We start from the raw sequence: 133,422 nt of genomic DNA, 5'->3' as shown, positions 1-133,422 counted from the left end.
AGAGCGAGAGGGACGGATAGGGACAGGTTTCTGCTCTGGCTTCTCATGAGTCTCTTTAAATGGGGGCTGTGGGAAGCCAGGCAGAACATGGTGAAGACAGGGAGAGATTGGGGGTGGAAGGGATAGTGAGGAGGGTGGAAGGAGATTTGAGGGGGAGGATGAAGAGGGAGGAGAGGAAGTGGGGGCAGCATGCTGCTCGGAAGGGGGGTTTAGGGCTGGGTGTCATTTAGATTTGTAAGGGGATAGATTAGGGACGGGGAGATAGGGAAAGGTAGTTTGTAGGGTGACGGGGAGGGAAGATGCTCCCCTGAGGTTTTGTTTGGGGTTTTTGTTTTGTTTAGTTAAATTAAAATACCATTGTTGGAGTATGTATGAAAATTATGAGTTGTAAAGAATGAATGGTATTGAAGGTAATAAATTATTTTTTATTTTAAAAAAAAGATAAGGCTGTTTAGGTTTTCACGGTACGTTTATTGTTTTGTATTCATCTTTTATTAAAAGATGTATTGAAATAACCACGCTGCATTTTGGTCCGCCTCTTCTTCATCGACACAAGAAGACCTTAACACCCTGTTTCATAGTGGAGACCATTTCCCCTTTTTTAACGCAATCTTGAAACATATTGAAAATCGTGTCTTCTAGTAATTCCTAAAACTGTCTGTAGAATTCAACTGACAGGCCATCAGGGCCAGGTGATTTCCCTTTTCATTGAATTCAGAGCCTCCCTAATTTCTCCAATTGACACAGGTGAATCGCAAACTGAGTGGAAATCATCCTCAATTACAGGGACACAATTCTGAATGTGGCAAATGTAGCTTTCACAACCATCTTCCTGAAATTGAGAGTTGTAAAGGTTTTCATAAAAGGAATTGACAAATGATGATATTGTAATGGGATCTTTGCATAAAACATTGTTAATTTTGAGTGCAGTTATAGATTTTCTTTTGTAGTTTCTCTTTTCAAGTGCAAAAAAGTAACTAGTGTTTTTTTTTCCCCCCTCTTCAATCCATTTGGCTCTTGACCTTACAAAGGCGCCCTTTGCCAGATCCATGTAAGTCTGTTCTAATTCTAGTTGTAAAGACCTGAACACAGATTCCTCTTCTTCAGATAGATTATCTTTCTTTAGAAAACTGTCAAGCTTGCTCATCATCTCCTTTTCTCTTTTGTTCTTTAAGTGCATCAGCTCTTTGGCGCGTTTAATGGCTACCACTCTGACTTTATGTTTGAAAAATTCCCATCGACTTCCATGACCCAAGTCTTTGCTAGCAAAAATATCTTTAGCTAATGATTTGATGTTTTCAATGAGATCAGTATCTTTAAGAAGTGTATTGTTTAATTTCCAATATCCTCGAGTACCTTTTTGATTTTTTTTAGTAGCTTTTAAATTCAGGGAAATCAAGTGAAGATCAGAAAAGAGAGCCAACTGATGATCTACATCTATAACAAATTGTAACAAACAAGGGGAAATTAGGAATAAATCTATTCTAGATTTACGTGACATAGTTTTGTTGGTCCAGGTATATATAACCTTTAGCATCCGGATTGAAATAATGCCAGGTTTCCTCAACACAGAGATCCTTGCATGATGTAATGATAATGTTACTATTTTGAAGGTTTTGACTCGTTCTAGGAGGAAAACGATCAGCAGATGCATCAGGTGTTTCATTAAAATCCCCTGAAATAATTAGAAAAGCCTCAGAGTATTTGTTGTGTAAATCCTGTACTTTCCTGGTAAATTGGGTAAAAAGGGTCTTATTAGGAGCATGTGAGTTATGTCCGTATACATTACGGATGATGAAAATAGCATTGTCAAGTTTAACAGTTACTATGACCCATCTGCCGTCTTGTGAAGATGTGGATTCTAGAATGTCACCTTTAAACTTGTGAATAAGTGTCAACACACCAGCAGAATGATTTGATCCATGACTGAAATAGGCCATATCTCCCCATTGTGCTTTCCAAAATTTCAAATCACTTTCACCCGAATGAGTTTCCTGAAGAAGGACAAAATCTGCATTACTGCGTTTACAGTATAAAAATAAAGATTTCTCAAACCCCTAGCATTCAGACTAACGATATTGAGTGAATTGAAAACGAACTCCTGCATTAAAAAATAAAGAACACAAATTAGATAACAAGTATTAATGTGAACAATAAAACAATGAACCCTGACAGGATTACTTGACGGAAAACTATGCTCAGATGAGGTAGCGGTGGTTAACAGAATAACAAATCTATTTACTTCCTTTTCTTTGGCAAGTGTTCATCAGTTGTAGTTCGAACGGTACATGCATAATTGGCAGTACATTAACTGTACTCATGGTAGTACTCACAGTTCCAATTTGCTTAATGTCAACAGAGTTACCCAGTAATCATTCTTCCTTCGATAAACGCGCGTGGGCCCTTGAACCCCGCCTTCTTTCCTTCTTGTCGGGCCTTCTGTATAAGCGGCCACAGTTTCTCTCTGGCAGCCTGATCCTGCGGTATCAGAGCTTCTTTGATGCGGAGTTTCTTCTCGTCCAGACACTTGTTCCCCTTGGCCATTTTCCATATGATGTCCCTGTAATGGCGCATATTTAAGCGGTTAAGCGCAAGATGATATTGCGAGGGGGTCCATCAGATCTTCGTTTCCCAAGTCGATGTACCACATCAATCACGTCTCTTAGTCTTTGATGCATGGTGCCACTTTTCCCAGGATATTAATGACTACTTCTCTAATATCCTCTCCCTCTACCTCTTTTACATCTTGGATTTTCAGATTCCACCTACGAGAGTACCTTTGAAGTTCAGCTACATTCTCACACAGCTCATTATTTTTGGATTGCATTGCTCGTTATCTTTTCCCTGTTCTCGCTCACAATTTTGTGTAGTTGATTGACAGTTTCTGACAGATTATCGATCTTCTTTGATGTTTCTTCTGTAGCCCGCTCTATGATGGACACTTTGGAGAGCGTGGAGTCTTGTTTATTAGACAGGGACTGGATTGCAGAGAAAAGTTCCGACATGGAACCGGAAAAGCCCTGGAGTGGACCAAAGCCGTGTGGAGAGAAGGACATGCGGCGTTGGACCAGTTTGAGGAGTTCACCCGCTGCTTCCAGGCAGTCTTTGACCACCCGCCCGAGGGTAGAGCGGCGGGTGAACGCCTCTTCCATCTGAGCAAGAGTTTGCCCTGGAGTTTCGGACACTGCTGGCACAGCGGCACGGGATGGAAGAACAGGGCCCTGATCAACCATTATCGCTGCAGTCTGCGCGAGGACGTCTGGTTAGAGGTTATCGCCTGTTCAGAACTGTTCTCTCAGATACAGCTTCTGTCCCTAACTAAACAACTTATCTCAGGTGTCCCATAGGTTATCACCTGTTTCAGAACTGTTCTCTCAGACACAGATTCTGTTCCTAACTACTCTTGAGTACCCTTCCGGAAGTTACCCCAGCACTCCCAACACTCAGAAGGTGAGCTACTGTCCTTAATACATATAACAATTAACACACATTGACATACAACATGTCACTACTTCCTACGCCGTTTTAAATCAGTTTTTGCTCTCCTGCACCTGACTTATCTCCCGCCAGTACGCATGCCCTACATAATTCAGGACCAAACTTATGGAGTCAGCAGGAGCAGGTACCCTGGGTATAGGGGTGGAGGAGCACGTCCGGGTGCACGCAGCAATGCTCCACCATCTTGGCACCACCATGGACCGCGTTGTCCAGACAATGGACCACTGGGAGAGACAGGGAGTTCTCTCAGCGCCTCCACCAGCACAACCGGGGTCTCCACTATGCGCCCCTCCTTCTCCTGGACCCAGTGGGATTCGTGTCTCCCTTCCACAGGAATACAATGGGATGGCTGCGAACTGCCAGGGGTTCCTCTTGCAGCTGGACTTATACCTGGCAACCGTCCACCCGGCTCCTTCGGGCTGTGAGAGGATGTCCGCCCTCGTCTCGTGCCTCACCGGAAAAGCCCTGGAGTGGACCAAAGCCGTGTGGAGAGAAGGACATGCGGCGTTGGACCAGTTTGAGGAGTTCACCTGCATCCGGGCAGTGTTCGACCACCCGCCCGAGGGTAGAGCGGCGGGTGAACGCCTCTTCCATCTGAGCAAGAGTTTGCCCTGGAGTTTCGGACACTGCTGGCGCAGCGGCACGGGATGGAAGAACAGGGCCCTGATCAACCATTATCGCTGCAGTCTGCGCGAGGACGTCCGTCGGGCGATAGCCTGCAGAGACACCACACTCATGTTCGACCAGCTCGTGGACCTGTCCAGCTGATAACCTGCTGGCTACCCGCGGATGTTCAGATCGGGGTCTGTTGGTTCCATCCCCCTGCACCCCCTCTCCGATACCCATGGAGCTGGTAGGGGCGGTGCGCAGGGGAGACCGGAGGGGGTTCCAGCTCGTGCACCATCTGTGGCCGCAGAGGTCACACTGCCGGTCGGTGCCGGGTTGGTTCCTCTGGTTATCCAGGCAGCAGCCAGTGCGCTCTGGCATCACCCCAGGTGAGCCGGCACCATTCTCACCCAGAGCCCTCTGTTGCACATGTTTGTGTATGTCACTTTTCCTGAGTTTTCCCCGCATTCCCAGCATAAGGTGCTTGTCGATCCCGGCGAGGCTGGGAATTTTATAGATAGATAGATCGTTCGCCCATTTTTTAGGGATCCCCATTGTTCCTGTGGCTGTGCCCTTCCCCGTACACACCTTAGATTGTTGACCATTAGGGTCAGGGTTGATTAGGGAGACCACCGCTCCTCTGGGATGGTGACGCAGGAGAGAATTAGTCTCTTCCTTATTGACTCTCTTGCATTTCCCGTGGTGCTAGGCCTAACCTGGTTAGCTTGTCATGACCCCACTGTTTCTTGGCCACAGAGGGCTCTCACGGGGTGATCGTAAGGCGACTCAACTGGCCTATCTGGTTAAATAAAGGTGAAAAAAAAGAAAAAAAAATATTGATATATAATAAAGTGCTGCTCTGACTTAATAATACTATCAACAAGGCAGGTCCTACAAGCCTGTTCTGTCACACCTGGACTACTGTTCAGTCGTGTGGTGGCAGGTGTCACAAAGAGGGACTTTGTAATTTTTCTATCGGCTCAGAACAGGGCAGCACGGCTGGCCCTTAAAAGTACGCAGGGAGCTAACATTAATGATATGCATGTACATCTCTCATGGCTCAAAGTGGAATAGAGATTGATTCATCACCACTTGTTTTTGTAAGACGTTTTGACAAGCTGACTGTACCAAGCTGTCTGTTTGAACTACTGGCACACAGCTCTGACACCCATGCATACATCACATGCCACCAGAGGTCTCTTCACAGTCCCCAAGTCCAGAACAGACTATGGGAGGCGCACAGTACTACATAGAGCCATGACTACATGGAACTCTATTCCACATCAGGTAACTGAAGCAAGCAGTGGAATCAGATTTAGGAAAAAATATAAAAATACACCTCATGGGACAGCAATGACTGTGAAGAGACACACACACACATACAAACACACATAACATACACACTATACACACATGTACACCTGGATTGTGTGTTGTAGTGGCCGGAGGGCAGACAATGGACTGTGAAATCTGTTGTAAAAAGCATGGTGGTGGTAGTGTGATGGTTTGGGGATGCTTTGCTGCCTCAGGACCTGGACGACTTGCCTTTAATAGAAGGAACCATGAATTCTGCTCTGTATCAGAGAATTCTACAGGAGAATGTCAGGCCATCCGTCTGTGAGCTGAAGTTGAAGTGAAGCTGGGTCATGCCGCAAGACAATGATAGAAAGCACACAATCAAGTCAACACCCAATCATGTTTTGGAATGGCCTAGTCGAAGTCTCGACCTAATCCCAATTGAGATGTTGTGCCAGAACTTGAAATGAGCGGTTCATGCTTGAAAACCCACACACGTCGCTGAGTTTAAAGCAGTTCTGCATGCAAGAGTGGGCCAAAATTCCCCCACATTGAAGTGAGAGACTGATCAACAACTACAGGAAGCATTTGGTTGCAGTCATTGCAGCTAAAATTGGCACAACCAGTTTTTGAACGTAAGGGGGTGATGACTTTTTCACACGGTGGCTTTAAATAAAATATGTATACATGTTTTGTTATTTGTTCACTCATGGTCCCGTTACATAATATTAGGTTTTGGTTGAAGATCTAATAATATTCAGTGTAAAAAATATGCAAAAAATGCAGAAAATCAAACAGGGGGAAAATACATCTTGTTGTCAACATGACAAAGCCTAACATACAGTAGACCTACCGCAAGTGCCTTGGGCTACATGTTCAGGACAGGTTATAAACAAACTAATAACATGAATACCATTTTTCTTACCAAAACCACAAGAGGGCCAGGGGAACCACTGTAATGGAATGCTAATCATAGGTCATCACCGTTATAAATGACACTGTCAATACCGACATAGGATGATTTAGGTGCACAGCCAGGGTTTTATGCATTAGTGCACACCATAGCAAACTCTTTTGCAAAGGAAACGAAAACAAGGGTTTCTTATCGGACAAATTCAGGTGATCCCTTTAGGTCAGTTTTCTTCCATTTGGTGCCTAATATATACGGCCCAGTTATGGGTTGTTGGCCTATAGTGACCTGACATGCTTGTTTTTTAAGCACTACCTCACTGCTTTAGCACATGGCCACAGTCACGTGTTCTAATGTGAATTCTTTAAGAGATGGGTGGCTTTAGAGGGTGTGAACCTTGTGCTAAATGGGCATAAACAACAATAGGCAATGTAATACTGTTAATGGTTTGTTTACTTGGGCAACTTGGTGAGATAATGTTCAGAGAATCTACTTTGTCAATTTGGTGAACGTATTCCTTTTCTAACTACATGTTTCCCAATGATTAATACAGAGCAAGTGTGACATTCACTCCTCCTTCCCCATGTTTCCTCCAACTACAGTGTATTATATGCCATTTTGAAGCTCTGTCTGTACTTTTATCAAATATAAAAAACACAATTTCAAATGTGTAAAAGAGATTCTGGGTCACAAATGTCCATGTTGGGATTCTCTGAAAGCTATTCTAATTTCAGAGAAGTAGATACGTTCAGTATATTATTTTCGGATAACATTATTATCATAATTTTTTTACAATCTTTATTTAACTAGGCAAGTTTAGTTAAGAACAAATTCTTATTTTCAATGACGGCCTAGGAACAGTGGGTTAACAGATTTGTACCTTGTCAGCTCGGGGATTTGAACTTGCAACCTTCCGGTTACTAGTTCAACGCTCTAACCACTAGTACTGCGTTAATAATGACAGTTAGAAGCTAATTATGTTAATAATGGAGGTAGTTGTCAGGTTCATTGTTTCATGTGATGAAGTGAAAAGTGACATTGTGTATTTCTCACAAGGGGCTGATAGACATCCTCTTTTCCCTCCTGTTATTGTGTGCGTGCGTGTGCATGCGTACTTGCTTGCCTATGTTAGTGGCTGTGTGTGTCTTTCTTTGTCTCTGGTTGTACCGTCAATGCCCCCTCCGCTCAAGCTATACTGCCTTTCCAGCCCACTGCCTCAACTCCCTTTCCATCATTAGGAACCGAGGTAGGGGGGGATTTTGGGATAAGGGTGATTCTCTTTTGTCCTTTCTCGTGGGTCCACATCTGTGGAGGCTGGTGGGAGGAGCTATAGGAGGACGGGCTCATTGTAATGGCTGGAATAGAATAAATGGAATGGTATCAAACAGATCAAACATATAGAAACCACGTTTGACTCCATTCCATTTATACCATTCCAGCAATTACAATGAGCTCGTCCTCCTATAGCTCCTCCCACCAGCTTCCACTGTTCCACATACTCCATTGGGGTGTGTGTCTGTGTGGTGTGTGTGTACGAGCACATGCATGTGTTTATAAGCATACTGTACGTATGAGTTACTTAAAAAAAACAACAGCAAAGCAAAGGATTTCTGTGGCATCACCTCTCGGACCGAATCGAGCAATCTCATTGTTCAGTGCCTAGACATCCCTCTCAAAATATACAGGGACAGACCTATAAATAACCCTCGCTCAAAGCCACATCCACACATATAGACCACCTCTGTCTCACAGAATACACCTCTCTCTCTGGCCCTGCCGGGCTCTCCAGTCACTGTGGTAACCTACCAAAACAAGAACACCAACGAAATACCTCTGCACAGTGAGTGAGTGAGAGTGAGAGAGACCCTTTACTCATTACTTTGTTGAAGCACCTTTGGCAGCGAATACAGCATCAAGTCTTCTTGGGTATGATGCTACAAGCCTGGCACATCTGTATTTGGGGTCTTTGCCTCGATCCTGACAAGTCTCCCAGTCCCTGCTGCTGAAAAACATCACCATGCTTTACTGTGCAGATGGTGCCTCCAGATGTGACGCTTGGCATTCAGGACAAAGAGTTCAATTTTGGTTTAAAAAAGTGTCATATTATGTCTATATACGTTGTTGTAATATTGAGCAAATAGTTAAAGTACAAAAGGGAAAATAAATAAACAAATACAATGGTGTTTGTTCTTCACTGGTTGCCCTTTTCTTGTGGAAACAGGTCACAAATCTTGCTGCTGTGATTGCACACTGTGGTATTTCACCCCAGAGATATTGGAGTTTTGCGGGTCTGTGTAATCTTTGGGAAATATGTCTCTAAAATATGGTTATACATTTTGCAGGGGGTTAGGAAGTGCAGCTAAGTTTCCACCTAATTTTGTGGGCAGTGTGCACATAGCCTGTCTCCTCTTGAGAGCCAAGTCTGCCTTGGGTGGCTTTTCATAATAGCAAGGCTATGCTCACTGAGTCTGTACATATTATTTTAATATATATTTTCTTTATACCCCTCATTCCTCCCCAATTTCGTGGTATCCAATTGGTAGGTACAGTCTTGTCTCATCGCTTCAACTCCCGTACGGACTCGGGAGAAGCGAAGGTCGAGAGCCGTGCGTCCTCCGAAACACAACCCAACCAAGCCACACTGCTTCTTGACACAATGTCCACTTAACCCGGAAGCCAGCCGCACCAATGTGTCGGAGGAAACACCGTACACCTGGCGACGGTGTCAGTGTGCACTGCGTCCGTGCGGGCCGGAGGTCAAATTAAGGAAAGATTATCTTCCAAGAGAATTCTCTTCGATTATAGTCACAGCCATGTATATCCCCCGAAGCAGACCCCTTGTCGGCCCTGAAAGAACTTCACTGAACTTTATGTAAACCATACATCCTGATGCTGTATTTATTGTAGCTGGGGATTTTAACAAAGCTAACCTGAGAACAATACTTCCTAAATTCTATCAGTATATCGAATATGCGACACGAGCTGGTAGCATTCTGGATCATTTCTACTTTCCGCGATGCATACAAAGCCCTCCCCCGCCCTGCCTTCCGCAAGTATGACCATGACTCCATTTTGTTGCTCCCAACCTGTAGATAGAAACTAAAACAGGAAACTCCCGTGCTCAGGTCAATACAATGCTGGTCTGAGCAATCTGATTCTACCCTACAATATTGCTTCTATCACGTGGACTGGGATATGTTCCGGATAGCCTCAGCCAACAACATTGATGTATACTCTGACTCGGTGAGCGAGTTTATTAGCAAGTGCATCGGAGATGTCATACCCTCAGTGACTATTAAAACCTTCCCTAACCAGAAACCGTAGATTGATGGCAGCATTCGCGCAAAACTGAATGCCCGAACCACCGCTTTTAATCATGGGAATGCGACCGGAAACATGACCGAATACAAACAGTGCAGCTATTTCCTCCACAAGGCAATCAAACAAGCAAAGTGTCAGTATAGAGACAAAGTAGAGTCGCAATTCAACGGCTCAAACACGAGATGTATGTGGCAGGGTCTACAGTCAATCACAGATTACAAAATTAAAACCAGCCCCGTCGCAGACATCGACGTCTTGATCCCAGACAAATGAAAAAACTTCTTTGCTCGCTTTGAGGACAATACGGTGCCACTGACATCGCCTGCTACTAAAGCCTGTGGGCTCTCCTTATCCGTGGCCAACGTGAGTAAAACATTTAAACGTCTTAACCCTCGCAAGGCTGCCTGCCCAGACGACATCCCTAGCCGCGTCCTCAGAGCATGTGCAGACCAGCTGGCTGGTATGTTAATGGGCATATTCAACCAATCCCTATCCCAGTCTGTTGTCCCCGCATGCTTCAAGATGGCACCCATTGTTCCTGTTCCCAAGAAAGCTAAGGTACAGTAATTGAACTAAATGACTATCACCCCATTGAACTCATCATGAAGTGCTTTGAGAGACTAGTCAAGGATCACATCACCTCCACCCTACCTGACACCCTAGACCCACTCCAATTTGCTTACCACCCCAATAGGTCCGCTGACGATGCAATCGCCATCACACTGCACACTGCCCTATCCCATCTGGACAAGAGGAATACCTATTTAAGAATGCTGTTCATTGACTACAGCTCAGCATTTAACACCATAGTACCCTCCAAACTCATCATTAAGATCAAGACCCTGGGTTTTGACCCCGCCCTGTGCAACTAGGTCCTGGACTTTCTGACGGGCTGCCCCCAGGTGGTGACGGTAGGAAACAACATCTGCACCCCACTGATCCTCAACAATGGGTACTCACAAGGGTGCGTTCTCAGCCCTCTCCTGTACTTCCTGTTCACCCATGACTGCGTGGCCATGCACGCTTCCAACTCAATCATCAAGTTTGCAGACGACACTGCAGTGGTAGGCCTGATTACCAACAACGATGAGACAGACTACAGGGAGGTGGTGAGGGCCCTCGGAGTGTGGTGTCAGGAAAATAACCTCTCACTCAACATAAACACGGCAATTGCACCGCTCTCAACCGCAAGGCTCTCCAGAGGGTGGTGCGGGTCTGCACAACGCATCACCGGGGGCAAACTACCTGCCCTCCAGGACACCTACAGCACCCGATGTCACAGGAAGGCCAAAAAGAACTGGAATTGTGATACAGTGAAATAATCTGTCTGTAAACAATTGTTGGAAAATTACTTTTGTCATGCAGAAAGTAGATGTCCTGTCCGACTTACGAAACTACAGTTTGTTGTTAAGATATTTGTGGAGTTGTTGAAAAACGAGTTTTAATAACTCCAACCTAAGTGTAGGTATCACTAGTCACTTTAAATAATGCTACTTTAATAATGTTTACATATCCTACATTACTCATCTCATATGTATATACTGTATTCTACACCATCTACTGCATCTTGCCTATGCTGCACGCCATCGCTCAACCATATATTTAAATGTACATAATCGTATTCATCCCTTTACATTTGTGTGTATTTGTGTGTATAAGGTAGTTGTTGTGAATATGTTAGATTACTTGTTAGATATTACTGCATAGTCGGAAAACGAGAAGCACAAGCATTTCGGTACACTCACATTAACATCTTCTAACCATGTATATGAGACAAATAAAATTGTATTTTATTTATTTGAGTCTCAGTGGTCAGGTATTCTATCACTGTGTACTCTCTGTTTAGGGCCAAATAGCATTCTAGTTTGCTCGTTTTTGTTTTGTAAATTCTCTCCAATGTGTCAAGTAATTATCTTTTTGTTTTCTCATGATTTGTTTGGGTCTAATTGTGTTGCTGTCTTTCTACTCACTCTCTGTCTTTGCTCTGTTTCACACACACACACACACACACACACACACACACACACACACACACACACACACACACACACACACACACACACACACACACACACACACACAATCTGCCCCCCTCTTGCTCCTATTCATTCAGAAGTGTGTGCTCTGTTTCTTACACACACACACACACACACACACACACACACACACACACACACACACACACACACACACACACACACACAATCTGCCCCCCTCCTCCTCTTGCTCCTATTCATTCAGAAGTGTGTGCTCTGTTTCTTACACACACACACACACACACACACACACACACACACACACACACACACACACACACACACAATCTGCCCCCCTCTTGCTCCCATTCATTCAGAAGTGTGTGCTCTGTTTCTTACACACACACACACACACACACACACACACACACACACACACACACACACACACACAATCTGCCCCCCCTCTTGCTCCTATTCATTCAGAAGTGTGTGCTCTGTTTCTTACACACACACACACACACACACACACACACACACACACACACACACACAATCTGCCCCCTCCTCTTGCTCCCATTCATTCAGAAGTGTGTGCTCTGTTTCTTACACACACACACACACACACACACACACACACACACACACACACACACACACACACACACACACACACACACAATCTGCCCCCCTCTTGCTCCCATTCATTCAGAAGTGTGTGCTCTGTTCTGAGGTCAATGTTCTGTTCATTGCCTGCATGCCCTTTCGTCAGTCTTCCCCCTTCACCGTCTCTGCTCACGTCAGTGCCTTTGTATTTCATTCAAACCATTGATTTATTATCGACTGACAATGCAGCAGAACCATGTGTATGATTCTGTTCCTTGCAGATGCTTTGTGAGACTCAGTTCCACTGTGACTAGGGTTCTTGTTTGGACTAAAGCGTTTGGATGCGTTGGTATTCCCACTCCGACTCTATTGTCTGAAATAGTTTGGGGGTGTTTGGGTTTGGTTGGCCAATATCAGACCCAAAGTGGATGATAGAAATCTCAACAGATCACAGCACCGTGTCAAAGGGTCTCGGAGCTCAGAATCTCTCTCTTTTTCTTTCTCTCTCTCTCTCTCTCTCCCCTCTCTCATTCTCTCCCCTCCCTACATCTCTCTCGCCTGCTCTCTCTTTCTCCCACCCTCTATCTCTCCTCCCTCTCGCAATTCAATTCAAGGGGCTTCATTGGCATGGGAAACACACTTACATTGCCAAAGCAAGTGAAATGGATAAACAAAAGTGAAATAAACAAACAGTCCACAGTTAATATCCCTCTCTTCCTCTCTCTCTTTCTCGTTCTCTCTCTCTCTCTCTCTCTCTCTCTCTCTCTCTCTCTCTCTCTCCCTCTCTTGTTCTCTCTGTCTGTGATGTATCATGAGATTAAGCAGTGAAAAATAAAGGTAGGGTTGTAGAGAATCAAAGGACCATGAATGTAATAAGAAACCGTAGGTGCTGGCTTAAGGCCGCTAGTAACCACTACAGGATGTCTGGTCAGAACAAGGATGAGGCGGATGACCGGGTTAGGGTGAGTTTAATGGAAGAAGATGTCCACATGCACACATCTGAGAACTGACATGAACTATGTGGTTGTTTGGATGCACGCACAATAAGACATCAGACGTAGAGATTCAGTCTTGAGGAGGAAAAGTTCAGCAGGAGGGACAACTTTTTGAAGTGTTCATTATGATGGGGGAAAGTTTCGGACCACACAGCGTGCTGGGGTCATAGACTAACTTAAACTGAAGTCCTGGGAATCAAAGCCACTGATAGGCTGAAGGAGATGTGGTGATAAGTGTTTGGCATGACCTTGACCAATAAGACACTAACAAAAGTTGGAGACTAAGCTGCCCAACTAGAACTAACCAGAAGTAATGGCTAGAATCAGCTGACTGAAGCTGACCATTTTCACAAGCAGTCAAACCTCTGTCCGCCTTAATGAGTGTGGGACGAAGCCACATCAAAGATTTGCAATGAATTACATTGGTCGCATGAGACACGTGTGTGTGTGTGTGTGTGTGTGTGTGTGTGTGTGTGTGTGTGTGTGTGTGTGCGCGGATGTGTGTGCAGATGTGTTTGTGTGTGTATGTATATGTCTGTACGTGTGCATGCGAACATAAACGTGTGTGTGCGCGTGTGGCTGGACAGGATGAGAGCCCACCCCAAAGTAATCATGATGTTTTGATTGGAGTAACCTTTGCCCTCTCTTCAACTTAACTCAAGTCTATTCCTGGTTCACTAACAATTTAGTTTGGATACTATTTTTACTACCACTTATGGACACATTCCAACCTTATGACAGATAGTAATGGGTCTAAGAGTACTTCATATTGGCTTTCAGGGCAATATGTTAACATTTTATGACAAGCTAAAAGCATGGTGGACATACAAAGTAGCCTCATATAGTCGCCTTGCTGGGTCAGACACCGTGTTTGCATCGCAAAACAGCACGCTATTCCCTTTTGTACACTTTAGGGCTCTGGTCAAAATGAGCGCACTATATAGGGAATAGGGTGCCATTTGGAACAGAGCCTGTCCCGACCAACTGAATTACTTGAGTAGTACCCGATCAATCAATCAAATTGCATCTATATAGCCCTTTGAACAAGGTGTCAAGATGAAGCTGCTGCTATCGTGAAGAGGTGGTTTTTGCAAAACAGATGTCATCTTAATGAGACTAGCCTGTACATCTGGCTGGGAGTGGAGGGGATGTGAGCTTGATGCCCTCACCGTTCTGTCGGACGACGAACGCGAATCGCCACTGTTGACAGGCTCTATTATGGCTTCAGTTCAGACTGCATTTCTTTGCTCGAGCCAAGGTAGTAGCAGGCTTTTGCAGCCAGGTCACCGCGATAAGGGTCAGTATTTAACGTCCGTCCACGTCCAAGGACCAAAGTTTGCAAGTTCGAATCCAGCAATGGAAAGTTGTTTTTGAGATTTTTGTTCAAGCCTATATCCCAAACCTTAACCCTTACCTTAACCATTCAGAGCTAATGCCTAACCTTAAGATTTTGGGGTTGATGCCTAAACTTAACCTATAACCTAAAACATTCTAAGTTAACGCCTGAACTTAACCGTAAAACACGTCAACATTTGACTTCGAAAGTTGTTTGGGAAACATGGATGAATGTCTAATTGTCAGACCTAGTTGGTTTATGTCCTGGTACTCAATGTGTCTTCCTCTGCAATGACAGCAAGTGCTTGTTTTACTTCTGCAAAATGCAGCACTGTGGCTTCTGTTTTCTGACTGGTTGAAGATGTTCCAATCGCTTTAAAATATGTTTTTCTGCAACTCCACTCGGGCAAAAAGGCTTCAATGGTATCACACACACACACAAACAGAGAGAGAGAGAAGGATAATGTGGAGAGGGAGAGCTGCAGAGGGAAAGAGAGTGAATGAAAGAAAGAGAGAAGGGGAGAGAGAATTAAAGAGAGAGAGAACATAGCCCACACAGACCTTTTTAATGCACTGCCTTCATCACAGCAGACCTATTAGTGGGATGTCTCCACATTAATGTTGCATTCACATGGCAGATGAGGTTTGGGTGACAACCCCTTAACAGCGTGTGTGTGTGTGTGTGTGTTTGTGTGTGTGTAAGGGTAGGTGGAGTGTAAAGTACCTGCCACACACTGATATGTTTGTGTGTCTCTGTGTGTGCGCGCTTGTACGTGCGTGTGTGTGGGAATTTGTGCAGAAGGAAGCGATTACAATTGTACTTATAGGTCGCAGGGGCGCAGTTTCCTTTGGGAAAATAAATTCAATTTACCATGTGTTGGTTTTTCAAGTCAGGTCCACCACATTTCCCCAGCTCAGCTACAAGCAGTCTCCTCAACCTGTCTCTATAAGTCTGCATATTCCCATATAGTGCACTACTTTTGACCAGATCCCAATGAGCCCTGATCCTGACTAGTGCATAGGGTGCCATTTGAGACACAATGAATGTTTCTATGTTAGAGTTTGTAGTTTATCTTGATATTCTGTAGATACTAATCATGTGGATTACTCTTTACAACTCCTGCTGTTGGGACACAGATATGAGAGAGAGAGAGAGATTTACATGACATCTGTACATCTGTCTAAATCTTTCTGTCTCTCCATAATATTAGTAAATAATGTTATGTTATTTGAATTAACAGTGTTTTCTCTATCATAGTAATTGGAATAATTCCAATAATTGATATTAAGGATAATCATCATGATGATCTTAATAATAGCATAGTACATACATACATCCTTATGTTGATCTTTTATTAAAAAAGGTGCATGTTATCTGTTTCTTTATTTGTGAATTAATCAACGTGGGAAAGGATTAAAAAAATATGAACGATTCCTAAAAAAAAAAGTATCAGTGAACGCTTGAATAAACGAACGACGAAGTCGCTGGAAGCGAAGCAATAATTGCGAGGAGAGCTCGCGAACATGCTTCAAAGGACACTTGGAAACGAGTGCCGCCGCGTGCCGTCCACTGTTTTTCCCTCTTTCGGCCGCTGAGAGGCATCACTAGGCTACCACTTACCCGTCATCCAACCACGACGGGCCCACTGTAATCACATCATGTTAACATGGGAAGGTCTGAAGTTGCCTCTGAATGTCACATACCAACAATGTGATGGGGACACATATAGCCATATAAATGTAGACGCTGACACACGAGCATTGTGACTAGAAGGTTAAACAGAAGGTTGTCTTCGGGATCTTATAACGCGCAATATGGAGAGGAGGAAAGCCACGGGAGAATACCACGGCATCCCTGTGTCCAAAATGTAGACTGCATATTATGGGACGGGCGGCACGTTTATTTCGCTAATTGGGAAAGTTACAAAATATACAATGATTATAAATGGGTCTTATCTGAACAGGTCGTCGCTGGACCCGTACGAGGAAGTGTTGAACCGCCCTCCGTGGGTTACTACAACTTTGGGGTGCTTCCTGATATTCACTATCGTGGTTGATATTTTGGGCAACCTTTTGGTGATATTCTCTGTCTACCGGAATAAGAAGCTAAGGAATGCAGGTGAGTAATGTATACTATTGTGCACGAGGTCGGAGTAGCCAAAGTATTGTATTGTGTTTATAAACACGTTTCAAATGGTTGTATTTGACAGGACATTGTTTTGGTACATTTGAGTCTGAAATATGACAACAATAAAGGACAGGCGTTTGGGTAAAGCTAAAACAAGTAGGCTTATTTGTGCAGAATTTGTGATATACCTACTACCTACATCGATGAAAAGCAATAAAATGCACGGGTCTATCCCAATTAATTTAGTTTGAGCTTAAAGCTACGGTGAAAGTAATGATCCGGTGGCATTTGGAGGTAGCTACCCGCGCGTTATAGAGGATGCCGTGCCAATGTTGGTAGCCTGATCGTATACCCTATGATATTATACCCCAGGCAATAACAATAGCCAGAGAGGGTCAATGAAAAATAGACTCGCGGAGATAGATTGACACGCGCCGCCCGCAACTACTCAAGAGAAACTATAGGATGGACAGCAGTGTATTTCTGCAGACTTATGCGCCACAGGCTCCACATGCTTAGTTTGAGTTTGCATTTCACATCCTATCAATCATGTAACTAAACTGGGATGTCTGAATGAGAACATCTTCAACTATCCGTTTTATTTTTCAATGGAAAAATTGGATTAAGTGACAGAAGATGCGTCACGTGCGCACTTGGGTTTTATCAATCGGGATCGGAGTGGAGCTGCTGTGTCCTGCCTATTATCACCAGATGGCAGATTGGATATAGAATGTGTTTGATATTATAATGTAGGATAATGTCGTATGTAGGATAATGTTGTATGTTGTACACTATGTATATTTTAAATGCATTATAGTATTGTACTGTGGCGTGGTTGTTTAACTTATGTTTGGATATTTCATGTCTTAATGATTCTATTCCAAAGTACACTACTGCTGTAACCCTGTGATAAGAACCTACGACTTTCTTGAGTGAGAACGCAATAATATACATATCATTAAAAATAAAAACATCTCTTCAGTAATAACATTGTGATTTGATAGGCTACAGATAACATGTGCGCCAGATAGAAGTTAAGCTGTTGAGAAAATACACATTTAGTCCTACATTATTACTGACTGGTGAGTTCTCCAAATACCAAATGGACATGCTTTGGGATCCGGTGCCGCTCTGGCCATTCAATGACAGATTGTAATTTTAGACGAATCCACATTGTACACAGATTTGAGGGTTTATAGTTTACTGGAATGTGAATCTAGATAAATGACAATTTTTTTACCCCCCAAATTACTTGTTTTTCCTTTGACGTTTCATGATATTAGTTGCGTTTGATTGACACAGCCTAGACCTAATGTCAAACGCAGAGCATCTTTTAAGTGATTTAAGAAAAATATATTTGTGCCAGTCATATTAAGACCCTCCCCCTAATGTGAAGAGTATTATTATTATTAAGACTTCCTGTAATTCCTTGTCCCACCCCCCTCTCCATCCTGATTTATCATTATAATCACTTCCGTTTGATATAAACATACACAGAATTGCACAATCGCTTTGTCCTGGATGTGAGTCTTTTAATAGTTCATACAGCAAATAGAATTGAACATTCCATCAGGTGCAGAAAAAAAATCACATCTTTTTAATTTGGTATGACATGTTTGATCACATTTTATGGTGCCCAGTCTGTGGCCAAAAATACAATACTTATTTCAGGAGCACATCTTTGAGGACGGGAGGGATGATACATTTAAGTGCACAGAGTTCAATTGATTTAGCAAGTGCAGTCTCTCTGGGTGCATCTCAATAGTCTGACGTGGCTCCCTCTCCTCCTTCTGCGTCAATAATGGCTGCATCTCAACAGTCTAGAGGGGCGCCCACTCCTTGTCCCATGTGCTTCATTTGCACTGATCTGAAAGTCCTAATGGTAGTCCCGAATTATTAAACTGCCTCACTTGTCCACTCCAGTCCTTTCACATCAGTGCAGATGAAGGAAAGGAGACAAGTTGAGGAAGCTACTTTAGACTGTTGAGAGGAAGCCGTTGTTGTCAACTTCACAGTAGCTGGTGTCCTATTTTTCCTTGTACTTACTCACCCTAAAGTTATTCTTTGGTTTGTCAGTTATCTCCTTGCATTGTCATTATAGTTGCAAATCCTTGCTACGCCACTGCTGAAAACGAACTATAAATTAAGTATCTAAGATGTGCCAAAACAATTGTTTCCAGCTCAGGGCTCCAGCTAGGTATTTTGGCTCCCGAGTGGTGCAGCCGTCTAAGGCACTGCATCGCAGTGCAAGAGACCACTACAGACCCTGGTTCAAATCCAGGCTGAGTCACATCCGGCTGTGATTGGGACTCCCCTAGGGAGTGGCGCACAATTGTCCCAGGTTTGGCTGGGCTAGGCTGTCATTGAAAATAAGAGTTTGTTCTTAATAGTTAAATAAATAAATAAAGTGGTTTGTGAGCTAAGTGGCTAACTTGCTAGATCAAGCTTATTGGTTACAGCAGAGACAATTAATCCCCTGCTGGATCAAGATCCCTGCTGCATACATGCTTTTCATTTATTTCATTTTTATGCTTGGAAAGAAATAGCGGCACTTGTCTGCGCTGCTGGCAATACCGTATACCCCGGTATGGTACAGGAACGGTATGAAGGTATGAAATACCGCCCAACCCTAGTTAGAATATCTGCTTTGAATGAAACCATTTACACTGACATGAATATCCATTCAGTCTTTTGCCAGCTTTCTACACAACAATAATTGTCTCTGTATAATGTCATTAATAATGGACCTATGTGACAGGCTTCAATTGAGCCACGTGAAAAAATGTGGTATCTCTCTAACACTGTTGCCACAACAGCGTTTGGCGAATACTAACATCCCTTAAGCAGGCCAGCCACCCAGTTTCCCTGTATCCTTAGTTTTATGCCTTTCAGGAGCGTTTGCAATTTCCCTGCCCTGTTCCCAAAGATGGTGCATGTCCAACTCAAAGCCCTCACAATTTCTTTCTATTCAAGCCTCCCAAAAAAGGAAAAAACCCTACATTGGCAAATCGTATGCCTCATGGCAGCTATATTGATTGACACTTTTCCTTAGTATTTTCTAGGTCTATTGGCATGGAGTTGTCTCACCAGGCTACATAATGTTTGACATGGTTGTTATTTATGGGATGGAATGGAATGCATGTGCCGGTTCGTTTTGTCAATGTAAACACGGATTATGACTTGACTCCTCGAGCAGTCTGCGAGCTATGGATAAACCGCACACAACCAAAGTCTGTTTGTTGATGCTGACCAAAATGGGGTTTTGTGGTATGGGAAAACTCAGGCATGGGAATAAACTGAAATAACAGAATGGGTTTGAATTCCATGCAAGTTTCCATTAACATGCATCCCAAATGGCACCCTCTCTATGCAGTGCACTACTTTTGACCAGGGCCCATAAGGAGAATAGCGAGCCATTTGGGACACTGATCATGCCTATTTTCTCCTCAGCTGATATTTAAGTATTTTGTAAAGTTCAGTCAAAGTGCAAAGTCCCATATCGTTGCTAAAACAGATTGGTCCAATCGTGGAGTAAGGCTCATTTTGGGCATCCGGGGAACGTGGAAGCCACCACCACCTTTGCCCATGTGGCCTGCCCCTTTGCCAGCGAACGGAATGGCTGTGCCGCAGAAGAGTGTGTGTGTGTGATTGACTGCACATTGAACTTTAATCTGAAGCACTCTCTCTCAACCCAGCAATGTTGCATTGCTTTCCATCCTTTCAGAAGCAGAATGTTGTTTGTGTGCTAAAGTTTTGAATACACGCTACATGCACGCTTGTGTGTGTGTGTGTGTGTGTTTGAGGTACACCAGGCACAACAACAGTGTTTACTTGTCGTGTTGTGTATGATTTAGGGCAGGTCATTCAATTCAATTCATCATTCAACTTGTGCCAGACAATAAATCTTGGCAACAGAGAACTTGAAGACATGACATACCTGTACAGCGCATTGGGAGAGTATTTAGACCCCTTAACTTTATCCACATTTTCTTATATTACAGCCTTATTCTAAAATGGACGAAAAAAAGTTTTCCTCGTCAATCTACACACAATTTTTTTTATTTTTTCTACTGTGTTATTGACTTGTTTATTGTTTACTCCATGTGTTGTCTGTTCACACTGCTATGCTTTATCTTGGCCAGGTCGCAGTTGTAAATTAGAACGTGTTCTCAACTAGCCTACCTGGTTAAATAAAGGTGAAATAAAATATTATTTTTTTTTAAATTATGAATACGGTATGCGGAAATTGTTTTTTAGAATTTTTGGCAAATGTATTAATTAATAAATAACAGAAATACCTTATTTGCATAAGTATACTATTTACTATTAAACACAGGTGCATCCTGTTTCAATTGATCATTCTTGAGATTAAAAACAACAACATTATTAACAAAGCAAGTCAGTTAAGAACAAATTCTTATTTACAATAGCTGCCTAGGAACAGTGGGTTAACTGCCTTGTTCAGGGGCAGAACAACAGCTGTTTACCTTGTCAGGGATGCAAACTAGCAACCTTTCAGTTACGGGCCCAACACTCTAACCACTAGGCTACCTGCCGCCCAATGTGTCTACCTATAGTAAATTCAACTGATTGGACATGATTTAGAAAGGCAGACACCTGTCTATATAAGGTCCCAGAGTTGGCAGTGCATGTCAGAGCAAAATCCAAGCCGTGAGTTTGAAGGAATTGTCCCGAGAGCTCAGAGACAGGATTGTCTTGAGACACAGATCTGGGGAAGGGTAACAAAACATTCCTGCAGAATTTCAGGTCCCAAAGAATACAGTGGCCTCCATCATTCTTTAATGGAAGGTTTGGAACCACGAACACTCTTCCTAGAGCTTGGCCAAATTGAGCAATTGGGGGAGAAGGGCCTTGGTCAGGGAGGTGACCAAGAACACGATGGTCACTCTGACAGAGCTCCAGACTTCCTCTGTGGAGATGGGGGAACCTTTCAGAAGGACAACCATCTCTGCAGCACTCCACCAATCAGGCCTTTATGGTAGAGTGGCCAAACGGAAGCCACTCCTCAGTAAAAGGCACATGACAGCCCGCTACGAATTTGCCAAAAAGCACTTGAAGACTCTCAGACCGTGAGAAACAACATTTTCTGGTCTGATGAAACCAAGATTGAACTCTTTTGCCTGAATGCCAAGCGTCACGTCTGGAGGAAACCTGGCACCATCCCTACGGTGAAGCATGGTAGTAGCAGCATCATGCTGTGAGGATGTTTTTCAGTGACAGGGATTCACAGACTAGTCAGGATCAAGGGAAAGACGAACGGAGCAAAGTACAGAGAGATCCTTGATGAAAGCCTGCTCCAGAGCGCTCAAGACCTCAGACTGGGGTGAATGTTCACTTTCCAACAGGACAATGACCCTAAGCACATAGCCAAGACAATGCAGGAGTGGCTTCAGGACCGGTCTCTGAAAGTCCTTGAGTGGCCCAGCCAGAGCCCGGACTTGAACCAAATCGAACATCCCTGGAGAGACCTGAAAATAGGTGTGGAGCGATGCTCCCCATCCAACCTGACAGAGCGTAAGAGGATCTGCAGAGAAGAATTAGAGAAACTTCCCAAATACAGATGTGCCAAACTTGTAGCGTCATACCCTAGAAGACTTATGGATGTAATCTCTGCCAGAGGTGCTTCAACAAAGTAATGAGTAAAGGGTCTGAATACTTATGTAAATGTGATTTCTGTTTTTTTTTAAGAATTTCGGTAAAATTTCCCAAAACTGTTTTGCTTTGTCGCTGTGGGGTATTAAAGTACCAGTCAAAAGTTTGGACACACCTACTCATTCCTTGGTTTTTCTTAATTTGGACTATTTTCTACATTGTAGAATAATAGTGAGGACATCAGAACTATGAAATAACACATATGGAATCATGTAGTAACCAAAAAAAGTGTTAAACAAATCAACATATATTTTATATTTGAGATTCTTCAAAGTAACCACCCTTTGCCTTGATGACAGCTTTGCACACTCTTGGCATTCTCTCAACCAGATTCAGGAGGTAGTCACCTGGAATGCATTTAAATTAACAGGTATTCCTTGTTAAAAGTTCATTTGTGGAATTTAATTTATTCTTAATGCATTTGAGCCAATCAGTTGTGTTGTGAAAAGGTAGGGGTGGTGTACAGAAGATAGCCCTATTTGGTAAAAAACCAAGTCCATAATATGGCAGCTCAAATAAGCAAATAGAAAAGACAGTCCATCGTTACTTTAAGACATGAAGGTCAGTCAACCCGGAAAATTTCAAGAACTTTGAAAATTGCCTCAAGTGCAGTCACAAAAACCATCAAGCGCTATGATGAAACGGGCTCTCATGAGGACCGCCACAGGAAAGGAAGACCCAGAGTTACTTCTGCTGCAGAAGATAAGTTCATTAGAGTTACCAGCCTCAGAAATTGCAGCCCAAATAAATGCTTCACAGAGTTCAAACATAAGCAATGGACATTAGACCGGTGGAAGTCTGGTGAGTCCAAATTTGAGCTGTTTGGTTCCAACCGCCGTGTCTTTGTGAGATGCAGAGTAGTTGAAAGGATAATCTCCGCATGTGTAGTTCCCACCGTGAAGTATGGAAGAGGAGGTGTGATGGTGTGGGCATGCTTTGCTGGGGACAGTGTCTGATTTATTTAGAATTCAAGGCTCACTTATCCAGCATGGCTCCCACAGCATTCTGTGGAGATACGCCATCCCATCTAATTTGCACTCAGTGGGACTATCATTCGTTTTTCAACAGGACAATGTCCGAACACAACTCCAGGGTGTGTAAGGGCTATTTGACCAAGAAGGAGAGTGATGGAGTTCTGGGTTAGATTACCTGTCCTCCACAATCATCCAACCTCAACCCAATTGAGATGGTTTTGGATGAGTTGTACCGCATAATGAAGGAAGAGCAGCCAACAAGTGCTCAGCATATGTGGGAACTCCTTCAAGACTGTTGGAAAAGTATTCCAGGTGAAGCTGGTTGATAGAATGCAAAGAGTGTGCACAGATGTCATCAAGGCAACACATAAAAATATATGTTGATATGTTTAATACTTTTTTTGGTTACTCCAATTCCACATGTGTTATTTCATAGTTTTGATGTCTTCACTATTATTCTACAATGTAGAAAATAGTAAAAATAAAGAAAAACCCTTGAATGAGTAGGTGTGTCCAAACCTTCGACTGGTACTGTATGTGTAGATTGATGAGGAAGAAAAAACGATGTCACCCATTTTATAATAAGGCTGTAACGTAACAAAATGTGGATGAAGCCAAAGGGTCTGAATACTTCCCGAATGCACTGTATGTCTATACTACAGAGTCTGATTATAGAGTCTGGTGTAAAAGCTATATATGGTCTACAAGCCATTCGTATACTGTCAAATTCATGTCTTTTCATGTATACACATTACAAGTTTCAATGATGTTTAGGTAAACTTCAGATTCAAACTTCAAGTTCCAAAGTTTGTTTTCGTTTCATTAAATGTTATTTTGGATCATCATAGAATCCAAACCCCACTGCCACTCCAGAGTCTGTTATTGTAGCTCCAAGCGTAATACATGATTTCTAAGCATATAATACGGCATTAAGTGCTTTGCGTATGTCTCCATTTATGACAAGCGTTTACGGCCCCTAAATATCCCACTGGCTTTGTTGCTAAACCTCTTTAACGGAAATTGGTACACAGCACGGTGACGTCAAATTAGAGAGCTCAGTGAAAAAACAAAAGACAAATCTTCTTTTTGGAGGGAAATTGATATTTTTAATTGCAGTGATTTCCCCCAGTGGCCTGTTTGAATTTCATCTAGAGGGGAAGACATTTTAAATCCCAATTGAACTCTGGGTCAAACTAGATTGAGGTTTGTATTTTTGAGACCATTCTGTTGTACTAGACACACCGAACCAACAGCAACTCTGAAGTATAAAACAGTGTTTAAAATATTTAGATTCGATTAGATACTTTATTGTACTTTATTGTGTGTTTACACAGAAATGTGTATTAGGTACAAAATTTGCACTGCGTTTCAAAGAGATTCCACAGCAAAAGAGAGACATGATATAGTCATAACATCAGACATACAAATTCATGAATTTATTCATATATGACACAGGTCTAGTATTCACTAATCATCTGTCAATGGACAGCCTAGAATGTTTGAGTGACAGGGAAATACATGGGGTGTTGTGAACAGAGCTGTTTGTTCACCTCTCTGACAACCTGCTGCCCAATATCTGTCATTGGAGTGTACCAGTGTCACGCCCTGGCCATAGAGAGGCTTTTATTCTCTATTTAGGTTAGGCCAGGGTGTGATTAGGGTGGGCATTCTAGTTTCTTTATTTTTATGTTTTCTATTTCTATGTTTTGGCCGGGTATGGTTCTCAATCAGGGACAGCTGTCTATTGTTGTCTCTGATTGGGAATCATACTCAGGCAGCCTGTTTTTCCACCTTAGTTGTGGGTAGTTGTCTTTGTTAGTGGCCTGTATAGCCCTAGGAAGCTGCACGTTAGTTTTTGGTGTTGTTTTGTCTTGTTTTGTTGATGACATTCTTAATAAAGGCAAATGTACGCTCACCACGCTGCACCTTGGTCCGGTCATTACTCTGACGACGTTCGTGACAACCAGACAGAAGAAGAGTCCCATTTTAGACCTATCTTGTAAAGTTCAAGGTTCCTTTTGCTGGATGCACGTGGCAAACAAAGTATTGCCAGAATGTAGTGTATTGTATTTACATCACAAGGATTGGAATGAGTACATGTTGGCATCAGGTCAATTTGTTAGATCTTTGTTAGATGACTTTCAACCTTCGTCTCGCCCGTACGGGAGTTGAAGCAATGAGACAAGATAGTAGCTACTAAAATAATTGGATACCACGAAATTGGGGAGAAAAGGGGGTACATTTTTTTTTGAAACTATCAAAGTGAGCTGTTCCATAAATCACCTGTTTTCACTCAATCACTCAATGCATCACTCAATGAATACCAGTGATCTGCTTTCTCATTCTTCTCTGTAGACATTGTCCCTATCTTCTTTAGTTGCATAGCTTTCTAAGTTGGATATGTGTAACCTTGGTTGATATGCTCAAACTTTTCATGATGTCTTGTCAGTTGGAATTTCTACAAAACCATCCGCCGAGAACCAGTCTGTTACCACAGAGTTTGCCTCGCTACACTACACAAAGCACAGCTTGCCTAACAAGGGAATTGGTACCGTTCCCTCAGCATAAGGACATGTTTAAAACAGCACCGTAATGCTTCAAAACGATAACCAGAAAGTCACATTGCGATCGACATCTTTGTCAACTCTTACCAGTGAGCCTTGGCCAAAAAAGCTGCATGCTCCTGTTGATGTCCGTTGCCGCGGCGACTGACAACACTAGGAGTCAAGCAGTGGTGGGGGGATAGGGCATGTTGTCAGGAGCAAGGAGGATGGTGGGTAAACTCAGGTGAGGGCCGTGGGAGTGCATGACCTGGGGGTGCCTTCGCTGCGTGTATGTGTGCTGGTGGCTTCCCTGTGTGTGTGTGTGTGTGTGTGTGTGTGTTGGCAGCTTCCTATTGTATGCGTGTGTGTCTGTGTTGGTGGCTTCGCTAATGTGTGTGTGATGGTGGCTTTGCTGTGTGTGTGTGTGTGTGTGTGTGTGTGTCCGAGCTGCATAAATTAATAATTTGTTAGGAAGAAGTGGATTAGAGAGCGAGGCCTGGCTAAGCAACGTTCTCCTTAGTTCTCGTCATAACCCACTTAACATCGTACGTAAATCAGTCTCAACATCACCTCCAGTCAACTAGGGCAATAAAAAAGGGAAAGTCGTCAACACCTCTTCAAGTAGGCTTGCCTGTGTGTGTGTGTGTGTGTGTTTGTTATTTTATTAGGATCCCCATTAGCTGTTGCGAAAGCAGCAGCTACTCTTCCTGGGGTCCGCACGACACATGACATAATACCGAACATTAATAGACAAGAACATCTGTCTGTCTGTGATGTGTGTCTATCAAGACACCCTGGAGCAGTGAGCAAACTTAATGAAAGGTTTGGATTGTGTTGTGTGGTTCAAATCAAATCAAATTGTATTCGTCACATGCGCCCAATACAACAGGTGTAGACCTTACAGTGAAATGCTTACTTACAGGCTCTAACCAATAGTGCGGAGAAAAAAAAGTGTGTGTGTAGGTAAGTAAAGAAATAAAACAACAGTAAAAATACATTTGAAAATAACAGTAGCGAGGCTATATACAGACACCGGTTAGTCAGGCTGATTGAGGTAGCATGTACATGTAGGTATGGTTAAAGTGACTATGCATACATGATGAACAGAGAGTAGCAGTAGTGTAAAAAGAGGGGTTGGCGAGTGGTGGGACACAATGCAGATAGCCCGGTTAGACAATGTGCGGGAGCACTGGTTGGTCGGCCCAATTGAGGTAGTATGTACATGAATGTATAGTTAAAGTGACTATGCATATAAGATAAACAGAGAGTAGCAGCAGCATAAAAGAGGGGTTGGGGGGGCACACAATGTAAATAGTCTGAGTAACCATTGGTTACCTGCTCAGGAGTCTTATGGCTTGGGGGTAAAATCTGTTGAGAAGCCTTTTCGTCCTAGACTTGGCACTCCAGTACCGCTTGCCATGCGGTAGTAGAGAGAACAATTTTCAGGGCCTTCCTCTGACACCGCCTGGTGTAGAGGTCCTGGATGGCATGCAGCTTTGCCCCAGTGATGTACTGGGCCGTACGCACTACCCTCTGAAGTGCCTTGCGGTCGGAGGGCGAGCAATTGCCGTACCAGGCAGTGATGCAACCATGCTCTCGGTTCAGTTATAATTCTGCTGTTATTATCACTCCTTTGGGGATGGACGGAGGAGGGGGAGAGAGAGGTAGAGAGAGACTAATAGAAAGGGAGGGATACAGAGACATTTCATCTGTGGAATTTGTTCATTGAAAATAAAAATAGAGCACTTTTCTGGGCCCCTATTATTTTGCCTATTCCGTTCCTACTGGTCACAGACGTCAATTCAACGTCTTTTCCTTGTTTGTTCAAACATAATTTCATTGAAATGGCGTGGAAGCAACGTTGATTCAACCAGTGTGTGCCCAGTGTGTTGCTATTTATAGGGCTCCCGAGTGGCGCAGCTGTCTAGGGCACTGCATCTCAGTGCTAGAGGCGTCACTACAGACCTGGTTTGATTCCAGGCTGTATCACAACCAGCCGTGATTGGGAGTTGTCACGAATCCCGCCGAAGATGGTGCCTCGTCCTGTTCGGGTGGCGCTCGGTGTTCGTCGTCGCCGGCTTACTAGCTGACACCGATCCCCTTTTCTGTTTCATTTAGTTTTGTCTGATTAGTTTCACCTGTTTCTTGTTTGGGTTTTGTTTTGGGCTATTTAAACCCGGTAGGCCCGCCGGCTTTTGTGCGGGCTTGTTTTTCTGTTTATGGTGTCTGAATATTTTGTGGATTCCATTTTTCCGAACAGTTTCGTCCTGTTTGTCGGACTGGGTCTTCATGCGCCCTTGTGTGTGTGGTGTGACCGTCTCTCTGTTTTTTGGAAGTAAAAGATCCACATCTTTCAACTACCCTGCTCTCTGCGCCTGACTCCTCCACTCACTACTTCTAGAAGCTGTTACAGGAGTCCCTAGGGCGGCGCACAATTGGTCCTGTGTCAGGGCGTGGCCTGGGTAGGCCTTCATTGTAAATAAGTTTGTTCTTAACCGACTTGCCAAGTTAAATAAATTAAATATATACAGTTGAAGTCGGAAGTTTGCATACACCTTAGCCAAATACATTTAAACTCAGTTTTGTACAATTCCTGACTTTTAATCCTAGTAAAAAAAAAACTTCTTAGGTCAGTGAGGATCACCAGTTTATTTTAAGAATATAAAATGTCAGAATAATAGTAGAGAGTGATTTATTTCAGCTTTTATTTATTTCATCACATTCCTAGTGGGTCAGAAGTTTACACACACTCAATTAGTATTTGGTAGCATTGCCTTTAAATTGTTTAACTTGGGTCAAACGTTCTGGGTAGCCTTCCACACGCTTCCCACAAAATAAGTTGGGTGAATTTTGGCCCATTCCTCCTGACAGAGCTGGTGTAACTGAGTCAGGTTTGTAGTCCTCCTTGCTGTCACACGCTTTTTCAGTTCTGACCACAAATGTTCTATAGGATTGAGGTCAGAGTTTTGTGATGGCCACTCCAATACCTTGACTTTGTTGTCCTTAAACCATTTTGCCACAACTATGGAAGTATGCTTGGCATCATTGTCCATTTGGAAGACCCATTTGCGACCAAGCTTTAACTTCCTGACTGTTGTCTTGAGATGTTGCTTCAATATATCCACATAATTTTCCATCCTAATGATGCCATCTATTTTGTGAAGTGCACCAGTCCCTCTTGCAGCAATGCACCCTTGCAACATGATGCTGCCACCCCCGTGCTTCACGATTGGGATGGTGTTCTTCGGCTTGCAAGCCTTCCCCTTTTTCCCTCCAAACATAACAATGGTCATTATAGCCTAACAGTTCTATTTTTGTTTCTTCAGACGAGGACATTTCTCAAAAAAGTACGATCTTTGTCCCCATGTGCAGTTGCAAACCGTAGCCTGGCTTTTTTATGGCGGTTTTGGAGCAGTGGCTTCTTCCTTGCTGAGCACCCTTTCAGGTTATGTCGATATAGGACTCGTTTCATTGTGGATATACAGTGGAGAGAACAAGTATTTGATACACTGCCGATTTTGCAGGTTTTCCTACTTACAAAGCATGTAGAGGTCTGTAATTTTTATCATATGTACACTTCAACTGTGAGAGACGGAATCTAAAACAAAAATCCAGAAAATCACATTGTATGATTTTTAAGTAATTAATTAGCATTACGGCTGCGTGGTCCCATGGTGCTTATACTTGCGTACTATTATTTGTACAGATGGACGCGGTACCTTCAGGCATTTGGAAATTGCTCCCAAGGATGAACAAGACTTGTGGAGATCTACATTTTGTTTTCTGAGTTCTTGGCTGATTTCTTTTGAGTTCCCCATGATTTCAAGCAAAGAGGCACTGAGTGTGAATGTAGACCTTGAAATACATCCACAGGTACACCTCCAATTGACTCAAATTATGTAAACTAGCCTAACAGAAGCCATGACATAATTTTCTGGAATTTTCCAAACTGTTTAAAGGCACAGTCAACTTAGTGTATGTTAACTTCTGACCCACTGGAATTGTGATACAGTGAATTACAGGTGAAATAATCTGTCTGTAAACAATTGTTGGAAAAATGACTCGTGTCATGCACAAGTAGATGTCCTGACCAACTTTCCAAAACTATAGTTTGCTAACAAGAATTTTGTGGAGTGGTTGAAAAACAAGTTTTAATTACTCCAAACTAAGTGTATGTAAACTTCAGACTTCAACTGTGTATATACAGTATATCACAAAAGTGAGTACACACCCCTCACATTTTTGTAAATATTTGAGTATATCTTTTCATGTGACAACACTGAAGAAATGACACTTTGCTACAATGTAAAGTAGTAAGTGTACAGCTTGTATAACAGTGTAAATTTGCTGTCCCCTCAAAATAACTCAACACACAGCCATTAAAGTCTAAACCGCTGGCAACAAAAGTGAGTACACCCCTAAGTAAAAATGTCCAAATTGGGCCCAATTAGCCATTTTCCCTCTCCGGTGTCATGTGACTCGTTAGTGTTACAAGGTCTCAGGTGTGAATGGGGAGCAGGTGTGTTAAATTTGGTGTCATCGCTCTCACACTCCCTCATACTGACTGGTCACTGGACGTTCAACATGGCACCTCATGGCAAAGAACTCTCTGAGGATCTGAAAAAAATTATTGTTGCTCTACATAAAGATGGCCTGGGCTATAAGAAGATTGCCAAGACCCTGAAACTGAGCTGCAGCACGGTGGCCAAGACCATACAGCGGTTTAACTGGACAGGTTCCACTCAGAACAGGCCTCGCCATGGTCTACCAAAAAAGTTGAGTGCACGTGCTCAGCGTCATATCCAGAGGTTGTCTTTGGGAAATAGACGTATGAGTGCTGCCAGCATTGCTGCAGAGGTTGAAGGGGTGGGGGGTCAGCCTGTCAGTGCTCAGACCATACGCCGTACACTGCATCAAATTGGTCTGCATGGCTGTCGTCCCAGAAGGAAGCCTCTTCTAAAGATGATGCACAAGAAAGCCCGCAAACAGTTTGCTGAAGACAAGCAGACTAAGGACATGGATTACTGGAACCATGTCCTGTGGTCTGATGAGACCAAGATAAACTTATTTGGTTCAGATGGTGTTAAGCGTGTGGCGGCAACCAGGTGAGGAGTACAAAGACAAGTGTGTCTTGCCTACAGTCAAGCATGGTGGTGGGAGTGTCATGGTCTGGGGCTGCATGAGTGCTGCCGGCACTGGGGAGCTACAGTTCATTGAGGGAACCATGAATGCCAACATGTACTGTGACATACTGAAGCCGAGCATGATCCCCTTCCTTCAGAGACTGGGCCGCAGGGCAGTATTCCAACATGATAACGACCCCAAAAAACACTTCCAAGACGACGACCACTGCCTTGCTAAAAAAGCTGAGGGCAAAGGTGATGGACTGGCTAAGCATGTCTCCAGACCTAAACCCTATTGAGCATCTGTGGGGCATCCTCAAACGGAAGGCGGAGGAGTGCAAGGTCTCTACCAGCTCCGTGATGTCGTCATGGAGGAGTGGAAGAGGACTCCAGTGGCAACCTGTGAAGCTCTGGTGAACTCCATGCCCAAGAGGGTTAAGGCAGTGCTGGAAAATGATGGTGGCCACACAAAATATTGACACTTTGGGCCCAATTTGGACATTTTCACTTAGGGGTGTACTCACTTTTGTTGCCAGCAGTTTAGACATTAATGGCTGTGTGTTGAGTTATTTTGAGGGGACAGCAAATTTACACTGTTATACAAGCTCACTACTTTACAATTTTTGCAAAGTGTAATTTCTTCAGTGTTGTCACATTAAAATATATACTCAAATATTTACAAAAATGTGAGGGGTGTACTCACTTTTGGGTGTACTTCACTTTTGTGACTTCCTTCCTCTTATACTGACCTCTTCCTTCCTCTTCTTTATCCACAACCACTTCCTTCCTCTTCATTATCCCTGACCTCTTCCTTCCTCTTCTTTATATATCTTCCTTCCTCTGTCTATCAATACTCTCACAAGTACCCTATAGCCCCTGCACTGTCCTCTTCTTTATCCCTAACCTTTTCATTTTCTTTATCCCCCACCACTTCCTTCCTCTTCATTATCCCTGACCTCTTCCTTCCTCTTCTTTATCCCTGACCTCTTCCTTCCTCATCACACAACCACTTCCTTCCTCTTCATTATCCCTGACCTCTTCCTTCCTCTTCTTTATCCCTGACCTCTTCCTTCCTCATCACACACCTCTTCCTTCCTCTTCTTTATCACCCACCACTTCCTTCCTCTCCATTATCCCTGACCTCTTCCTTCCTCTTCTTTATCACCCACCTCTTCCTTCCTCTTCTTTAACCCCCACCTCTTCCTTCCTCTTCTTTCTCCTGCTTTTCCTCCCTCTTTCAGGGGCTGTATTTAATCATTTACAATATAATACAGTGTAAACATCCTTTCTGCTTGAAGTGCACAGGGGATGACGCAATTTGGCGGGCTCAGTATAACCTAATGCTCGTCCGAGGGGAACCGTGCACAACTTATGCATATGGTAGTGTATGCCGCGTTAGTGTATAAGAGATGTTTTGAACATACGCACCCACACTTGCGCCATTGTGCAAAATGGTATGCAGCATAATTTGAAAATTTAACGTTCAGGTTCTGCTACCATTTATGTCAAGCCTTCTACACATACGATTTGATACAGACGAATGTTAAATTCAACGTATGCACCACACTGAACGCACTACAACTGCCTCTGACACGCAATGTTGCAAGGCAAACGCAGCGTTCCGTTGGAAATGAATGTACTTCTGGTGTGTCTCCCCTCTGATGCGCCTGTCTGTTTTCCCAAAAGAGCTTGGGCATGATCCACTTATGTTTGATCCCACTCTCTCCCCCTTCCCATCAGACTAAGCCAAATGTGAGTGGGCTACATTACAGGCAAAAGGGGTTGCAATGATGTCATTCTAACATCTTTTGTGACATCATGGGCAGGTTTCATATGCTGATTCTGGAGACCAGAAGACCAGATTACAACCAGGTAAAGATGTATTTATCTGTCAACTCTTACGACCAGGTAACCGATTCACAACCAGAAAATGTCATACATCACGTGACACATTTTGAATTCTGGTTAAACTCAGGAATCTGAAAAAAAGGAGATATTACTACATTAACTTTGGAACTAGTGAACTGATGTATCATAGATGAACGTGAACAAGCGACTCCCCCACACCATGTGATGAAACATTACTGTTGTCTTTGTGTGCAGGAGGGAAAGAGCAAGAGAGGAATACAAGACAGGACAAAATATGAAACAAAAAAAACGAAAGAAAAATCGTGTCTAATGCGCCTCTTTATTTTGGGCAAAAGATTTGTTGAAAATTATCAAGTATCACGATGCTCAAAGTGTAATTACAGAGACAAAACTTTTATCAAATGGGTTTTTGTGCTCAGCAGATTAGAAAGAAAGCCAATTCCACCCCAAGGCAAGATGCGTTCCATGTGATAAAACAATTAAACATTTGTTTTTTTCGTCTAGGGGTAGGATCAATTACTGTATCACCAAACATTATTTTGCTAGAGCCACGCTCCTATAACTTGAGCCATAGAGGACCAGCGAAACCACGTAGCTGTGAACTGCCAAGATAAGCCAATTAGCTTTCCCGTCCTCGTCACACGATATGCCAATATCACCCTATACGTTTTCAATGGCCACTCCATTGAACTGACCAAGCACTAATGGCTTGTATTGTTGTGGCACACCATGCATCCCAAATGGCACCATATTCCCTACGTAGTGCACTACTTTTCCACCAGGGCCCATAGTAGTTGCACTGTGTAGGGCATAGGGTGACATTTGGGATGCAGGGCATTGTGTCAACGACCGCAATTGCACTTCACAGTACTGTATGTGCCACTGTGGTGACAGGGCCATCCATGCGTCAGAGGACATTAGTGTCAGCTTCTCCCGTAGGGCAGTATACATTCCCTTGTATGGATGGATCTTAGGGACAAGTAAGCACCCCCTCTGACTTCTCCTCCCATTGTCATTGTCACATAGTGAGGAACTTTAGAACAGCTAGTGGCTCCTAGTAACAGCCTATATTTACAGTAAATGCATTAATGAAGCCTTAATTAACACGTACATTTATTTGTATTTGTTTTATTTAACCTTTATTTAACTAGGCAAGTCAGTTAAGAACAAATTCTTATTTACAATGATGGCCTACCGGGGAACAGTGGGTTAGCTGCCTTGTTCAGGGGCAAAACGACAGATTTTTACCTTGTCAGCTCGGGGATTCGATCCAGCAACCTTTCAGATACTGGCGCAATGCTCTAACCACTAGGCTACCTGCATAATGAATTGTGCTACATATAGAAAGTGTGTAATAGGAGCAGATTGCGTTGCCAAACTGACAGATTGTGTTACCTCCAGTATGTGTACTCTATGTCACAAACTGCACATCTCTTGTATAATTTTATATATATATATTTTTTAGAATTTACAAGTGCCGTGCAAGCTCAGTCCATCAGAGGATGGAATACTAACTTTCCATTTGCTAACGTGTAAGGGGGTGCAAATGGTTTTCCTTCCAAGCAGTATGTTTTCTTTTAACAGGCCATAAACAAACTCTTTGAAATGCTTCTCTACATGAATTCATCAATTTCATAGACTTTCTAATCCGTTACAATCTCTCTCCTCATGCCTGGCTGCTCAGCCCTTGTCCAAGCCAGCTAGTCTGAGAGCCTCCACCGTCAGTTCCATTTGGGCACAGTCCCCAAAAAATGAAAATGATGCAGTAGGAAATAGGATGATCTCGCCCATAAACTACCCTCACATCCGAAACTTGGCCGAGCCATATTTTCTCAGAGGCCTTGAGCCCGTCAGGAAGCACCTTTTGGATGTGTTATGAATCCAAAGGAGTGACTTCCGTGTTAATGCGGTGGTGAAGACAGCCTCAGATCTGTCCATGATTGAAATCACCTGTGGTATTTTAGGGGAAAATATAACATTGATAAGCAGGGCTGCTGAGAGGTTTTGACGCATTTTGGCAGTTGGAAGGTGGGTGCATGGCTGCTGTGTGTGTGTTTGTCAGAGACTACTCTCTCCCCGGTGGAGCGGACGAGGTTCACAGATATTTTCCCTCCGTCAGAAACCACACCTTTGCTGTGGTTACCTAGTGGGTTACCCCACTTTTCATTCTGCTGCTCGTAACAGAAGGAAAGAGAGAGAGAGGAAGAGTTGGCTGGACCTCCAATTTGTTTTCAGCACTTTTATTTCCAAACCTCGTTTTCTCATGGTTCTCTCGTCCCACTGCAGCAGACATATGGTGAGTACTATGTTTGATATATCGGATTGCAATAAAATCACATAATTGAATCGCAAAACATATAGAATCATGAGAATCGCAATAGATATCAAAATCAAATCAAATTTGGTTTGCCACATGCTCCAAATAGAACAGGTGACCTTACAGTAAAATGCTTACTTTACAAGCCCTTAACGAACAATGCTGTTTTAAGGAAATACCCCCCAAAAACTAAGAGATAAAAATAACAAATAATTAAAGAGCAGCAGTAAAATAACAATAGCGGGGATGGTAGCAGCAACATTATGTACAAGATAACTTACAAACAATGCGAAAAAAGTAACAAAATAGCACAGTTGGTTAAAAGCCAATAAAACAGCAGCCATCCTCTCTGGCGCCATTGGCACCGAAGTATTGAGATAATATCGTACCGTGAGGTTCCTGGCAATTCCCTGCCTTATGTTTACAATATATTTAAGCATTACATTGTCATATGCTGTCAACAGTTTCTAATTCCCTGTCCAAACTGTCATAACAATATTAATTTATCCAGTATTGTTGGGGCAGAAGGTGTGGGAATAGAGTGAAATCATTTTGACTTGTAATAATGTGCTTTTTTTTGCATAGAATCCCAGTCATTTTACATTGTTGAGTTCTCAAAGTGAGTTTAGAGTTCTACTCCTGGTTATTAAAAATCAAAATCAATACAAATCATATTTTATTTGTCACAAGCGCTGAATAAAATAGGTGTAGACCTAACAGTGAAATTCTTACTTACAAGCCTTTAACCAACAATGCAGTTTAAAAAAAAATGCCTAAAAAAACTAAGAATAAGAAATAAAAGTAACAAATAATTAAAGAGCAGCAATAAATAACAATAGCGAGGCTATATACAGGGGGTACCGGTGCAGAGTCAATGTGCGGTGGCACCGGTTAGTCCAGGTAATTGAGGTAATATGTACATGTAGGTAGAGTTATTAAAGTGACTATGCATAGATAATAGCAGCAGCATAAATTTGATAAGACGTTCAGGAGTCTTATGGCTTGGGGGGTAGAAGCTGTTTAGACTTGGCGCTCCGGTACCTAGACTTGGCTCCCTGGTACCGCTTGCCGTGCGGTAGCAGAGAGAACAGTCTATGACTTGGGTGGCTGGAGTCTTTGACAGTTTTTAGGGCCTTCCTCTGCCTGGTATAGAGGACCTGGATGGCAGGAAGCTTGGGCCCAGTGATGTACTGGGCCTTACGCACTACCCTCTGTAGTTGCCATACCAGGTAGTGATGCAACCAGTCAGGATGCTCTCAATGGTGCGGCTGTAGAACCTTTTGAGGATTTCAGGACCCATGCCAAATCTTTTCAGTCTCCTTAGGGGGAATAGGTTTTATTGTGCCTTCTCCACGACTGTCTTGGTGTGCTTGGACCATGTTAGTTTATTGGTGATGTGGACACCAAGGAACTTGAATCCCTCAATCTGCTAGACTGCAATCCCATCGATGAGAATGGGGGTGTGCGTGGTCCTCCTTATTCTGTAGCCCACGATCATCTCCTTTGTCTTGATCACGTTGAGGAAGAGGTTGTTGTCCTGGCAATCTACGGCCAGGTCTCTGACCTCTTCCCTATATGCTGTGTCATCGCTGTCGGTGATCAGGCCTACCACTGTTGTGTCATTGGCAAACTTAATGATGGTTTTGGAGTCGTGACTGGCCGTGCAGTCATTAGTGAACATTGAGTCCACTAGGGGACCCCTGATGGGCCCACGTGTTGAGGATCAGCGTGATGGATGTGTTGTTACCTACCCTTACCACCTGGGGGCGGCCCGTCAGGAAGTCCCGGATCCAGTTGCATGGGGGAGGTGTTTAGTCCCAGGGTCCTTAGCTTATTGATGAGCTTTGAGGGCACTATGGTGTTGAACGCTGAGCTGTAGTCAATGAATAGCATTCTCACATACAGTGCCTTGCAAAAGTATTCGCCCCCTTGGCATTTTCCCCATTTTGTTGCATTACAACCTGTAATTTGAATGGATTTTTATTTGGATTTTATGTAATGGACATACACATTATAGTCCAAATTGGTGAAATGAAATTTAAAAAATAACTTGTTTCAAAAAATGCAAAAAAAATTCAAAATGTAAAAGTGGTGCGTGCATATATATTCACCCCCTTTACTATGAAGCCCCTTCATGGTGCAACCAATTACCTTCAGAAGTCACATAATTAGTTAGATTGCAAACAGGTGGACTTTATTTAAGTGTCACATGACATGTCACATGATCTCGGTATATATGAATACACCTGTTCTGAAAGGCCCCAGAGTCTGCAACACCAATAAGCAAGTAGCACCATCAAGCAAAAGGCACCATGGAGCTCTCCAAACAGGTCAGGGACAAAGTTGTGGAGAAGTACAGATCAGAGTTGGGTTATTAAAAAATATCAGAAAATTTGAACATCCCACAGAGCATCATTAAATCCATTATTAACATATGGAAAGAATATGGCACCACAACAAAACTGTCAAGAGAGGGCCGCCAACCAAAACTCACATGCCAGGGAAGGAGGGCATTAATCAGAGGCAACAAAGAGACCAAAGATAACTCTGAAGGAGCTACAAAGCTCCACAGCTGAGTTTGGAGTTTAACGGATCTCTTCGTCGTCTGACGACGAGTGTGAAATATCGGACCAATGCGCAGCGTGGTAAGTGTCCATGATAATTTATTAACTGAACACACAAAAACAAAATAACGAAGTGAATGGAAGAAACAAAACAGTTCTGCAAGGTGACATACCCTAAACAGAAAACCACTACCCACAAATCATAGTGGGAACACAGGCTACCTAAGTATGGTTCTCAATCAGAGACAACGATTGACAGCTGCCTCTGATTGGGAACCATACCAGGCCAAAAGCAGAAATACAAAACATAGAACAAAAACATTGAATGCCCACCCCAACTCACGCCCTGACCAAGCTAAAACAGAGAGATAAAAAAGGAACTAAGGTCAGGACGTGACATTATGTCCATAGGACCACCACTTTAAGCCGTACACTCCACAGGGTTGGGCTTTACGGAAGAGTGGCCAGAAAAAAGCAATACATTTAAAAAAATCGAATCAAATAAAAAAAATTGGTTTTCGCCAAAAGGCATGGGGGGGACTCCCCAAACATATAGAAGATTGTGCTCTGGTTAGATGAGACTAAAATTGAGCTTTTTGACTATCAAGGAAAACGCTATGTCTGGCGCAAACCCAACACCTCTTATCACCCCAAGAACACCATCCCCACAGTGAAGCATGGTGGTGGCAGCATCATGCTGTGGGTATGCTTTTCATCGGCAGGGACTGGGAAACTGGTCAGAATTGAAGGAATGATGGCACTAAATACAGGGAAATTCTTGAGGGAAACCTGTTTCAGTCTTCAAGAGATTTGAGGTTCACCTTCCAGCAGGACATTGACCCTAAGCATACTGCTAAAGCAACACTCAAGTGGTTTAAGGGAAACATTTAAATGTCTTTGCATGGCCTAGTCAAAGCCCAGACCTCAATCCAATTGAGAATCTGTGGTATGACTTAAAGATTGCTGTACACGAGCGGAACCCATCAAATTTGAAGGAGCTGGAGCAGTTTGGCCTTGAAGAATGGGCAAAAATCCCAGTGACTAGATGTGCCAAGCTTATAGAGACATGCCCCAAGAGACTTGCAGCTGTAGTTGCTGCAAAAGGTGGCTCTGCTGAGTATTGACTTTGGGGGGTGAATAGTTATGCACGCTCAAGTTCTCTTTTTTTGTCTTATTTCTTGCTTGTTTCAGAAGAAAAATATTTTGCATCTTCAAAGTGGTAGGCATGTTGTGTAAATCAAATAATACGAACGATACGGTTGTAGTCAAAATAGGAATAATGCCAAGGGAGGTGAATACTATTCCAAGCCACTGTAGGTGTTCTTTTTGCCCAGGTGTGAAAGTGCAGTGTGGAGTGCAATAGAGATAGCATCATCTGTGGATATGTTGGTGCGGTATGCAAATTGGAGTGGGTCTAGGGTTTCTGGGTTAATGGTGTTGATGTGAACCATGACCAGCCTTTCAAAGCTCTTCATGGCTACAGATGTGAGTGCTACTGGTCGTAGTCATTTAGGCAGGTTACCTTAGTGTTCTTGGGCACAGAGACTATGGTGGTCTACTTGAAACATGTTGGTATTACAGACTCAGACAATGAGAGATTGACACTTGCCAGTTGCTCAGCACATGCTCGGAGTACACGTCCTGATAATTTGTCTGGCCCTACGGTCTTGTGAATGACCTGTTGACCTGTTTAAAGGTCTTACTCACATCGGCTGCGGAGAGCATGATCACACAGTCATCCGGAACAGCTGATGCTCTCATGCATGTTTCAGTGTTACTTGCCTCAAAGTGACCATAGAAGTTATTTAGCTCGTCTGGTAAGCTCATGCCACTACTCTTTTCAGTCTTTTAGGTCATTTGAAGCAGCATAGTAGTCAGCAGGTTGTCACCGTCAAAAACACCGTCCATGGAGAGCAATTCTGAGATATACATTTTGCGCAGACTGAGCTGGCGCTTATGAGGAGAAATAGTACTAGAACTGCCCGCTTCCTCCTTCCTTCATGACCTACACAAGGTAAAATAGAGCCAAGCATAGCAACAGACACTTTGGTTCATTACCTAAGTTCTAGCAACAGCCCTAGAACTCACCGAATCCCATTATGAAGCAGGGGGTGGACACTTTTTGGCAGGGGGACACTATTTGTCATGATAGGCCCTGAGTCTAAACCCCTCCCTGTGCAACTGGGTGTTGGACATCCTGGCAGGCCGACCCCAAGTGGTGAAGGCAGGCAACAACGCCTCCGCCACATTGAGCCTCAACACGGGGGCCCCACAGGGGTGCATGCTCAGTCCCCTCCTGTAGCCCCTGTTCACCCATGACTGTGTGGCCACGCAAATCGTCTCCAACTCAATCCTCAAGTTTGTGACGACACAACAGTGGTAGGCCTGATTACCAACAACTATGAGACAGCCTACAGGTGAAAGCCCAACACATCAACGGGGGCACACTGAGTGCCCTCCAAGACATTTATAGCCCCCGATGTCACAGGAAGGCCAAGAAGATCATCAAGGACCTCATCACCTTCACCACACTACCATCTAGAAGGCAGAGACAGTACAGGTGCATCAAAACCGAGAGACTGATAAACAGCTTCTATCTCCAGGCCTTCAGATTGTTAAACAGTCACCAATAGCCTGCCTTTGCCCAGTACAGTGCCCTGAACCTTATTCATTGTTAATAGCCGGCTGCCACCCTATACCTCTACCCTGCACTTTAGAGACTGCAGCCCTATGTACTTGAATAATGTTTAATAATGTTTACATACTGTTTTACCCACTTTAGATGTATATATTGTATTCTAGTCATGGCTCATCCTATATAACGGCTGATGTACACAGCTTTTGTATCTATATACTGTCCATAATGTCTATAGACACCAGTTTAATAATATCATATATTGTATATTCTGGACTCTGACATGTCTTAATTTATTTCTTTTCACTTTTTGGATTATGTGAATATTAGTGTTGCTATGGTATTATTGCTGCACTGTTGGAGCTAGAAACACAAGCATTTCGCTTCACCTGCGATAACAACTGCAAATCTGTGTAAGCGACCAATAAACTTTGATTTGACATATATTCCGTGTTCTGGGTCTCAGTGTTCTGAAATGTAAATTCCCATTGCACACTTGTGGCATGAGTTGGAGTGTTAATCTCATTGTCCTGTCTAAATTCCAACCCTGGACCTCAGCTTCCAATGGGCTCTTTCAACCTCTCTACTCTCTTTTCCTGTCGTATTTGTAAATGAGAATGTGCTCTTCATTAACCTAGTAGCTGACTGATTCTACTGATACTCTTTACTTCAGTCCCGGGCACAGATTCACAAAACACTTCTTACACAAAAACGTAATATGAAGCTTCTTAAGAAAAATAAGAAGAAGTTCATAAGTTAGTTCATAAGTGCAATTCCTCCACAATATCATAAGATTGAATGATTTTCTCAAGAACTTCTCAAATATCTTCTTACAAATCTTAAGATGTTTGTTGCTAGCTATCTAGCTAGCAATAGCAATTGTATTAGCATATTTCCTACTGAGATTACAGTTCTAAAACATGTTATTGGGTTTAAATAATCAATACTGAAACTTTCAGATGAAGTTTGTGAATTAATTAAACATGTTCAATTGCTTTCATGAGCTTTTTCTCTCACTGGCCTGAGTTTAAGACAAGGGTTTAGCTATTTGGGAATTATGAATATTTCCAATAATCTCATTTCTTCTGAACTTTTTGCTTAAGGAAAAACATAAGAAAAAGCGCAAGAAAATTTCCAATAAACTTTTTGAGGAATAGCAACTTTGTTTATCTTTCTTCTTAAGTCTATAGTTAAGGAAAAAATTGCAGTTAAGAAGAAATTTCTTCTTCACCTCTCTGGCGCAGGCGTTCCGCAAGCGACCCACCTCGACAACATCCGGTGAAATTGCAGAGCGCCAAATTCAAAATACAGAAATACTCATAGTAAACATTCATAAAGGACACAAGTGTTATACATCGGTTTAAAGATTAACTTCTTGTTAATCCAGCCGCTGTGTCAGATTTCAAAAAGGCTTTACGGCGAAAACATATCATGCGATTATCTGAGGACAGCGCCCCGCTTACAAAAGCATACAAACATTTTACAACCAAGTAAAGTAATTACATAAATCAGAAATAGCGCTAAAATTAATCACTTACCTTTGATGATCTTCATATGGTTGCAGTCACAAGGGTCCCTGTTACACAATAAATGTTTGTTTTGTTCGATAAAGTCCCTCTTTATTTCCCAATAACTCTGTTTTGTTGCCATGTTTTGTTCAGTAATCCACTGGCAATAGCGGTCACAACATGCAGACGAATACATCCTAATAGTACCGGTAAAGTTTGTGGAAACATGTCTAACGATGTTTATAATTAACCCGTAGGTTGTCTATTGTCTAAATAATCGATAATATTTCAACCGGACAATAGCATTTTCAAGAGAAAGGAAAAAGAACAAAGGGCGCGCAATCAGTCATGAGCGCAAACTAGCTCTGGTTCATTCTACAGTCCACGTAGAAAATGGTCTCATTCTTCCTAATTATTCAGAAAACAAGCCTGAAACAATGTCTAAAGACTGTTGACATCTATTGGAATCCATATGAGCTGCAATCTGGGTCCTAACCCAACACATACTGTATAGGCATTCAATTGAAAACTATACACATCAAAAATATCCCACTTCCTGGATGGATTTTCCTCAGGTTTTTGCCTGCCATATCAGTTCTGTTTTATTCACAGACATTATTCTAACAGTTTTGGAAACTTTAGAGTGTTTTTTTTAATCAAAATCCAATTATATGCATATCCTATCTTCTGGGCCTGAGTAACAGGCAGTTGGGCACGCTTCTCATCCAGATGTCAAAATACTGCCCCCAAGCCATAACAAGAAGGTTTTGTGAATCTAGGCCCTGGAACTGTCTAGGCCCTGGACCTCTATACCAGAGTGTGTACTTGATTACTTGCATCAGGTGTATTAGTACAGTCCTAAAACACGTACACTGTGGTTCCCCCCAAGACCTTGATTGAAAAGCCCTGCTCATTACTCTAGAATCTGGAGGCACCTTTTGACTTCACACCATGCCATGTGAAGATTCAAAGGGGGTGGCGCTCCATTAGTACAGGATGTTTGTGTATTCAGCCCAGGCTCAGTTGAGCTGTATTTATAGACTGATAATGACTAATCATAATTGATCTGGTTTAGCTCTCTCTGCACACTCCCAAACTGCAACACCAGTCTCTCCTGGTGGTCCCTTACGAAAAAGCACTATAGGATTACTATAAAAGAGTATTATACAAATATCACTAAAAAACACAATATTCTTGTGGTAAATTTGGACATACTATAGAATAACTATATTAATCTTATAGTAAAACGATATCAATATTGTAATGATCCTATAAGATTACTATAGAAAATATCACAGAAAAACGTTTTCTAAATTCTAGTATTTTATTGTAATTCGGACATACTAGAGAATAACTATAAAATACTTATTTTCCACCATAATTTGCAAATAAATTCATTAAAAATCCTGCAATGTGATTTTCTGGATTTTTTTTCTCATTTTGTCTGTCATAGTTTAAATGAAATATCATGAAAATTACAGGACTCTCTCATCTTTTTAAGTGGAAGAACTTGCACAATTGGTGGCTGACTAAATACTTTTTGCCCCACTGTATTTCATCATTCTACATGTTATTGTACAGTATTTATAGTAAAAAAAATGACTAAGCAACTTACTGCAGCCACTTTGGTTGGGCACAGCTGTTTCTTTGCCTCCTGGTCCCAGAATGCATTAAAATGTTTTCCTGTCAACAAAGAGACAGCCGTCATCTCTCTGGGAAACAGAACTGTCATGAGCTCAGAAATGCACATTGATGGTTCTTTGCTCAGTCGAGTGATAATGTCTGCCAGTTCCACCTGTAAGACTTCAATAAACAACAACTTTAATAAAAGACACAAAACATTAAGCCAGTTACACATGATTTGGGCCTTTAGAAGCTGTGGTCAAAATTTTCTCTTCGTACAGTACTGTAATAGTTATCAACAATGTATTCAAACTGTCCTTTGTGATGGACTGAAACTTAGTTTTTTGCATGATATTAGAATATATTTTAAAAAATGATGTCTGAAATCTATACAGTATTTTAATATTAGGATTTGCTCTGACTTCGAGTTTGTGTTCACCTGTTCTAAAAAACCCTTGCCTTGTTAGCGCAATCATCCCCAGTATGTCTTTAATAGGGGTGTGCAAAATCATTTTTGTTCCTAATATGAGCACTTTCAATAGCATTGCATTGGAAGTCAATCTGAGCTCCAAATGTTTTTTCTCCTCAGGTTTCCGCCTGCTATATCAGAACTGTTATACTCACAGACATTATTGTAACAGTTTTAGAAACGTCAGAGTGGTTTCTATCCAATCCTACCAATTATATGCATATCCTAGCTTCTGGGCCTGAGTAACAGGCAGTTTTCTTTGGGCACGTCAGACAGGCGGTAATTCAGGAAACTAGCCTTACTCGCGGAGAGGTTAAAAGTACTTTTTTGATGAACCACCCATTTAAGTAAGTAAATGTATTTGAATTATAAAACCATTTCCTTTCTGCCATGACTCAAGTTGTTTGCTTGCTGTCATCAACCTAACAACAATCTATAACACACCATTAGAAACTGTTTTTCCTCTCTCACCATTGTGAGATTTGGGGATAGGTCTCAGACCACCAGCCATGTCTGGAAACACAGAATGACAGTTAGAGAAAGTGAATACAGATTAATTCAACCCCCTCCTTCCAACTTCTAGTAATCTTTCCCACTCTCATTCTCTACTGCTCATATTTTGGTCGTCATGCTTAAACCAAACACACAGACACCCTTTGAAGTTGTGTGTCTCATTCTATCCCTTTTGAGGTTTTTCACCTCCTGGAGAAAACCTGGCAACTCTGAAAATATTGAACATAATGTGCTATCATTACACTTGCATGCAGTATTCATTCAACTAATAGATTGGTAGACACTTTACAACTGCACCTACTCACAGATATACCTACAAATGAACCTAGTCACTGTATCTATGGGTATATACACAACTAAACCTGGACTTGCATGCAGGGTGAGAATATTCTGTGGGAGCATCCAGAAACAGGAAAGCTTACCTTCAATGAGAGAGATTGTCTGAGTGATGCACGCAGTGGTTATCTGCATTTGCATTCCCTGTTTTGACACTAAGGTGAGGTCCTCCTCACGCTCTGTGTCACTTTGAGGTCTGGCCTGGAAGGACAAAGATTATTTGTACAACTTACACATTTAGACATGAATAGGGGACATTTTTTTTTTAAAGACAACATCCACCAATTGACAATATTTGTGATGTTTTTTAGTCTCAATGGTTGGAGGTTTCAGACATAATTATTAACCACAGAACAATTTTTTTATGTATTTGGTTGTGTTGAGGAGAAATACGATTTTTATGCACAAAGTGTTATGCTAATATTAGTGATTAGTACATTAAGTAGGTGAGACAGGGTTACATTCACCTTTAATGCATCAACTTAAATTGCACAACTAATGCTACAAAGTGTTAGAAACTTACTTGACGTGATACAATGGTCGTTAATTCCGCCTGATGTTTTTTTCAGACTCGGCCCTCATCTTTTTCTGTGATACACTCTGCTAGAGTAACATAGCTACAGTCAGGAAATGACAGGTTTTGCACAAAGATATAGCTCGTCAATTTCACAACTAAGCATACCTTTCGTGTAGTATTTTCCGCTTCTTCCACATAATGCCGGTTCTTTCTTTCCCACCCTCATTCCTCTCCCTTTCTTCTCTTGCACATTCTGACCTGGTCCTTTTTTGGACATTTCTGCGAGTCTCTTGCGATCTTCTAGAAAGTAAAAATGAACATTTTTAGCTAGGCGATAGCTAGGAGCGACTCACATCACTCACCATGATGCGTACCCCCCCTCAACCCATAATATCATAAGCTGTGTTTGCAACTTAGCTTACTAGCTAGCTATATATTTTATTTTACCTTTCTTTTACCAGGCAAGTCAGTTAAGAACAAATTCTTATTTACAACAATGGCCAGGCAATTAGCCCAGTTAGTATGTGTTAGCTAGCATTCGTGCTAACCAGAAGCTAGTTAGCTGTTGGATCGGCCTGCCGAACAGCTAACTAGCCAGTGGTTAGCATACTTCCTACAAATACTAGTAAACTTAAGTGATATAACTAGCTACTTAGCTATCTAACGTTAGCTACATCAGTTGTTAGTGTTATAGCCAATGTCTTGGCTGTATTACTTTTGTATAACTAAGTTTAACGATTGATGACATTAAACATATATTGTTAGCTAGCTATGTTATACTGTGTCATTAGCTGAATAGCTAGCTAGATAGCTTACCATCCAGAGCCATGACATAGGCAGCATATCTCTTCCCTGTGTGCTGCCAATTAACAATACATTCTTTCAAATTGTCGCACGTCCCATCAAACTATTCAATATTTTCCACTGGAACAATTTCTGATGTCCCTTCTTCAAAAAAATCTACAAGTGCATACATGTTTGGTGATATTTTGCTTGTGCTGCAAAGTGCAAACTGAGAGTAAACCGTTATTTTCTTTGCTCGTGCCTAGTTTTCTAACTTTCGCCCATGTGCACGATTTAGTTACGTAGAGCTTGGTACCTTTTATGCTTTGCCGCAAAGTTTTTTTTATTGCTAACTACGCCATCAGTTTCATTAGCAGTTGACATGATGCAAACAGTTTTCATCAATTAGATAATTTGCTTACCCTTGTAAGAAATGGCTCCAGTCCAAGTGACAAGGGGACCATATAAAAAATGGATGCGTGATGGAAACTTCCCTTTTCCTCGACAGACCAGATCAAGCAGAAATATTAAGGTATTGTTGTTGTTAAATTGCCTTATCTAGGTGTAAGCTCTAGAAAACTAGATTTATTTTGTATGTAGCTACAACCATAATACTGCTTGGGGTGTTCAATTGCTTATGCTATGCTGTTACTGGTATGTATACACTAGCTGTATATCTGCTAGCTAGATACAGTAGCTAGTTAACTTGCTACCTAGATGGTACATTGTCAGTGTTTGTATTCAGTATCTAGTTTCTAGCTAGCTACTTACAAACCTCAATCAACATGGCTCTGATTATTTAGAGCTTAATGAGGATTTAGTCGTGTGTCAGGTACACACAGACACACACACACACACACACACACACACACACACACACACACACACACACACACACACACACACACACACACACACACACACACACACACCCAGACATTCAGTTTTTTAGCCTCACCCTTGTGAAGTCAGAGTCATGTATTCTAGCTAATATTTTCATTAGATATTGTTCTGTGTTGGTTTTCTCTGTTCATTTTTTAGGGCCCCCTGAAACACCCCAATCAACCTGGCTCTGATCATTTAGACTATGGTGATGCCCCTGAGATGGTAAGTGTCAGGTGCACAAACACACACACATGCACACACACACATATTTGTTTTTCTATCCTTGTGGGGACTTGACACCTAAACTTGAACCAAAAATTCATGTTCCCTAGCCCTAAACGTAACCCTAACCCTCATCTTAACCCTAACCTTAACCATAACATTTAGGTTATTGAGGTTAAGGTTAAGGCTAAAATTCACCTGGCCCTAATGCCTAACCCCAAACTTAACCCGCAATGCCTAAACCTTATAGTAACCCCAATTCTAACACTATGCACAATTGTACGTTCTTCCCTAAATTTAACCCCCGAGCCAAAAATTGCAATTCCCCTCATGGGGACTTGCCAAATGTCTCCACGATGTCCAAATTTGTCCGGTTTTTGTATACATGTGGGGACATCAGGTACTCACATAGACACATAAATGTGGTACACACACAGACATTCAGTTTCTTAGCCTCACCCTTGTGAAGTCAGTGTTATGTATTCTAGCAAATATTTCAGTTAGATAATGTTCTGTGTTGGTTTTCTCCATGTATTCCTAATTTAGGACCCCCTGACACACCCCAATCAACCTGGCTCTGATCATTTAGACTATGATGATGCCCCTGAGATGGTTAGTGTCAGGCGCAAAAAAACACACACAACTCTCAGGCCTTGGCAATCTGTTCTACCTTTACAGATGTATTATACGTTTCCTTCTGGCTTAAACAAATGCCTAAATATACCTTGCATCTAACTCTTTTCAGAACAAAGAAATTATTTACCCTGGGGCATCAGTAACAAAGGGGCAATGTCTTATGGCAAAAATCCTCTTTGTTCTGCATCATCACCTGACTGGAACTGCACTGATAGACCTACTTGCCTTGCTGAATTTGCTTGTCCGCAATTTGGTTCCAACATCTAAATATCTCTTCAAAAGAATGTTGGGTAACCCAGCCCTGACAGCTGTCTCTCATTTATTTTGTGTTGAATGCCAGAATTACTTAGGAAAGCAATGTGGAACGTCCTTCATCAGAGAAACAAAATGTTTATTTGGGCCAATACCTTTGAGGGACCTTCTGCGAGATACACTGGAGAACCATGGAATAGATATTTTGAGGAAAACAGTGAAGGAAGAAGAATGTGAAATTGAGGATGTCATGGATGGAAAGATGTACCAGACATTACTGAAAGAGAAGAGGCTATCTGCTGATGATTTAACATGAACCTGGAACTGTGATGGAGTATCTGTTTTTAACTCCTCAAATGACTCAGTTTGGCCCCTTCCATTTACCATAAATGAACTGCCTTACATACATCGGAAAGAAAATATGATGATTGCAGGACGCTGGTTTGGCCCAGAAAACCCCAGAATGGCTAACCTTTTAAAACCTTTTATTGATGAATGTTATGATTCATTACGTTGGAGAGGGAACAGTGGGATTCTGAAGAGGACAAAGGTCTTCTCCTTGATTTGTTCCTCGGATACAATTGCCAGGCCAATCCTTCGTTACCGTAAGCAATTCAATCGCGGAATATGGTTGTGACTGGTGCTTGCACCCCGTAAAGTTGTCCCCAAAGGCAGAGGATATGTAAGATCCTGTCCTTACAGTCAACAACAGCAAATTGAAAGATCACACAATCAATTTAAGGGTAATGCATTTCATGCTGCTCGCACTGACATTCTGTAAAATGGTGTAAAGGGGTTGTCAACACTGTTTTTGTTCAACATTGTGTTTGGTTTTGTGCCTGACTACGTGCATTCTGTTCTCCTCTGCATAACTCGACAGCTTCTGTCTCTTCAGGTTGGACACGTGCAACTGTTTGAATCCATGGTACATAGGTCGACACATTACAGAATTAGACTCTCGACTGCTAAATCTCAAGCCACGAAAGGAAATCACAAGAATAGCGCGACCACTGCATATAAGAACATTTTGGAATGCATCGGAGTGTCGTCATTTTCTTCTGTTTCATCTCACAGCTTCTGTAAAACTTGCTGTTGAATAGCTAATTACCAGATCTGTCCCATCACAGCCTGTGGAGTCATACGACCGATTCATTTATGAACAGATTGTTTATTACACAACTAACTACAAAATCTCAGAAAAAAAGGTGTTTTGTGCACAACTGCTGTTCTTTTTCTTTTCTTTTCTTTAGACTGAATTGCATTTGTCAAACAAACTGCTTATGTCAACCTATTCCCATTGTTGTGGTTCAACCATATTGTCACGTTCTGACCATAGTTCTTTTGTGTTGTCTTTGTTTTAGTGTTGGTCAGGACGTGAGGACGTGGGCATTCCATGTTGTATGTCTAGTTTTCCCGTTTCTATGTTTGGCCTGATGTGGTTCTCAATCAGAGGCAGGTGTTAGTCATTGTCTCTGATTGGGAACCATATTTAGGTAGCCTGTTTTGTGTTGGGTTTTTGTGGGTGGTTGTCTTCTGTCTTCGTGTGTCTGCACCAGACAGAACTGTTTCGGTTTTTCACATTTGTTGTTTTGTATTCATTGAGTGTTCAGTTTATGTTTTTAAATAAACAACCATGGACACTTACCACGCTGCACATTGGTCCTCTGATCCTTCTCGCTTCTCCCCCTCAGACGAAGAGGAGGAAAACCCTTACACATATGTCATTCAAGCTGACAGTTTGTTCATCAACCGCATTCTAGGCATCTCATTAAAGAAAATGTATGTGAAAGTTGAGAGGTCGAGACAAAAAAATAAAACTTTTTCTCTTTGGAAGACATCAAGTGTAAATGTATTTATGTGGATGGCTGGTTTGTCCCTCTGTCAAACACTTATGAGAGAGATTAGTTATGGGTGTTTTTTTTTTAGAGAGCTGGTTGATGTTACTGTGCTGATTGATAATGAGAGCTGATTCTCATTTGCAATGGTGACCTGGCCAAGAAAAGCATCAACATGTTAGGGACGTGCAGCTTCCGGTTAAATGCATGCATTTAGTTTCACTGGGATTGAGCAATAGTTGAAGATCACAGAATGTGTGTTGTATGTCAATGAATCTGTGTGATTCTAATCGTATGTCTCATTAATAACTTATCAGCGACGTACATCAGTGATGCAAGGGCCATCGCTTATATATAATTGTATTGTACATGTGATTAACATGTTCAGTGGAGTAGATGTTTTTTTTTAAATAAAACTAAATTAACATTAATATTACTGGTCTGTTTTCACTAAGACGCAACATGTGTTTGATGGATTTAATTTATTGAAAGTATCCATCCAAAAAATGCACCCTACTTTAAAAGTAACCTGGCTATAATAACCATGTTGGCATATAAAATAAATATTGGTTGGCTTTCTTTTTTTTCTTGGATATTTTTCATCACCTCAAATAGAATATTTTGAGGTTATTGTAGGTTAAAAAAATACATACTATAGAGACTCCTATAATCATTCTATTTTCAGTATTTTCATAGCAAAATAATATATCATAGCGTATTATAAAAAAACGTACAGTTTCTTATAGGAATCTTATAGGAACGCTATAGTGCTTTTTCTTAAGGGGTGTGTGTGTGTGTTTGTGCACGCTTGCGAGCGCGAGCTAGAACGCATGTGTGTGTGAGTAGTTAACTCTTCACATGGGATGATGTCACTGAAAACAAAAGAAAGGGAATATTGAATGCTCCCCAATGATCAATCGCCTCTCCCAAAAACGTTTTCAACATAGATCTGTAAAATGATAGTCTAGAAACTAAAGCGTTGGTTGTCTTCCTCTCAGGCTTCCATGTCTTCTCCCTGGACCTCCTCAATGTCCACCTCTTGAACACCAGACAAAATACAAGTCCTCATCTTCACTGTCACTTTACAACCTTGTTGAGGATGGCTCGTTGTCAGGCTCAAAAATCCAGAAATTTGCCCTGATGGCCACCAATTTTTCAATCCTTGTATTGGTCATCCTGTTGTGTGCTTTGGTGTGTGTGTTCCCAAACAAGGACCAGTTGCGCTCTGAGGCGGCTGATGTTGGTGGGATTTGGAGGATGACGGAGGCAACAGGTGAAGGAGCCACAAAGTCCCTTCCACCAGGTGGCTGATGATATACAGTGCCTTGTAAAACTATTCATCCCCCTTGGGGTTTTTCCTATTTTGATGCATTACAACCTGTCATTTGATAATATCTTCTTAGGGATAGGAGTCCCATCCAGCTAAACATGTATGTACATATAAGTGTCTTATATTGGCTGAAAGCTTAAATTCTTGTTAATTTAACTGCACTGTCCGATTTACAGTAGCTTTTATAGCGAAAACATGCTATGTGATTGTTTGAGGATGGCGCCCCACATCAAAATATTTTTCCACCGGCACAGGTTTCATACATTCACAAATAACAATTTAATATTCACTTACTTTTTGAAAATGTTCCTGTGATTTGTCATCCAAAGGGTCCCAGCTATAACATGTAGTGTCCTTTTGTTGGATAAAATCCTTCTTTATATCCCTAAAAGTCAGTTTAGTTGGCGCCATCGATTTGAGTAATCCACTCATTCAACATGTAGAGAAGGTCATTCGAAAATCTACCCCTAAACTCTGCTTCAACAAGTAAAAATACATTTCTATATACTCCTCAGATAACCTAAAATGTAATCAAACTATATTATTTCTTACGGAAAGAAGTATGTTCAATAGGAAACCGATTTTAGCAGGTGCGTAATGTCTTCAAGGCGCGCGCAAACAAATTTCCAAGACTGTGTCCTTCTGCTAAACCTGATATTTCTTATTCGATTTTGAAGTTACAAGCCTGAAACCTTGAACATAGACTGCTGACACCCTGTGGAAGCCATAGAATATGCATTGCGGGAGCTAATTTTCAATATGACCTTACTCTTGCATTTCTAAGAGGATGGTCTCTCCAAAAAAATAAAATTCAGGTTTGTTTTTCTTTGGATTGTCTCCTACCATATCTATTGTGTTATATTCTCCTACATTATTTTATTATTTCTACAAACTTCAAAGTGTTTTCTTTCCAATGGTACCAGTTATATGCATATCCTCGCTTCAGGGCCTGAGTTACAGGCAGTTTACTTTGGGCATGAGAAAAAGGGGCCCAGCCCTATGGATTTTTATTTGGATTTCATGTAATGGACATACACAAAATAGTCCAAATTGGTGAAGTGAAATTAAAAATATAACTTGTTTCAAAAAAAATAAAAAAAACAGAAAAGTGGTATATGCATGTCTGTTCACCCCCTTTGCTATGAAGCTCCTAAACAAGACCTGGTGCAACCAATTACCTTCAAAATGTGAGTAGTTTTCTGTTTCTTTGTATTATTTCTTGCTTGTCTCGCAAGAAAACAACATTTTTACATCTTCAAAGTGTAAAATGTTGTGTAAATCAAATGCTACAAATCCTCCAGGTTATAAGGCAACAAAATAGGAAAAATGCCAAGGGGTGGTGAATACTTTTGCATGCCACTGTATGTTGGCACGAGTGCCATATTGCATCTCCATCCCAAAGCCTTTGCTTGGAAGTCTACTTCGCCAGACCGCCAAGAACCGTGCCCTCTTCCAGGCCAGGGTGGCGAGACACGGTAGTGATGACACCATCGGCCTTGTTGATCTCTGCACCAGACAGGATGCTCTCGCCAGCATACTTGGGGTCCAACGTGTACGCTGCGGCGTGTATGGGCTTCAGGCAGAAGTCTTGAAGTTTCCGACCCTTTGCAACCCTATGTGTGAGAGAGAGAGAGTGTGTGTGTGTGTACGCTCATGCTCATATGTGTTTGTGTAGATGTGCATAGCCTGTAGTTGTTTATGTGGACTCAAGTCGGAGCAGCTAGGGTGGACCAGGTAGGGAAGGAAAATCAGAGGGCTGCAAAGCGAGCTGCTGTTTCTCTGGAATATTCTGCCCAATCCTGTTTGTTAGGTTTCTGCCTGCTGGTATGTATCTAATCATCACCCAAGAGTTGTCAGTGTTTTCAAACGTTGAACTCTCTAAGGCCTGAAGACTTGCGCTATAGGTCCCTGAGGTAAGCCTGGCTAAAACAGTATTGTGGCGTGGAAGATATTCGTGTTCGATCCCAGTCAGTCGGTGACATATAGGAGATCAACGAATCGAAAAATGTTCATGGTGCAAAGACACTTTTTTTTTGACACCAGAATATGTAAAAAATATATATGTTTTTCAAAGTATGAGTCTCTTCTCGATGAACCAGTATGAATGTCACGAGAGTTGTAGAATTGTGTTGCACATGACACACAAAATAGTCCTTAATTGTATGTAGAAAACAAAGGTATTATCAAGGTACTGAGGTGATATGTTTACACTGACTCAGACATATACTGTACTGATGCATACATGTAGGAGACTGTGAACCGTGTGGGTGCTCAAAACAACAACACCAGCTGCAGCAGATGGAAAATAAAGACGTATGCATTACCTTTACATGGGTCACTGAGTCTTTTTCTCCGGCACTTTCTCTTTGTAGACTGTGTGTGTGTGTGTGTGTGTGGGGGGGAGTGTATGTGTGTGAGTCAGTGTGTGGCTCTCATTTCAGTGTGTGTGTGTGTGTGTATCTCTGTGTGTATTTATAGCTCTGTCTCCAGTTTCTGTGTGTGAGTGAGTGTGTGTATCTGTCTCCTGTGTGTGTGTGTGTGTGGGGGGGGTGTATGTGTGTGAGTCAGTGTGTGGCTCTCATTTCAGTGTGTGTGTGTGTGTGTGTGTGGGGGGAGTGTATGTGTGTGAGTCAGTGTGTGGCTCTCATTTCAGTGTGTGTGTGTGTGTGTGTATCTCTGTGTGTATTTATAGCTCTGTCTCCAGTTTCTGTGTGTGAGTGAGTGTGTGTATCTGTCTCCTGTGTGTGTGTGTGTGTGTGTGTGTGTGTGTATATCTCTCTCTCCAGTGTGTGTCCTAGCACTATTCAAAGCTTCATATCTACACATCTGTGTGTGATCCCCCCCAAACCCACAGTAGGCGAGATCACAATGCTATATAGAAATGGAAAGTGCCGTCAAAAGGGCCGCCTTGTTGTGGTACATTGAGGGCCATGGGCTTCCGATTGCAGATGGCGTGCCGCCGAATCTGGCAAATGTGTTTAAAAAATAGATATGGAACTGATACCAGGAGCCTGGATCCCATAGAATAACCCCACGTTTAGGCTTGGAGCTAGTATTTCTCTGTCTCCTGAGAGGCAGCTCTGCAGCGTGGGAGTGGAGGGGTGTCTTATTAGGGTTGTCGCGATACTCGGAAGTATCGTGGCAAGGAAACAAAACATTTCTTGAGAAAAACAGTCCTATTATCTATCACCTAGAGGCACATTTGTTTATTTTGCAAGCTATAACACTCACCATTTTACATAGTCATTTTTTATAGGATCATTCGTGTGTTGTTTTTTTTGCCATGGAAAACCTGGTGCCGTAGTAATGCAATACTGGTATCGTGACAACCCTAGCAATGTGTGTACGGGAGGTGGGAATGAAGTCTGGTAATTAGAGCTTATCATTCCTGCATGAGGTGTGCGAGAGAGAGAGTGTGGGTGTGTGTGTGTTTGTGCACTTCTGTCTATCACTGAGCCGTGTGTGTGTGTGTGTGTGTGTGTGTGTGTGTGTGTGTTAGGGATGTAACAATTCACTGATACACATTGGTCCTGGTTCAAATGTTTAAGATAAGAGTGCATCAGTCTGCCCGAACCGATCCAAATGAAGCATGCATTGGTAGGAAACCCGATTGAAACGTTAAGAATCGCCAGTTCACTATAATGTTTTTTACTCCTATTGTTTTGTTCCAAAAAAATCTTCTTATCAGTTGTGTCTGAATTGATGAATCCTCTCCTCCAGTTCAGTAGCCCATCGAACTTTGTCGTAGCAGAATCAGAATTAGTTAGGTAACATTGATAAATAAGATGTTTTATCTACTTTCATAAATATGCTTATGTGGGTAAAGTCACTTGGGGCCCAGAGAGGGGAAAGGTCAGGATTGTCTTCATATGTGAACGTGTCTTTTAAACCATGTGAAGGGCTCCACAATGTCTGTACTCCAGTCACTCCCTACTTTTCCCATTGGGGGGAGGAGTATGACAGTGTCTCTGATGTCGAAACTTGTCTTGATTTAGTATATGACCTCACTACTCTCCGTGAGCTTGTCCAGGAGGGTTGTATTTGAGATGGGAGTATCTAGATTTGACAATTGATATATGCCATTAGATGAGGTATTGTTTTGGTAATATCAAGAACGAGAAGTAGAACCTTGTCTTAGAGAGCAAACTGAACGATAATTTATAGCTAATGGTGTCTGGCTATGGGATACTCCTCTTTCAAGTAAAAGTCTTCCTTTGTGCAGTTTTCCTAAGACCTGTGGTTCGTCATTGTGAGTTGAGAGGGGTGGATCTTTGCTATAAAAGATCTCAGTTGCCATTATGTTGACACTCTCAGAATTAATTTATAAACAACGAATTGAACTGAGAGTCAAAGGGCTATGGTGTAGCTCATATTATTAAAATATGAAGTTTAAAGTATAACTCTGACTTGTGTGTGTGTGTGTGTGGTTTGTAAACTCTCCTTTCACTTTAGTAATACAGGAAATTACCACAACTTTTATACATGTAACTGTGTATGCCTGTCACAACAACAGTGCAGCAGACACAGATGCTCACGCCAACGAGCGGTAGACCTATCCTAGCCCAAAGGCCGACAGATGCCGATATTGAGTCGTGTCATTTTACCATCCAAATGCATTATATACAGCCGGCAATAACATTGGTATCCCTAGTGGACCGGTTCGTACCTAAAACATTCTCCATCAGACTGCGTAGGCTTTGATTTCCTCCTTAACCTTATTTAATGGCGAGAAGGTGGGAAGAAAAACTGGGGAAATAGGCGTACTTTCTTTATGAAACACCATTTTCCACCGTCATGCTAGAAGTGTCTAAATGCTAATCCTGGATGTTGTGTAAGGAAAGTACGCATATTCCCCTGTTTTTTCCCCCTCCTTATCTCCATCATATAAAGTTAAGGAGGAAATCGAAGCCTGTGCAGCCTGAATGGAGAATGTTTTAGGTATGAACCGATCCACGAGGGATACCAATGTATTGCCAGCTGCATATAATGCATTTGAATGGTAAAATGACACAAATCAACATCGCTGTCTGCCGGCCTTTTGGGCTTTTTGGTATCCAAAGCTGCATTATATTAATTCTCAAAATACCATTGCTCATTTCTAAATATAAATATTGACATAGTACTAGCTCAAAACATTTTCAATCTGCAAAAATGCGAAGTTAATCAGTGGGTGATGGTGATTTCAGATAACACGTGGTGGGAATGAAAACATACATTTCCCCCACCTCTAATTTGACAGTGGGGTGGTACATGCTCAATCTGCCCATTGGCTCAGCTCAGGTGCCCACACACACCATTGACTTTGGAACGCATGCAAGTACGCACGCACACACACAGGCCCAACTCCTGAGCTCACATCAGCAGCAGATATTCATTTAAAATGGAATATTAATGTGTTCATGCAACAAACAAAAAAATAATCGTATCATATCGAACCGAATCGCATTGATTCGTTATCCTAATCAAACTGAATCGCACCGAATCATTTCAAACTAAAACATTGTTCCTGTATCATATCTGATCCCATGCATCTAGATGCGTATTGAATCATTCATGAGAGGAGAGATGCACAACCCTAGAGTGTGTAAGTGCAGTTGTGTTACTATCTGTGTGTGCTGCTATGATTTAATCTGTTTTGGAGTGTGTTTATGTGTGGATGTGTGTGAGAGAGAGAGAGAGAGAGAGAGAGAGAGAGATGCACATAAAGGGAAAGAGAGAGTTAGTGTGTGTGTGAGAGGGAAAGTGTTTGTGTGTGTTCTGTCAACCCCAATGTGTGGCTTATTTATTTTGTGTATTTTTGGGGTCACTCGCCGAGCTGTCAGAAAAGTAATTACAGGAGTGTCTGAGCTGTCTGGGATGGAGGGAGAGAGTGGTGGGAGGCAGGCGAACGGATGGGATCTACTCACTGTCGTGGAAAATAGGATTCATTTTAATGATGAATTAAAGATAGTGGGTTTTTTAATATAGGGATTAATAAATGTGACGAAATGCTCAGAATTCCGGATAAGGTATTGGCACGACTTTGATGGTGAACACGTTGCATAAACAGAAAATTGGTGGGCTGGGTGACAGCTTATGCATTGACAGGTCCCTTACTAACCAGGGTGGTGTTCAGTCGGGTACACCGTACCAAAACGTTTTGAAATGGAAAACAACAAAAAAAACTGTTTTTCCGATTGGGCAGGTTCAAGTAGTAGCTCCCCATTTCGAAACATTTCAACATGTTGTTTTACCTACTGAACATGACCCAGAAGGCTTGGCTGCTTGTCATCCTATAGGGCCACATTATTCACGTGGGAGGGATAAACGACATGGTTTATCTTTTCATCAAGGGGGGGTTGGTTTCATTAGAAAAGACACACGACAGCAAAGTCATAGAATGTCATTGGAAAATGGGAAGATATGAGATTGACATATTATGCAACGCATTCCCATTCAAAGTTTAAGGAGATTAAATTTGAGGTCTTTTAAGTCAGCCGGGGCTAGGTCATCTGCTTAATAAATGGGTGATAAGACTAACAACCGTCACGCCAGCCAATCGGAATTTAGAGGCTCAGCAGGCAGATGTTAAACCATTGGCTAGGCACTGGTTGGCCAACATATTTTCATCAAAACACTGAACTGTCACTTACGGTAGCAATGGATAAACCACACTCCGGGGTGAAGTTTACCCTAGGTACAGATCTGGGATCAGCTTCCCCTCCCCCAATCCTAACCTTAACCAATAGTGAGGTTTAATGAGGCAAAAAAGATCAGCATCCAGGGGCAAATTCAACCTACACCGATAAACAACATATTTATTTCTTAAAGGAATATTAATTGTGTATGTTTTACCAAATGTGTATTGGTACTTTGTAGGTAGAGGTATTCAGCTACTGTAGGCCACAAACTAAACACGGCAATTTTTTCAAACGGTCATTTCAAACTCACAGTATGTCGAGGTGTTTCCATTTGGGAGGAATACAATTAAGAGGTAGGAATAATGTGAGATATTGCAGCCCGGTAAATATATTTTCTTATAGAAGGCTTCATGGTTTCCATACTAATGAGTTTGGCCAATGTACCAAGCTCATATTCATTTAGTTCAGATTTAAAGGGCACAACATTTAAACGTTTAACCCATCATTCTTTGGAAAATGACCCACTATCTAGTCCATCTTAATATTCTATTGTAATTATGGGGATATTCAGTACCATGCAAACAAGCGAAGACTCACCCTACTGTAATGCACCCAGTCTTCCTTTCCAAAGATAATCATCCTTTAAAAAAAATGTACGTTAATCATACTGTATATACCGTTGTAATTAATAACTTAATCAAGAAAAAAAAACCCACACCCTTCCCCCAATCTCCCGCCATTTGTCAAACAGCCAGCATAGTGCTATGCTACCAAAAAGTCTTTGTCTACCTATCGGTAGCATTTTTAATGGGTCGACCTGTTTATCATTTTAAAGACCGCGAGTAGCTCATCATTAAATGGTGTATTTATGAGCTAAAAGGCGTAATGCGTTCAATCCATAGCGATAGATAGAGATCCCTACTTGGAAATAACAAATGTTTGCATGGACATTGCCAATGAGGACTTTCACAATTTAAAAGTAGTCAACTGGGTGGGACTCCTCATGGTTTAAGGAAGGATCACATAATTCTATCGCGATCATCAGGAGGGATCAGCCAATTAATTAGACTCATGAAGCAACATTCCATAACTTCAGGTGGCAGTAAATCGCCTACCTTGGCTTTATACCTGTTCAAACAACACACTCCAGGTGGCGGTATTCACCCTTTTAGTTTGTTTACCAACTAATAGAAGAGGTAGAAGAAGATTTACTACTTCAAAATGGAGATGGCCCATAGAGATAGATAGAGGAATCATTTTTGTACCTGAGCCATTATAGCGTCTGTGACAGCAAGGCTGTGCCATGGAAGCCATCTCCTTTTTAACATTGGACCAGAGCTAGCTAGCTAGCTAACAAGCTTGTGAAATGCAGAGTGGCACCTGAATTCAAATAAAAACACTTCTTACCCTTTTGTAGCTAAAACATCCAAAGTGAAACGTGATAACTGTAGTATCCTTAACTAGCATTGAAAAAGTTAATCCATTCTTCTCAAATAATTTTTTTTCTCCATTTCTGAATCATGCTTTTAACATCAGTAGGCTACAGTAGCCTGTGCTTTGGAGGGTCAGGAGTAGGTAGCCTACACACGCACGCAGACACACTGGAATAGATTTTCAGCTGGCAGGCAGACACTGGAATAAGTTTCTGAGTGACAAGAGTGTCCGTTTTTTTGTGAGACTGGAAAAAAATGCCCAGAACATAAAATAACGTTATTAACTGGCTCCCATGCTTTTAAAATAACTGAACTGTTCCGGAACATTATAGATCACTTTCGTTCCTGGTTCTGATTCTGTTCCTCGAAAAATTTAATTTTCAGGTTTTCGGTTCTGTTTCCTGATCCGGTTACAACCCCTGCTGATAACTGCAAAATGGAGCCCAAACCCTTCATAATTGGTTTCCTATATGCAGGATACCCACTGGGCACAGACGTCAGTTCAACATCTAGTTTTCATTTACATTTGGTTGAGTTGTCAACTAACGTGAATTCAAAGTGAAATCAGAAAAACATTTCACCGTTGCATTGGATTTAGGTTAAAAGTTGGATGAAAAAAATAGAAAATTCTCTTACATTGATGACTTTTTGAGAAAATCCAATCATTTTCCCACATTGATTCAACTTCATCAGTGAATTTTTTGGGGTTGAAATGACGTGAAAACAACGTTTATTCAACCAGTTTATATGAGAAGGTAGAAAAAAGGAGGGGAAAACCCTAGCCCTGGAATCACTTCCAACTAAGACCTCTCTCACGCTCGTATAGGACACAGAGAGCGTATATGCAGACACTTCGACCGTGTCCTGTAATCCTTGTGACCTGGTAGAACTTTCAGTCTGTTTCCCCCCTATCTGGGTCACCTCATCAGTTACCTACTGTGTGGTGCACAGGCTTGTCTCTCCAAATCAAAACTCAAAACAAATTCACCTGGGGGTCTAATTGGAGGTGGAGGGAAGATGATAATCCCCACACATGCCCTCCCCAAATTTGTGGAACTGTGTGTTTGCTATGGACACTTGGAATCCTGCTGCTAGGCCATCCCTGGCTTGTGTCCTTATGCCCCAGAGCTCAAAATCAAAAGGCCCCTTTCGAAAATAATGGAGTTGGCCCCTGGGGCTTGCCCAAAGCACCCCGGCAGGCTCCAACAACCCTTTGATACTCCTGAAGTGGTGGCCATCATTACAGTGGACCTCTGGTGGAAAACTGAATTCGCTTTGAACCTCAGATATTTAACAGCACAGAAAAAGGTTGGATGGGATTGGAACTTAGGACCAAATGGATTTATTTGCAAACCCGCTCAGTATGGATCCGGAAATGGACAGCCTGGCGCTTTGACATCCTTTTCTCTAACGCACAGTCCAGAACAGTGCAACACAGTGCCAGTGTAGGGTCCTAGTTTTGCATTCAAAGTGCCCAGGAAGTGGATCAGGGACAGCAGCTGTCGTGCATTGGGGGCTTTCTGTCTGTCCAAGTGGTTCTGTGAATATATTTTTCTCTTTCTACAATATCTGATGGTGGATCTCTGGTGAGCAGCTGAGGTAAGGTGCAGTGGTGCCCGGGGCTACAACAAGCCGTAACCCACATGGTTTACCCAACCCACACCCCCCTCAGGGCCTTAAGTACAGTAGTCCGTACACAACAGGCCAGGGCCCCATGTGAAGAAAGTGTTGCTGAGCGATTAAACAAAATGTTGTTTTTTCTTCATTTACATTTGTTTATTTTTATTTTTACCCACTTTCGTGGTATCCAATTGTTAATAGTTACTCTCTTGTCTTATCGCTACAACTCCCGTACGGGCTCGGGAGAGACGAAGTTCAAGAGTCATGCATCCTCTGAAACACAACCCAACCAAGCCGCACTGCTTCTTAACACAGCACGCATCCAACCCGGAAGCCAGCCGCACCAATGTGTCGGAGGAAACACCGTACACCTAGCGAACTGGTTAGCGTGCACTGCGCCTGGCCCGCCACAGGAGTCACTAGTGCGCGATAAGACAAGGATATTCCATACCGGCCAAACCCTCCCTTACCCAGACGACGCTAGGCCAATTGTGCGTCGAGCCTGGGCTCGAAATCAGAGTCTCTGATGGCACCACTGCGCCATCCAGGAGGCCTATTCTTTGTTTTTTTTTTACAACTAATTGACCGACATCGGTTCAATGATTTGAATTCCATTTGTTTTCTTTTCTGTAAGCTTATTAATGTGCACAGTTTTTCTAGAGATAAATCAGACCACCCTGAACTGTGTGATGTAGTAGGGAGTTGTAGTTTCCAACAGGCAAATATTCTACATCGTTTAGCACATAAAACGTGGTAATTAACTACAATGATCATAATCCATTGCACATCTACTTGTCCGGTCTGAGGGGATATAGAGAGCAGCTGTTGCTTCGCGAGGTACCAATACCTGAAAATAAATGATCCAGTCATAAAAGTATGTCTTATTTACTTTGAAGAACTGCAAAATAGTAATTTTGTCAGACAACATACTGTATGCAGTCGCTCTATAGAAATTCATTGACTTGGAATGAAAAAATGAAGTAAAATAAAACACATGTATGATACACAACAACTGAAATATTTTTTTAAAGTAATGTGAATTAAATGATGGTTAAGAAGTGATCAGCAGTCATGAACAGTCACTACCATCATGGGACTTTAATTCGTTATTTTATTCTGTGTTGTTACAGTATTCAACCCAAATAATCGAAACTGAAAACGGAGACTTAACCCGACCTCGAAAAGCACTAATTGCTCAGAACTAGAAGAAAGATGAGTGTTTGGGAAAATTACACAGCTAATGTGTTATTGTGTAGCAGAGACTCTACATGCTAACAGCTAGCTAGCCTAAAACACAGCTTTTCAGATCCTCGTGTTGGACCGAATCGTAGTTTCTTGGTCATAATGACACATTGAAGATGTTATCTGTTTTTTTTTTTTTAAACCTGCTGGTTTCTGCCACATCTAGAACGGTGATACAAACAGCCTTTGTCACTCAGTTGAGGCATGAACAAATACGATACGATACCTTAACTAGCGCCTCGTTCACAGGTTTGATGTTTTCCGTCAATGTTTTTGGAGGAGAAGTTGCAACTAACATTGGAGACGGCGAAACTTCACAAATGAAGGATGGCGTAATCGGATTGACAACAGGACAGCGAACAACTCCGCCTTGGGGGGTTCTGTCTGGCTCCACGACCACCGTGGCTGGTCCTGTCATCTCTCTTCATGCCACCAGCTGTGTGGGCCGTGTTGACATCCCATTATGACAACACCCATGGTGTTTTGTCATCGCGGCCTCCTCAGCTTCCCGAGGAGAGACTGTGAGTGCACCGGACATGTAAATGCACAGCGCATGGTCCTCAAAGCTGCAAATTGACTAGCAGCCCGGCAAATTGAGAATGAGACCGTGAACTTTGGGAGGATGAGCAATTTGATGGATTTGTTTTGTGGCATGTTCCGTGAGTAGGTGGGATGTACGATTCATGTCTATCTGAGTACTGTTAAACCACAGCGCTATCACACCCTAGGATTCGTCTTATTGTGCCGTACACTAAGATAAATAAATAGGGAATTGGAAGAACTTGACAATTGTTTTCCGTTTCCATGAATATAACAGTGAAAGTCCTTTCCTGAGGTCTTCAAGAGCCCACGCAAGTAGTTTGTCGCAGTTAGAAAAATGTCAATGTGCACAGAACTAAAAACTCACCCTTGTCTGAAGAGTTCTGTCTGAATACAGACACAGGGAAGCACCCTGACCTGACAGTCTGTCTGCAAGGCCAAAATCTGCACTGAGAGAAAAAGAGACAGAGTCCCAGAAGATGGAACAAGTTAAAAGCACTTTCCGAAATGTCAAGAGTTAGGTAAGTGCCTTGAAATACCTGTGGTAATGTGAATCTCTTCGGTCTGCATTTGGGTTCTTTCTTCTCTTCTCTGGCACTGGTCCGCCTCGTATGATAGCTTTGACTCCTGTGATTTATTAACTAGTGACAATGACAGTTCACGAGGGGCAGCTTACTGCAGAATCAGCTTTCACTTATACTGCTTCGAACTGTAGGTTTTGTTTTGTCTAGTTTGTCTTTTGTGGTCGTCTTCTGTATTCCGTTGTTGCTTTGCATTGTCTCGGCTTTTGCTTTATTATGTCTGCTGGTGTGAATTAGTCGAATGCCAGATGTTTACATATTACATTTAGGATAACATATTGCTTTTATATTAGAGGTCGACCGATTAATCGGTATGGCCGACTAGTTAGTGCCGATTTCATAACAATCGGTATCTGCATATTTGGACACCGATTATGGCCGATTACATTGCACTCCACGACGAGACTGCGTGGCAGGCTGACTACCTGTTATGCGAGTGCAGCAAGGAGCCAAGGTAAGGTGCTAGCTAGCATTAAAATGATCTTATAAAAAACAATCAATCTTAAAATAATCACTAGTTAACTACACATGGTAGCTTGTCCTATGTTGCATATAATCGATGCGGTGCCTGTTAATTTATCATCAAATCACAGCCTACTTCGCCAAACGAGTGATGATTTAACGAGCGCATTCGCGGAAAAAAAAGCGCTGTCATTGCACCAATGTGTACCTAACCATAAACATCAATTCCTTTCTTAAAATCAGTACACAATTATATATTTTTAAACCAGCATATTTAGTAAATATTGCCTGCTAACATGAATTTCTTTTAACTAGGGAAATTCTGTCACTTCTCTTGCGTTCCGTGCAAGCAGTCAGGGTATATGCAGCAGTTTGGGCTGCCTGGCTCGTTGCGAACTGTGTGTTCCATTTCTTCCTAACAAAGACCGTAATTATTTTGCCAGAATTGTACATAATTATGACATAACATTGAAGGTTGTGCAATGTAACAGGAATATTATGGAACGGTTCCGTATTTCACTGAAAGAATAAACGTTTTGTTTTCGAAATTATAGTTTCTGGATTTGACCATATCAATGACCTAAGGCTCATATTTCTGTGTGTTCTTATATTATAATTAAGTCTATGATTTGATAGAGCAGTCTGACTGAGCCGTGGTAGGCAGCAGCAGGTTCGTAAGCATTCATTCAAACAGCACTTTCCTGCATTTGCCAGCAGCTCTTTGCTGTGCTTCAAGCATTCCGCTGTTTATGACTTCAAGCCTATCAACTCCCGAGATTAGGCTGGAAATACTATAGTACCTATAAGAACATCCAATAGTCAAAGGTACGGTATATGAAATACAAATGGCATAGAGAGAAATAGTCCTATAATTCCTATAATAACTACAACCTAAAACTTCTTACCTAGGATTATTGAAGACTCATGTTCAAAGGAACCACCAGCTTTCATATGTTCTCATGTTCTGAGCAAGGAACTTAAACATTGACTTTTTTGCATGGCAAATATTGCACTTTTACTTTCTTCTCCAACACTTAGTTTTTGCAGTATTTAAACCAAATTGAACATGTTTCATTATTTATTTGAGACTAAATTGATTTTAGTGATGTATTGCACCAGCCCTCATTCATATTAAGTTAAAATAAAAGTGTTCATTCAGTATTGTTGTAATAGTCATTATTACAAATATATATATAAAAATCGTCCGATTAAACGGTACAGTCTTTTTTTTGGTCCGCCAATAATTGGTATTGGTATCGGCGTTAAACAATCATAATCGGTCGTTGCCTCTAGTGGATGGTATTGAAGGCATCTCCCTACTAGATGGTAATACGTGCTCACGTTGCCTCTAGTGGATGGTATTGAAGGCATCTCCCTACTAGATGGATGTTGCCTCTAGTGGATGGTATTGAAGGCATCTCCCTACTAGATGGTAATACGTGCTCACGTTGCCTCTAGTGGATGGTATTGAAGGCATCTCCCTACTAGATGGTAATACGTGCTCACGTTGCCTCTAGTGGATGGTATTGAAGGCATCTCCCTACTAGATGGTAATACGTGCTCACGTTGCCTCTAGTGGATGGTATTGAAGGCATCTCCCTACTAGATGGTAATACGTGCTCACGTTGCCTCTAGTGGATGGTATTGAAGGCATCTCCCTACTAGATGGTAATACGTGCTCACGTTGCCTCTAGTGGATGGTATTGAAGGCATCTCCCTACTAGATGGTAATACGTGCTACGTTGCCTCTAGATGGTAGGCATCTCCCTACTAGATGGTACGTGCTCACGTTGCCTCTAGTGGATGGTATTGAAGGCTACGTTGCCTCTAGTGGATGGTATGGATGGTAATACGTGCTCACGTTGCCTCTAGTGGATGGTATTGAAGGCATCTCCCTACTAGATGGTAATACGTGCTCACGTTGCCTCTAGTGGATGGTATTGAAGGCATCTCCCTACTAGATGGTAATACGTGCTCATGTTGCCTCTAGTGGATGATATTGAATGCAGCTCCTGACATCCTGGGGACCTGAATAGAATATTGAAGTAATATCTGGTGTGATCTCGCTGATACTCTACACTGCTTGCATTAACATATTGTTTCAGCATGCTTTCCAAATGCTGTCCATTTTCCTTTCTAAGCCGTTTGTTTTATGGTCCGCTCTTGAAATAGCCTTAGTAGAGAGGAGAGAACAGATTAACTCTGGAGAGGCATGCCTCATCATCCACGCCTGTCACCAGCCCTCATTCACAAACACTATATCTGCAAATCCAATAATGTCACAAGGGACATCGCTCATGTTTCTCTCCTATCTTGCCCCCTCTCTCTCTCTCTCTCTTTCTCCCTGTCTATCTCTCGCGCTCTCTCGCTCGCTCTCTCTCTCCCTGTCCCTTTTGCTCTCTCTCTCTCTCTCTCTTCCTCTGTCTCTCTCCCTCTCTTATATGAAGGACCCGGATTACAGTGAGTGCCATAGAGAGACGACACACTCATTTTTTTTTTTTGCGTCCATTTTTCTCTCAGTACAGTAGCGCCATCTCACCGTTATGTGTTTGACTCTGATCTGTCACATTGGTGCTGTGAGGGAGTTGGAGCCATCTTAATCCAATTTGATCATTGTTGTGCTGGTGGCAGCGGTGGGATATTTTGGGTGAATTCCAACTAGCCCTTGTTAAATGCCCGCCATGCCCAATCTGTGACACATGCCAATTCTGTAACACCATCATTGACTTAAATAAGCCAGTGTTTCCACATTGCCTTTGTGAAAGAAACACTTGAATTATTAACCATTCTATCGATGCCTAAGTACAGAAGGTGAACGTTACATGTGAAGTTACAATTCATGAATGTCAGATATGCATTCTCCAACGTCTTTTTCTATGGGCACAAGCACTGTTCATGACACAAACAGTTCACACCCCTCTTGTTTTGCATATTCAATGCTTATTTCCTGAAATGGTATACTTGCTCGCTGCAAACATGTACATTTTGCCATAGGGTGGAGGATTTATGTGCTGTTTTAAAGCTAATTCCCTGCAATGTATGTCTTATGTGATTTTGTCTGATATCTGAGTGACTCAAACTTTACAACAAAATCAAAACATTAGATGACATGGGCTAAATAAGTAGATAGCTCTCTCTACAATGACTGACTGAACAAGAGAAAAACCTCTGATGCACTACCCAATTTTGAAATTGCACCTTTTACAGTACTCTTGAATGTTGTAATAGTAAGTTGAAAGTTCCTTTTTCATTTGGTCATCTCTCCTAGTTTGGGAACCACTGGCATACATTATCATAGATTACTTTATAACAGCTATCTAGCCTATGCATAATAATCTGCCAGGGGCAATAGAGTTAGGGCCCTTGGGACCTTCTCCCACTTGCTGACACTTCGACCTTGGTGCCTCGCTGACCCTCAAGTTGTGGAGTTGGGTCAAAGTTTACACTTTGACCCTAGGCGTTGAAATTCACACCTCATTAGCAGAGCATAACCGTGAGGCTACAGTTGGCCGGCGCCGACGTGCTTGGACTCACTCTGACTCGCTCTACCTGCTGTCCTTCAAAAAGGGCACGCCGCTCTAGGTATTCAAGTTATCTTATCCATGCTGCTCCATTGAAAAAAATGTATCTCCACTGCCTGCCACAGAAAAAGACCAGAGGTTATTCCCTAATGCCTAAATCCTTATCGAAGTCGGTGGCAAGTGAATGAAAAATTAAAACTTGGAAGAGCTGGGCTGTATCTCCCCTTAAGCCAAATTAATACTTTGAGTGGTGTGTCAATCAGCGGGTCTAGCCTCCACGGTGACAAGAGCCGATAAAAGCCAGGCCTCAGGGCACTTGAATGCCAGCCGAGCTGGCTGTAGGGCTCTGTCTCACAACCTTGTCAAGGTCTAGGCTCTGTATGAACACTCCAAGCAGCTCAAATAGTCTAATCCCTGGCCCCAGCTTTGCTTTAGCGAGTCTCACGTTTAGGGGGTAGTGCAATCTTGGTCTTAGAGGTCTTAAAGGCAAACTCCTCGACCCTTGCTGTCTCCACCCTTAAGCTCTCACGCCATAGCTTGAGAAACATCTTTGTTTTAGCCACCAGGTCTTCTGTTAAGTCTCCTCGTCCAGCTACAATAGCAGGTGCATAACGCAGGTGCACATAATCCTCTTACAGAGGGCGTCTGGATGACAGATCCAGGAGGACAAAGCTTCATTTATTGCAGGAAAGGTCTTCGGCCATGAAAGAATTTCTGGTATGCTACGAGGGAGAGGGGAGACAGAGAGGGAAGGCACCGGGCAGACCTGGGTTTTGTTGTGCTTGCGTGTCAGTGCCACCGGAGAGAGTGACATATTTCCCAGAAGCGTCTGGCGACTGATCTGTGTGATAGATCGTGGCTGGAAGTCAAGGAGTGATGGGTGTGGAAAGACGATACTTCAGCGCTACTGCAATGTTGCTGAGTCGTTGTAGCGAAGTTGTCAAAGCGTAGTACTTGCTGCCTTTATGTTTAGCTCACGTCTGACACAAGAGGAACTCCTCACTAACAGGACCAGGTTTATGACACACATACAGTACTGTAGGCACTGTAGGTGAAAGCTGTTAACTGCCTGATTGAGTAAATTCAATCTTTGCCTTTACGCATACAATTTCACTCTTCAGAAGATCTGTCGGGCAAACGCGGGGAAAAACACTGACTTTGCATAATTAAAGCAAACTTGGAACTAACTAGCGTGTGTTTGCGTGTGCGAGCCTGAGCGTGGTCCTGTCAGAACATAATGAGAGATTTGTTCTCATCCTCCTTCTCTGTGTGAAGTGGCATGCACTCACTTCACTTGCTGGTGAGTCAATGACCAAAAGCCCCCTCTTTTGCCTCACCTGTGGAATGTTTTTTCATAATGAATAATGATAAAAAATAAACAAATTTTTCTATGTCAAACGGTTTTGTTATATTTCAATCTTCTGTGATGTATATGAAGTGTAATGTTGGGAGGCAAACTCAAAATTGAAAACATTTCTACTGTATATCTGCCATGGTATGGGCTTCTTTTTTGTTGTTGCCCATAACCATGTGTGTGAGGTGTATACTTGTGTTTCAAAGTAGATTTGTTTAAGACTACCAAGAAAGTCTAAAACCAACTTCTCATTTAGAAAACACCCTATGTGGCATCAATATGACTATCCATTAATGTGATGACGGTTATTTTATCAAATCAATTAACTGTTTAATTATCATGTGAATAAATGAATCATGTAACACCAACTCATTAGCAATCTTGGGGCACCATGGAAGAAGTTTGTTTAATGAGTTGTTAAAGTACTGCAAAGTATCTCTGTTTTAATACCCAGACATTCCATTCTCCATACTTGCAAAGGGCCAGAGAGAAATTTACGACTGGTCGTTAAAGTCATCAACCGGCCCAATTTCCACCCCTTCCTCTCTGGTGGGAGAGAGGGGGGGGGGGTGCACTCTTTGATCCTCACCCAGAAGGGAAAGTCATGAAAACTGTCAAAACTGACTACAAAGTGTAAATAGGATAATTTTGGTCACAAAGTCAGTCTTGTCCAAAATGTATTTTCGTGAGACTTGTGGTAGTCATGACTGCATCACAATGTAAATGAAGGTTGGGTTGGTTTCAAACTTTCAATCCTGTCCACATTCCCAGAGCTGGCAGCACACAAGTAATTATGAATTCAGAGTGCAGATGCACGCCGGAGATGGAAGACGAAGTGAGACACCATATTTTGGTGTCTCCACCATTATTTTGTAAAATGTTATGGTTAACTGAAAGTTAATAAATGAAGTTGACCAGACCCAGCTGCTATTACACTGGTGTCTATGGGAGACACACCCAATTAAGCAGACTGGAACATAAAGATTTTTTTCAATAGCTAATGGCCTGAGTGAACTATCTTTGCTGCATGCGACCCAATCATAATGTCTGTGGTAAATTTGGGTTGACTTTGGATAGCCGTATGGGGCTAGTTAGGGACCATCAGTAAAGTACACAATGTACATGGGAGAATATGCTAAACTTTCAATAGCTCCAAATGTAAAATTACTTTAAAACCTAAAAACTATAAATTGTAGAAATTCATATACAAATAAACTAAAAGGTGCGCAACATGAAAATATTGTCTCATTTTCATTGTGTAATTGATTGATGGTCCCTAACTAAGAAACAAAGAAAGAAACATACACACCGTTACGAATCCCTTTTGGCCCGACAGTCTAGAGGGGATGGTAATGAGACCCGTAACATAACTCATGCAAATTATAATTGTGACAAAGTAACAGTGTGACCGAAATAACCACGACAACAGAAATCTACCGTCAAACTCCAGGTTTATTTATAAACACACGGTAATGGGGGGGGAGCAGGAAAAGGGGCTGACCTGGACCCAAGGAATGAAACAATAAATATACAAAAACACCCCTAAGCTAGACTAGCCTACTTTAACAACAGCTGACTAACTAACCAAAAATACAGTGGGTGGTCCGCCCAGTTCTAACTAGTGTATTTAACAAAGTTTACCTACGGGTAGTGTATGCCCATGGGCGACTTGTCTTGTTTCCCCCCCTTTTCCCACCAGTAACAAACAAACACCATAACCAAAAACAATACTCACCGGTGATGAAAGTGCTATGGAGGTGCTCAAACAAGAGAGGTTAAGACACAAAGAGAGAGTGAAACACAGAGATCTACATACATGGCATTTACAGAGAGATTGAGCTCTAGAGCAAACAACTGATGGGGTTTTTAAACCATGGGAAAGGAACTGTGATAGGGTAGGAAACAGGAGGAGGTGTGTCTTCTGATTGATAATTGGTGACTGATTGGGGAGTGATGATTTTCACCTGTGAGGGGAGAAGGAGAGAAAAGTACACAGGATACACACACACAGACACAGGATACCTGTATCCGTAACACACACTCACACTGACATTGACACACTGACATACACACACTGACATACACACTTACACAAGCATATGCAGATTCAAAGGAATTGTTTTTCTCTCACCATAAGCACCTAGTTGTCAAAGTAGTAGCCTTGAAGCAGATTGCTGTGTTGTGAGGTATGCAAAATGGTATATGTAAATAAATTAGTCAAGCCTTTCTGGCTAAAAGAATGGAAACACAATTACCTGTCCGTCCATTCAGCCGCTTATTCAGTGACATTAACATAGTGTTTGTCTTGGTGACTTTGATTGTGCTCATTGTGATAGGATAGAATAGTTTCTAATTTCCATGATCTTTGTTCTCTCTCTCTCTCTCTCTCTCGCTCTAGGAAACATCTTTGTGGTGAGCCTGGCCGTGGCCGACCTGGTGGTGGCCATCTACCCCTACCCTCTGGTCCTCACCTCCATCTTCCACAAAGGCTGGAACCTGGGCTATGTCCACTGCCAGATCAGCGGTTTTCTCATGGGCGTCAGCGTCATCGGCTCTATCTTCAACATTACCGGCATTGCCATCAACCGCTACTGTTATATATGTCACAGCCTTAAGTACGACAAGCTGTACAGCGACAAGAACTCAGTGTGTTACGTCCTACTCATCTGGGCGTTGACCATTGTGGCCATTGTGCCGAATCTCTTCGTGGGTTCGTTGCAGTATGACCCCAGGGTGTATTCGTGTACGTTCGAGCAGTCAGCGAGTTCGGCGTACACCATCGCCGTGGTCTTCTTCCACTTCATCCTACCGATCATGATCGTCACTTACTGCTACCTAAGGATCTGGATCCTGGTCATTCAGGTTAGGCGACGTGTCAAACCGGACAATAGACCGAAACTGACGCCACACGACGTGAGGAACTTCGTGACTATGTTCGTGGTGTTTGTGCTGTTCGCCGTGTGCTGGGCGCCGCTCAACTTCATTGGGCTGGCAGTGGCCATCAACCCAGAGGTGGTGGTGCCTCTCATCCCCGAGTGGCTCTTCGTGGCGAGCTACTTCATGGCCTACTTCAACAGCTGCCTTAATGCCATCGTATACGGGGTGCTCAACCAGAACTTCCGGCGCGAGTACAAGCGCATTGTGGTGTCGGTCTGCACGGCGCGAATCTTCTTCCACGGCAGCTCCAACGACGCGGCCGAGCGGCTCAAGAGCAAGCCGTCGCCGCTCATCACCAACAACAACCAGGTCAAGTTGGAGTTGGTGTGAGAGGACCAGCTGGTCCCAGTGAGCTCCCTACCCCTCCCCCATGGTGCGAACCCATCGATGTCTATACATCTGTAAGGTGGAAGGAAGCAATATGGCGGAAGCTCAAGCTGCCCCATTTCGCTTCTTGTACCTATCCAGTACACTGCAGATCTACAAACATTGGAGGAGTTAAGGAGCCCAGGGGAAGGGGTAGGGAGCGATTTGGGACCGGGTGATACTAACACACATGCATGAACAAAGGGGGAGGGAGGCTTAAGGGAACCAACGTGACATAAAATAGCAAGATTAGTTTAAGAAATCCAAGTGAACGGAGAACAATTACCAAATACAAAAACAAAACTTTCTGAAGCGTCCGTGATTTGTGCTATCTTCACCTCTATACAGTCAAAGCGAAACGGGGAAAATGTATCTTTTGTCTTTTGCAAAAAGCACTTTTGTTCGTTTTTTTTTGGTACTTAATTAAAAAAGTGATAATGTACTTTTGTTTTCATGTTTACAGTGACGATAACAGTGACTCTATGTATGACATATTATATGTTTTTATTTTATATGAAGTATATGTTATATAGATGTACGAGAGTATATATCAGGTTCATTTCACCAACATCAATAATCTGATGAAATAAAATGACTAGGGTTGCAAAATTCCTGGAACGTCTCAAAAATGAACAGGTTTTTCAGAAATCCCAGTTGGAATATTCCCAGAATCAGGAGGGAATAAGCAGCATTCAAGATGAATAGAAAATGCAAACCTACAAATGACAAATATATCATGAAAGCCAGAAAAATTCTGCAATGTCTGGTCACAAACATTACCAAAAGCGCTTGTTAAAGATTTGACCGATGTTAATGATCAGTTTTGTTGGGGTGTGACACTGTTACACTCCTTCCTTTGGAGGAGGAAGCACTATGTTTGGATTGCTGCTGTTTCACGATGCCCTGCAAAACTGTTCCCATCATTCGGTGGAACATGTTTGTAAGTATGGGATTTCTTTCTTTCTCACTCACTTCTCATTCTCTTTCTGTCTCTCTCTCTCTCTCTCTCTCTCTCTCTCTCTCTCTCTCTCTCTCTCTCTCTCTCTCTCTGTGAGCTCCTTGTATGCATGGATCTGAAGAATCTTTAATATGCAAAATAAAGGATCAGATGCAGATGTGTGCAACTATTTCAGTACAGCACAACAGCACACAAGCACACACATATTGCAGTCCGGTTTGTTCAAATCCAATGTCATCTTTTTGTTGTTCTTGATATTTTCTTGGAAAATTCATGCATGTTATATCGATGCATAATGAAGTATACTTAGTAAAGACATTTGGGTAAAATGGATTACCTTGCTATTAGCCAGTAGATTTTCACAGCTCAGCAGCTTCCTTAGGACTTATTTGAAGAAAGCGTTTGTCCAACGGGACTCGCTAAGACAAATACACTTTCAAACCCACTGATTACACTTTAATTGCCATTAGAAAACAAACCAATCTGTCTCAGGCTGGGGCCGTATCGATGCACAACGTTAATTGATGTCCCCCAACTTGGCTGAGGTCCTGGCTCCACAACCCTATTCTTTGGCCCAGAAACCAGAGATCAACATTGACGGCGGTGCTACAAATCTGCCCAGGTAATATGTGATTCGACCTGGCCCATGCTAAGGCTCAATCACTAACAGTAGCTGTAAACCAACTAAATATCTATCCTAGCTGGAATTGTAAAACTTATTCTGGTGAAATGGACTGTATCAGTTTGGATTCCAGGCTACTAGAAACCAGTACTGAAAGAAGACTGTATTCATTATCTCTCATGGCAAAAGTACGTTCGTTTAACACTGCTAATGATATAGTTTGATAGCTTTCAGGTATTCTAGCTCTGACAAACCAGATTTTCCATCAAACATTTGAACATACTTCCTGGGAACGGGACTCTAGAACAACTAGCTGGAAACAGTGTTTGATTTGGGATGAAAGAAGTGCAGGAGCTGTCTTTTTCCAATGCGGTCTATTCGACTAGGTCACCAATTCACAAATGCTTTAAAGCTATAGAAACCTCTGATTATTCACAGTTAAGGGTTCATACACATTTTTCACGACGTCTCCATTACTTTTAACCACATTTCCATGACTTATTATAGCCTTCATTAAAAAGTAAAGCATTATTGACACTGGAAAGCTGCTGTGTCTGATCCCATGTAGGTCTACCATCTCCTGCCATTGTTCCCTTGATCAAGGAACGTAAAACCCTCCACAAAGTATAACTGCACTGTTAGTCACATGCTGTCAATATGTGGTCAACCCTCCATCTGGAGAGCTCGCTTTTGGCTTTTGATCCAGTCCTGAAACACCGAGGCTGCTTAGCAAGGTCATGTTGAGCAGCTGATGTTTAGGCTACAATTCGGTTAGACCAGTGTTGGAACAAAAGCCTGTACACCCAGTAGCTATCCTGGAGGATGGTTGCCACCCTTGATATAAAATATTGCAACATTGCAATCAACTACTTTTGTCTTTCTAAAATAATCCCCTCATTCAATGAATCAGAGATCAAATGGACAAGGCAGATTACTTTAAAAGCGAGGTATCTAGCTAGACATGTTTAAATATCAGTCTCAAATATTTGTGTTTGAGTGGAGATCTATGCACAGCAAGGTATTTGTCAATTAGGCTATTCTCAGAATATTTTTGGACGTTGTCGCAATTACATGGCTGCTGTTTAATAGAGTGGAATCCCAGCGTTCCAACGGACCCCGATTTATTAAGGCTGTCTACAGTGCCGGTGGAAAAGAAACAACGACAATCTCTCGCCTGGGCAACGGGCCATTCGCACCAGCACACACAGACACACACTGAAGGGTCATTATGTTAATGGGATGACGTGTCAATTTGTTGTGATTGATCATCTTTAAAAGTGTGCCTTCATGAATTACATTAACAAAAACGATTAAACACATTTTCCATGACTTTTCATGACCTTTACACACCCTCGTTGGCAACTTGGAACAGCGCACCATGTGCATTCAGGATGGTGCATTTTCAGTCTGTGCAATCTCGAACATCCTGCTGTCACGCACAGATTTATAGACGAGTAGCAAATAAACTTGAATAAAGCGGATTCGTGAAATCAAAGCCCACTTTCAGTATTCAATGCAGATCCCATCCTCATTCCGCTTTGATCAATCTTTTCTGCATGTCAATCTGGGCCGGCTATGGGCTACTTTGTTTCATAGTGAGCAGTATTGCCTTTGTTTAAGGACCAATGTCATAGGCGGCTCGATTGTGTGCGACGCTGCTCACCCCCCTTGTCCTTGTTGTTGCCTGACGTGTGTGGCCAGCGGTGGTTCGTGGGCCACAGACAAAAGCAGTATAAACCGCCACAATTGCACTGGTTGCAAAAGGCTGAACTGAGCATTTGACATCCACTTGACGGACTCTGACCATCCAACACCATCCTCCACCCACTGAACTAACCAACTCCGAAAGAGCCAGGTCATCGTTCTCCCCACCTCTTCCCCACTTCCCTGTACAATCCCCCTGCTAATCCTGTGAGCTGTGTGTTGTAGGGAATTAATGAGCAGGACAGAGACTGGAGCAAATATACAAAATCCCAGGGATATATGCCCTCCTCAAACAGATTTATACAGTGATCTGGTCCCCCAAGGGGACTTTTATAACCTCCCCTTGGCCCCAGGATCTACAACACACACACACACACACACACACACACACACACACACACACACACACACACACACACACAGAGGTCTGGGAGGTGATGAGGGGGAAAACACAGTGTTACATGTTTTCCTCCCTCTGTGTGTGTGTGTTTGTGTGTGTGTTGTAGATCCTAGTGCCAAAGGAGGTTATAAAAGTCTGCAGGAAGGGACCAGATTACTGTATAATTCTGTTTGAGCAGGGCGTAAATCCCTGGGATTTTTATATTTGCTCCAGTCTCTGTCCTGCCTATTTTTTTCACTGAGCGTCTGTCCTCCTCGGGAGGCCAGGGAGAAGGGGGTGAAGTGAACCGTAGGTGACTGACCATGGTGACTTGATTGTGGGATGACTGCTGGGAGGCTTGGCCCTGGCTCTGGATCAAATATTCCCCTGGCTGGGCACAGAATGTAAGAAAGCAGACTGAAATAGGAAGGGACTAGCTGGTCTAATAGGAAATGCTCATCTTCATTTTCCGTTGCAAAATGTGTTTACAATTTTCTGTTGCGTGCCCTAATGAACATGGCCCTGGTCGGATCTGGGTGGGTGGAGTGTCCATCAGGGTGAAACGAGACAAAATAAATGTGTGATGATCTCACCACCAACCTGGGCCTCATTTCCCAGTGTTTCAAAGATAACCCTGAAGGAGCTGCAAAGCTCCACAGCAGAGATTGAAGTATCTGTCGACAGGACCACTTTAAGCTGTAAACTCCACAGAGTTGGGCTTTACGGAAGAGTGGCAAAAAAAAAACATTGCTTAAAGAAAAAATGTTAGCAAACACATTTGGTGTACGCAAAAGGCATGTGGGACTCCCCAAACATACAAAATTGAACTTTTTGGCCATCAAGGAAAACCTGGTGCAAACCCAACACCTCTCATCACCCCGAGAACAACATCCCCACAGTGAAGCATGGTGGTGGCAGCATCATGCTGTTGGCATGGACTGGGAAACTGGTCAGAATTGAAGGAATGATGGATGGCTCTAAATTCAGGGAAGGTCTTGAAGGAAACCTGTTTCAGTTTTCCAGAGATTTGAGACAGGGGCGAAGTTTCACCTTCCAGCAGGACAATGACCCTAAGCATATTGCTAAAATTACACTTGAATGCTTTAAGGGGAAACGCCTAAATGTCTTGGAATGGCCTAGTCAAAGCCCAGACCTCAATCCAATTGAGAATCTGTGGTATGAATTGCTGTACACCAGCGGAACCCATCCAACTTGTAGGAGCTGGAGCAGTTTTGCCTTGAAGAATGGGCAAAAATCCCAGTGGTTAGATGTGCCAAGCTTATAGAGATATTTTGCATCTTAAAAGTTGTCGGCATGTTGTGTAAATCAAATGATACAAACCCCCACAAAATCTATTTTAATTCCAGGTTGTAAGGCAACTGTCACGTTCTGACCTTTATTTCCTTTGTTTTGTCATTATTTAGTATGGTCAGGGCGTGAGTTGGGTGGGCAGTCTATGTTTGTTTTTCTATGATTTGGGTATTTCTATGTTTCGGCCTAGTATGGTTCTCAATCAGAGGCAGGTGTCATTAGTTGTCTCTGATTGAGAATCATACTTAGGTAGCCTGGGTGTCACTGTGTGTTTGTGGGTGATTGTTCCTGTCTCTGTACCAGATAGGACTGTTTAGGTTTTCCATGTTTATTGTTTTGTAGTGTTCATGTGTACATTTACATATTAAAAGAACCATGGACACTTACCACGCCGCATATTGGTCCTCTGATCCTTCTCGCCTCTCCTCTTCGGAAGAAGAGGAGGAAATCCCTGACAGCAACAAAAAATGAAAAATATATTTTTGATACCAAAAAGTCTAAATAGATACTTCCATACATTTTTTCAACTGGTCCTGGGGACCTTCAGACGAGTCTTGTGGGGCCACTGACATGTACGTGTTTGTGAGAATCTCAACTTTCCACAGAGGGGTCATATTTTTGTGTGGCCCAAACTTTTCAGATGCTGCAGACAGATGTTGGCAAATCGGCTGTACCAACTTCAGACGAGTCTCCTTACATTTTTGGAGGGTGTAGAGCAAAACGGAGAACACCATCGTGTTCATGAGAGTTTCATCTTTCCACAGAGGGGCTGAACCGCTGGGACGCTACAGATCATTTTGTGAGAAGTCCGATTTTTGGGAGTTCTCATGGTCTGACAAACAACGCACTAGCTGTGTCACCTTTCACCGCAGATGCGGAAGTACGACATAGGCGGATGCGGTGGATTGAGACACATCCAATGCCAAAAATGCAGATATAGTCTACACATTAATAATTGACATTCACATGTTGGATTCACATATCCATTTCCACAAAATATCAAAGTTTGGACTAAATCAAAGGACTAAATAGACATTATCCTGACCAACTTGCCCTCCAAATACACCTCTGCTGTTTTCAATCAGGATCTCAGCGATCACTGTGTCATTGCCTGTATCTGCTATGGGTCCTCAGTCAAACGACCATCCCTCATCACTGTCAAACGCTCCCTAAAACACTTCTGCTAGCTAGCCTTGCTAATCGATCTGGCCCGGGTATCCTGGAAGGATATTGACCTCATCCCTTCAGTCAGGGATGCCTGGTCGTTCTTTAAAAGTAATATTCTCACCATCTTAGATAAGCATGTCCCATTAAAAAAATGCAGAACTAAGAACAGATATAGCCCTTGGTTCACTCCAGACCTGACTGCCATTGACCAGCACAAAACATCCTGTGGCGGACTGCAATAGCATCGAATAGTCCCCGCGATATGCAACTGATCAGGGAAGTCAGGAACCAATACACTCAGTCAGTCAAGAAAGCAAAGGCTAGCTTTTTCAATCAGAAATTTGCATCCGGTAGCTCTAACTCCAAGAAGTTTTGGGACACTGTAAAGTCCACGGAGAACAAGAGCACCTCCTTACAGCTGCCCACTGCACTGAGGCTAGGTAATACGGACACCACCGATAAATCCATGATAATCGAAAATTTCAATAAGCATTTCTCTATGGCTGGCCATGCCTCCTGGCTCCTCCAACCCCGGCCAACAGCTACTCACCTGAGCCTCCCCAGATTCTCCTTCACCCAAATCCAGAAAGCAGATGTTCTGAAAGAGCTGCAAAACCTGGAACCGTGCAAATCAGCTGGTCTAGACAATCTGGACCCTCTCTTTCTAAAACCCTCCGCCGCCATTGTTGCAACCCCTATTACCAGCCTGTTCAACCTCTCTTTTGTATCGTTCGAGATCCCTAATGATTGAAAAGCTGCCGCGGTCATCCCCCTCTTCAAATGGGGTGACACTCTAGATCCAAACTGCTATAGACCTATATCTATCCTGCCCTGCCTTTCTAAAGTCTTCGAAAGCCAAGTTAATAAACAGATCCCTGACCATTTTGAATCCCACCGTATCTTCTCCGCTGTGCAATCCGGTTTCCGAGCCGGTCACGCGTGCACCTCAGCCACGCTCAAAGTACTAAACGATATCATAACCGCCATCGATAAAAGACAGAACTGTGCAGCCGTCTTCATCGACCTGGCCAAGGCTTTCGACTCTGTCAATCACCGTAGTCTTAACGGCAGACTCAATAGCCTTTGTTTCTCTAATGACTCGCCTGGTTCACCAACTACTTTGCATACAGAGTTCAGTGTGTCAAATCGAAGAGGCTGTTGTCCGGGACCTCTGGCATTCTCTATGGGGGTACCACAGGGTTCAATTCTCGGGCCGATACTTTTCTCTATATATATCAATGATGTCGCTCTTGCTGCGGGTGATTCTCTGATCCACCTCTACGCAGACAACACCATTCTGTATACTTCTGGCCCTTCCTTGGACACTGTGTAAGCTAACCTCCAAACGAGCTTCAATGCCATACAACAGTCCTTCTGTGGCCTCCAACTGCTCTTAAACGCTAGTAAAAACCAAATGCATGCTTTTCAACCGTTCGCTGCCCGCACTCGCCCGTCCATCTAGCATCACCACCCTGGACGGTTCTGACCTCGAATATGTGGACAACTATAAATACCTAGGTGTCCGGCTAGACTGTAAACTCTCCTTCCAGACTCATTTTAAACATCTCCAATCCAAAATCAAATCTTCTTCACTCATGCCGCCAAACTTACCCTAGTAAAATTGACTATCCTACCAATCCTCGACTTCGGCCATGTCATCTACAAAATAGCTTCCAATACTCTGCTCAGCAAATTGGATGCAGTTTATCACGGTGCATTCCGTTTTGTTCCCAAATCACCTTATACCACCCACCACTGCGACCTGTATGCTCTAGTCGGCTGGCCCTCACTACATATTTGTCGCCAGACCCACTGGCTCCAGGTCATCTATAAGTCTATGCTAGGTAAAGCTCCGCCTTATCTCAGTTCACTGGTCTCGATAACAACACCCACCCGTAACACACGTTCCAGCAGGTATATCTCTCTGATCATCCCCAAAGCCAACACCTCATTTGGCCACATTTCCTTCCAGTTCTCTGCTGCCAGTGACTGGAACGAATTGCAAAAATCGCTGAAGCTGGAGACTTATATTTCCCTCACCAACTTTAAACATCAGCTATCTGAGCAGCAAACCGATCGCTGCAGCTGTACATAGTCCATCTGTAAATAGCCCACCCAATCTACCTACCTCCTCCCCATACTGTTTTTATTTACTTTTCTGCTCTTTTGCACACCAGTATCTCTACTTGCACATCAGCATCTGCTCATTTATCACTCCAGTGTTAATCTGCTAAATTGTCATTCTTCGCTACTACACCTTTTTATTGCCTACCTCCTCATGCCTTTTGCACACACTGTATATAGACTTTCTTTTTTTCTACTGTGTCATTGACTTGTTTATTGTGTTATTGGCTTGTTTATGGTTTATTCCATGTTATTCCATGTGTAACTCTGTGTTGTTGTCTGCGTCACACTGCTTTGCTTTATCTTGGCCAGGTCGCAGTTGTAAATGAGAACTTGTTCTCAACTAGCTTACCTGGTGAAATAAAGGTGAAATAAAAAAAATTACATTTAAAAAAAATCTATTCAAACATGAAATAGACTTTAAATAAAGTTTGATTTGATTTTGATATTTGGTTGAAATATTTTGTTGAGATGGAGACGTGAATCCAACATATCAATTATTAATTAGTAGACAAACTGGAATTAAATTCAATATCACTTTTGAAATACAATAAATAGCCTATTAATTTGTTGCCAAGTTAACAAATTATATGTTGGATTCACATCTCCAATTTAACCAAAAAGAAAAGTTTAAGAATGGGATTAAGCCAGTGTCTCAGACCATCCAAGCATTAGATACATCTCCTTTAAATCTTGGTATCTGGTTGCATTGTATTTTATTACTTTTGTAAAACAAGAAATAGCTATCTTACAACATAATCGAACATTCAACCTTAAAATGAGTAACACATCCATGGGAACAAAACCTTTTGGTGACTTCTAACGTAAACTAATGTAATCATGTAAAGTGTGCATGTTCAAGATAGCATGCATGGGTTGTCGCAGGTCTGTGGAGATCTTCCCAATTGCTGTGATAATCTACATTTGGCTGTCTTTTTGAGTGGGTGAATATAGGTTGTGGCTGGGCTGAGTAGTAATCTCGTTGATCGACGTCTCAACCAAATATTACCCAATTATCCAATTATCCATGTTGAAATGATCATTTGGTCGGTCGGGTGTTTCTTTCTCTCTTTAGAGCTCTTTCATAATGTCTTTCCACGATTCCTCCCATCCTATCTCCTCACCTCTTTCCTTCACCCCTCTGACCTTCTTTAAGGGGTTTTATGAAGGATGTGTGGAGAGAGGATGCGAGAAATCATGAGAAAATGTATTGAGAAAGATCCTCCCTGTCGACCCCATATTTTATGACACACTTCTATTCCCCATCTTCTGAATGGACCATGTCAACTCGGGGTGTTGCCCAACCAATCAGGGCAATGAGGACAGATAGGGCCCCACATAGTGCATCCATGAAGAAGGGTAGAGACAGAATGAGACAAGAAGAGAGGGAGCGAGTGTTAAGGCTTTCTTCTTCCTCCTCCTCTGAAGAGGAGGTGTAAGCAGGGATCGGACCAAAATGCAGCGTGGTTATCTTTAATAAAGACGATACAATACAAATAAACGTAAAAACCTAAACAGCCTTATCTGGTGCAAACAAACACAGAGACAGGAACAATCACCCACGAAACACTTAAATAATATGGCTGCCTAAATATGGTTCCCAATCAGAGACAACGATAAACACCTGCCTCTGATTGAGAACAACTCTAGGCAACCATAGACTTACCTAGACAACTATACTACACCACAATCCCATTACCTACAAAAACCCCAAGACAAAACACACCACATAAATAACCCATGTCACACCCTGGCCTGACCAAAATAATAAAGAAAACACAAAATACTAAGACCAGGGCGTGACAGCGAGAGAGAGAGAGAGAGAGATGGGTTCACAACATTGAATGACAAGGACGCTCCTTTTTCACCAGTTGTCTCTGTTGAGAAAAATGTTTTTTTAAACAATAAAAAAAACATTCAGCCATTGACACCTTCTCATAAAACACACTTGGAATAGTCCGGCTTCCAAAATACACAATTAGAAATAATTGGTCAAACAAACCAGTAAATAAGCAAAAGCTACAGTACATGGATGAACAACTTATTTATTACACATATTATTTATTATCAGTGAATGTTTTCCCCTTACTCCTTCCCTAACCCTCGGTTAGAATCATATGAGTGAGTGTGTGTGTGTGTGTGTGTGACAACGTTCCTCTCCTCATAATGTTTCACCTAAGCCCTGCTGAGCTACTGGACATGAGTGTGTCTGCCAGCATAATATTATGCTACTCGCTACATGCTACATCCAGCCAGCCAGAGAGCACTGACAGTTGAGATAATGTGGTCGCAATGCAGAGGATGTCCAGGACACACACACACACGCACACAGCCTTGTACAACTCAAACACACACACACACACACACACACACACACACACACACACACACACACACACACACACACACACACACACTCACATCCCAAGCATCCCATAACCACCCATCAGCGGGCCAGACCAAATAGCCAGACAACTCATTCTGAATTGAATTCCTTTGCTCTATCGATTGCTACATATATTCAGTCTGACACTGCCATCCTAGAAGTTGTTTGTGTGAATTTGTACAAAACAACATCAGCATTTGGATGGTCTCTAAAAAAATGGAACCAATCAGTTTCAAGGTTTATACAGTCATCATGTATGCCAGCTCTGGCCCAACCTATTGGTTTCTGGGACGAATCAGAACAGTCAGAATGTGTTAATTTTCTAGAAATTGTCTTGAGGGAGGCAAATCGTGGAGAAGAAATGTAATTTGGCCGGAGCGATGTTGCTGGATAGCCAGGCAAGAAGCCCATGATTTGGAAAAGGTGTTCTGTATATTTAGGAGGAGACCAACAACCATCAAATATTGTTCATTCTCTCACGTCCGAAGATCAAGGTCCTATTCATTTGTGCATGGCCATATTCATGAACAGACCATTTTTGCAACGTTCAGGTCCCACTGGACACAAAATGGGTGAATAAACATTGAAAAGTGATTTGAAAGAGTCATAAAGGAACCTCAGCAATTGTTGTCTTTTTCTCCACCCAACCTCTGATCTAAATCCAATGATCGAAATCCTCTGGTCTAAATCCAATGACATGGTTACATTTGAATTTTATTTCATTTTGAATGAATGTTAGTTAATGAAATGTAAATCATTGAGCTGACCTCCGTGCCCAGTCGGGTCTCTCATATTTTTCATTTGCGTAAGAAGGCATAAACAAGTATTTAATTTCGTTTTTTAAATTTGATTTATTAGGATCTCCATTAGCCGACGCCAATGGAGACAGCTAGTCTTACTACATTTTATTACATTTTATTTACATATAATTTACATACATTTAAAAACATTAACATGTAGAGTGTGTGTGTGTGAGTGTGCATCTATCAGTTACACACACATGTCAGTACATGTACACAACAAGTAGATCACATGGAGGAGAGACATTGTGCCGTGAGGTGTTAGTATATTTGTTTTTTTGAAACCAGGTTTGCTGTTCACTTGCGCTATATAAGATGGGAGTTCCATGCGCTCATGTCTCTGTATAATACTCTTATGTTTCCTTGATTTTGTTCCGGACCTGGGGACTGTGGAAAGACCTGGAGACTGTGAATTAGCAGTCTGTTTACAATGAAGAGCAAGAGATATGGCTCTGTTCTGGGTCTGCTGCATCTTAACTAGGTCTTTCTTTGCAACACTTGACCATACGACTGGACAATAATCAAGATAAGATAAAACTACAGCCTGCAGGACTTGCTTTGTGGAGTGTGGTGTCAAAAAAGCAGAGCATCTCTTTATTGCGGGCAGACCTCTCCCCATCTTTACAACCATTGAATCTATATGTTTTGACCATGACAGTTTATAATCTAAGGTAACACCAAGTAACTTAGTCTCCTCAACTTGTTCAACAGCCACACCATTCATTACCAGATTCAGCTGAGGTCTAGACTTTAGGGAACGATTTGTACCAAATACAATGCTCTTAGTTTTAGAGATGTTCAGGTCCAGTTATTTATTGGCCACCCATTCCAAAACAGACTGCAACTCTTTGTTAAAGGTTTCAGTGACTTCATTAGCTCTGGTTGCTGATGCATATATGGTTGAATCATCAGCAAGAGCTGGCAGCAAGGTGATAGATCTGCTGCTAGGCTAACTGCTACACTAAGCAGGCTCCTCAGACCCGGCCTTGGTCGTCAGGATCCCTGGACAGATAGTAGAGGTCCCAGAAGGTGACGCCAACCGCGACACGGGATCCAAACTCAATAGACTTTCAAAACGTTCCAAAACAACAAACTTTCTAAAACCAAAAAAACCGAGCTCTCCCTCGTTCTGCCTTCAACAGGAAGTGACGTGGACGCTCATCCAAAGTGATCGGGAAGCTCATCCAACACTCTGGAAAATCGAATCAGGGGGGGGGCTGGGTGATGCTGGATGATGCTCTATCCTGCATATAGATTAGGATTAATCCTGGGCTCAGCTAAGTGCCACATTAATCATGGGGTGAGTCCCAAATGGCAGCGACCTATATCGTGCACTATCTTTGACCAGAGCCTACAAATGTAGGTTCTTAATTTGAGGCCGTTTGCTGCAGCAGGAAAAATAATCCTGCAGCAACAGGAAATGTGAATTATTATGTGGATTATGATTAAATTGACTTTTTTTTGTAGGGGATGAAACATTTTTAGTTAGGGAAAATCAAGTCTGACATTTTAGCTTTAGAAGCCTTTTAAACCTTGCATACACCACAAGTTTGATTTTCCTGCCGTGCAGGAAATTCTGAGCAACAAAAGAGTGATCAAATAAAGATCCTACATCTATATGGGCCCTGGTTATAAGTACGTAGTGCACTACATTGTGCCATTCGGGATGAGTCCATAGAAGATGTGTGCAGTGCCCTCTGCGATGTGTGTCTTGTGTTAAATGTATGTCTTTTCAGGAACAGAGAAGGGATCTTGGTTGTGTGATATACACAGATTATACCACTCATTAGGAACACCTTCCTAATATTGAGTTGCACCTCCCCCCTCCCCTTTTGCCCTCAGAACAGCCTCAATTCATTGGGGCATGGACTCCACAAGGTGTCGAAAGCGTTCCACAGGGATGCTGGCCCATGTTGACTCCAATGCTTCCTACAGTTGTGTCAAGTTGCCTGGACCATTCTTGATACATAGGAAACTGTTGAGCGATAAACACCCGGCAAGGTTCCAGTTCTTGACACAAACCGTTGTGCCTGGCACCTACTACCATACCCCGTTCAAAGGAGCTTAAATATTTTGTATACACACAACCCCCAAGCCTGTGTACTTCACACACGCACGCACGCACACACATGCACACAAACACACTTCACAAAGTACAGGGAGGGGGTGGCCACAACGTCAGCTAAAAGCCGAGAGGGGATACAGGAGTGTGATGCTAAACGATGTTATGAGCTATTTCCCCCGGGGAAACAGAGTCCATCAACCTTCAACATTCACCATGCTGTGGAAGGTGAACCACGCTAAAATACCCCCATCACCAAGAAGAGAAATGACATATAAATATGTCACATGACACAAGTCTGTCACACAAGTGTGTGTTCTGGCCACCTTTGATATTGACCTTGATGACAGCAATGGTCTAGACCGATGTCCAGGGATAAGCTGGGGTTAAGTTTCCTCTAGGTACAGATCTAAGATCAGCTTTCCCTCTTCCAATCCTAACCATTAGTGGGGAAAATGCAAAACTAGCAAGATCAGTGTCTATGGGCCACTTCACCCTACCCCCCCAGTGATAGCCCATTCATTTACAGATGAAAGAAAACCTGGCGGTGCTAGTCTTACGATTTCTCTTGTGACAGTTTGGAGACAAAGCCGACAAAGCCGGCGGCGAATTATTATTAAATATATTTGAATGTCTCATTATGTTGCATTGTACATTATTTGGGCGTCAGCAGTCCGGTGAGTATGGTGAGTGACCTCTTTGCTTACTCCAGCCCTTCTGAGCCCCCTCCCACTCTCTCTCTCCCCCTCCACTCTTTCTCCCTCGACTTTCTCCCTTTGTCTCTCTCTCCCTTTCTCTCTCTCTCTCTCCACTAAGAAGTGAGATTTTAATCAACATCATGTATCACCATTTCATTCACTTGGTGTTGAAAGGTAGGAGTTATGTTCCAATACAATTGCCTATAATTTTGACTTGCTTCTCTGGACTGGTTGGAGCATCTAGTCACTCCAACCGATGTTACTTCAAGGCTCTCCTTTGTGTTATTGTACAACGAGGTAAGTTGGAACAGGTGATGGCCAAACAGTTATTCAAATGTCAATATAATGTTATGACAATATAATAACATATCTAGAAAAAACATGAATAAATGGACACATTAACCTAAAGTCAATGTCCGCGCCCCCCACAGAAATCGATTTAGGACAATAAAAAAACTCATAAAAATCTGTTGGTTTTAAACTAGAGATATCTGGTGCATCTCAACCCACCAACGTCACACTTCCACATTTTAACAGACCCTCTTATCCAGAACGACTTAGAGTTGTGAGTGCATACATTTTCATACTGGTCCCCTTTGGGAATCAAACACACAACCCTGGCGTTGCAAACACCGTCCTCTACCATGTTCTACCAACTGAGCCACGCAGGACCATCTGTGGTGAAAGGTGACAGCGCTAGAGTGGCGTGTGTCAGACCATCAGTCATCCCGAAAATCGGTCTTCTCACAAAATTGTCTTTAGCCTATGAATGGTTTGGCCGCTCTATGGAATGAAAAGATACTTTGAACCATGACCCCCACAAGCGTTGTGGGACGTGTCTGAGGTCGGTACAGCTGATCTGCCCACTTCTGTCTGTAGGGTCCGAACAGCTTGGCCTACACACTAATAACCCGTCTGTGGAAACACTTAAATGTCGAATGGGTTGCTTCAGTACGGCCACAGGCCTCACAAGACTCGCCTGCAGGTCACCCGGTACCAGTTGAATGGAAGTGCAGTATATTATGGAGTTTAGAGACAAAAAAATAAGGAGACAGACACTTTAGAACAAACTTCCTTTCGATTTTTTGGGGACTATCTGTTGTTCCGTGTAGTGAGTCTGTTATTCAATGTGTTTCTATGGGCTAGTAGAAGTAGGGCCGAATATAATGCTTCATCAAAACAATTTTGTATTATATTTTTGGGATACTTCAAGGGGTCTTAAAATTCTAAATCAAATAGAAAAATGATCCTTGGTATGACCTTATTAAAACAATTCCATACAGCTTAGTAGAACCCCCCTTCAATTTAAACTGTAATGGGTTAACCATTCATATACATTTTCATCTCTATCACTGTTAGCCCAATACCTCTTTAGAAGAATTGAATTTGAGAGGTTATGTTCTTTTCTGTCTCTATTGTCTAGCCGTATATTTCCAGTGTCATACGAGGACATTGGTCAGCGCGTGCAGAGCTGGGTGCTTGAATCCATTGTCTGTGTAAAGGCCTAAACCTGCAGTCTAAACCAGCCTCTCTGCATTATCCATTCTGGTAATATTTTTGGCTATTTTCATCGGGCAGACTTGTGCGTCACAAGCCCCGGAACAGTAATGTAATTTTTGAGATCCAAATCAATATATGTGTTGGCATTCAAAAGTCTCTCACAGCCACCTCCTCTTCCTCCACTCTCTGCTCTCCCATCCCTCCTTTCTTTTTTTCAAAATAGCATCTCAGTAGGGGGAAGGAATCAACTGACGCCATTTGTAATTCATACCAATGTCAACGGTACCTGATACGTTTTTCGTAGACATCTCCCCCCTCCTGATGATATCTGTGCCCCAGTTACAGAGTGGGATGAGTGCCTAAAAGAGCCACGCAAGTGGCTGTGAATGGGGTTTGAAAAGTGATCTGCCTGCCCCGTCCTTGCTTACAGTGCCTGGGTCATGTTCATTAGTGCACTCAACGAGTAACATTTTACGACATTTCACAATGAAAGTGAATGTTTGCTTTTGGACAAGTACAGGTGGGCCCTCCATGTTTCAGACCTTTTTATTTTGCCTAGTGCCCAATGAACACATCCCACGACTTGGCCATGTCAGACACACACCTGAACATCCCACAAATAAAGACTACTGTGTCATGGTTGACTTAGATCTAAATCTTTGGGAAATGTATTTCTACCAACCACCGTTAAAGTTCTGGAACTTTCTTTCCACATAGAGGCAGAATAATGAATCCTGACCGTGGATCAAAATGAGTTCAAAAACAATTACCACCCAATCTTCTATGACTAATACAGTCGGTTTGATAATTAACTAGTTAAACCAACTCAAGTGATTAAACATAGTGTTTAATTAAACATGTCTTCTTTTAAAAGTGCCGCTAGAAGTGGCACCGAACGGCAATGAGCTTTGATTTACATCAAATGAACGATGAGTTATTTTCATCCCACCGCGAACCCCAATCTGGCAGCCATTTTGACCTTCATCATAGCAGCAGATGAAGGAACACGAAGCACAAAAAAACAGAAGCGTAATAAGGGGCTCCTGCTATTGCTATTCACCCACCAACATTACCTTTGAGAGCTTAGGATCAAACCCCCCCCTCCCCTCCCTCCCTCCCCATCCACGCCACTGGAGATTAGAAGTAATTAGTAGTATTACTGCCATCATTAAGCAGTGGCTCCTTATCTAAGCTGGCTTAGATGTATTCGCCTAGGCGTAAGTAGTGTGAGAGGAAATGGGAGGAAGGAATAAGGTGATTTGTATAGACCTGGGGAATTTCACAATGGAAGCGTTTCTCCCTACTCCATCTGGGCCGAATGTGTCACTCCTTAGCCGCCATGAAAAAGAGGGCAGGAGGAGATGTCGCTACAAACCACTCACACTTGTAACAGGAGAAACATGCACTTCAGGAATCAGTTGATATAAATCACGAGTGAGGATGGATCATCTGGAAACACTCCAGATTTTGGAAGAGAGCGTCTGCCGCTGATGACTCAACCAACAATCATCCTCTGGAGAGCCATAGAGTTTGTAACACACACTACCATCAAAGCATAAAATGACAATGTAATAAAACACAAGTACTTAAAGAAATTCATTGATGAAATTATGAAAATAACAACGAAGTGGTAGAACCCTCAAGCTCACAGAATGGGACCGCTGAAGTGCGTAGCGCATAAAAATCATCTGTCCTCGGTTACAACACTCACTACTGAGTTCAAAATTGCCTCTGGAAGCAATGTCAGCACAAGGACAGTTCGTCGGGAGCTTGATGAATTTGTTTGCATGGCCGAGAAGCTGCACACAAGCCTAAGATCACCATGCGCAATACCAAGTGTCAGCTGGAGTGGTGTAAAGCTCGCCGCCATTGGATTCTGGAGCAGTGGAAACGCGATCTCTGGAGTGATGAATCACGCTTCACCATCTGGCAGTCTGAAGGATGAATATGGGTTTGGCGGACGCCAGGAGATCGCTACCTGTCCCAATGCTTAGTGCCAACTGCAAAGCTTGGTGGAAGAGGAATAATGGTCTGGGACTTGACTGGCCTGCACACAGCCCTGCCCTCAACCCCATTGAACACCTTTGGTATGAATTGGGACGCAGACTGATCTTGAATCAGTAGCCAGGCCTAATCATGCCCAACCTCACTAATCCTCTTGTGACTGAATGGAAGCAAATCCCCACAGCAATGTTCAATCAACCAGTGGAAAGCCTTCCCAGAAGAGTGGAGGCTGTTATAGTAGCAAATGGGGGACCAACTCCATATTACTGCCTGTGATTTTGGAATGAGATGTTCGGAGAGCACATACTTTTGGTCATGTAGTTTTTGTAGTCAGCAAGGACCACGTTAAAATCAAATAACATTTTATTGGTCACATACACATATTTAACAGATGTTAATTCAGGTGTAGCGAAATGCTTGTGTTCCTAGCTCCAACAGTGCAGTGGTATCTAAAAAACAACAATACACACAAATCTAAAAGTAAAAGAATAAAATTAAGAAATACATAAATATTAGTTTGAACAATGTCGGCATTGACTAAAATACATTAGAATAGAATACAGAATATACACTACCGTTCAAAAGTTTGGGGTCACTTAGAAATGTCCTTGTTTTATAAAGAAAATCACATTCAAAAGTTTGGGGTCATTTAGAAATGTTCTTGTTTATGAAAGAAAATCATGTTCAAAAGGTTGGGGTCATTTAAAAATGTCGTTGTTTTTGAAAAAAAATCACATCCAAAAGTTTGGGGTCATTTAGAAATGTCCTTGTTTTTGAAAGAAAATCACATTTTTTGTCCATTAAAATAACATCAAATTGATTAGAAATATATTGTAGACATTGTTAATGTTGTAAATGACTATTGTTTGGAAATTACTGAATTTGAATGGATTATCTACATAGGCTTACAGAGGCCCATTATCAGCAACCATCACTCCTGTGTTCCAATGGCACGTTGTGTTAGCTAATCCAAGTTTATCATTTTAAAAGTCTAATTGATCATTAGAAAACCCTTTTGCAATTATGTTAGCATAGCTGAAAACTGTTGTTCTGATTAAAGAAGCAATAAAACTGGCCTTCTTTAGACTAGTTGAGTATCTGGAGCATCAGCATTTGTGGGACCGATTACAGGCCCAAAATGGCCAGAAACTTTCCTCTGAAACTCACCAGTCTATTCTAGTTCTGAGAAATTAGGGCTATTACATGCAAGAAACTGAAGATCTCATACAACGCTCTGTACTACTCCCTTCACAGAACAGCGCAAACTGGCTCTAACCAGAATAGAAAGAGGAGTGGGAGGCCCCGGTTCATAACTGAGCAAGAGGACAAGTACATTAGAGTGTCTAGTTTGAGAAACAGATGCCTCACAAGTCCTCAACTGGCAGCTTCATTAAATAGTACCAGCAAAATATCAGTCTCAACGTCAACAGTGAAGAGGTGACTCTGGGATGCTGGCCTTCTTATTATCTTTGTGGCCTTCCTGTGACCATTGCAACACACGTTTCGAAAAAGTACCCGAATTCAATGAAGCTTACCACTGGGCACAGACATCAGTTTAATGTATAGTTTTGATTTAAATTTGTTTGAGTTGTCAACTTATGTGAGTTCAGAGTGAAATCAACAAAAGATTCACCATGTCATTGGATATAAGTTAAAATTCCCTACCGTTGATGTAACATTTACAGTGCCTTGCGAAAGTATTCGGCCCCCTTGAACTTTGCGACCTTTTGCCACATTTCAGGCTTCAAACATAAAGATATAAAACTGTATTTTTTTGTGAAGAATCAACAACAAGTGGGACACAATCATGAAGTGGAACAACATTTATTGGATATTTCAAACTTCTTTAACAAATCAAAAACTGAAAAATTGGGCGTGCAAAATTATTCAGCCCCTTTACTTTCAGTGCAGCAAACTCTCTCCAGAAGTTCAGTGAGGATCTCTGAATGATCCAATGTTGACCTAAATGACTAATGATGATAAATACAATCCACCTGTGTGTAATCAAGTCTCCGTATAAATGCACCTGCACTGTGATAGTCTCAGAGGTCCGTTAAAAGCGCAGAGAGCATCATGAAGAACAAGGAACACACCAGGCAGGTCCGAGATACTGTTGTGAAGAAGTTTCAAGCCGGATTTGGATACAAAAAGATTTCCCAAGCTTTAAACATCCCAAGGAGCACTGTGCAAGCGATACTATTTAAATGGAAGGAGTATCAGACCACTGCAAATCTACCAAGACCTGGCCGTCCCTCTAAACTTTCAGCTCATACAAGGAGAAGACTGATCAGAGATGCAGCCAAGAGGCCCATGATCACTCTGGATGAACTGCAGAGATCTACAGCTGAGGTGGCAGACTCTGTCCATAGGACAACAATCAGTCGTATATTGCACAAATCTGGCCTTTATGGAAGAGTGGCAAGAAGAAAGCCATTTCTTAAAGATATCCATAAAAAGTGTTGTTTAAAGTTTCCCACAAGCCACCTGGGAGACACACCAAACATGTGGAAGAAGGTGCCCTGGTCAGATGAAACCAAAATTGAACTTTTTGGCAACAATGCAAAACGTTATGTTTGGCGTAAAAGCAACACAGCTCATCACCCTGAACACATCATCCCCACTGTCAAACATGGTGGTGGCAGCATCATGGTTTGGGCCTGCTTTTCTTCAGCAGGGACAGGGAAGATGGTTAAAATTGATGGGAAGATGGATGGAGCCAAATACAGGACCATTCTGGAAGAAAACCTGATGGAGTCTGCAAAAGACCTGAGACTGGGACGGAGATTTGTCTTCCAACAAGACAATGATCCAAAACATAAAGCAAAATCTACAATGGAATGGTTCAAAAATAAACATATCCAGGTGTTAGAATGGCCAAGTCAAAGTCCAGACCTGAATCCAAACGAGAATCTGTGGAAAGAACTGAAAACTGCTGTTCACAAATGCTCTCCATCCAACCTCACTGAGCTCGAGCTGTTTTGCAAGGAGGAATGGGAAAAAATGTCAGTCTCTCGATGTGCAAAACTGATAGAGACATACCCCAAGCGACTTACAGCTGTAATCGCAGCAAAAGGTGGCGCTACAAAGTATTAACTTAAGGGGGCTGAATAATTTTGCACGGCCAATTTTTCAGTTTTTGATTTGCTAAAAAAGTTTGAAATATCCAATAAATGTCTTACATACTTTTCTAGCTGCCCTGGTTTTGGGGAAAAATCTCCCTAGGAACTCACCACCATTAAATCATTTTTTCTTTCATTTTGGGAGCTTTGTTCCAATCTCCCTATTCCACTACTGGCCATACTACCTATACCAGTAATCTTGCTGTATCAATGTGGTTTGGAGGGAAATAAGGTCTTGAATAACTATAACCAGTGCAATTGTTTCTGCTCTTTTCATCCACTTGAATAATGTGAAAAATGGTCCTTACCCATAACCTTGGTAGATTAGAACTCAATCAGTTGTGCCAGAAGCTTTCCCAGCTAGCACATGAGAACCATATGGTTTCGAACTGGGAAACACCCTCAGACATGGAGTTAATTAGAAAGCACAGTAAAGCAACAGTATGAGTTGAAAATATTGAAAGCACACGGTACACAGAACGCAATGCAGCCAACTGCGGCACCCCCAACGCAGAGTTGCGGACTGCTCCATTGACAATGAATGACTTCCGCTGGAAAGCAAAGAGTTTGATGCATCTGGTGGACATGAGGTGTTGGCCAGGGCTGTGAATGTGCCGCCTACGATATTCCAGACGTCTATCTCTTTAACCAGCCCTTTATATTATTTAGACTGAAGTGCAGTCATATTTCATTGAGCATGTGTGGATATTTTTAGAACCTCTGGCAGGAGAAAAGAAAGAGTGTGCTTGCACATGAGTGGTTAATTAGGTCACGACCAATTGCAAGCCTGCATTGGAGCTGCACCGTGGGTGTGTGTGTGTTTGTGCATGCGTGTGTGTGTGTGTGCGGTCATGTGCGTGTCTGTGTGAGAGCATGCGTGCATATGCACGAGTGTGTGTATCAATGCATGAGAGTATGCGTGCATGTGCACGTGTGTGTGTGTGTGTGTGTGTGCATATTTTGCATTCAACTGAATTTAGCCAACACTGATTCACACACATTGCATTTTAATACCACATGTTTTACTGACAGATTTGGAGATGTGGTTTTAATGAACAAAAAGCCATAATCTGCCCAAAACGTGATTGACTGCTCAGTAAGCAAGCAGGGAAATGTGACAGATCAGTGAGAAATGTGAAGAAAAAAGGCTACTTTTGCTTCTTGGTCAATTCCAATGACATACTAGACTGTTCAGCATTTTTATTATTTTTATATATATATTTTTTTATAGTTTTCATTTGCAATTCAGTTCAGCTCAGCTCACTAGTTTGAAAAGGGTACTAGTTAATTAACACAAATGTCACATAACTGTCGCACCACCATCTCTTCAATGTAGACTCAATGTCTCCCTCCCAAAGCAGATCCAACAGAACTCCCAGAAACACATTTTTCCCGTCTAAAGTGTCATTGGGACGCAAATCTAGGCTGTCTGTGGCGGACCTTTCGCTAAATAGCTGTGCACTTTGCGTTGACATCTCAAAGCGTAAAAGACCAAAGATCCCACTGAAGGGGTTTTTAGTTCCAAATAGCAGCCTATTCCCTACATTGTCCACTACTTTTGACTAGAGCCCTATGGGCCCTGGTTCAAAAGTAGTGCACTAGGGAATAGGGCACCATTTAGGACACAGGCCAGGGTTTTCAAAATGGCTAAAGCACTCCATTAAGAGATGAGGCTGCCAGCTCCGGTTTATTTTTAGAGCTTTTCATTATAAAGTGGCATATTCAGACTGCCCAATCTATTCCGGCGACATCACGGATGATGTCGTCTGAACACGGAATTAGCGTGTGCAGTGGCGTCCTCTTTGTGAGCTTTCTACATTTAATGACTGCCATAAAAAGCACCACCAGGCCAGGATGAAATGAAAGTGGGGAAGGGAGAAATGATGGGTGGAAACTCACAAGGAAAGATGGAGGGAGCCAGAGGGATGCCCCTAGCTGGAGCAAGGTCCAGCTAGGCCATTCATGCCTCGGTGGGGTTTTCGTATATGTGTGCGCGTTTTTTTTTTACCCTAACGAGGCAAGAGGAGCATGTGGCTCACTGGGTAGGGAGTAATAATGTTAGAGGACAGCGTGGACTTACACACACACACACACACACACACACACACACACACACACACACACACACACACACACACACACACACACACACGCTCGCTGCAACAAGCTCTCGCAGACCCACTGCAGACTCTGAAGTTTGTCCATAAAGGTCAAATTTCCAAGCTTAAGTTTAGGCATTCATTCTGAATGGTTAAGTTAAGGGTTGGGATATGGTTAAAAGTGAATATAGATCTGAGCCTAGCACTGGGATTGAGCACACAACCCTGGGTGCCAGAGCATTCACCATTGCCCCTAGTGGCAGGTTTTCAAGTCATCTCCCAACATCCAGGACAGACGTTGAATTTCTAAGTGGATCTTGAGCTCTACACACACTGTCCTTGTCCCTACAGTAGGTTGTGTTAGACATTTGACATTTACAGTCATTCTTACCCAGAGAGACTGACACGACCAATTACGTTAAGTTCCTTCCTCAATGCGCGTCAATGCCTTTGTCCCCGAGTCGACTAGGTGAAACTAGGTGTTGATGCGACTAGGTGTTGACAGGGGACACCTAGTTTCACCTAGTTGCATCAACACCTAGTTTCACAATGTTGACTCAGGGATTAAAACCAGCAACCAATCAGCTACTATCCCAAGCCCTTATCCTCTTATCCTGCCACACTTGCCCAGGAGTGTGGCTAGATAGCCAGATGGAGAAACATGGAGGTTATTTCAGGAAGGAAGGGAAGTAAAACCCATATGCTGGGTAGAGTAGAGTTCAATTCCCCCATATGCTACCAACAGCGCTAATCGGTAATGTATGATCGGCTGGTGTGTGAAGCGTGCCTTTCATCCTAAAGGCATAGCGCTTCATGTTGGCACAACCCCAATGCTATGTCCTAATATCACATGGAAGGTCTGTGGATCGAAATGGTTTGTGGGAGGTCTGTTCGATACATTATGGAGAATAGAAGAGTAGCGCTGTGCTGGAGTTTCTCCCTCTATGCAGCTAAGTTGGCTGTATACGGCATGCAAAGAAACCTAATTTACAGGGATAGGATGTTATAAATATATTTGAAAAAAGCAACAAACCCTTTAACCCTGTTGTTTTTGTTCCGTGTTCAATTAATTCTGTGTTCCCGGTCCAAAACGACCGCCCCATTATAGCTGATTATAAATCCATAGTAATACATATATTATCACCTAATGTTGTGTAAGATCTTTTTTATCAACTTTATTTATTGTGAACATTACACGTGTTGAACTTCTATTTGCTATTTATGGCCTGTAGGCCTCATTAACCCGAGTTCGTACAACTCGTTTTTAGAGTAAAAAAAAAAGAAAAGCATAATGCATGGATTATTTTGACTATAACAAATACTCAGATGAAACATATTGTGCTATTTATCACAGACTACTTTGTGTCAAAGTTTAACGAGGACATTTGCTTTGAAACCATTTCACATTTTTAAATAGTTGCAGGACTTTAAGTCATCAGCCCGGGATATGGCGTATCTCGTTGGCCCTGGGGTCATCCTGATAACATTTTCAGCCGACAGCCTACCTCTCCTCTCAGGTGGGGATGAAGACCAGGACAAATTCCCATTCTTTGACGGGAATGTAACAGCAACCTCAGCAGGGCCCTCTTCCTCATCACTGGAATGTAATAACAACCTCAGCAGGGCCCTCTTCCTCATCACCGGAATGTAACAGCAACCTCAGCAGGTCCCTCTTCCTCATCACTGGAATGTAATAACAACCTCAGCAGGGCCCTCTTCCTCATCACCGGAATGTAACAGCAACCTCAGCAGGTCCCTCTTCCTCATCACTGGAATGTAATAACAACCTCAGCAGGGCCCTCTTCCTCATCACCGGAATGTAACAGCAACCTCAGCAGATCCCTCTTCCTCATCACTGGAATGTAACAACAACCTCAGCAGGGCCCTCTTCCTCATCACTGGAATGTAACAGCAACCTCAGGAGGGCCCTCCTCCTCATCACTGGAATGTAACAGCAACCTCAGCAGGGCCCTCTGCCTCATCACTGGAATGTAACAGCAACCTCAGCAGAGCCCTCTTCCTCATCACTGGAATGTAACAGCAACCTCAGCAGGGCCCTCTTCCTCATCACTGGAATGTAACAACAACCTCAGCAGGGCCCTCTTCCTCATCACTGGAATGTAACAACAATCTCAGCAGGACCCTCTTCCTCATCACTGGAATGTAACAACAACCTCAGCAGGGCCCTCTTCCTCATCACTGGAATGTAACAGCAACCTCAGCAGGGCCCTCCTCCTCATCACTGGAATGTAACAGCAACCTCAGCAGGGCCCTCTTCCTCATCACTGGAATGTAACAGCAACCTCAGCAGGGCCCTCCTCCTCATCACTGGAATGTAACAGCAACCTCAGCAGGGCCCTCTTCCTCATCACTGGAATGTAACAGCAACCTCAGCAGGGCCCTCCTCCTCATCACTGGATTGTTCCACATCGTTTGCCTCTTGGTCTGGATCATATTCTGTGTTGTCTTCAACTCCTGACACTTCCTCCTCTAATGCATCTTCACTGTCAGGTTCATGGCCTCTCACCTCTTCACCAGTGTCACGATCAAAGATATGATCAAGAGCCTCACATACAATATATTGTTTGGTCATTGTGCTGCTGCAGAATGAATTGTGAGCGAGAGGCCTCAAAAAAAGCTTTTATATACCAGAGCTGCGAGAAAAGCTCTATATATTATTGAAATAATGTTGAGATTGTTTGTGAGAATGAAAACAGGTGTGGCTCCCGTGGGGAAAAGATTCTACTGGGGAAAGGTTTTTGTGGGGGTTGCCATGGAAGCCGAGAAGGGGAGTGAGGTGTGTGCATGTGGCTCAAACACACATGCATGTGGGGGTCTAGGAGAGGAAGTGTGTCCATCTGATGAATTGGCATTTGCTTGAACTCAATTTTATACACTAATTGTAGTCTCACCCATTCATTTCTAATGATCGTTCATTTTTGACTGGGACCACCACTTGTGGACAAAAGTCAAATAAAACACCCAAAATGTAATGAAAATCATCAAACATTTTTAGGTTTTTTAATTTTTTTATTTCACCTTTATTTAACCAGGTAGGCTAGTTGAGAACAAGTTCTAATTTGCACCTGCGACCTGGCCAAGATAAAGCGTAGCAATTCGACACATACAACAACACAGAGTTACACATGGAATAAACATAACATAGTCAATAATACAGTAGAACAAAAGAAAACAAAAAGTCTATATACAGTGAGTGCAAATAAGGTAAGTTAAGGAAATAAATAGGCCATGGTGGCAAAGTAATTACAATATAGCAATTAAACACTGGAATGGTAGATTGGCAGAAGATGAATGTGCAAGTAGAGATACTGGGGTGCAAAGGACAAAATAAATAAATACCAGTATGGGGATGAGGTAGGTAGATAGATGAGCTGTTTACAGATAGGCTATGTACAGGTACAGTGATCTGTGAGCTGCTCTGACAGCTGGTGCTTAAAGCTAGTGAGGAAGATGTGAGTCTCCAGCTTCAAAGATTTTTGCAGTTCGTTCCAGTCATGGGCAGCAGAGAACTGTAAGGAAAGACGACCAAAGGAGGAATTGGCTTTGGGGGTGACCATTGAGATATACCTGCTGGAGCGCGTGCTATGAGTGGGTGCTGCTATGGTGACCAGTGAGCTGAGATAAGGCGGGGCTTTACCTAGCAGAGACTTGTAGATAACCTGTAGCCAGTGGGTTTGGCGACGAGAATGAAGCGAGGGCCAACCAACGAGAGCGTACAGGTCGCAATGGTGGGTAGTGTATGGGGCTTTGGTGACAAAACGGATGGCACTGTGATAGACTGCATCCAGTTTGTTGAGTAGAGTGTTGGAGGCTATTTTATAGATGACATCACCGAAGTCGAGGATCGGTAGAATGTATTTGGTGTGCTCAGATGCCCTGTGTGGACAAAGTCACGGAACCTTATGACAGTCAGATTAAATTAACTGCATTTTTCAGAGAGAAAACTTGTAAATCGGTCCAATTCAACCCGGAAGACAGCAGGAGGGTTAATACGTCGATATTAATGAATAATTATTTCCCATAACGCCTCCTTGCGAAAAACAATACGAAGAACAACACTCAAGAGAATACAAGACACCTTTCCACAAAATCCCCCAATCCTTAAAAAAAAGCAATTAAATTGGATTGCTGAACGTAAACTCTCTTCTCTTTTGACAACAGTCCTCTGACAACTCCAGACTTTGACGATTTTAGGACTTACGCCGTGTGCATATTTGCCCATTTCCTGATTCTGCTAAAAGTCTAATATATCCATTGGGATTAATGTCAGAATATGGGTAAGGGATTGGGAGGCTTAGGGAGGGATAGAGGAGGGCTAGAGGAGCTAATTTTCCCTTTGATTTGACAGATGGTGGTTGGAGCCATGGATTTAGGCGCCTCAGAACTCAAGGTGCTTCAAATGTCTATTTCCTATTAAAGACTGGGTCATTCGAGCCCTGAATGCTGATTGGCTGACAGCCGTGGTATATCAGACCGTATACCACGGGTATGACAAAACATGTATTTTTACTGCTCTAATCACGTTGGTAACCAGTTTACAATAGCAATAAGGCTCAGGGGTTTGTGATATATAACCAATATACCACGGCTAAGGGTTGTGTCCAGGCACTCCACATTGCGTTGTGCATAAGAACAGCCCTTAGCCGTCGTATATTATCCATATACTAAACCTCCTCGGGCCTTATTGCTTAATTAATCACTGGCCAATGCGACATATTCAATGCTACATTTAATGCTACATTTACAATGCTATATTTAAACAAGGTGACTTTGAGTTGTCAGTGTGTGTGCGTGTTTCTGTGGACATGAACATTCATACTGGATACTGCCAATAGGCTGACAGTCTCTTCTGTGTGTGTGTGTGTGTGTATGTGTGTATGGGTGCATACTGGTACACACACAAAACCCACACATTTATTCCTGTAGTTGTTGACACACTCCCAACCTCTGCCCAGGCCCCATTTCATAGAAGACAAGCATCGATTATGTAAAGTTTTGTCCCCTTAACAGCAGTGGGCATATAGGGCCCTGGGGCTTTCATTACAGATACAGACAGACACAGAGGTCAGAAGGCAGTAACCGCTGCAGACGACCAGATCAGACCCTACTGTAGCTGCAGTAGCCTGTGTGTATGTGTAAGAGTAGGGTTGTTATGGTGACCGTATTACCGCCACGTCAGCGGTGATGAGTGATGACTGCATTCAAATTCCACGTGACCTTTGTCACGGTAATTTTGTCATGGTACTAATGACCATCAAAACAAACTCTGAACCAACTACATTAATTTGGGGACAGGTTGAAAAGCATTAAACATTTATGGCAATTTAGCTAGCTTAGCTTCCTCTTGCTAGCTAATTTGTCCTGGGATATAAAATTGGGTTGTTGTTTTACCTGAAATGCACAAGGTCCTCTACTCCGAAAAGGTATCTACAGATAAGAGTAAACGTTTTTTTCTAGTAATCTCTCCTCCTTCAGACTTCTTCGGACTTTATATGGCGGTTGGCAACCAACTTTAAGGTGCATTACCACCACTAACTGGACTGGAGTGTGGACCTCAGTTCGTCTTTCAATCACCCACGTGGTTATATGCTCCTAAAAACCAATGAGGAGATGGGAGAAGCGGGCCTCCCCCCCCCCAAAGGAGCAGACTCCCGGCCGCCACCTAAATCCATAGGGGAGGGTCTGGGTGGGCGTCTGTCCACGGTGGCGGCTCTGGCACTGGACGTGGACCCCATTCCAACATAGTCTCTGTCCACCTCCTTCGCGTCCCTTGATTGGCGACCCTCGCCGCCGACCCAGGCCTACTAAGCCCAACAAAGGGCCCACCTGGACTGAGGGGTGCCTCACGACTGAGGAAGTTCAGGACCGAGGGGTAGCTCGGGACTGAGGGGTAGCTCGGGACTGAGGGGTAGCTCGGGACTGAGGGGAAGCTCAGGCAGGTTGATGGATCTGGCAGATCCTGGCTGGCTGGTGGTTCTGGCAGATCCTGGCTGACTGGTGGTTCCGGCAGATCCTGGCTGACTGGCGGATCCTGGCTGACTGGCGGATCTAACGGATCCTGGCAGACTGGCGGCTCTGGCGGATCCTGGCTGACTGGCGGCTCCTGGCTGCTCCTGGCTGACTGGCGGCTCCTGGCTGACTGGCGGCTCCTGGCTGACTGGCGGCTCCTTGCAGACTGGCGGCGCTGGGCAGACTGGCGGCGCTGGCGGCGCTGGGCAGAAGGGTGGCTCAGGCGGCGCTGGGCAGACTGGCGACTCTGATGTCGCTGGGCAGACGGGTAGCTCAGGCGGCGCTGGGCAGACGCGTAGCTCAGGCGGCGCTGGGCAGACGGGTAGCTCAGGCGGCGCTGGGCAGACGGGTAGCTCAGGCGGCGCTGGGCAGACGGGTAGCTCAGGCGGCGCTGGGCAGACGGACAGCTCAGGCGGCGCTGGGCAGACTGGAGACTCCGGCAACGCTGGAGAGGAAGACTCTGGCAGCGCTGGACTGAGGGGCTCTGGCGCCTCTGGACTGAGGGGCTCTGGCGCCTCTGGACTGAGGGGCTCTGGCAGCGCCGGACAGGCAGGAGACTCCGGCTGCGCTTGAGAGGAGGAAGGCTCTGGCAGCGCTGGACTGAGAAGCTCTGGCGCCTCTGGACTGAGGGGCTCTGGCGCCTCTGGACTGAGGGGCTCTGGCGCCTCTGGACTGAGGGGCGGAAACTCTGGTAGCGCCGGACAGGCGGGAGCACCTGTGTTGATGGGACAGAGAGACAGCCTGGTGCGGGGTGCCGGCACTGGTGGTACCGGGCTGGGGACACGCACCTCAGGGAGAATGCCTTGCATACTACGCCAAATCAACTGCTCTCTTTCTTCACACTCCCCCAATTCTATTAACACCTCCTCGAGTGTCTCCTCATCTTCCGTCCGTTCACTCTCCTCCATTCTGTCCAATAACTCCTCGACCCTCTCAGACTCAGCTTCGCCGATAGCTCCGATAACATCCCTGGCTCCTTACGGTAAACAGGGGGAGTTGGCTCAGGTTTGGCTCCTGACTCTGCTACACTCTCCCTGTGCCCCCCAAGACATTTTTGGGGGTGCCTCTCGGGCTTCCAGCCGCTCTGTCGTGCTAGCTCCTCATAATGCCGCCTCTCTGCTTTCGCTGCCTCCAGCTCGGCTTTGGGGCGGCAATATTCCCCTGGCTCTGCCCAGGGTCCTTTCCTTTGTCAAGGATCTCCTCCCAAGTCCATTTCTACAAATAGTGCAGCCTCTCCCACTGCTGCTGCTGCCTCTGTTGCTTCTCCTGCTGCTGTTTTTGCTGCTGCTGATGTTGTTCCTGCTGCACCTGTCGCTTCTCCTGCTGCTGCTGTTGCTGCTGCCTCTGTTTACCACGCCGCTTGGTCCTTGGTTGGTGGGTGATTCTGTGACGGTTTTCTTCTGGTGAAAGAGAGGCGGACCAAAATGCAGCGTGGTTAGTTTTGTACATCTTTAATAAAGATGAAAGTACAACAACTACAAAACAAAAAACGTGAAAAAAACAAAACAGTCCTATCTGGTGCCACAAACACAAAGACAGGAACAATCACCCACCAGAGACCTAAAGAATATGGCTGCCTAAATATGGTTCCCAATCAGAGACAACGATAAACACCTGCCTCTGATTGAGAACCACTCTAGGCAACCATAGACGTACCTAGAGTACTACTCTAACCACAATCCCATAACTACAAACAACCCCAGACAAAACAAACCACATAATTCCCCATGTCACACCCTGGCCTAACCAAAATAATAACGATAACACAGAATACTAAGGCCAGGGTGTGACAAAGGCACATACCTGTCTATATAAGGTCCCACAGTTAACAGTGCATGAAAGAGCATAAATCGAGCAATGAGGTCGAAGGAATTGGCCGTAGAGCTCCGAGACAGGATTGTGTTGAGACACAGATCTGGGGAAGGGTACCAAAACATTTCTACAGCATTGAAGGTCCCCAAGAACACAGTGGCCTCCATCGTTCTTAAATGGCAGAAGTTTGGAACCACCAAGACTGTTCCTAGAGCTGGCCGCCTTGCCAAACGGAGCAGTCGGGGGAGAAGGGCCTTGTCCAGGTCACACACGTCACATAATGTTAGCTAACGCGCCAGCCTAGAAACATTAGCTAGTTAAACAACAATGAACATAGCGCTAAATCATGTTGTTACTAGGAGATGCTACATTTGTTTATGTTAATTAAAGGTAAATTACCATGAGACAGGCAGTTATCCGCTTGACAATCACTGGCTGACAAAGTGTAATGACCACCACAGCCCTATGTGTGTGTGTGTGTGTGTGTGTGTGTGTGTGTGTGTGTGTGTGTGTGTGTGTGTGTGTGTGTGTGTGTGACCCGACGAGACAGGCCACAACAACATAGCTACAATAGCCTGAAGGATGGGACTGGCCCGCTGCACTGTCTGCACACTACTCGGGCCCTAGAGGGCTCGGCTAGGTCTTGCTTTAGCCCTTCACACCCAAATAACTGTCATTCACTTGGTAGCTCTTTACAGTCCTCTGTCCTCTACTGAAGGAGAGAGATGATGAAAGAGAGGGGAAGATAAAGTGAGGGAGAGAGAGAGAGAAATGAGGTTAGAGAGATAGGGAGAGAGAAAGAGCAAGGGAGAAAGAGACAGGGAGAGATTGCAGAGACATAAAAGAAGAGTGAGAGAGTATGAGCGTAGGGAGAGAGAGGGTATGAGATGAGGGAGACAGAGGGTATGAGGTGGAGGGAGAGAGGTCATGAGATGGAGGGAGAGGGTATGATATGGTTGGAGAGAGAGAGTAGGAAATGGAGGGAGAGGGGGTATGAGATGGAGGGAGAGAGAGGATCTGAGGTGGAAGGAGAGAAAGGGTATGAGATGGAGGGAGAGAGAGACTATGAGATGGAGGGAGAGAGACTATGAGATGTAGGAAGAGAGAATGTATGAGATGGAGGGAGAGAGAGGTTATGAGATGGAGGGAGAGAGGGTATGAGTGGATTGGAGAGAGAGAAGGTATAAGTTGATTGGAGAGAGAGAGAAGGAGATCGAAAGAAAGTGATTGTACGACATGCAGGGAGAGAGAGGATATGAGATGGAGGGAGAGAGACAATGAGATGGAGGGAGAGAGACAATGAGATGGAGGATGAGAGAGTGTATGAGATGGAGGGTGAGAGACAATGAGATGGAGGGTGAGAGAGTGTATGAGATGGAGGGAGAGAGAGGATGAGATGGAGAGAGAGAGGGAATGAGATGGAGGAGAGAGAGATGAGATGGAGAGAGACAATGAGATGGGATGAGAGAGTGATGAGATGGAGGGAGAGAGATGAGAGAGAGAGGGTGTGAGATGGAGGGAGAGAGAGAGGGAATGAGATGGAGGGAGAGAGAGATGGTATGAGATGGAGAGAGCGAGGGTATGAGATGGAGAGAGAGAGAGGGTATGAGCTGGAGGGAGAGAAAGAGGGTATGGGATGGAGGGAGAGAGAGAGAGAAGGTATGAGTTGAAAGGAGAGAGAGAGAGGAGATGGAAGGAGAGAGAAGGTATGAAATTGAGGAAGAGTGAGGGTATGAGGTAGAGGGAGAGAGAGAGGGTATGATATGGTTGGAGAGAGAGTAGGAAATGGAGGGAGAGAGAGTGTATGAGATAGAGGGAGAGAGAGGGTAAGAGGTGGAGTGAGAGAAAGGGTATAAGATGGAGGGAGGGAGAGGGTAGGAGATGGAGGGAGGGAGAGAGGGTATGAAATGGAGGGAGAGAGAGGGTATGAGATTGAGGGAGAGAGACTATGAGATGGAGGAAGAGAGAATGTATGAGATGGAGGGAGAGAGCGAGGGTATGAGATGGAGGGAGAGAGAGAGGGTATGAGATGGAGAGAGAGAGGGTATGAGTGGAGGGAGAGAGAAATGGTATGAGATGGAGGGAGCGAGGGTATGAGATGGAGAGAGAGAGAGGGTATAAGATGGAAGGAGAGAGAGGGTACGAGCTGGAGGGAGAGTAAGAGGGTATGGGGCAGACGGAGAGAGAGAAGGTATGAGTTGATAGGAGACAGAGAGAAGGAGATGGAAGGAGAGAGAAGGTATGGAATGGATGAAGAGAGAGGGTATGATATGGATGGAGAGAGAGAGGGTAGGAGATGGAGAGAGAGAGGATATAAGTGGAGGGAGAGAGAGAGGTTATGAGATGGAGTGAGAGAGGTTATGAGATGAAGAGAGTTGATATGAGTTGGAGGAAGAGAGCGGGAATGAGATGGAGGGAGAGAGGTCAAGAGAAGGAAGGAGAGAAAGAGTATGAAATGGAAGGATAGAGAGGGTACGAGCTGGAGGGATTGAAAGAGGGTATGGGATGAGGGAGAGAGAGAAGGTATGAGTTGATTGGAGAGAGAGGGTGTGAGATGGAGAGAGAGAGGGTATGAGTGGAGTGAGAAAGAGAGGGTATTAAATGGAGGGAGAGATTGAATGAGATGGAAGGAGAGACAGGGTTTGAGATGGAGGTTATGAGATAGAGGGAGAGAGAGGCTATGATGTAGCGGGTGAGAGAGAGGGTATGATATGGTTGGAAAGAAAGAGGGTATGAGATGGAGAGATAGAGGGAGTACGAGATGGAGGGAGAGAGAGGATATGAGGTGGAGGTAGAGAGAGAGTATAAGATGGAGAGAGAGAGAGGTATGAGATGGAGGGAGAGAAAGGTCATGAGATGGAGGGAGAGAGAGGGTATGAGATGGGATTGAGAGAGAGAAGGTATGAGTTGATTGGAGAGAGAGAGAAGGAGATGGAAAGAGAGAGAGGGTACGACATGCAGGGAGAGAGAGGATATGAGATGGAGGGAGAGAGACAATGAGATGGAGGACAAGATAGTGCAAGAGATAGAGGGAGAGAGGGTATGAGTTGAGAGAGGGAATGAGATGGAGAGAGAGAGAGGGAATGAGATGGAGAGAGAGAGAGGGTTTGAGATGGAGGGAGAGAGGGTATGAGATGGAGGGAGAGAGGGTATGAGATGGAGGGAGAGAGGGTATGAGATGAGAGAGAGAGGGTATGTGATGGAGGGAGAGAGGGTATGAGATGAGAGAGAGAGGGTATGTGATGGAGGGAGAGAGAGAGAAGGTATGAGTGGATTGGAGAGAGAGAGAATGTATGAGTTGATTGGAGAGAGAGAGAAGGAGATGGAAAGAAAGAGATTGTACGACATGCAAGGAGAGAGAGGATATGAGATGGAGGGAGAGAGACAATGAGATGGAGGATGAGAGAGTGTATGAGATGGAGGGAGAGAGAGGATGAGATGAAGAGAGAGAGAGGGTTTGAGATGGAGGGAGAGAGAGGGTATGAGATGGATGGAGAGAGAGAGGGAATGAGATGGAGGGAGAGAGAGAGGGTATGCGTTGAGAGAGGGAATGAGATGGAGAGAGAGAGAGAGAGAGAAAAGGTATGAGTTGATTGGAGAGAGACAGAAGGAGATGGAAAGAAAGAGATTGTACGACATGCAGGGAGAGAAAGGATATGAGATGGAGGGAGAGAGACAATGAGATGGAGGATGAGAGAGTGTATGAGATGGAGGGAGAGAGACAATGAGATGGAGGATGAGAGAGTGTATGAGATGGAGGGAGAGAGACAATGAGATGGAGGGAGAGAGAGGATGAGATGGAGAGAGAGAGAGAGGGTTTGAGATGGAGAGAGAGAGAGAGGGTATGAGATGGAGGGAGAGAGAGGATGAGATGGAGAGAGAGAGAGAGGGTATGAGTGGAGAGAGAGAGGGTATGAGTGGAGCGAGAGAGAGAGGATGAGATGGAGGGAGAGAGGATTTGAGATGGATGGAGAGAGGGAGGGTTTGAGATGGAGGGAGAGAGAGAGGGTATGAGATGGAGGGAGAGAGAGAGGGAATGAGATGAGGGAGAGAGAGGGAATGAGATGGAGGGAGAGAGATCATATGAGACAGAGGGAGAGAGAGAGGGTGTGATATTGAGAGCGAGAGAGAGAGAGAGAGAGTATGAGATGGAGAGAGAGAGGGTATTAGACGAAGGGACAGATTGAATGAGATGGAAGGAGAGACAGGGTTTGAGATAGAGGCAGAGAGAGGGTATGAGATGGAGGAAGAGAGAGGGTATGAGAATGAGGGAGAGAGAGAGAGGATATGAGATAGAGGGAGAGATGGTATGAGATGAAGAGAGAGAGAGGGTATGAGATGGAGGGCAATATAGGGTTTGAGATGGAGGGAGAGAGAAGGTATGAGATGGAGGGAAGGAAAGAGGGTATGAGATGGAGGGATAAAGAGGATGAGATGGAGGGAGAGAAAGGGTACGAGATGGAGGGAGAGAGAGAGGGTATGAGGTGGAGGGAGAGAGAGGGTATGATATGGAGAGAGAGAGATATTTTGAGTGCAGGGAGGGAGAGAGGGTACAAGATGGAGGGAAGGAGAGAGGGTATGAGATGAAGGGAGAGAGAGGGTTTGAGATGGAGGGAGAGAGAGGGTATGAGATGGAGAGGGAGAAAGAGGGTATGAGTGGAGGTAGAGAGAGAGGTTATGAAATGAAGGGAGAGGGAAGGTGTATGAAATGGAAGGAGAGAGGGTATGAGCTGGTGTGAGTGAGTGGGTATGAGATGGCGTGAGAGAGTGTATCAGATAGAGGGAGAGAGAGGGTATGAGATGGAGGGAGAAAGAGGGCATGAGATGGATGGAGAGAGAGAGGGTATGAGATGGAGCGAGTGAGAGGGTATGAGTGGGAGGGAGGGAGAGGGTATGAGATGGCGTGTGAGAGAGTGTATCAGATAGAGGGAGAGAGAGGGTATGAGATGCGTGAGAGAGTGGGTTTGAGCTGGAGGGAGAAAGGGTCTGACATGGAGGGAGCGAAAGGGTATAAGATGGAGTTTGAGAGAGAGCATGAGGTAGATCAGATAGAGTGAGAGAGAGGATGAGATGGAGGGAGAGAGAGAGGGTATGATATGGAGGGAGTGAGAGGGTATGAGATGGCTTGAGAGAGTGGGTATGAGATGAAGGGAGAGAGAGGGTATCAGATGGAGGGAGAGAGAGGGTATCAGATGGAGGGAGAGAGAGGGGGTATGATATGGAGGGAGTGAGAGGGTATGAGATGGCTTGAGAGAGTGGGTATGAGATGAAGGGAGAGAGAGGGTATCAGATGGAGGGAGAGAGAGGGTATCAGATGGAGGGAGAGAGAGGGTATCAGATGGAGGGAGAGAGAATGTGACATGGGGTAAGAGAGTGGGTATGAGCTGGAGGGAGAGAGATGGTATGTGATGGAGTGAAGGAGAGATGGTATGATATGGAGGGAGTGAGAGGGTATGAGATGGCTTGAGAGAGTGGGTATGAGATGGAGGGAGAGAGGATGAGATTGAGGGAGAGAGAGGGTATCAGATGGAGGGAGAGAGATGATGAGCTGGAGGGAGAGAGAGGGTATGAGATGGCATGAAAGAGTGGGTATGAGATGTAGGGAGAAAGATGGTATGAGAGGGAGGGAGAGAGAGGGTATGAGATGGAGGGAGTGAGAGGGTATGAGTGGGAGGGAGGGAGACGGTATGAGTTGGAGGGAGAAAGATTGGGTATGAAATGGAGGGAGAGAGAAAGGGTGTGAGGTGAAGGGAAAGAGAGGGTATGAGATGGAGGGAGAGGGAGGGTATGACAGAATAGGGATTGCCTGGAGAGAGTTGGTAATAGAGAAAGAGTGTGAAGAAGAGTGATTGGGAGAGGAGAAAAGAGAGGAAGAGATACAGAAAATAGTGAGTGGGAGATATAGAAAGGAGTTGCCACACTCACACACCACCACCCTCTAAAGGCAACTGATTCTCACAAGGGTACGATCTTGAAACATTGGCATCATTATTACAATCATTATCATCATGAAACTGCATTAAGATATATATATATCACAAGCCACTTTAAACAATGCTACCTAATATAATGTTTACATACCCTACATTATTCATCTCATATGTACAGTATATGTATATACTGTACTCTATATCATCTACTGCATCTTTATGTAATACATGTATCACTAGCCACTTTAACTATGCCACTTTGTTTACATACTCATCTCATATGTATATACTGCACTCAATACCATCTACTGTATCTTGCCTATGCCGCTCTGTACCATCACTCACTCATATATCTTTATGTACATATTCTTTATCCCCTTACACTTGTGTCTATAAGGTAGTAGTTTTGGAATTGTTAGCTAGATTACTTGTTGGTTATTACTGCATTGTCGGAACTAGAAGCACAAGCATTTCGCTACACTCGCATTAACATCTGCTAACCATGTGATTGTGACAAATAAAATTTGATTTGATTTGATTTGAGATGCGCAATTATCTCTGCGAGTAGTGATACTGTAGCAATTGAGGAAAATGCTCTTCTGTTAGTGAGGCTTCTGTAACATATTAGCACACAGCTTAAAGCTGGCAATCCAACACACACTTGTGTACAGTTGAAGTAAGACGTTTCCATGCACCTTAGCCAGATACATTTCAAATCAGTTTTTCACAATTCCTGACTTTTAATCCGAGTAAAAATTAATGATATATTTCAGCTTGTATTTCCTTCATAACATTCTCAGTGGATAAGAAGTTTACATACACTCAATTAGTATTTGGTAGCATTGCCTTTAATTTAAAAAAACTTGGGTCAAACATTTCGGGTAGCCTTCCACAAGCTTCCCACAATAAGTTGGGTGTATTTTGGCCCATTCCTCCTGACAGAGCTGGTGTAACTGAGTCAGGTTTGTAGTCCTCCTTGCTGTCACATACTTTTTCAGTTCTGCCCACAAATTTTCTATTGGATTGAGGTCAGGGCTTTGTGATGGCCACTCCAATACCTTGACTTTTGTTGTTATTAAAACCATTTTGCCACAACTTTGGAAGTATGCTTGGGATCATTGTCCATTTGGAAGACCCATTTGTGACCATGCTTTAACTTTCTGACTGATGTCTTGAGATGTTGCTTCAATATATCCACATTATTTTCCTCCCTCATGACGCCATCTATTTTGTGAAGTGCACCAGTCCCTCCTGCAGCAAAGCACCCCCACAACATGATGCTGCCACCCCCGTGCTTCACAGTTGGGATGGTGTTCTTTGGCTTGCAAGCCTCCCCCTTTTTCCTCCAAACATAATGGGCATTATGGCCAAAAAGTTCTATCAAACCAGAGGACATTTCTCCAAAAAGTACGATCTTTGTCCCCATGTGCAGTTTCAAACTGTAGTCTGGCTTTTTTATGGCAGTTTTGGAGCAGTGGTTTCTTCCTTGCTGAGCGTCCATTCAGGTTATGTCGATATAGGACTTGTTTTACTGTGGATATGGATACTTTTGTACCTGTTTCCTCTAGCATCTTTACAAGGTCCTTTGCTGTGGTGGTGGGATTGATTTGCACTTTTTGCACCAAAGTATGTTCATCTCTAGGAGACAGAACGTGTCTCCTTCCTGAGCGGTATGACGGCCGCATGGTCCCATGGTGTTTATACTCGCGTACTATTGTTTGTACAGATCAATGTGTTACCTTCAGGCGTTTGGAAATGCTCCCATGGATGAACCAGACTTGTGGGGGTATACAATTTATTGGCTGATTTCTTTAGATTTTTCCATGATGTCAAGCAAAGAGGCACTGAGTTTGAAGGTAGGCCTTGAAATACATCCACAGGTACACCTTCAATTGACTCAAATTATGTCAATTAGCCTATCAGAAGCTTCTAAAACCATGACATAATTTTCTGGAATTTCCCAAGCTGTTTAAAGGCACAGTCAACTTATGTCACGTTGTTCGTAATAATGATGGTCGGACCAAGGCGCAGCGTGAGTATAGTTCCACATCTTTTAATAATGAATTAGTGAAACTGAAAACAAAATTACAAAACTTACAAAGACACGTGACTACGTAGTGCTCAAACACACTAAACATAAACAATATCCCATAACCCACAGGTGGAAAAAATGCAACTTAAGTATGATCCCCAATTAGAGACAACGATTACCAGCTGCCTCTAATTGGGAATCATACACAAACACCAACATAGAAAAATAAACATTGAACCCCACATAGAAATAATAAACTAGACTAAACACCCCTAGTCACGCCCTGACCTACTCTACCATAGAAAATACAGGCTTTCTATGGTCAGGACATGTCAGTACCCCCCCAAAGGTGCGGACCCCCGACAGCAAAACCTGAAACAAAAAGGGAGGGTTAGGGTGGGTGTCTAGTGTCGGTGTTGGCTCTGGTGCGGGGCAAAGTACACGCTCATCCGCCAGCATCTGGGGCGACTGGTGCGGGACGAAATACCCCCTCATCCTGTGGATCCAGCCATGGACCCAGGCTGAACACTTTGTCAGGACTGGGCATCGGCGCAGGGGAAGGCTCCCGCCATGGAGCGGGACTGGATGCTGTGCCTGGACTGGGCACCAATGCAGAAGAAGACTCTGGCCTTGGAGCTGGACTGGACGCCGTGTTTAGACTGGGCATCGGCGCAGGGGAAGGCTCTGACCATGGAGGTGGAGGTTTCGAACCATTGACCGTCGCAGGAGGTTCCGGACTGTGGACCGTCGTTGGAGGTTCCGGACTGTGAAACGTCGCCGGAAGCTCTGGACTGGGCACTGTCGCCGGAAGCTCTGGGCTGGGGCTCGTCGCAGGCAGCCTGGTGCGTGGGGCCGGCACTGGTGGCACCGGGCTGGTGACAAGCACCTCAGGGCGAACGCGAGGAGCAGGGACAGGACGTTCTGGACTGGGGAGGCGCACTGGAGGCCTGATGCGTGGGGCCTGTACAGGTGGCACCGGACTAGTGACACGCACTTCAGGGCGAGTGCGGGGAGGAGGCACAGGACGTACTGGTCTGGGGAGACGCACCTCAGGGCGAGTGCGAGGAGCAGGTACAGGACGTACTGGACTGGGGACACGCACTCCAAGGAGAGTGCGAGGAGCAGGAACAGGGCGCACCTGACTGGGGACACGCACTTGAGGGAGAGTGCGAGGAGCAGGAACAGGACGCACCTGAATGGGAAAGCTCACTTGAGGGAGAGTGCGATGAGCAGGAACAGGACGCACCTGACTGGGGACACGCACTTGAGGGAGAGTGCGAGGAGCAGGCAGAGGATGTACCGGGCTGTGGAGTCGTACTGGAGACCTGGTGCGCATAGCCAGCATCAATGGTACCAGAACTTTAACACACTTCGCACGGCAAGTGCGAGGAGCTGGCACAGGACGTACTGGGCTGTGAAGTTGCACTGGAGACCTGGTGCGTATAGCCGGCATCAATTGTTCATCAACTTGTTCTGGAACCCCAAAATTTGCTTGGGGTTTCTGTGGCCTTCCTCTCCAACTTCGTCGCTGTCCCTCCTTCGCTGCTTCCGCCTGCTTCCATGGCAGGCTCTTCTCTCCTGCCATTATGTCGTCCCATGTCCAGGATGTTCTCTCCCTAATCTCCTCCAAAGACCAGGATGCCATTACCTCCCGGGCACGCTGCTTGGTCCTTTGTAGATGGGATATTCTGTCACGCTCGTTAGAATAAGTGGACCAAAGCACAGTGTGATCTGAGTTCCACATCTTCTTTATTACTAGGTGAAACTCACAGCAAAACAAAAACAATAAATCTCAAAAGTAAACGTGAAGCTAACAATAGTGCCAACAGGCAACTATACATAGACAAGATCCCACCAAGCACAAAGAGAAAATGGCTGCCTAAATATAATCCCCAATCAGAGACAACAACAAACAGCTGCTTCTTATTGGGAACCATACCTGGCCAACATAGAAACATAAATCACCTAGCTGACCCACCCTAGTCACACCCCGACCTAACCAACATAGAGAATAAAAAGCTCTCTATGGTCAGGGCGTGACAACTTAGTATATGGTAACTTCTGACCCACTTGAATTGTGATACAGTGAATTATAAGTGAAATAATCTGTCTGTTAAAAATTGTTGGAAAAATTACTTATGTCATGCACAAAGTAGATGTTCAAAATGACTTGCCAAAACTATAGTTTGTTAACAAGAAGTTTGTGGCGTGTTTTAATGATTCCAACCTAAGTGTATGTAAACTTCCGACTTCAACTGTACATACAGTGGGGCAAAAAAGTAGTTAGTCAGCCACCAATTGTGCAAGTTCTCCCACTTAAAAAGATGAGAGAGGCCTGTAATTTTCATCATAGGTACTCTTCAACTATGATAGACAAAATGAGGAAAAAAATCCAGAAAATCACATTCTAGAATTTTTTATGAATTTATTTGCAAATTATGGTGGAAAATAAGTATTTGGTCAATGACAAAAGCTGTGGGCCGTGTGTTTGGGATCATTGCCATGCTGAAAGGCCCAGCCACGTTTCATCTTCAATGCACTTGCTGATGGAAGGAGGTTTTCACTCAAAATCTCACGATACATGGCCCCATTCATTCTTTCCTTTACACGGATCAGTCGTCCTGGTCCCTTTGCAGAAAAACAGCCCCAAAGCATGATGTTTCCACCCCCATGCTTCACAGTAGGTATGGTGTTCTTTGGATGCAACTCAGCACTCTTTGTCCTCCAAACACGACAAGTTGAGTTTTTACCAAAAAGTTAAATTTTGGTTTCATCTGACCATATGACGTTCTCCCAATCTTCTTCTGGATCATCCAAATGCCCTCTAGCAAACTTCAGACGGGCCTGGACATGTACTGGCTTAAGCAGGGGGACACGTGTGGCACTGCAGGATTTGAGTCCCTGGTGGCGTAGTGTGTTACTGATGGTAGGCTTTGTTACTTTTGTCCCAGCTCTCTGCAGCTCATTCACTAGGTCCCCCCGTGTGGTTCTGGGATTTTTGCTCACCGTTCTTGTGATCATTTTGACCCCACGGGGTGAGATCTTGCGTGGAGCCCAGATTGAGGGAGATTATCAGTGGTCTTGTATGTCTTCTATTTCCTAATAATTGCTCCCACAGTTGATTTCTTCAATCCAAGCTGCTTACCTATTGCAGATTCAGTCTTCCCAGCCTGGTGCAGGTCTACAATTTTGTTTCTGGTATCCTTTGACAGCTTTTTGGTCCTGGCCATTGTGGAGTTTGGAGTGTGACTGTTTGAGGTTGTGGACAGGTGTCTTTTATACTGATAACAAGTTCAAACAGGTGCCATTAATACAGGTAACGAGTGGAGGACAGAGGAGCCTCTTAAAGAAGAAGTTACAGGTCTGTGAGAGCCAGAAATCTTGCTTGTTTGTAGGTGACCAAATACTTATTTTCCACCATAATTTGCAAATAAATTCATTAAAAATCCTACATTGTGATTTTCTGGATTTTCTTTCTCATTTTGTCTGTCATAGTTGAAGTGTACCTATGATGAAAATTACAGGCCTCTCTCATCTTTTTAAGTGGGAGAACTTGCACAATTGGTGGCTGATTAAATACTTTTTGCCCCACTGTATGTGTGCTCGCACACACCAGAACAGACACACGTGTCACACACAGTAACAAACAAACAGTGTAACACACAGTCACACACACCAAGACTCACAATTTCACTCATACATACGTATAACACGACAGAGCGTTTTTCTGATTAATCCATTTGCACATTGATTCCAACGTTTGCATTAACTTAATGAAGTGGTGGTGTGTGTGGTTGCCATGCTGGAACATGTTCACCCTAAACAAGGGTGAGAGGACAGCAGGCCGATAGGGAGGTTAGCGAAGTTAAGACGTAAACCAAAACAGACACACTTGGCAATTCGACTAAACCAACTTTAACTCAAAATGGAACATTCAGTCAGCGCCATTATCCATGCTATGTTTTGTTTAGAGTTAGCGCTACTTAAATGTTCTGTCGGTAAAATGAGAATATTCAGAGTAAAATAACATCCTTGTTGTTGAGATTTCGGCTGTTAAAAAAGAGGTGGGGGGTTGGGGGTGGGGTAAATAGATCTTCTTGATTCTCTCTTGCCATCTGTATAAGCTTTCTCCCATGCTAGCAATGTTATGATAGCTAGCTCTAAGACCTAAGATGGCCGTGCTGTTTCAGTGGCATTACCCACGGATTAAAAACGAGGCACAGCAAAGCCATTGATCAGGCCTGTTTGTTTTCACAGGCGTTCACACGTCACCACACGAATCCCAGGAAGCAATGGAGCCGGTGACCCCAAAATGGCGCCATTTAGGGGGTGTGACGAGTGGCAGTTTCTCCTTGACACATGCGATTTACCATTGATGGGTGACTTCTGCTCGTGTAGCTCAGCTGTATAGTACACAGTACGGATCCACACATGGAAAATCTGTGGGACTGGTCCTGTGGATTCAATCGTGTCGTGTTATTAATAGAGAGACAGAGAACAAGAGATAAAAAGAGAGAGAGGAAAGAGAGAGGGAGAGGGAGATAAAGCAACAAAGGGAAAGCAGGAGAGAATCAAAAACATATAAATGCATTGCACATTGCTGAGATCCGTGAGAAATAGAGATTTGACAACCACACATAGTAGGATTTGATTATCTGCCAGATTCCATTGCCATTCTCATCCCAGTGCCTTCTGTGGAGGTGACAGGCGTGTTAACCGAACATGTTTGTTCAATGCAAGAGAGGAATCGCATGAATTTGTCAGGGCAATCAAGCAGAAAACCTACTGTTATTCCATGTTATTTAAATGCATGGAGGCAGAGAGAACACGGTTAGTACAGAAGGAGGTGTAGTGGTTGGATATAATTAGAAATAAAAGAGATGAGAGATAGCAATAGAGTGTGTGTGTGTGTGTGTGTGTGTGTGTGTGTGTGTGTGTGTGTGTGTGTGTGTGTGTGTGTGTGTGTGTGTGTGTGTGTGTGTGTGTGTGTGTGTGTGCGTGTGTGTGTGTGTGCGTGGTGTGTGTGTGTGTGTGTGCGTGTGTGTGTGTGTATGCTTGCGTGTTTGTTACGGTGTGTGTCAGAGAGCGAGAGAACCAGAGGCTGGAGCTAAGAATAAAATGTCTGATGCCCTGTTGGTTTACTTGCTGCTTGCCTGGCATATTCTCTGCTGGATGAAATGACATTTCTGTGATGTCAGCACGTATTAACCTCCCCAAAACACAACACAACTAACCGGGCGACACTCACACTGGGTTGTGGGAAGGGAAGCTGATCCTAGATCTGTCCTACCCCACCAGACCTAAGTAGCATGTCTAGCAGAGTACAGGGCCTGAGCCATGATAGAGAACATGCCACAGGTTCCAAAAGAAACAAAAACAGGAATCTGCACGGGGACTCCTTCTATCTTGGGGGCAAGTTTGGGGATCCAAACCACATACTATAAGAACCTTATCAAGAGGTTCAATACACTTGGCGTAACAGCTAAGGTGCTGGATTGACAATCACAGGACTTGGGTTTGTATCTTAGTTGAGGCTACCCCTCAAATACACTGCAGTACATTACAATCAAGGTCTTCACTTTATCCACAAGGAGTTCTAACATTTAAACAACAAAAAATGCTACTTCAGATGACAGATATTTTGGACAGTTTTTTGATGTTATAGGAAAATACCACTCAAAAACTGTCTTTTGATATTTGTTTCATGAGTGCACTGTTGATACAGCAAATCAAGTTATCAAGATACAGAACTTTCAAAATAGAGAACGTGTCACAGGAACAAAGCATAATGTTTTTGAGTGGTGTTTTCCTTTAAGCATACTGGGTTAAATGATATATTTATCATTGGTCGAAAAAGAACAACTGTAATTGGAAACTTTCTGCTGTACAGCCCTAGGCCTAATTCTTTATTTCACTGACATGTATTGCTAATAACATGAATAACATATGCATATATCAGTGCTTATTTGAATATGCATATTTGGAAAGCTAGGCTCGTTGAATAATTGACGTGTGCTCATTGAATTGACTGACGTGTGCACTTGCACTGTTTTTATTTATTGAGTTGAGTGAAGGGCTGTTCCAGTGAAGGGCTGTTCCAGTGAAGGGATGTTCTAGTGAAGAGCTGTTCCAGTGAAGGGCTGTTCCAGTGAAGGGCTGTTCCAGTGAAGGGCTGTTCCAGGGAATGGCTGTTCCTGTGAAGGGCTGTTCTAGTGAAGGGCTGTTCTAGTGAAGAGCTGTTCCAGTGAAGGGCTGTTCCAGTGAAGGGCTGTTCCAGTGAAGGGCTGTTCTAGTGAAGGGCTGTTCCAGTGAAGGGCTGTTCCAGTGAAGAGCTGTTCCAGTGAAGGGCTGTTCCAGTGAAGGACTGTTCAGTGAAGGGCTGTTCCAGTGAAGGGCTGTTCCAGTGAAGGGCTGTTCCAGTGAAGGGCTGTTCCAGTGAAGGGCTGTTCCAGTGAAGGGCTGTTCAGTAGCTGAAGGGCTGTTCCAGTGAAGGGCTGTTCTAGTGAAGGGCTGTTCCAGTGAAGAGCTGTTCCAGTGAAGGGCTGTTCCAGTGAAGGGCTGTTCTAGTGAAGGGCTGTTCCAGTGAAGGGCTGTTCCAGTGAGGGCTGTTCCAGGAAAGGCTGTTCCAGTGAAGGGCTGTTCTAGTGAAGGGCTGTTCAGTGAAGCTGAAGTGGGCTGTTCCAGTGAAGGGCTGTTCTAGTGAAGGGCTGTTCTAGTGAAGTGCTGTTCCAGTGAAGGGCTGTTCCAGTGAAGGGCTGTTCTAGTGAAGGGCTGTTCCAGTGAAGCTGGCTGTTCCAGGGAAGGGCTGTTCTAGTGAAGGGCTGTTCTAGTGAAGAGCTGTTCCAGTGAAGGGCTGTTCCAGTGAAGGGCTGTTCCAGTGAAGGGCTGTTCTAGTGAAGGGCTGTTCCAGTGAAGAGCTGTTCCAGTGAAGGGCTGTTCCAGTGAAGGGCTGTTCCAGTGAAGGGCTGTTCCAGTGAAGGGCTGTTCTAGTGAAGGGCTGTTCTAGTGAAGGGCTGTTCCAGTGAAGGGCTGTTCCAGTGAAGGGCTGTTCTAGTGAAGGGCTGTTCTAGTGAAGGGCTGTTCCAGTGAAGGGCTGTTCCAGTGAATGGCTGTTCTAGTGAAGGGCTGTTCTAGTGAAGGGCTGTTCCAGTGAAGGGCTGTTCCAGTGAAGCTGCTGTTCCAGTGAAGGGCTGTTCAGTGAAGGGCTGTTCCAGTGAAGGGCTGTTCCAGTGAAGGGCTGTTCCAGTGAAGAGCTGTTCCAGTGAAGGGCTGTTCCAGTGAAGGGCTGTTCCAGTGAAGGGCTGTTCTAGTGAAGGGCTGTTCTAGTGAAGGGCTGTTCTAGTGAAGGGCTGTTCTAGTGAAGGGCTGTTCCAGTGAAGGGCTGTTCCAGTGAATGGCTGTTCTAGTGAAGGGCTGTTCTAGTGAAGGGCTGTTCTAGTGAAGGGCTGTTCCAGTGAAGGGCTGTTCCAGTGAATGGCTGTTCTAGTGAAGGGCTGTTCAGTGAAGGGCTGTTCCAGTGAAGGGCTGTTCCAGTGAAGGGCTGTTCCAGTGAAGGGCTGTTCCAGTGAAGGGCTGTTCCAGTGAAAGGCTGTTCCAGTGAAGGGCTGTTCTAGTGAAGGGCTGTTCCAGTGAAGGGCTGTTCCAGTGAAGGGCTGTTCTAGTGAAGAAGGGCTGTTCTAGTGAAGAGCTGTTCCAGTGAAGGGCTGTTCCAGTGAAGGGCTGTTCTAGTGAAGGGCTGTTCCAGTGAAGGGCTGTTCCAGTGAAGGGCTGTTCTAGTGAAGGGCTGTTCTGAAGTGAAGAGCTGTTCCAGTGAAGGGCTGTTCCAGTGAAGGGCTGTTCCAGTGAAGGGCTGTTCTAGTGAAGGGCTGTTCCAGTGAAGAGCTGTTCTAGTGAAGGGCTGTGAAGGGCTGTTCCAGTGAAGGGCTGTTCCAGTGAAGGGCTGTTCTAGTGAAGGGCTGTTCTAGTGAAGGGCTGTTCTAGTGAAGGGCTGTTCCAGTGAAGGGCTGTTCCAGTGAAGGGCTGTTCTAGTGAAGGGCTGTTCTAGTGAAGGGCTGTTCCAGTGAAGGGCTGTTCCAGTGAAGGGCTGTTCTAGTGAAGGGCTGTTCCAGTGAAGCGCTGTTCCAGTGAAGGCTGTTCGCTGTTCCAGTGAAGGGCTGTTCCAGTGAAGGGCTGTTCCAGTGAAGAGCTGTTCCAGTGAAGGGCTGTTCCAGTGAAGGGCTGTTCTGAAAGTGAAGGGCTGTTCTAGTGAAGGGCTGTTCTAGTGAAGGGCTGTTCTAGTGAAGGGCTGTTCCAGTGAATGGCTGTTCTAGTGAAGGGCTGTTCTAGTGAAGGGCTGTTCCAGTGAAGCGCTGTTCCAGTGAAGCGCTGTTCCAGTCAAGGTCTGTTCCAGTGAAGGGCTGTTCCAGTGAAAAGCTGTTCCAGTGAGGAGGTATGGTATATATGCCGTATTAATTGTGTCTTTTTTGGGGGGTTAATTGAAAGAGGTGTAGGTGTGTGTGACTGTGTGTGTATATGTACACATGGATGAGTCTGTGTGCGTCTGAGTTGTCTCTGCATTTCCTCAATCAACACAGCCATTAAGTGTCCAACATCTTAGAGAACAGCTTGGAGAGGCCGTCCCAAATGGCACCCTATTCATTATTACGTGTGCTACTTTTTTATGGCTCTGTTCAAAAGTTGTGTATTACATACGGAATAGGTTGCCATCTGAGATGCAACCTCTGTCTTCTTTACTACAGACAGTTCTGTGTTTCCCCACAATCCCCAGCGGTTCCCATGTGGGTCGGCATGCTAATTTGAAGGGGTCTCTGGACCCAGACTAAAGCCTCGCCAGGGACTTCTTCCAAAGCGTTTTAGCACTTAAAGGGACATTTCTGTTCTATTTATACTTCATATTCATCTCTAGCACCACTCCAACATCAACATATGTGAAAATGGTGCCTTTCCATGTTTTGTAGTAAAACAAATATTTTCAACCAATCATCAATTGGTTGATGATGTCATTGGAAACACTTATCTTCCTCTATCTTGTTTACTACAAAAACCTAGAAACACAACATTTTCACATTATGTTGATGTTGGGTTGGTGCTGGAGATGAATATGAAGTTGAAAATTGTTTCAATTTCACTTTAATTACCCCTCCTCGTTCTCCAGCCATCTGCAAAACAAAAGAGCTGTTTTTAGAAGACACAAACTGCGCCGGGAGACGTAGTTGTGTAATCAGGTAGCTTCGGTGGAGCCAAAAATAGACGAGGAGGGCGAGTGAGGCGAGGGGGCGAGGCGTCAGCGCTTGTCAATTGTTAATGCCCCCGATGGTGATTCGTTTTGAGAAGCCCACAAACAACAAGTTCAGCGACAGAGGGCGAGCAGTAAAAACATGGGGAGATACAGGCAGACTGGGGAGGCTAAAATTAGATTTGGTCCTGGCCTCACCTTCCCAAGAGTCCCTTAAGTATGTGTGTGTTTGTGTGTGTGTGCGCATGTTGTGTGTGGGTGGGTGGGAGGGCAGAGATAAATAAAAATGTAAAAAAATGTGTATTTGTCACGTGCCAAATACAACAGGTGTAGGCTTTACTGGGAAATGCTTGCTTACAAGCCCTTTCCAATGATGTAGAATTAAAACAAAACCATAAAATATAATCATAATTTGTAACACAAGATGAATAACAAACACAAAATGGAGCTATATACAGGGAGTACCAGTACCAGATCAATGTGCAGGGGTACAATGTATTTGAGTGGAAAACTGATTGGATTTGAAAAAAGGAATCCATGTAAGGCCATTTCATCTCTTAACTCTTAAAGTCCAGTGACATGGGGAATTGTCTTGTGGATTTCACGTTGAATTCACGTTAGTTGACAACTCAAATCAAATCAAATCAAATTTTATTTGTCACATACACATGGTTAGCAGATGTTAATGCGAGTGTAGCGAAATGCTTGTGCTTCTAGTTCCGACAATGCAGTAATAACGAACAAGTAATCTAACTAACAATTCCAAAAAAACTACTGTCTTATACACAGTGTAAGGGGATAAAGAATATGTACATAAGGATATATGAATGAGTGATGGTACAGAGCAGCATAGGCAAGATACAGTAGATGATATCGAGTAGAGTATATACATATGAGATGAGTATGTAAACCAAGTGGCATAGTTAAAGTGGCTAGTGATACATGTATTACATAAGGATGCAGTCGATGATATAGAGTACAGTATCTACGTATGCATATGAGATGAATAATGTAGGGTAAGTAACATTATATAAGGTAGCATTGTTTAAAGTGGCTAGTGATATATTTACATCATTTCCCATCAATTCCCATTATTAAAGTGGCTGGAGTAGAGTCAGTGTCATTGACAGTGTGTTGGCAGTAGCCACTCAATGTTAGTGGTGGCTGTTTAACAGTCTGATGGCCTTGAGATAGAAGCTGTTTTTCAGTCTCTCGGTCCCAGCTTTGATGCACCTGTACTGACCTCGCCTTCTGGATGACAGCGGGGTGAACAGGCAGTGGCTCGGGTGGTTGATGTCCTTGATGATCTTTATGGCCTTCCTGTAGCATCGGGTGGTGTAGGTGTCCTGGAGGGCAGGTAGTTTGCCCCCGGTGATGCGTTGTGCAGACCTCACTACCCTCTGGAGAGCCTTACAGTTGAGGGCGGTGCAGTTGCCATACCAGGCGGTGATACAGCCCGCCAGGATGCTCTCGATTGTGCATCTGTAGAAGTTTGTGAGTGCTTTTGGTGACAAGCCGAATTTCTTCAGCCTCCTGAGGTTGAAGAGGCGCTGCTGCGCCTTCCTCACGATGCTGTCTGTGTGAGTGGACCAATTCAGTTTGTCTGTGATGTGTATGCCGAGGAAATTAAAACTTGCTACCCTCTCCACTACTGTTCCATCGATGTGGATGGGGGGGTGTTCCCTCTGCTGTTTCCTGAAGTCCACAATCATCTCCTTAGTTTTGTTGACGTTGAGTGTGAGGTTATTTTCCTGACACCACACTCCGAGGGCCCTCACCTCCTCCCTGTAGGCCGTCTCGTCGTTGTTGGTAATCAAGCCTACCACTGTTGTGTCGTCCGCAAACTTGATGATTGAGTTGGAGGCGTGCATGGCCACGCAGTCGTGGGTGAACAGGGAGTGCAGGAGAGGGCTCAGAACGCACCCTTGTTGGGCCCCAGTGTTGAGGATCAGCGGGGAGGAGATGTTGTTGCCTACCCTCACCACCTGGGGGCGGCCCGTCAGGAAGTCCAGAACCCAGTTGCACAGGGCGGGGTCGAGACCCAGGGTCTCGAGCTTGATGACGAGCTTGGAGGGTACTATGGTGTTGAATGCCGAGCTGTAGTCGATGAACAGCATTCTCACATAGGTATTCCTCTTGTCCAGATGGGTTAGGGCAGTGTGCAGTGTGGTTGAGATTGCATCGTCTGTGGACCTATTTGGGCGGTAAGCAAATTGGAGTGGGTCTAGGGTGTCAGGTAGGGTGGAGGTGATATGGTCCTTGACTAGTCTCTCAAAGCACTTCATGATGACGGATGTGAGTGCTACAGGGCGGTAGTCATTTAGCTCAGTTACCTTAGCTTTCTTGGGAACAGGAACAATGGTGGCCCTCTTGAAGCATGTGGGAACAGCAGACTGGTATAGGGATTGATTGAATATGTCCGTAAACACACCGGCCAGCTGGTCTGCGCATGCTCTGAGGGCGCGGCTGGGGATGCCGTCTGGGCCTGCAGCCTTGCGAGGGTTAACACGTTTAAATGTCTTACTCACTTCGGCTGCAGTGAAGGAGAGACCGCATGTTTTCGTTGCAGGCCGTGTCAGTGGCACTGTATTGTCCTCAAAGCGGGCAAAAAAGTTATTTAGTCTGCCTGGGAGCAAGACATCCTGGTCCGTGACTGGGCTGGGTTTCTTCCTGTAGTCCGTGATTGACTGTAGACCCTGCCACATGCCTCTTGTGTCTGAGCCGTTGAATTGAGATTCTACTTTGTCTCTGTACTGGCGCTTAGCTTGTTTGATAGCCTTGCGGAGGGAATAGCTGCACTGTTTGTATTCAGTCATGTTACCAGACACCTTGCCCTGATTAAAAGCAGTGGTTCGCGCCTTCAGTTTCACACGAATGCTGCCATCAATCCACGGTTTCTGGTTAGGGAATGTTTTAATCGTTGCTATGGGAACGACATCTTCAACGCACGTTCTAATGAACTCGCACACCGAATCAGCGTATTCGTCAATGTTGTTGTCTGACGCAATACGAAACATCTCCCAGTCCACGTGATGGAAGCAGTCTTGGAGTGTGGAGTCAGCTTGGTCGGACCAGCGTTGGACAGACCTCAGCGTGGGAGCCTCTTGTTTTAGTTTCTGTCTGTAGGCAGGGATCAACAAAATGGAGTCGTGGTCAGCTTTTCCGAAAGGGGGCGGGGCAGGGCCTTATATGCGTCGCGGAAGTTAGAGTAACAATGATCCAGGGTCTTTCCACCCCTGGTTGCGCAATCGATATGCTGATAAAATTTAGGGAGTCTTGTTTTCAGATTAGCCTTGTTAAAATCCCCAGCTACAATGAATGCAGCCTCCGGATAAATCGTTTCCAGTTTGCAGAGAGTTAAATAAAGTTCGTTCAGAGCCATCGATGTGTCTGCTTGGGAGGGGATATATACGGCTGTGATTATAATCGAAGAGAATTCTCTTGGTAGATAATGCGGTCTACATTTGATTGTGAGGAATTCTAAATCAGGTGAACAGAAGGATTTGAGTTCCTGTATGTTTCTTTCATCACACCATGTCACGTTAGTCATAAGGCATACGCCCCGCCCCTCTTCTTACCAGAAAGATGTTCGTTTCTGTCCGCGCGATGCGTGGAGAAACCCACTGGCTGCACCGCTTCGGATAGCATCTCTCCGGTTAGCCATGTTTCCGTGAAGCAGAGAACGTTGCAGTCTCTGATGTCCCTCTGGAATGCTACCCTTGCTCGGATTTCATCAACCTTGTTGTCAAGAGACTGGACATTGGTGAGAAGAATGCTAGGGAGTGGTGCACGATGTGCCCGTCTCCGGAGTCTGACCAGAAGACCGCTTCGTTTCCCTCTTTTTCTGAGTCGTTTTTTTGGATCGCTGCATGTAATCCACTCCGTTACACTGGTTGTAAGGCAGAACACAGGATCCGCATCGCGAAAAACATATTCTTGGTCGTACTGATGGTGAGTTGACGCTGATCTTATATTCAGTAGTTCTTCTCGGCTGTATGTAATGAAACCTAAGATGACCTGAGGTACTAGTGTAAGAAATAACACGTAAAAAAACCAAAAAATTGCATAGTTTCCTAGGAACGCGAAGCGAGGCGGCCATCTCTGTCGGCGCCGGAAGTACTCAACCAAAACGTAAATAAAACGTAAATGTCTAAATAAAAACTAGACATTGAACTGACGTCCGTGCCCAGTGAGTAGGCATCGGGACAGATAATAATACGAGTAAAATAAAGAACAGAGGAGCAGCCAGCATATGATGAGTGTAAAAGTGAGTGTGTACGTGAGTGTGTGTATGTGTGTGTGTGTGTGCATATATAGTGTATGTGAATATGTGTGGGTTTTGTGTACGTTTGTCAGTGTAGTTTGTGTGAGTGGGTGTTTATATAGTGTGTATACAATGCATTCGGAAGGTATACAGACCCCTTGACTTTTGTTACGTTACAGCCTTATTCTAAAATGGATTAAATTACTTTTTTCCCTCATCAATCTACACACAATACCCCATAAAGACAAAGCGAAAACAGGTTGTTCGGAATTGTAGTATTTTTTGTGTGCAAACCCCCCCCTCACTCAGTAGTTTTTTGAAGCACCTTCAGCAGCGATTACAGCCTCAAGTCTTCTTGGGTATGATGCTACAAGCTTGGCACACCTGTATTTGGTGAGTTTCTCCCATTCTTCTCTGCAGATCCTCTCAGACTCTGTTAGGTTGGATGGGATCGTAGGTGCACAGCTATTTTCAGGTGTCTCCAAAGATGTTCGATCAGGTTCAATCCGGGCTTTGGCTAGGCCACTCAAGGACATTCAGAGAATTGTCCCGAAGCCACCCCTGGCTGTGTGTTTAGGGTTGTTGTCCTGTTGGAAGGTGAACCGTCACCCTAGTCTGAGGTCCTAAGCGTTCTGTAGCAGGTTTTTATCAAGGATCTCTCTGTACTTTGCTCCGTTCATCTTTCCCTCAATCCGGACTAGTCTCCCAGTCACTGCAGTTTATAAACATCCCCACAGCATGATGCTGCCACCACCATGCTTCACCATACGGATGGTGCCAGGTTCCCTCCAGACGGTACGCTTGGCATTCAGACCAAAGAGTTCAATCTTGGTTTCATCAGACCAGAGAATCTTGTTTCTCAGGTCATTTAGGAGCCTTTTTGCTAACTCCAAGTGGGCTGTCATGTGCCTTTTACTGAGGAGTGGCGTTTGTCTGGCTACTCTACCATAAAGGCCTGATTTGTAGAGTGCTGCAGAGACGGTTGTCCTTCTGGAAGGTTCTTCCATCTCCACAGAGGGACTCTGGAGCTCTTTCAGAGTGACTATCGGGTTCTTGGTCACCTCCCTGACCAAGGCCCTTCTCTCCCGATTGCTCAGTTTGGCTGGGCGGCCAGCTCGACGAAGAGTCTTGGTGCTTCCAAACTTCTTCCATTAAATAATGATGGACGCCACTGTGTTCTTAGGGAACTTCAATGCTGCAAAAAAAATTTGGTGCCCTTCTCCATATCTGTGCCTCATCACAATCCTGTCTCGGAGCTCTACAGACAATTCCTTTGACTTCATTGCTTGGATTTTGCTCTGACATGCACTGTCAACTGTGGGACCTTATATAGACAGGTGTGTGCCTTTCCAAATCATGTCCGATCAATGAATATATCACATATGGACTCCGATCAAGTTGTAGAAACATTTCAAGGATGATCAATGGAAACAGGATGCACCTGAGCTAAATGTTGAGTCTCATAAGCAAAGGGTCTGAATACTTACTCTACCGGTCAAAGGTTTTAGAACACCTACACATTTTTTGTATTTTCTACATTGTAGATTAATAGTGAAGACATCAAAACTATTAAGAGACTTGCTTGGGCGAAGAAACACAAGCAATGGACATATGTCCTTTGGTCTGGAGTCCAAATTTGAGGTTTTTGGTGTCTTTGTGAGACCCATGTGTATTTCCCACCGTAAAGCATGGAGGAGGAGGTGTTATGGTGTGGTGGTGTTTTTCTGGTGACACTGTCTGTGATTTATTTAGAATTAGAGGCACACTTAACCAGCATGACTACCACAGCATTCTGCAATGACATGTCACCCCATCTGGTTTGGTCTTAGTGGGACTGTCATTTAATTTTCAACAGGACAATGACCCAACACACCTCCAGGCTGTGTAAGGTATATTTGACCAAGAAGGAGAGTTTTGGAGTGCTGCATCAGAGGACTTGGCCTCCACAATCCCCCGACCTCAAACAAATTGAGATGGTTTGGGATGAGTCAGAATGCAGAATGAAGGTAAAGCAGCCAAGAAGTTCTCAGCATATGGTGGAACTCCTTCAAGACTGTTGGAAATTAATTCCAGGTGAAGCTGGTTGAGAGAGTGCCAAGAATGTTCAAAGCTGGCATCAAGGCAAAGGCGGGCTATTTGAAGAATCTCAAATATATAATATATTTTGATTTGTTTAACACTTTTCTGGATACTACATAATACCACATGTGTTATTTCATAGTTTTGATGTCTTCACTATTATTCTACAATGTAGAAAATAGTAAAAATAAAGAAAAACCCTTGAATGAGTATGTGTTCTAAAACCGGTAGTGTATGTAAATAAGGTATTTCTGTTTATATTTTGAATAGATTTGAATACATTTCTATGAACCTGTTTTCGCTTTGTCATTATGGGGTATTGTGTGTAGATTGATGAGGAAAATGTTTTATTTCATCCATTTTAGAATAAGGATGTAACGTAACAAAATGTGAAAAAAGTCAAGGGATCTGAATAATTTCCGAATGTGCTGTATGTAATGTTGTGAGTGTGAATGTAGTCAGTGCAAGATAGGGTCAGTGCAGATAGTCCGGGTAACCATTTAATTAACTATTTGGCACTCTTTTGGCTATTTAGGAGACTTTTGGCTTGGGGATAGACGCTGTCTCTGAGCCTGTTGGTCCGAGAACCGGTGCTCCGGTACTGTTTGCCCGATAGTAGCAGAGTAAACAGTCTATGGTTTGGTGGCCGGAGTCTTTGGCAATATTTCGGGCCTTCCTCTGACACAGCATGATGTGAAGGTCCTGGATGGCAGGGAGCTCGACCCACGGGATGTACTGGGCTGTCCGCACTACCCTCTGTAGCGTTAATACACATGTATGATCAGGATAATACCATTTCACTAATACCAGAACACAATGCCGATGTCAATCCACTTCATACCAATAGTGATATAACCTGAACCTACCATCCACCACAACCAAAAACACCTGGGTTCAAATACTATTCAAAATCATTTCAAATACTTAAGCTGCTCTTGATTGGTCTTGCCAGTTTCAATGGAACCATTGAATGCACCGAGCTATCTGTTTAAACTACTAGCACACAGCTCAGACAACCATGCATACCTTACAAGACATGCCACCAGAGGTCTCTTCACAGTCACCAAGTCCAGAACAGACTATCCCTAACCCTGCTGGACATCTGTAGTATTTGAACCCAGATCTGTAGACAAATGCGACTCTCAGAAACAATCAACTCACAGAAATAACTTGGAACATGTGCTAGAGTGGGGACCATTGCACCACAATTGACATTGATTCGTTTGGAGGCAGTAATCAGCATAGAAAAGCAAGAAGACCCTTGATTATCTAACAATGGTGGAACCGTGTGCAAATAGATGACCCCAACTTTTGTCGCCATCGCTCCTTTGTTTGCACCATCGGTTAGTGCAAACATCGGCAGAATAGAGAGAAGAAAGAAAGAAAGCAAGAGAAAATGAGAGGAAAAGTGAAAGAGGGGACAGGATGAGAGAACGTGAAAGAGAAATAGATTGAGGGAGAGAATGAGAAAGAGAACAAGAGAAAGAACGAGAGAATAAATGAATGGGAAGTCAACAGCAATCTTGGAGCAGGAGCGGAGTTGTAGCGGGTGGAGGGATTTTATAAAATAATGCGTTCTCACTTGATAAATAGCGGAGGGCCGGAGGACCTAATCTCATTAATAATGAATGAGGGAGATATTAAAAACATGCTCACTCATATCGGGCACCAGGGAGTTGGGGGCTGTGCACTTTGCCGAGTTATTGTTAGCTCCTACTGTTTCGGCAGGCACGCGAAGCGTCAGTAATTTCAACAGGACGTCTGGGCTGATAACAAGATGGAAAATAGGAAATGCCAAAGATGACAGAAGAGCTTCACTGCCCAAGTATCAGTCATTTTTTTTAAACGTCCCCGCAAGCGTCGCCGCACTTAGCATCAGAAGGCTTCGAGCAGAGACATTTCCCTCCCTTCTTCGCGGTTCGATAACGATGGTGTAGTTTGTCTTGGTTTGTGTTTGTTTTTCTCGAGAGAAAGAGAGGAGGAGATAAGGAGGGGGTGTTTTCATGGAGCAGGCATGAAAGTCAGTTGGCTAATTAGAGAACGAGAGATGGAGAGATCAAGAGAGAACAAGTGAAAGAAAAGAGAGAGCGAGTGAAGGAGAGAGAGCACGTTGACATGAACAGAAATTCTTCCATTTCCCCTCCCTAGACCCCCTGACTCCCGTTTTGTTATTGTTCTTTAATGCCTCTGTGCTTCATTTTGCTACATCAAACTAGCTCCAGGGAGGTTGGGAGAGGCCCTCAGGAGCGATAAGGGCCCCGAAATAAAGCCTAATCAAAGAAAACACAGCTGTGTCGCTTTAACACGGTTATTTAAAGTAGTGTATATCAGACCTGGCTTCAAAAACGATTCCATTTTTTTATATTTTTTTTATCTGTACTTGATTGCGCTTGTCTGGCTTAATGAACCAATAGAACAGTCCTAAAACTGTAAAACCTCTAGATAGGGTATAACATACGTAAAGGTAGTTTAAAGATTTCAAATAGGATTTGAACCCAGGTCTGCTTTATAGTAGAGTATATATAGTCTGGTGTTGGTCTCGGCCACAGAATGTCCACCTACAGTATCTCTCTCTGAATGGTTTCTTCTACCCAGGAAGAACAAACAGGAGCAGGCAGGGAGGAGGCAGGGAGTGTTTGGTCAACCCCTGGTTGTCTAGGCCAACATGTCTTTGAAAGAATGAGAGATTTATTGGTTTAATACGGATTTGGCAAAAATGCTTGCATTTTAACCAAGTTAATATTATTCCACAAATCACATACAAATTGTAGCTGATAATTTATGCATCTGTAAATTGGAGGGTGCCCTCATTCATCGTGTTCCCGCTTATACATATCTGGGCATCTGGATTGACGAAAAGCTTTAAAAATCTTTTTTTTTTAAACATTTTGATGTGTTAGCTAATAAATGAATAATCATTAATTAATTCAGTAGCAGAAAAATCATTCAGTCAAAATGCATACCGGTTATAGACTATGAGGATATTGTCTGTATGAATGCAGCTGCCACTGTATTAAAACCATTGGACACAGGTTATCATAGCACACTAAGATTTATCACAGGAGATTGCATACTGTATCAGAAATTGATGCATTCTGTATCAGAAATTAAGCTGGCCCTCTTTGAAGTCTCCTGGATTGATGCATTGCACTCTTTTTGTTTATAAAGCCCTCCTGCATAAACCTCCACTGTACCTTGCTTCCTTCTTAACTTATAGACATACGGGATACCAGACCTGGTCTCAGGGATGGCTAACTCTGGAGATTCCTTCAATCTCAACTGAGTTGGGTAGATCTGCTTTTAGTTTTTTTCTTCAGATGTTTGTTATAAAGGACCTTTTTACTGAAGTATTTTAATGTGTGTATGGATGTGTAATTTAAGGTGTTGGATGTGAATTGTGGTGTTACATGTCTGGAAAGGAAAGATTGGTCTCAATAAACGTTGGTCTTTTTTAGACTTCCTGTCAACAACAACAAAAAAAGAAGACAACCAACCACGTTGGTTCATTAGGAACTCACAGCACAATTATAACTTGCATTCACAAATGAATTACCTTTCAGTCAAATGCAAAGTGCTTGACTCCTGCTCTTTGTAGAAAACAGTGGTGGCTGGTGGACAAATATGTAGGAGGATTGGCTCATTGTGAAAACCACGGGTTTGATGTGTTTGGTGCCTTTCTATTGATTCAATTCCTACCATTATAATGAACCCTCCCTCCAATATCGCCGCCTACCAGCCTACTCTGATGGAAATTGATATTTTCCATTTCTGGCTGATTTGATTTGTAATTTTTGCAGTAGTTACAGTGGTCACAGCTATGCCATAGCATTTTGAAAATTGGCCTTTTAGTGTGTTCGTACAATGTAGGATATACCAAATTGCGAGGTAAAATCCTTCCGTGTTTTTCACCTCCCAAATCATCCCTGCTTGATGTGAAATGAAACTGGGCTGAGCGATGATGTCGTCACAATTAGAGTGTGAAAATTGGTCACAGCTGTCACTCATCTCATCATTGCGGCAACCATCAAAGCACCCAGACACATTAAAGCCAGGGGCATAGCAGAGCGATTAGACAGATCGAGAAAGACAGAAAGAGATAGCGGGAAGAGAGAGAGTGAGGGCGAAACCAAAATACATACGGGAAAGAGAACAAGTGGGGAAAAAAATGAGAAGGGGGGTGAGAGAAAGCGGGGGCGATAGAGAGATTGTGAAATAATTTGAGAATAGAGAGGGTAAGTGATTAAAGGAGAGAAATGGGATTAGAGAGTGAGGAGAAAGTGAAGGAAGTTAGGGGGTAGAGAGAACGGGAGATAAAGAGGGAGAGTGAGAAAGAAATCAGATGACAGAGAGAATGTGAAAGAAGTTAGTGTATGGGGATGTGGGAGATAAAACAGAGTAATATAAAGACATCTAGGCAATGAGAGAAAGATGTGACAGATACAAGGGACAGAGAGAGAGAGAGAGACAGAGACAGAGAGAGAGAGAGACAGAGAGACAGAGAGAGAGACAGAGAGAGAGAGAGCGAGACAGAGAGAGAGAGGAGGAGGAAATTACAATATGCAGAACTTTGTGGGGTTGGGCGGAACTCGCACAATCAAGCATGGGGCTCATAATCTGATCCCCAAGTGGCACCCAAATCCAGTCATCGTTATTCATCTGCGCACTCGCCAAATACGGACCATCGAACACTCACAGGAATCTTTAGCCGTCTGGATCATTCACTTAAGCCCATTCTGTAGGCCAAAAACATAGCATGCCTGTCATTGGGAAATACTGAAGGACAGAGAGAAAGACACAAAATTACTGTTGAGTTGTCTCAAAAATGCCAAGATCCTTTGACATCCATTCTCTCTCCATTTCCGATGTGAGTCATTCCATTCAGGTAGGGTAGTCAACACATTAAAGAGAGAGCGTGTGTAAGTGATAAGATGGGGTATAATGATAAGCATTACCTACAATTTACCTGGCCCATAAAGCAGCAGTACGAGAGGCCTCACAAGCTATGCGATTGGTCAATTTGCCATAGTTATGCAGGGATGTAGTGGTAAATAAAATTATGGTAAAAGCTAAATAGAGATGGAAGAGCTGTCACACCCTGATCTGTTTCACCTATCTTTGTGATTGTCTCCACCCCCTTCCAGGTGTCGCCCATCTTCCCCATTATCCCCTGTGTATTTATACCTCTGGTCTCTGTTTGTCTGTTACCAGTTCGTCTCATTTGTTCAAGTCAACCAGCGTTTAGTGTCTCAGCTCCTGCTTTTTCCAGTCTCTCTTTTCTCGCACTCCTGGTTTTGACCCTTGCCTGTCTTGACTCCGAGCCCGCTTGCCTGACCACTCTGCCTGAGCCTGCCTGCCGACAAAAATATAAATGTAAAGTGTTGGTCCGAAGTTTCATGAGCTGAAAATTTTCCAGATGCACAAAAAGCTTATTTCTCTCAAATTTTGTGGATATATTTGTTTACATCCCCGTTAGTGAGGATTTCTCCTTTGCCAAGGTAATCCATCAAAATGTCAGGTGTGGCACATCAAGAAGCTAATTAAATGGCATGGTCATTACACAAGTGGACCTTGTGCTGGGGACAATTAAAGGCCACTCTAAAACGTGCAGTTTTGTCACACAACACAATGCCACAGATGTCTCACGTTTTGAGGGAGCACGCATTTGACATGCTGACCTCAGGAATGTCCACCAGAGCTGTTGCCATTGAATCTAATGTTAATTTCTCTACTATAAGTCACCCCCAACGTCATTTTAGAGAATTGGGAGGTATATCCAACCGGCCTCGCAACTGCAGACCACGTACTGTATAAGGAGTCTTGTGGGCGAGCAGTTTGCTGATGTCAACGTTGTGAACAGAGTGCCCCGTGGGGGCGGTGGGATTTTGGTATGGGCAGCCATAAGCTACAGACAACAAACACAATTTTATTTTCTCGATGGTCATTTGAATGCACAGAGTTACCGTGATGAGATCCTGAGGCCTATCGTTGTGCCATTCACCTGCCGCCATCACCTCATGTTCCAGCGTGATAATGCAAGGCCCCATTCCGCAAGGATCAATACACAATTCCTGGAAGCTGAAAATGTCCCAGTTCTTCCATGGTCTGAATACTCACCAGACATGTCACCCATTGAGCATGTTTGGGATGCTTTTGATCGACCTGTACGACAGCGTGTTCCAGTTCCCGCTAATATCCAGCAACGTCGCACAGCTATTGAAGAGGAGTGGGACAACATTCCACAGGCCACAATCAATAATCTGATCAACTCTAAGCGAAGGAGATGTTTCGTGCTGCATGAGGCAAATGGAGGTCAAATTTCAGATCAACCCCCCTATTTATTTAAGGTATCTGTGATCAACAGAGGCATATCTGTATTCTCAGTAATGTGACAACCAATTAATTATATTGATATTTTATTTTAAAACCGAATGCAATATTAATTAAATTCATTTTCAAATCATGAAGTACAAATTTACGAATTTAATGATTACATTTGTGAATTACGAGTTCAAAAATATTGAATTGAAGTTCAATATCCTAACAAATTCAAAAGCAATAAATTAAAATTCAATATTCTAACAGAAATTCAAAATGATACAATTCAAACACAATATCTGTAGGCTCTAAAATTGCTAACAAATTGCTAATTGCTAACATAGCAAACAGTCAGTATCTAAATAATGTGTGTGAAATGCTTGATAGTGTATGTAATGTAAACAGAGAGGTCTACTTTCTTGGGGACCTGCATATTGACTGGTTTTCATCAAGCTGTCTGCTCAATAGGAAGCTTCTTACTGTAACCAGTGCCTGTAATCTGGTTCAGGTTATTAATCAACCTACTTGGGGTGTTTACGTAGACTACCTGAACGATAACATCCACATTTATAGATCATATTTCTACTACTTTGTTCAAAAGCTGTATCTGTACCCAGTGGATACAGTGATCACAATACCGTGGCTATATACAGGAAAGCCAAAGTTCTAAAAGCTGGGATTTAAAATAATGTACAAGAGATCATGCAACATATTTTGCTGTGACATTGATGTGGATGATGCCAAAAATATTTGTGGGTCTGATGTGATTAACAAGGAGCATCAGATGCTGCATTTGATGAATGTATTGATAACAATGCAACTGTTAATAAACTGACTG

General features: G+C 43.5%; 1 protein-coding gene across 1 annotated transcript; it reads left to right on the top strand.

Moving 5' to 3' along the window:
- Positions 1–16,148: 16,148 nt before the first annotated feature.
- Positions 16,149–73,134, top strand: LOC112231804 (melatonin receptor type 1A-A-like). The gene is made up of 3 exons (XM_042312103.1): positions 16,149–16,411; positions 16,508–16,662; positions 71,050–73,134. Exons 1-3 carry the CDS (start codon positions 16,359–16,361, stop codon positions 71,916–71,918), a joined length of 1,077 nt encoding a protein of 358 aa, XP_042168037.1. The 5' UTR covers positions 16,149–16,358; the 3' UTR covers positions 71,919–73,134.
- The last annotated feature ends 60,288 nt before the right edge of the window (positions 73,135–133,422 follow it).

Source organism: Oncorhynchus tshawytscha, linkage group LG34, assembly GCF_018296145.1.
Source record: "Oncorhynchus tshawytscha isolate Ot180627B linkage group LG34, Otsh_v2.0, whole genome shotgun sequence".
NCBI lineage: Eukaryota > Metazoa > Chordata > Actinopteri > Salmoniformes > Salmonidae > Oncorhynchus > Oncorhynchus tshawytscha.
Note: the sequence above shows the minus strand (reverse complement) of the source record. Positions and strands in the feature narration are given on the sequence as shown.

Bases quoted from the DNA above. Each gene is read 5' to 3' on its own strand.
- LOC112231804 (XM_042312103.1), top strand. From the start codon at position 16,359: ATGGAGAGGAGGAAAGCCACGGGAGAATACCACGGCATCCCTGTGTCC. The intron at 16,412-16,507 runs GTAGACTGCATA...TTATCTGAACAG, and splicing joins GGCATCCCTGTGTCCAAAAT to GTCGTCGCTGGACCCGTACG. The intron at 16,663-71,049 runs GTGAGTAATGTA...CTCTCGCTCTAG, and splicing joins TAAGAAGCTAAGGAATGCAG to GAAACATCTTTGTGGTGAGC.